We start from the raw sequence: 108,243 nt of genomic DNA on the forward strand, positions 1-108,243 counted from the left end.
TATTTTATGATTTTCGGTATTGCATGCGCCTGGAAAGAATCCCCCCTCGATAAATGAGGATTCGCCGTAAAAAGTTATGGTCATAATGAAGGAGCAGATCAATGCATTGCAGTGGCCTTTCTGCCAGTTGCATCGTTACACCCGACGCCATTCCCAAAAGGACACGTCAAGGTTTTTCTTTGAAGGCATCGTTCTCAAGTCTGTTTAAAGCCTCGTGCTGTTTTGTTTCCAAGCACTGTGATTGACAGCTCCGGATGACGTCTTCACTTAATCGCTCCAGTGGTGTGAAAAGGTCATAAATCACACAATTATGCCGCACCTCCTTATGAATAGATATTTGCGTCGGGATGGGCGAGAGAGGGGGGTGTGGGTGGGCCTGCGGGCCATATCAACTTTGTCAACCTTGTATTTATTGCGAGGTGGTGGGCCAGAAATGAGCGATAAGCGGAATATATTTTACAGGCTCGCTCACACTCGTCAGGATGGAATTCAAGGTCAGAATGTATGATTTATTTGGCGTGTCGCATGTCAGCAGAGGAGACATCCTGATGGCAGGAGGAAGCGAGAGGACGTTGGGGGGGGGAAGAAAACCAAGAAGAATTTAACAGGACTAAAATGGAAGCTTTTTATTACGTTCGCAACATGGCGACTCTGTGACTTGGAAAAGTTTGTCCATACAAACGCCTACAAACTTTTGCGGAAAGGCAAAATTTTCCATTAAGTTAAGATGTGAATTCTTTTAATGACGGATGGATTTTCAAAATATATACAAATTATATTAGACGTGTATGCAAACTAAGTAGGATATTCATTTATTATTGCTGAATTATTTATTGTTTGTAATTCACCAAAAATGATTTATTCAGAGTATACCTCCATTTATTCATTCATTTTCTATGGTACATCTAATCACAAAACTTACTTATTAATAATGTCATTAGAAAACCCAAAAGACCCCCTCCCAAAAACACAACTTCTTTGAACATAGAGCAGAAAATTTTCAAGTAGTTTCATTAAAAAAAAAAAAAAAAAGCCAAAACACCAAAAGCGCGGCCTGGTTGAATATTTGGAGACTCGTTCAGTATGTTAATATTGTGCCACTCCAGCCCAGCAGGTAGCAGTAATGGTGGGAAAAAGTACCAAACTGAAGAAGGTAAAAGAATGGTGATTTTTAAAAGGATTAAATAAAAGAAATACCAATCTCTCAATTTTTTTCAGTTTCCTAAAGACTGACCAATGAACTGAGTATTCATAAAATCGTTGATTGGAGCAATCGGTTCGGCTAAGATGGTCACCAAAACGTAATGAGAATACCATACAAAGTCAAAGTATCAAAGATCTGCCACTTTTGGCCTGTAGGTGGCAGTAAAGCACATTATTAATAAGTTGACGTCAACACAAAAGCTAAGAAGAAGCCATGCACTTGATAATACTATTGTTTTTTTTTTGCATTATCTCCAACTAAAGTTCTAATGTTGTAGATTTGAATCTTGACGTTGCTCTTCCCCATTTATTCCGGGTCCTCCAGCTTCCTGTGTTGGGTTCCTTGAAGACTAAATTGTCCATAGGTGTGAAAGTTTGTCTATATGTGCCATGCGACTGGCCGCCAGCCAGTCCAGAGAGCGCCGAGCCGCTCACTCAAAGTCAACCGGGACGGGATTGTGTGACCCAAATGAGGACAACCGCAATGGAAAATTGATGTTTGTTCAAATACCATATGGCTGTGAGCATCTGAAAGGAGAAACAATAAAGAAGGTCAGTGCTCCCGATACTTTTTATACAAACGACCATCATCATGACCAACATTAAAATAAAGCAGCGTAGTGTTCATCAAAAATGAGAAAGATGTTTTGTACACTCTTGGAATATTATTCAAATTCAACTTTAACACGGTACTCAAATACGGAAAAACCAAACAAAAACTGATTTAAAATGATTCAATTAAAATGTGTTGCACAGAAAAAGTTATTTAAAAATTGTATCTAACTAGAAGTTTAACACCAAACATTTCTTAAATATTAATCGCAAAGTACTTAAAAGTTCTAACCGTAATAAGAGAGTGATTTTTTTTTTCAACGTCCCCCACGTGGGAGCCTGTGAACCCACACTTGTAGAAAGAGCGCAGTAGTTAACATGAAAGTGTTCTCTTAATTTGCCATGTTGTCGGTTCGTGTTAATCAATATGCAAAGACAGACAGAGACTTGCTCAGGTCTGAGGTGGTTTCGCTGCAGGTCACTGCATTTTACTGATGCGCCTCACACGGTGACCTTCAGGGCTGAGCGATGACGAGCTGCAGCCAATCCAGAAGAGGATTACCAGAGAATGTGACGCCACTACAAATATCAGCGTGAAGGCACACCACACACACAGTCACTGAACGAACACTGGCGACTGAGGATCATCATCGCTTTAGCCTCTAATGTTGATTTAAAAAAATAAATAAATAAAAGAGAGAGGGAAGAAAAGTCGGCGCTTCACTGCAGCATACATGCTAAAGATGCTACAAGGACATGCTGGTCGTCTCTGCATGTTTTTACACGTTGATTCATGCGCCGGTGGACGTGTTGCGTAAAATATTCAAATACAAATGAACTTTTCATAGTTTGAACGGACAGCTAATTTGTACTTGAGAAACTCAGCCAAAACACAAGGGGAGCATAGTTGAAAGAGCCAAAAAATGTGAAACAACCCTACCCCCAACCTGATTTTTTTTTTCCTCCTCTTTGAACTGCAAGATTCTGTAAAGCATCATTGGCTGTTCTGAAAGTTGCTATATAAAATTAATTTTTTTAATGATAATTTATTACTATTATTATGGAATTAATTTATTTTCTAGTCCCAATAAAGCAACACAACCTTATTTCAGAATGTATTTCAGGTCACTCACAGTTCTATGCATGTTTTGGAAATGTTGGAGGAAGTGAGAATCCACCCCATAAAAAAAATTAAAAAAAATACACACGAGCACAGAGAGAACATGCAAACTGGAAACACGGCCGGCGCCAAGATTCAAACGTACAACCCAAAAACTGAAAAGCGGACATGCTAACCACCAGGACAAAAAATAATACAAAAGGTATTCCATTTTATAGCTTCTTAATATTTTCAAATGTATAACAATATAACAAAATAAATATTGTCCCAGAAGGATGAGATGAGAAGAAGAACAAAACTAAATGTGTAACCGTTATAAGCCCAATTAGTTTGGGCTTTCCTTTTGCTCGCACTTCAAGAGTAATGACATGTAGTAATAACCACTTGCTTAATTATGATTTTTATGACTTAATTTGGACATTCCCTTTATAGAGCTCAAGTACAATTGCTTCCATCAATTTAAACATCCACTATTATAAGAGACAATCAATTGAATATTATCATTTTAAGGGTTGAGTCACTAGCTAATCGCAATTGCTGTGCATTGTAAATGATGTCGGAGTTCATTTGTTCCAAATTTGTGGAAGGTTTGGACAAGACGTAATAGCTCCGACAAAAAGATCCTCGCGGTGTCAGCTGAGTCGTCCATTAATTTTAATTGCTAATCTTACAGCTCATCTTTTATGAAGAGACACTGAGGGCTCGTCATCTTTTCATCAAATTACTGTGGGGAAGGATCGCCTCTTCATTTGGACTTTTGAAGATTTCAGACAAGCTTGTGCTCACCAATAGAAATATTGGGCTTACATGAGATTTTAACTCATTCATTACCAGCCGAATAAAAAAAAAAAAGGATTTTACATCTTTAGCCGTCAATGGCAGTAAATGAGTTTAATGCAGATTAATAGGTGAAATCTAGAAAACCTTTGAATGTTTATCCAACTGTTCAATGTTTGATTCGTTTTTTTGCATAACTTGCGGTAACAAATTTAAAAAAATCGGCAAGCAACCCGACGGTTTCCTCAGTGAGGAGTGAGGTGTGGATCTTTGACTTTGGTTATCATAATGATTTTTCTTCTTTTCTTCTAGTTACGTTACGAGAAAAAAAAACCTGCCAAAGAAAAAGCTAAATTTAAGTGAGTAGTTTGTAATTTTTTTTTTTTTTTTTACGTTTGAGGCAAATTTGACATGTCTTGTTCTTTTTGGCTGTTGATGATTTCAGTGGTTGCCTTATTCCGACGTTTTAATGAACGCTACAGTCCGATTTTTTTAAAGGGGTTGATTTTATTTCATAGTTTAGTGTCACTCTAGGCATGGATTAAAAAGATACTAAAAACAAGCCAAGATACTTTCTGTATCTTTTTCACTGAAACTGATGAAATATGACACTATTTGCGCCAACCCTGTAAATGCATCCGCACATTTGCAGAAATGAAAGAAATGGCGAGGCTTTGTAAAGTGAGATATTGTCAGCGAACGCGAGCCTTAATACGGGAAATCGGATTAAAGTTATGGAAAACTTCATGAATAATGTAGCCAACATTTATTTCTCCTTGGAAGTGGAATGTAAAACACAGAGAGAGCCCTTGCTCTTTCTCCCACTCAACTCTACATTTCATTTCCAGCGCTGATGATGGATGGGACTGAAAAGTAAACTAATTAAAACTGAAAAGGGAAATTAATCGCGACAATATTTCTTTCCATCACCATCTTAATGACAAAGGTGTCCATCTATTTTTTGCCATCAAAAGTATTAAAAGCATAAATCAAGGCTCACAAAGGCAAAAACAAAAGGAGGAAAGTTGTTGTTGTAACAGGATGACAAAATCATTAGAATGTAATTGATAACCTCCAGGGCCAAGACTTCACATTGATCTAGTGCTGGTATGTCATTGTAATAACCCGCTTATTGCTTTTTTAGCTCATTCGTTTGATGGCAATTACTTTAGGTTGAATTAGCCACATTTACTCTGAAGGGAAAAACACTTACGGAGAAGAGGATTTGTCCTGAACGACAATTTTTTCCAAACCCTTATTGAGCCAAGGCGCATAATTTACATTCAGAACATTTTCGCGACACAAGACAAAACAAATGTCTGGAAAAAGTGGACGCACAGGTTAAATGGGCCTTCTGCTGTTTAGTGGAAGAACATTTTTTTTTTTACTATTGAAAATAAAAAAGGGAAAAAGGCTGTATTCTGTATACAGAATTATATACACACACACGCACGACTGGCTGCCAGCCAATCGCAGGACACACAAAGACGACCAACTATCCGCTCTCACTTTCCCGCCTAGGGCCAATTTGTCATTAGTTTGTTCATTGTTCTACAAACAACTGCACTAGTTATCATGGCGTCATTATTTAGAATGATCAATATGAGACATATTCAGCTGTTCTTCAATACTCGCTGGATGATGGCGCGTGTCCTTATAAACATGCCAGTCAGGCCGAACCCCCAGTGAGAGATGACCACCGGTAGCAACAAGGTCAAGGACATGAAGGACCTGAACCACAAGAAGCAGAATATTAAATTCACTGACCTGCCAGGAATGTGGCGGAGAAAGAGAGCGAGAGAGAGAGAGAATGTGAGGAAGACCGAAAGGGGGGTCTTGGTCATTAGCAGAGTGATGACAGTATACAGTCTATAAAAGCTTTTTATAAAGGCAGGTGCGTGATTACCTTTCAGGAAAGGAATTTTTGTATATAGAGACTTTTACTTTTCTACATCCGTGCCATGTCTGCTATTGGGTCCACATCCTACTCCTCACGTGACACCAAGACTCCTTTTCAAACTTCAACCGAAATAATTTACATGATACGGTTTGTAAGTTGCACCTTAAAATTGCAGTCATTCTTCTTTTACAGCATGGATACTTGTTGGAATGAAATATGAAGTAAAAGTAAATGATAAAACAGGAAAATAAAAAGTGAATGTGTTTACAGATAATGGTCTGAAGAGTGATAGGCAAATTCCCAACCTGTGCAGAAGTGTGCATACACGCTTTGGTTATCTCACACTTGATCTTCTGACAGAATGTAAACAAAAATGTAATAATGATGTCGGAAATGAGACCTCTCAATCTTGCCGAAACAGAAATAGAAATACACAAATGATCTCCCGGTGCTTTATAACGGTGAGGCCGGCGCTCGGAGTGGCTGTGATATCATCTGGCTTCCATCCCAAAGGGTGGGTGACTAATGTTCATGTCTTCCACTAAATAATGCTCATTGCCTGCATTTTAATGGTCCTATTGATTTTACCCTTAATTCGCCCACAGAAAGCAATACACGTTTACCATATTATTTATCTGTATTGTGACTAAAGAACAAATGTTATCCGGCGTCACCTCACCTTGAGCTGACAAAGTTTGGCTGATGTTTTTAAAATATGAAAGAAATACCCAATTTGTGCTCACTTTTAACTGTACTATAAAAAGACCCATTTTTTCCCAAGTGCCCCTAGATATTTTTCCGCCACCCAAGCACATCATCTGGACCGTATTGATCTGTATTACATCACCCTTTGCGTCTCATTGCTTTAATTTTAACGTTACCACTGAAATAATCCGAGTAATAAAATGAGACGGGTCCTTACTCCAATATTCAAGACCTCCATGGAGCTAATTGTATCAGCCTTTAAAATGACTCGGTTTATGTGATTGTTTTATAGGTTGGCATTAAAAAGCCTCAATCATTGTACATGATGGAAACCAGGGCGTCCTTGGCAACACTCAATGAAGTATTTTAACACGTTATGGCTGAGCTGACTGCGTGGGGTGTAATCATAAACAGTCAAGACCCAGCCCTTGTCCTTAATCCTTGGTTTATGTGCACCATTACTGCGTGTTTCGGCCAGAAAGTCACATCAAATGTTTCTTTTTTTCTCCTCATTGTAATAATGGGGCGGCACGGTGGCCGACTGGTTAGCACAATGGCCTCACAGTGAGAGACAGCATCGGTCGTGGGTTCAATCCCAGCTCCGGCCATCCTGTGTGGAGTTTGCATGTTCTCCCCATGCCTGCGTGGGTTTCCTCCGGGTACTCCGGTTTCCTCCCACATTCCAAAAACATGCATGGCAGGCCGATTGAACACTCGAAATTGCCCCTAGGTATGAGTGTGAGCGCGGATGGTTGTTCGTCTCTGTGTGCCCTGCAATTGGCTGGCAACCAGTTCAGGGTGTCCCCCGCCTACTGCCCGAAGATAGCTGGGATAGGCTCCAGCACCCACCGCGACCCTAGTGAGGAGAAGCGGTACAGATGATGGATGGATGGATGTAATAATGGGCCCAACAGCCTTGAAGATTTGAATTTCCTACTTTCAATAACGGCCTTTTCAGTTCATTTATTTCTATCTTGTGCTACTTAGTGTAATGTAAGTCTGTAGTCCTGGGCTAGTGCCAATTAACTATTCTGCATTTCCAGTGAAACAAGTGGAGAGAGTTGCTTAATTGAGACTGATGGCCAAACTAAACCGAGCAGACTGGAGACGTTCAAAACACAAGAAGGGGAAGCAGTGAAGGTCTTTGGGAAATTGAAAATGGTACTTTCACTCACTCTCTATGCCTTGTGAGTTGCTTAATCAAGTGTAGTGCATGGGGATGCATCGATTGTCCGTTTATATATTGTCTACACTCGCTTATGGACGTGTTAGAATGGAATATTTTCCTCTTGGCAGGGGACAGTGAGCAGAGATGACTGAACATTTTTGGCCTTGGTGTCCTTTAAGAGGAAAATATTCACGGTGTCCCCTTCCAATACAGGTGGATACATTTCAGCGGACTGAGGGCATTTTCTATTGCATGGATAAATTGGAGACAGAAAGTCAACTAGACTTTAGACCATGGAAACCAGGTCTAAGTTGTGGTGCAGGCAGTAACACAGTTTTTGGTGGATTTGATCGAGGCGCAGGTAGACAGATTCTGCGCGTTGATGTGTGGTGAACGTCTTGGTAGTTCATTCATAAATAAGACATCAGCGTGCACCAAACCCTCTGAATCATTGTAGAAATCAATTAATTGAATGAAATCATTATTATTGTCTTTAATATAATTTCAAAGAGCTAAGCAGTTGGAGGTTGGTTACTTTTTTTTTTTTTTTACTGCAGTGCGCTTGGAGTCGACATCTGGCCAGCAACAAATTGCAACCGCTTTAGTAATTGGACCCCAATGTATCTTTTTTTTACGTCGTTTTGTGTCTTTTGTGCCAAGTCCTTAAAAAAAAAAAATAAATCTAAACTTCTGGTCTAATCTTTGCCTGCCAAACAAAGTTGTTTAGGTTCTCACAGGCTGAAGCCGTGTACTCAAACTCCTGAACTTCCAGACCACAGACCAAATCCTTTAAGTTGCGTTCTAAGAGACCAACTTTCAGACTCATCTTATTATTATTATTTTTATTTTTTTACGAGTGCCCTACAAGGACTTTCCAAGTTCGTAAAGGGATGTTTTGCAGACCGATTGACTGAACTCCTGGTTGTAAATCCTGTGCCTTCCCAGATTCTTAGTTCAGTCTAACCACTGGGCGCAAACTAGTCCATGTGTCAATAGTTGTGTAAGATTGAAACCATTTTGAAACCTTGACCTTCAAAACCATTCCAAGCCAAACATAAAAGAGAACTAAATCAATGGTCTAAAACCTGTCCTTCTTTGCAATCCAAATTTTTTATGACAATAAAAGGCACTGTGATTTATTTCAAAATCCTCTTGCACAAAAAGTGCCCATAGCGACAATGTTGAACACTGCTGTGGCACCCGAGCTACCACTCTATGTGGGACTTACCCAAGAATGGCGGGTGCATGGGTTCACGTTGAGGTCAGGTGGATACCATACAGGTGCACAAAGAGATCGGACACGCCTAAACAATTAGAAGTGATGAAAAGCCGATTGAATCAAAATGAGACCCAGAGAGAACACTTCCCAACGTTTGTTTTATACACGTACGGTGGGCCCACACAATACTCACGGCTTCCGAGCTCACGAAGCAAGAGTGTGGGTGGGTGCGTTTAGGTCGTTTTGGGCCAGGGTGCGGTGCAACACTTTATCCTTGAGAAAGTTTCAATCTTTCCCGGTTAAACTTGAGAGCGCTGCAATCTTTACTTGAAGAACTTGAAAGCAGTGAAATCCGAAGTCCGCGACTGTGCGAGCGACGAAACGGCTGAGTTGCGATAGCCTTGCTTTAGCTACCGTTAGCAAGCAGCAACGTCTGCCTCGTCGACCTCCATCCACGAGTTCCTCGCCACTTCGGCCGACACTTCGGCCAATCCTTCGACAGCCACACTCACCAAGATTCCTTACAAGCAGCTCACAAGTTATTTTCAGTTCTCCGAGCGTCTTACTTTGAGTTTTTTGGGTTCTTCGTCATCACGTCCACCTGTTCGCCAACATGTCGTCGTCCTTTCTTTTTTTTCTACTCGCTCTCTTGCGAGAGCAGGTATCGTCTTCGTTCTCATATCAGGGTCACATGCTTCTCATACATCCTCTCTCGTGAAAACACGTCTCTCCCTCACCGGTTCAAAATCCCACCCACTAGCTGTCAATCACATCGACAATATGGAGTGCTTTCTTCAAACAACTAATCGCATTGAGAAAAACACAGCCCTGACAAAATTGTTACAGTACATTATTAAATTGTTTAAATAAAATAATGATTGTTAGGATAAACATTGAGTTTTATCACAGGATGAGAAGTGAAATAACTGAGACATTTATTTCTATAAAAATATTACTAAACTCACTTGTAGCAAAGGTGACTGGGGATTTTTAGAAACCCACTTAATGCTGAATTTTTATGGTACCCAGAATTTACCATCAGGATACACTGCTCTTTAAGTATCCATTGCTATTCAGCACAAGTAAGTCATCTTATTGTGAAAACCACAATCAAAAGTCCTCAATGTTATAAGCTTTTTGATTTTAGGAGCCATTCTTCCACTTTGGCAACTGTAGCACAATGTCCATGGCTGTGTGTGTTTATAGCCACAATGCTTATGTATAAATGAGGTTTAAATCCCTTTGGTGTTTTCACACCTTGGATATTTTTTTCCTCAAACAACTGTGAACAAATCCATTCATTATCTTTATTTACATGGAAAATGTCCACCTGTTGCATGGATAACAGAACTTCCTATTTCCCATGAAGAGAAAACGTGTGCCGGAATATGAAAATCAAAGTCAACGTGAACGTTTAAATGTGTTTTTTTCAGAGGAAACACTAACCAAGGACAAAATGATGTTGGACTACTTCCATGTGGACAAATCATTTCCGCAATCTAAGAAAGTACAGACTTTGGAAAGTACCTGCTTTGCCCTCAGCTTGGCCACAGAGGTCGTGGTCGAGGTCAATGGTCCCGACATCCTTCCCGGAAGAAACTATAAAAGTTTTCATCCGACATTCCAACGGAAGTCATTTGAGGTCCATTTGAAGCCTGTCGGTAAATGTACAAGATGAAAAACACTGCGCAAAGCAGCACTAAGAAAGAGTACCAGCACATGTGCACGTACATGCACACACATTTTACACAACAGAGGGCCATTGACACATCATCATCTTAGATTAGCAGAGTGCTGAAAACTGTCGTGAGCCTGCTTTCACTGGAAGTGTGTGTGCGTGTGTGCGCTCTACCGTAGCCAGTGCTCCATGTCGTTGAAGGAAAGTGATGTGTCTATATGTGGATAATAAGCTCCTTCGGGGGAGAACTCGCGCTCTCTGTAGACCACGAACTACTCTTTTACTTCAGATGATCCGCACCATCCAGGGAATACTACTTTTCCTTCCAGTGATCTCAATTATACCCCACTTGTATTGTCTTTTCACTGTATATCTGGCATCTCTTTCACCATGGAGCTAATGTGGGCTCTATAAGAGTGTACGCTTTCTGTGTCACTGTAAAAAGCTTTCATTGGCTACGTCAGACCCTTACCCCGTGAGACCCTCGTAAACCAAAAATGTAGACAATAAAAGAGGTCTCCTATAAAAAAAAAAAAAAAAAATAAACTATTGTATTTTCCACACTTGAACCCTTTGAACTGCTCACAGGCCACTGCTCTTAATAACCTGGTCAGGAGCGCTGAGGTGAGCAAGACTATCTTCTCCCTATAAAACACACCAAGATGTAAGAATGAATTCGCATTACAGGATAATGGCTGCTGTCAGTAATCAGAATCAAAATGCCCTTGGTACTCAGTGTACAACGAGATTGGAGAATGGAGATCCGTGAGCCGCTGCGTCCATTTGTGCCACCATCTTGGCAATAAATAAATATCTTGTGTTATCAAACGCTTGCTTTTACACTCCAGCGACAACACATTGCATAATGCCAGTAGCTCATCTCAAGGTTGCACAACCATGCTTTTGTTGTGGGTTCACTCCCCCGCTGTTGTTTTGCCCTTTTCTAGGTGGATGCATGGAATTCTATCTATCTATCTATCTATCTATCTATCTATCTAGCTAGCTAGCTAGAACTAGCTAGCTAGCTACACATTAATTTAGCTAGCTGGCCAGCTAGCTAGCTGGCCTTTTCTAGGTGGATGCATGGAATTCTATCTATCTATCTATCTACATATTAATTTAGCTAGCTAGCTGATGAGCTAGCTAGCTGAACAACAAGTGATATACATACACACAGAAAGTCATGACTTATTTTGTTGTATGAATGACAACAGGTGAATACACACATTTCTTGTACCTGTTACCATAAAATGAAAGAATAATTTGAAATGAATAAAAAATAATTTTCTGACATCAAGCAAAATTGGATACATTCTTGCACCATACCTGATAATCTCAGATCACGGATAATATATCATTCTACACCGGAAAAAAAATAAATAAATACTTGGAGTTATAGTTGCTTTAAAAAATGTACAAAACTTATTTCAAACAGAAATTCTAACTATATTTTACAAGCAGAGTTTTGGAGTATTTTTTCTTGTATAGTATAAGATTATTCAAAAAAAAAAAAAAGAAAAGTCACTCAATTGTTGAAGCGCAAATCCACAATCTTCAAAGTGGGACACGGCCATTTTGTTTAGTGATTTTGTTGCGTGTGCAGGCTCACAATAGAGATAGTTTGGATCTCATCTCAGGACCATCTTTCCATGTTCAGCTTCCTCTCACATTTCAAATACATGCATGTCAGGTTAGAAGAGCCTCAATTGCCCCTAAAAGTGAATGGAAGCTTCCATATATGTGGCCAGCAATTAGGTGGCCCTAATCAGGACAAGCACAAGAGAAACTAGAATATTACAATATTACCACAAAAATGCATTTATACGAATAAACCTCATATTGAGGCCTGGTTGTCCCTGTAGTTGAGTAAATGAGCATCTCTGGACACAAGCGAGGAAACAATGATAACAAGTCTGTTGCTAGTTGAATTGAATCTGAAATGTGTGCACAGTAAGATTCATTTGGTCTTCTCAGAAAGAGGCCACAGTATCCCCAGTTCAGAACAAAATGATGTTTTCGGGCTTTTCTAGGACGCTCACCAGGTGCTCAGGGCCATGCAGTCACATCAGCATTGGTGCAGTGGTACGCACAAAGATGGGATTTCACAGAAATATGTACAAGCATCACCACCTAATGAGAACTCAAACCACATTTGGGGAAAATCGTCTTTTTCTTCCATTATAGATGTCCTCATTTAGGACTCACAGGTCCTTGTTTGTCTCATCTTGAAATCCATAGTGTCCGTAGCAGTCCTTGTTATCTGGACACTGTGGCTTCATCTGATCAATAAAAATATGCCAATAGAGTTTATTGACGAGGCGGTGTGTACGAGATAAGGTGGTTATCACAGGTTGTCTGCTCTCTGATGTATAATCCTGACTCGTGGCGGGAAAATCATTAATTGTGCTGTAGGGAAATGAAACAGCCAACATATTGGTTTCAGTGACCCTGAACGAAAACACACACAATGGCACGCACACACGTGGACACAACAGAAAAGTTGAGCAAAGTCATTTGGCCAAAAATGGTCCGTATGTTCAAGGTACATGGCGTTGGACAGAGTAGTTAGCCCCATTTCAAACAGATACAAACGGATTCTCCACCCGTGACAAGATCTGAGGTGCAGAACCTCAGATTTAAGCATCTTCCTGTAGTCTTTCATCTTATTAAATGGATTCGTTCATTATTCCAGCTAACATTGCATAGTGCAATGTTGTGTTGAATGTCTTCCACTCAGCATCCATTGCAACCTGGTCACACTGAAAGAGGGATTCTCCCTATTGCGGCCCCTTTTCAAGGCTTCTTTTTTTTCTCTCCAGGCGTTTTTTTTGTTAGTTTTTCCTCACCCTCCTCTGGGGTTAAAATCAGGGGATGTTGTTAATAATTGTCAAATGCGGGCATGCAGTCTATACACACTATTTCAACCAATGTTACAATTATCCAAATAACATTTTCTCATTTTTTTTAGAGTCTCAGCAAATGACACTCACTATAATTTTGAAGTCATCAACTGTTGGAGAAAAATTTGAATGTTTTTAACCAGTCCTCCCCAATGATAACAGCATTTTTTCACTCAACAAATGAAAATGTATATTTTTAAGATCACTCTTTGAAATGATTATGCACAGCAGTGTTTCAAGACATTTTAAGTGTGCAAAGAACTTGAAAGAGTCATTTGTTCAATTTGCAGCATTAAGAGGTTGTATTTGTTGAAATGTTATTTTCAATGAAAAACATTACCAGAACAGATTACATTTTAACATAGGAGCACTTTTTTTCCACTGAATTTGTTAGTTTTTGTAGATTTTTATATAATATGATATTGTCTTCTCTTGATTTTTGTGTTGTCTTGATATTTGTGGATACACATCTGGATACTCTTATTCCAACAGCAGCGCCTTTATAATCCATCCAAAGTGCATTTGAGATTTAAATTCCGCCGTTAGTCTTTGAACCTATACACCAACAATGTCTGATGTGAAATAATGTTCTGGTTAAGCAGGGCTTTGAGTAGGCCCCACATCTGACCTTCATGTTGTCCCAGACTATTGGCCAAGCACTAAATAATAACATTTCACAGTCTCGCAGCGGGGCGCCATCTAGAGCCTGTTGCCCTCACACATAATTTTGCTCTTGCTGAGTTGAAAGCTGTTGTGCGCCGGTGTGCGTGCGTGCGTGCAAATGTGGATTTTGCGCATGTAAAAATTGCAATCTTGTGCGGTTGAATGTCACAGGGCAACATGTTATGATGAGTGAACGGCAATAACCTTCATCAGCCCTGCAAAGGTAAAACATGTGTTTCCAGGGGTAGCCAGTGTTCCACTTAGATTTACTGAAGGAAGTGACATATCCCGTTTCTGACACGGAGTGTTAAAAAGTAAAATGGGGATGGATGCTGAAACGTTGTACACCTCAGGGGTACAACGGAAAGAACCATAAAATTCAAGAGCGGGGAGATGTGTATCCATGGATGAATTACACAAAATCTTGCAAAAGAAATGTAGTCTTGACTTTTACAGGGTACTGCTTTTGCATTGCTAAAACTAACCATACCATGATTAGAACAAAAATGCCTTTCGATCTTTGTCAATTAAGCTCATACATGAATTTTTGGAGGTTCATTTCAAATGTATTTATTTCAGTATTGCTGCACATCTGTAGTCGGTGCAGAAGAAGTAAAGTCTAACTAGAGTTTACGTTATTACACAATACTTTGTGACCGTTTTCATTTGTTTACCTTGCTCTAGACAAACACTATATTAAGAAAAACAAAGTAATACTAAAACAAACAAAAAAAAAAACAGTCAAAACTAAGAAGCTTGCTGTAAAAACTAATTAAAACTTGCTGAATACCCCCCCCCCCCAAAAAGTGAAAATGAAATAAAAACTAACTGTAATGAAAAATCCCAATCTATTATAACCCTGGTTGAGTGTGGCCTTCATATTATTACACTATAAAATCTTATGCAAAGAAAATTTGACTTCACCCATTAAAAATCAATTCCCGGGCAGTGCTTGTTGTGCGTCCAAGGTGAAACTGCCTTAATTATTTGAAATGCACCGATGTCGCCTCAGGCTATATTTATTGTGAATAGTAATAATGTGCACCAAGACACATTCCTACTTGTTGGTCTAATTAGTGCTCCTCAGTGCGGCTGTTTACCTCATGCTCAGAGCATAGATGCATCAATGAAAATGTGATTTTTTAATGGCTTTTAAAAATACACTAAACAAAGTTGGCATCCAGGCGAAAACATTCAGGTACACAATGGGGGAGCATTTTAAATGTCTCAATTACTAAGGCTGTTGAAGTGAAAATAATTTTCTCGTCAATGTTTTTCCTGCCTATACAGCAGTCAAAATTCATTCTTTAAAGTCTGAATGATACACATTCTGAGCGGAATGACGTGTTTGCAAATGATGCGGCGATAGGTAGGCAGGGGGGCTTTCTAGCAGTTGTAGGTGGTCCAGTCCCATGGGAGAGGAAAAGGTTTGGGATAAAGGAGGGTAGGAAAAAAAGGGATCGGAGCCCAGAATGTTGCTAAAAGACCGTAGGGAATCCATTGCTCTCAACAAATCCATCTTGACCTGGAGATTAGTCTCCTATAGTGCTGTTCTCGCGTCAAAACACGATGAGGAATGTGACAGGCCTACTGACAATGGACGTCTGTGAATCCGCAAAGTGAGATTTCAGCAGCCAAAATGGTTTATTACATGCTGACAGGCACGTCAACCTTGCAATATTTATCACTGAAACGTCTGCCCTTTTCATGTGGGATGTCCAAAAACAACCCAGAGTGTTCGCTCTAAGTGTTTTCCGATTGACCGATAGATTTGGGGAAATATACATAAAATGTTGGGATAACTCAAGCTGTCCACCAATCGTGTCCAGAATCTTCCGCAAGAATGCAACCGCAGCAGTTTGAGGCTGAGCCAAAGTGAGCTGCAAGCTGGGAAACAAAGATGGGTTCAATCCAGTAGACTAGTAATAGCAACACACTTTTTCTATGAGAACCAGTGAAATGGAAACATATGTTTTCATTTTGCGTGTGCGTGCTCGCTCATGTCACGTTATGTGTGTACATGCACTCAAACAAAAGCCTAGTGTGAAAATAAAAAAAATTGCAATATGACCTTTACAAATACTTACAGAAGGGAGCTGAAATGTGGAAAACATTAGCGGTCCATCACAATTGATGTAAGTTTTTTGGGTTGAGGTGTAGATTTGTCTTGGAAAAAACAAATGCATTTGTATCGCAGCTTCTCCTGCCTATGATAAGGCAAAATCCTTAACAGACGAATAAAAAAACTGTTGAAATCGATAAAACAAATAAATAAATAAATACATAAAATACGTTGCAATGTGGATTAGTTCAATAATAAATATTTTCTGTAAATTTATGATCAATATCAATTATCAATTACTTGTATTTCTACAAACTACTTGGTTAATTGGACTGGTTATTATTAGTTAACTAGTATGTAAACAATAGGGCTGTCAAAATTAAAGTATTAACTCAGGTGATTAATTAAAAAAAATTAACTCAGTTAAATATTTTAACTCAGTTTGATTTACTTAAAAAATAATTTGCATACTTTGCAAATATTGCGCCATATTAGCTGTCTTGAGCACGTCTCAGAACAAAACACTGTGTTTAAGTTACCACTGGGCCTTGCAAACCAACACTGCTGGAGTGTGGCGCTTGTGGGCAGTTTTGAGAAATGTTTCGAAAATAAAATAAATGTCTGCAAAGATGTCTCCATTTTGATTGTATTCAAGAATCCAAGAAATCCAAGAACAGTCTTTGAATTAAATATCCTTCATATTTGGTGATTTTGCATCAATTCCAAGATATTATTCAAGTAAATATCTGTTATAGGCTTCGCAAAAAATAGTAGTTGAAAAATGTGATTAATCATGGAATTTCTTGTGATTAATTAGTTAAAAAAATACTCACTTGACAGCACTAGTAAACAATCATGGCATCTGGCAAATTATGATATTAAATAGTAACCTTCTCAAATACAAGATTTTGGTACAAGAAACAAGGGTCTGCGAAGGGAACCTTGAAGTACCCCGTGTGTTTTTGAGAACTCAGGGAGCCCCGTGTTTCCTCTGTGACCAATGGTGTGAAAAGCAACAGAACGTTCCAGTATCATGTGAGGCTTTCTCAGAAAAAAAAACAAAAAACTCTGAGAATACCGAACGGTGCCATTATAAACACAACACGATACATTCTTGAGGACAGTAAATCTAGTGGTGATTATGGAGATTCTCCTTTGACATGACAAAGATTTGAGGAACCAAAAATAAATTTCAGATTTAATGTCATCCGGTAACTGGCTTGATAACTATATTTTATTTGATACAGACTTTGACATTATAATTAGTTTAGTCCCCCGCAATCTCCATTACGATGCAAACAGTTTTTAAAGTGTCGCCTGTCCCATGATTTATCAGAGGCCCTCAAATCACTCTCACACTTCCCCTCCTTCTTTTTCTCTTGTTTTTCCATAAATTGTCAAGGAGACATCGATGCAAGCCAATTCCCGGTCCTGGAAATGAGCATATTTGTCCTGGCTCCGACACAGTCCAAAAGATATTAGCTGTGTAGGAAATGTGCTGAATATTACGGGCTCCGCTATTCCAGGCCAAGAAAGACAGTTGGTGCAAACCTCAGACTGCCGCTCAGCTGCGATTTCTCAAAATGTCAGAGCTTTTGCGTTCGCAGTGTGCGCCGTCGTGTGCTGCAGGACAAAGCTGGCTGTCCCGTGCGCTGAGTCATTGCGGTAATTAAATGTGACTGGGCGCTGCAAGGTCAACTTTGGATGCCTTAACGCAGTCCAAAGGAAAGTTACAGGCTCATTAGTGAGAGACAGGCTGAGCGATTTTTACCGTTTATTTTCTTCATTTGCACCTTTCTGGTTAGTTGGTGACCCAGTTTTCCTTTTACTGGACTTGTTTGATGAATCCATTCCTCCACATGTGAGAGATCTCAATGACACATCATTCATATGTGCTGCAAATGAGCCTTAAAATGGAGTTGACTGGTATCCGGATGGTTTCGTGAAGTCTCCGTAACCGGGTAGTGCGGCTAATGATCCAGACAAGAACACAATGAAAGGCAATTTGTAGCATTGCGTTCACCTGTTTTAGCGTATATTTTGAGCAGACTTTGGAAATACTGTCGTGTTGTTTGCTGAGCCTGAGCACAATCGTGAGAGAGGAGGAGAAAATAAATCACATCCTCAAGTTAAATTAATTCAACTTGGTCCAGTGAGGTCATTAGAACAGTAAACTTTTCTCCGAAAAATCACGAGTCATTGCTTTTGGCTAAACTCGCTGGGCTAAAAACGATAATATCTCACATCCCTGCGCCTCTTGCGATTGGCCCATGAAACTCGGGAGGCCACAGTGCATTCATAGTTCAGCTTCTCACAATGCCAAAAAAAGTCAACACCAGCAAGTAGTGTTTGTTTTGTGTTATTAGTAAAGATTTATACGATAATGGTGGGAATCACCACTGCATCAGACAATGAAGTATCTAATAATACAAATACGGTTCATTATATTGGGTACCTAATATTTTAGGCAGTGAGTGTACACATCATACGAAATGTTTGTAATTATGTAAAAAAATAAAAACATTTCAAATAACCTTAATTTTGTTCATTTTGTATTTTTCCATTCCCAGGCCATAAAAATGCAACAATGAAAAAGACAGACATGATAAATAGTTTGTTAGGGTTTTATTAGTTTTTATTTATATTTAATTTTTAATCAGTGATTGAAGCTCAGTTTTTATTAAATTTAGTATTAGTTTTTTTTAATACATCGTTTGAATATTTGTCCATGACTACGTTTTGTGTAATCAAGTAAACTACAATTCTCTAACAACTGTTCTTCCGGTTAACACAGCCTCACAGGCAGCAGCCTCCGGAAACAAATCATCAAATTTAAAAGAATAAGACAATGCTAATTTCCTTTTTCCGACAAAAAACCTTTATCTGGTGAAGAGTAAAAAGAAAAAACTCTTACCTCGCTGACAGTTTTGGTTCATTTCAGCCATTGTCAGCGCTGTCACAACTTCTGTTCAACTACGGTTTTTTGCTCACCACCAGACAAAAAGTGTTTTAGTCTGAAAAAAAGAAAAATTGAAAACTATTGAAAAAGAAGACAAGATGAAAGTCATGACGCCATATATCTTACTATTCTTCAAATCTCGATGAGTCTAGTAATAATAATATAGTAATAATATTTTCATTTTCCTGAGCATCTGGCTCGTACATGTATGGTCCAACGAAGGGAATTTCAACAAGCTCCTCTTCCTCCAACTCTTCAAATACGTGGATCCCCTCAGATACTTTTGAGCTTTCTGAGTCTATTTCGGACTTTCTTAAAACACTTTCGATGTTGAGCTCTGCCATAGTTGCCTTGGAATGACGTCACACTTGCGTCTCTGTTTCTTGGCATAATCTAACTTTGGGAAAACAATTATTTAGTCAAATATACCAAATAATGCTTCATGCTTTATTATTTGTATTACGTGTTAATTAGTTTACTTGTGACACGCAAATATTTCATTTACCATTTTCCGAACTTAATTCACACTTAATGAGGGCATGTTCTCTTGGCTTCTCACAAATTTCTGACTTAAGTTTGAATAACGCGTTAAGATAAGAGTACTAGTCTTGCAAAATCTCTTTTGGTAAATTGCTTCAATTTTTTCAAGGTTGCCCACAATTAATACAAATCAATAAATAAATAAATAATGCTATGTTCACCCGTTGTGTGCTATCTGACGTGCCAGATCACCAGACAGATGACGGCCCATGGACCAACGTGTGTTCTTGGCTGCGAACGGCAGCTCTCCTCCTCCATGTTCTCAGCGCGCTTGAGAGATATGAGATTAGACAGCTGCAAGTCACACTCATTGTCCTTCGTTAACAAGTGTAATTTGTGCCTCATTCTGTCATCCGGCTCTTCCAAGAGCGTCCAAATTCATTCTGGCGCTCCACGGAGGTTGGAAGAATCATCACGCTGGCATCCGTCATCGCACCATCTGCGACGAGGAGAGCGGTGAGCAGACACGTAAATAATCCAATATAAAAGAGTAAAAGGCTGTCCAGTTGATCACATAGAATGCAACGCGTACACACATACGGCACATACAGCTGCATCCCCACGGTTGCTGTCGGTTTGAATCCCCATTGTCATCTAATCTCATAACCCCACAACTAATTACAGCTGCAACAAATGAGACGATGCTATTCTCCGATGCGCACCAAATGGGAGAGTTGGAGCACGACTGTTGACAGCTGATTTAAAATCACGCCGTCGTTCAGACACTTGGAGTATATAGCATACAGTACGACAGCAGACCGACTGCCAAGTTCAAGCTCGGTTGACAGTTTTGCTAAATCAGCCGATTTCCCAGTTACTGCTTTTTAAGTATTCAATTGCCTCCTCCGATTCCCTTCTGCACACTTCATTCGGCCTGCGTCATTCAGAGAGGCTGCTACAGTCTTGCCACACTGAAGGCGAGCACGTCACCTGGCACAAGAGAGGAAGGAGGAAGAGGCTGATTAAAACTGTTTGGAGAACATTTGATCGGAAAAATGAGTGTGATAGTCCATTCAACAATCATATGTGGAGAATAATCTCTTTTCTTGGGTCATTAATTTGACAGGTCACCCATATGAGGTTGTCCCCACTCAGGTTACAGGTTATCTCGTCCGACTTTGGCAAAGAGACGAGACACACTCAGGACTGGTTGCTTGCCAGCCAATCGCAGGGCACATTCCCACCCGCAGTCACACCTGTGGACAATTTTGAATATTTGCAGGATGGGAGAGGAAACACACACTCAATGCAGAAAGGACGGGGGCTGAAATTGTGAGTCATATCTAATTTCACCTTGCTTCCCTAAAAAAAGCAAGGCGGACTTAAAACATTCAAATATTTCTTTATCCTTATTCTATTGGTATACATCTTTTTTAGGCTAGTTCTTTTTTTAGTGGGATATATGCCACAAAAAGCCAAAGAAGTTACAGTTGTTGAAATTCTGATATTTAAAATGACAGTTTTCCTGAAAATATTCAATTAATTCCAACTTGGGTGATAGCAGCAAGGTTTCACTGTACTTTTAAAGATAATTGCAATTGTGTGGGCTAGCCTAATTTATTGTTTCTTTTGCAACATTATTTATAAATATTGCTATTGAACTGCATCTTTTTGACAAATACCATAATAAACTTGTCATTTTTTTGGGAATAGCTTGATGAGTGGTAGGCTTTGATTTGCATGAGAGAAATCAGGGTGATATGTTGTCATCCTCCAATCAGAGCTCAGAAGGTTTGCACTATACTTCAGTACTCATTCCTTGCAGGAAAATATGATTTATGGTCCCTTTATATATGCTAGAATGAGCATAAATATTAGCACTGTGACCTTAGTGTCCTCCAAACTAGGCAAAAGCAATCACGGCTCAATTTAATGATGATTTAAATTGTCCCAAAGAGCTGCCGACCCATGGACGGTGTCACTTTAAGTCGTGTAAGTCGTAGGATGGAACCAGAGGGCTTTAATGAAATATGCAAATGCGTCGGTGAGGCAGGGTTCTAATATTAAAAAACATAAGCTCACGTTTCATGAAATAGTGGCCTCGGCTCTTAGGCCTTGCCTAAGTAATCGCTTGGTGCATCGTATCTTTTGAAGAGCAGACATGGCATCTGTAAAGCTGAAGGGCTGCACATGTGATACTAATCATGATATACATGTCAAACAGTGTTATTTCTGTTTGATTTTTTTTTAACTCGAAAGCCATTGTTGAATTTTGTGAAAGCGTACAGCTGTGAAACGGAAAGCAGACGTAATATGCAAGATTATTGTCATTGGTTATGCAAAGACTGTTTCTCTGCAAAAGGTCATTCTGCAGTCGTTTTGGTAAAAGAAACTGAAAACTAACGCAAATGTAATTAAATGGGTATCAAGAAAACATATTTGGAAGCAACTGATCATTGTCTTTAAATGGCAATAAACAGTAATAAAAAATACATACTGTACTATGTAGTATATAAATCCATAGCACACCTTTAAATATTTCACACAGTTGTATTTTTTGAGGACTTGAAAACCCAAAGTGCACAATCTCAAGAATAGTATTTATATAAAAATTAAAAATGATAAAATAAAAAATGCTTTTATTTTTTTTTAAATGACCAAGCTGCAGATTATGAGATTGATTTGTTTTCCACAATATATTCAAATTCATGTATTGCAATTTACTATCTGTATCTGTATTTTGGAAGAAACTTGCGCAAAACTGACAATCATAAAAATACATTTGCACCAGTTTAGCCCAAGCAGACAAATAAACATCCTCAGGCACAATATGAGGAAATGTGTGACTCTGAATTGTTAAAAAAAAAAAAAGTGTTACATTGTCATGATGACAACTATAACCTTGCGTTTTAAACCACTCATCTGTCTTAGCTCTTTTCTCAATACGCTTCATCCTTCTCATCTTCACTCCGGCTTCGACTCCCCCCCACCTCACCCCCACCTTTCCGAGCGTTTGAACACTTCAGTTGCCATTTAGGCCACAGAAATATGACATCTTGTGCTCTAATGATTTGCAGACTATAAGTGGAAATGCCCAGCATGAATCATGAAAATGCATTTTTCCATTTCCATTACGGAGGAGCCGACATGCTCCCAGAGAGATTTACACCATCATTGCTTTCTCATCCTCTCTCTTTATTCCTCTGTAGTATCCTCTCCCACTCCCTCCCCCCTAAAACGCACTTTCCTAGTCAGCTCATTTACACTTTGAATAGAGCTTTTGCATCAGTCAAGTTCAGCCACGTCCGTGACAGAATGAGCAGAATGTCACGACGTTGCGACTTGAATGTGGTCAGTTTACAAATCCATCCTCAAATCATTATTTTAGCCCCCTGGGCAAATTGACTTTTATGATTAAATTAATCAAAGATTACTTTGTGGGGTTTCAATTTGTGCAGTTGCATGCTTGAATGTAGACACGCTAGACTGCGGCAATTATAGGCACTCTTGTTTGAAACATAAGACTCGATCCTTGGAGCACAACACAAGGTTTCTCTTTTTTGGTTCTCTGAAAGACTGTGTGGGAATTGACATGGTAATAAGGACTATAAGCGTGATAATTCAGCAGCTGGCTTGTTTGTAAATGCACGTGCAAGGTTAAGAAATTCGATCTGTTGTGCAATGCGCGCCAAAGTGTATTTCTATTGTTGACAAAAATACAAGAAAAAAAATACGGATTACAAGAATAAACAAATGAAAAGAATTACATACAAAAAATGTCTGTGTGTGTTTAGATGGCTGACGTTTTAGGACAACTATTTGGCATTTGCTCGTTATAATCAACTAAAGATCAAGACACACTGCATATGTTGCATTACACAATAAAATATCCATGGCACAATGAACGATTTCTCAATTGTGTTTGTTCATCTGAGGACGACCATGTTGGGCCAATGACGTCACGCATGCACTGGATCTTTGGGCATTCCCGGTTCACAAAAATATTGAGTTTTCGGCATCTTTTTCGAGACCTTTTCATTGCGTTTATACCAAAGTAATCCTTTGAATCTTTGTACTACTCCTTATAAAAGCTTTTAGGGTATCTTTTTACATGTCTCTTTTAATGTTGCAACACACAATTGAAGTCAAGTAAACCGTTACTGCTGGTAACAAACATTTTTAATGTCGTAACAACTTTGTTATCCATAAATTTATAAAAATGTATTCCCATAACCCTTTTTTTCTTTGTTTCTGCACAACTGTATCTTGTTAAACACAAAACAATTAAGCAAATGTTTTCTTATCTTTAACAAAATCGTGACACAAGGCATGTAGCTTCAGCGGCCAGTTCAAAGAGAATCTCAGGTAATGCACTGCTAGTCCAGACATGAAAAATAGGAAAAGCCTCTTTCGTCTTCGGCCAGGAAATGAGCATGGCTCAAATGGAAGTGTTCAACAGCTGGTCGAGGCGATCTATAAACAGATGATGGTGAGCCTGATTGGAACGGCGCACTGTGCTACGTGCGGCTAAAGTTTCAACCTTCTGCCGCAGAGTGTAAATCATAAAGCACAAGGTAACACAAGCCAGATGTTTATTCACCATATAGTCTGTGTGTGTGTGTGTGTGTCGATGTGAGGTGGTGTGTTCTGTAAATGAGGTTAAAAAGCATCTTCAAAACGCCAATATATATGCAATACATTATGCACTCATGCTCAGTTTTGATTGACACTTTCAGAGAGGTATTTATTTAATAGTAATGTATGTTTAATATTGTGGTTACATCTTGCAGTGGTGCACAGCTGCATGTAATCATACTGAGAGCCGTTTGTAACGTTTTGTCTCGCACAAGATATTTGTGAATATCCATGCTTTACGTTGGATCTTTTGCAGATGATGTTGCAGTTATGGTACAATTAAGTACTGAATGACTGACATTCAGATATGAAGTTGTTCCGTCGCCGCAACCCTCTCTAAGACACATACAAATGAATGAAATGAATTAATCAGTTGCAACCACCCAAAAATATGCCCAAAAAAAAGGTTGGAATGTGTTTTCAATCACCAATATAGCAATCTAGAATATTTCTCCTCATATAAATGACATACATACAATTAAATTAAATGGAATTTTAATTTCTGGAATTTTAGTAGGCATTAACCCAGTGATCCTCAATTATTTTTGTGTTCATGCCCCAAGGAAAAAAAAACCTTATATGATTAATATATATATATATATATATATATATATATATATATATATATATATATCTTATCACATCTATAAAAATGTAATAGACACACCTCTTCAGAGCATTGTATCATTATTCACGAAGAAAATAAATAAATAAATCTTATAACAAAGAATGACTTAATTAGCATTTTTTAGTTTGACACAGAAAAGATTTGAAGACCATCAATTTCTTGAAGGGTGGCACGGTGGGCGACTGGTTAGCACAATGGCCTCACAGTGAGAGACAGCATCGGGCCTGGGTTCGGCCCATCCTGTGTGGAGTTTGCATGTTCTCCCCGTGCCTGCGTGGGTTTCCTCCGGGTACTCCGGTTTCCTCCCACATTCCAAAAACATGCATGGCAGGCCGATTGAACACTCTAAATTGCCCCTAGGTATGAGTGTGAGCGCGGATGGTTGTTCGTCTCTGTGTGCCCTGCAATTGGCTGGCAACCAGTTCAGGGTGTCCCCCGCCTACTGCCCAAAGATAGCTGGGATAGGCTCCAGCACCCCCCGCGACCCTAATGAGGAGAAGCGGTACAGAAAATGGATGGATGGATGGATGGATCAATTTCTTGAAATTAATAAAAATGAATGAGCGTGCCATTGCCACCTAATGTAGTGGATGTACAATTAGACTTTATTCTAGTATTCTTTAGGCTCACCTGTTTTCTGAAGCTGAGCATGATTGGTTGTTAGCTGAGCCCTGAGCAACTGTGATGTCATTTTCAGTCGACAAAAGTGACAAAATGGCCGCCCCCTGGGATGGCTAAAAATTGGTGGATTTTGCTGCTTCACTCATAATCTACCAACACATTAATAATCAGAATGCCATGTTTAGACTGGTGATGGCGCATAGAATATTTTAATCCAAAGCATTTTTGGGAAACTACACCTTTAATAGATCAACTGTTGACGCTGTTCTGTAACTGTGTAAACGGGTGGTAATGACACAGAAGTAGACAAATGTAAACATGCATTCAAGACCCAAAAATGAACAATAAGGAGTCTACAGCTAGCAGAGCAAGAGGACCTTTGCCAGGCATTTGTTTTAAAAGTCTGAATGGTGAACCTCGCACAGTTGTTAGATGCATTAAGGCAGACACACATTGTGCACAAGTGCGTCGTCCTCGCTTTGACAAATGCGCCGCTCTCTCCGCTCTAACAGGACTTTTATTGAACTCTAATGGGTGGAGACAGCCTCTGTATTGGACACAATCACGGGCTGCGGGAGGACCAGATGAATATTGAAGGCGAGAGCCAAAGACGACGTCGCTGATAGAAGTTATTTCAAAGCTGACAGGACAAAGCCACTGGAGGGAAAACAGACAACTGACAAGACTTTGGCCAGCTGAGCGCACCATCGGCTGCACACTGCACTACAACCTGAGCACAAATCGATCACAAGTTCGACTTGGTCAACTTCTTCAGGGCACACTTGCTAATAGTCACCCATTGAAATCATTTTAATTACACTGGTCAACAGCAACTTTTAATCAGAGATGGCATTATATGTTCCTAAACATTTTTGGGCACTGATTTAAAATGACTTAACTTTTTTCTTTTTTTAGCACATCAGGTTTTTGGACTATTTTAATTTTTTGCTTTAAAATTTGACCTCTAAGAGGTCGTGCAATACGAATTTTTATCATGTGTTGTAATTCATAGCTATGACGTTTCAGAAAAAAATCCACCTGCTGCTGAACGTAACCCTTAGTTCATAAATATGACTTAATGTATTTGTATATTAAATATTATTATTGTCATTAAAGTATTGCTTTTACTATGCAAACAGAGGGGAAAAAGGGCCAAATGCAGAACAAGGGCAAAAGTACAAATGTGTTATGAGAGACTAATTAATACGAGGCAGCACTCTAAATTAATGCTGAGCATTTTTGTCTCAAAGTCTGGAGAGTTTGTTTGCGCTACCTATCAGCAGGTCTCATCTTTGTAGAAAGAATCTGATGTTTGATATGCCTCACATGAAACTCCGGGCAGGTGTCGTTCATTCCCCAATTTGTTGTTGAACTCCAATTTACCTTGGTGTTTGACTTTAGACTGCAATTTAATACTCAGATACATCAGGAATCTAGTGTCAGACACATTTCTAAAACAATAGGTTTTTAACTATAAGAAAAAGAAACAATCCCAAGAATGTAAAGTATGGTTAATTTGAATAAATCCTGGTCCTTTTGAGTTGAAGGGAACAATTAATATTTAGTGACTTGTTAAAAATGTGGCCATGTAAATCATTGATGGATGTTAGATCCGTAAGGCGCTGATAAATGTTGCACAAATCCTCATAATTAGACTGAAAAGTGGAACCCTTAAAGCTAAAAGAAGTGCTTTACATTTCAACAACTTCAGTTATGTGCCGCCATGAAGGATCTGTTTTGTGCATGTGAGAATGAATCCAATTTTTTTTGCACATTTTCACCCAGTAAGGAAGCTGCGCAGATTCCCGGGGTTTGTAGATTTGCCAACACTTAAGATGTCCACATTGACTTGTCAAAAATAAAGTAAATAATAATAACGCCACTGCCGTTTGATATGTCACATGAATAAGCACCTGTCGAAGATGCCGCTGGCGACAATTCTGAGATCTCTTTTGGTAAAGGGGATGATGACTTAACAAGCCCTTGCCACTTTTGACTAACCAGAGCACCTGTCAATCACATCTCATAAACTCTCTGCTTTGGCGTGAGGCAAAGTGCAAGTGACACAGCAGGCCTCCGAGGGACAAATAAGTTGGTGTGGTGCTGAATTAATCAATGTTGACAAGAGCCGACCTCCCTGCGCTGTTTGCTGTGACGACGCATCATTGGTCTTACCTCCTAATTGCTCTTGCGTGGGTGTCATGAAGTAAAAACAAAACATACAAAGCGGTATGGTGCATTTTCAGACATGATTGTTCATTTGGTTGTTCTGTTTAGCGCAAAATGAGATGATTGAAGGCACAAAGGGACTTATTATCTGAAATAAATAAGGGTGGCAGAAATTATTACGCTCTTATCTGCTGTTTAATAGACACTTTCAGCAGCTACAGTTATTGATGTCGATTTATAGCCCAGGGCAGTTTCAGAGGGAAACGAATGTTTGGCAGGTACAGACTCAAGGCTCGGATATTAGGGAACAAAAAGAAACCCGAACCTGCAACACAACCCGACCTGATGAGTTTTTCATGTAAAAATGTACTAGTGTGGTGGACTTTTGACCACAACATGGTTTTGTCCATCCTCGATTTGCACCCTACCGGCTCAACCGCGGTTCCCATTAAAATACAAAAGTTCTTTTTCTTCTTTAATTGTCAAACGATATTCCACATGCGCTCGAGAAAGAGGGAAGGTAAATGGAGCACTGGAAAGGGACATGTACACATCTAAATGGCTGCCCAATGTGACGTTTGGATCAGACGCGGCTAAAATTTGGTTTGATACTTTTCATGAGGCCATGAGTGTGGATCCTCAACTGAATACAATGAGGAATATCCTTGGAAGAATGCCAACTGCCAAAGGTTAGGACAACCTTGTTGGTTTACTTCTCACTTGTTCTAATTTGATAAAACATTTTCTCAAAATAACGTAAAATGAATTTATTCCAGGCTCAAATAACTTTTATTTATTATACGCGTAAAAGGGTTATTGACACAGCATACTTTAGATGTTTCATTTCTTTATAAATGCACAATGCCTTTCTAGGAAGTTTTATTTCTAGGAAGTTATATGCAAAATCTAATCAAACAGACTTTTAAAATTTTTTAAATAATACATTATTAAATAAAAAAAGTCACTTCCTTACTCCCTCCTGACGTTAATTGCTGCTCCCTGCTACTGCTGGCGATACAATAAAAGCCCCCTAAAAGAGAGATTTATGACAAATTGGCACGCCCCTTTTTTAAGCTCAAATTGTTATTTACTTTCCGGTTTCAGCGTCTACTTTACAGCATGGAGGCAAGCGTGGTAATTTTGCTTGAATTCTCAGTTCTGTGGTCTAAAACGGCGGCCGATCGCCACCAAAATGCAAATGCACATGACTACTCTTGTCCACTTCAACCTGTGAAAGTAAAAAAAAAAGTTCTACTCAATAGTTTGAATTGATTGACATCAAACGTGAGCTTATGTGATGACCCCCACAAAATCAAAAGTACCGTGCTGATTGATTCTCCTCGTACACAGGCTGAGAGCATGAATGCGCACACGAACCCCGACTGGTTATATTTCGGACATTTAGCTATGCTAAAGTCGTGTCAACTCTCAGGAGGCAGACAGCAGGCGGGCATGAATCTTGGAACAAAGCAAACTTTTCGAAAGGTTTGAAAGATATTTTCGTGGAAAAGGAGTAGGGAAGTTGTGTGATAAATAATTGTTTTGAACAAATAGAGAAAAACCAAACCACGCTTGTGGAGTCAATTGTTTAGCTTTGCAGAGATCTCACATGACATTACACCTGTTGTGCAGCCAGCATTTTTACACTGTAAACTTTTGGGGCATCAGCAATGGAAGTTCCACTGTTATAAGTCAGAAATTTCAAAACTGCATCGAAAAAAAGACAATCCAGCATCGATAAACAGATGACCTCTTCTATGGAGATAAATAAGAAGCCAGCCATGTTTGCTTTTAAGAAGAAACAAAAGTCAAACAAGCGCGTAATGCACTTCTGTAATTTTCCCAAGTATCTTTTTGACTCGTTTCTACGTAGGCGTCTAGCGAGAGGCCTCCTGACTTCATGCTGTTTGCATTAGACGCCACATGTTTGGAGAAAACGCAGCGAATCTCAAAATGAAAGGTAATATCCGCTGACCTTTTCGACGGGACCTATCTACATTATTCAAGCGAGACGCACCGACCACATTTGATGCGGAATCGGCTAAACGACGCGCCGAGTCATCTTTTATTCATGCAGCTGCTCCCGAAGCTGCTGCTACCAAAGACAAATGTTGCGAGGTGTTTGCGGGTGACACTGATTTGAAAGTGCACTTTGAAATAATAGTCATAATGCTGCTAATAATAATCACATAGATTGTATTTAAAAGTCCTATCAGCAGGGAATGCTTTGGAGGCTTTATAGGATTGCTTTGATAAAGGTACTCAATGAAAAAGAGCACACAAGCATAACTTTTGCAAAGAGGGAATTTAGGAGTGATGACTAAGAACAAGTATAACAAACGCTTAAAAATAATAAAAGAAATAAAGACAATGAAAAGAGGTCCAAAAATGGATACACGTTTGTGTGGTCTATTTTTTTACTACTGCTTTTATTTTTTGCTGTTGTCTTCAGTAGTGTATGTTTACAAATTACTTTATCATACTTTTTAATGGAAGGCGATTTATTATTTATAAAGCGCATTTCAATGTCCTTCTCATAACATTTGAAGACAACATTTAATGGCAAATGATTTTTAAGACAAAGAAAAGTAGAGAAAGTAGTTTACTAAAGTTACTAAGCACACTGAAAAATGTCAAAACATTTAAAGTATTTCAAAACAAAGCAAAAATATCAAAGCAGGTTTCTAAAAGATTGTACTGTGTCATTGGTATGAAACTATTTAATACAGCAACAAAAATTGGGGGAAAAAAAGGAAAGTGTTTAACCTGGATTCAAAAGCATTTACACTTGGGGCTGACTTCACTTCTGTTGGCAGCTTATTCACTTTGTGTGCAGCATAACAGCTTCATGCCACTTCACCATGTTTACCTTGAACTCTGGGACCCACTTATCGACCCATCGGAGTCTTTCGATCTCAGAGCTCCACTGGGTTTTTATCCAATCTGCATTTCTAAACCAAAACCACTCATCAATTTATAAACCAGTAGCAGAATTTAGAACTCTATTCTACAGCTAACTGAGAGACAGATATTTCTTTCTTTTTCAGAATGCTTTTATACACGTTTGAAATGAACACAGACAGAAGTGTATATTACTGAAGTGTCAACAATTCTTAAAGCATGTTCATCGCTTTACATCCAGCAGCGGAACAAACCTTTAAGTCTTCTGTCAAAAAAAAGTTTGACCTGATAATTTATTATATCGATGCCTGTTGTTGTACGATGTAACCATTCTGCTTGTTTCACGTCATGCCAGTCTAATGATTTTCCTATGAGTTGCTCTCCTCTGTGTAACATTAAGTCTCCTAGGCTTTGGCCCAACTCATATGCCTCGCATCAGTCACGGGCTATGACCCATCTATCATCTATCTTATAATTACTCCATACAGCTTCCTTGCCATCTCTCACTGTGGCCTACACAGGCGGGTTCAGCCACATGCTTACCCGTCAGATGGTCTGCCAAAGTGATTAGAGCAGGGCAGTGAACAAAGTTCTAGGTTTAAAGACGCCAGGCTGTGGGTGGTAATGTGTTTTTTTTTTTTTTTTTATTTTAGCTGGACAAAAAAAAATGGAGGTATCAATTGTGTGCAAGACAGAGGGGGAGTTTGAGAATAGGTACCAAAAAGAAACTGTTTGGGCTGAGCGTCTGTCTTACATGAAGAGCAGCATGCTGCGACCATATGCTGGTCCAGGTGGACTTGGTATCCAAGCAACTGTATCAAAGCAGCGGGGGCATTGGCAATTGAATCCGGAGGACTTAACAAACTAGGAACAATGTAGCAGGTAAGATCACCTGTTTGTGCTCTTCCTCCAACACCTCCGCGGGGACCTCATTCCGACCAGGACTCGCCACCGACAGACCAGCGTCCTGTCTACTGAGACTAGTGGAACATTTGTCAGCAAATTCAGTCCTGACCAGGGACACTGGGAAAAAGTTAACATTTCATTCTTATAACTAACTAACTGCATTATTTAAACCCATAATAAAAGTTGCAATGGTCAAATTTTTATAAAATGTCAAAAAAGGCCCCAAAAAATAGATGAAGACAATGAAAGCTAAAAAGCTCCCCAAAATTCCCAAATAAATATTGAAACGTTGATTTGACTTCACAATTTTATTTTTAGACTTTTTCTGATTTTAATATCGATAACATGCAGATTCATTTTGCATTCATGTGTCCAATGCTCTTATAATCTTCTTACATTTTCTTATTAGATCAACAAGTGTTTATTGTTTACTCGGAAATTAAATGGATTTGTTCCATAAGTCAAGGTAACGACCTCTGCGGCGCAGCAGGAATTTATTATTAAATTAGTTGGCTTCTCTATTAAATAAGATGATACAGCACTCTTGTGCTGACATGTAGCTGGCTGGTCGAGGAAAAGGGGACGTTTCGGAAAAAGCTGGACGGAATAAAAAGGCTTAATTGTGCTGATGAGGAATTGCAAAATAGCCAACAAGCTCCTTTTAAGATGCAAATGGGTCATTTTCAAATGTTGCAGCCTGTCTGGAGTATATTCAGCAAAACACCACCAGCAACCCTCATAAAATACTTTATATAATAATCATATTAGCGGGGCTAATTTTCTCTAATTGCAACCACCTGATTCTGTAGCGAGCGGCTCGCTTATTAAGGGGACTAAACTGGAGAATGACAGATCGACATGGAACCTTTTTCGGCTTTCTGGAATTAAGCCCAGACTGCAGCAACCCAATGTTCTGAGTATCTCAACTTTCTAACACCGGGGGGACAAAACTTGATCCGTTCTGCCATTGGTGCTCCATATGTCTGAAAATTGCATTTCCACAGATTAATAAGTTATATAAATAAAGTTGTATTGTATTGTACTGTATTTGTGGAAAAGTTGAAATTAATCATTGTTTCACTTCTGCTAACTTTCGTTTTCATTACAATATATGCCAGTGAACTGTAACCTGATGCCATTTTGGTTGCACTCTGCTTGCACTGAAGTCATGTGAGAATACCACTACAATTTGTCACACAGCAGGAGAGTCCAAACTTGAGGGCCAGAAAAAAAAAAAAAAGGAAGACCAAGGAAGCTTCATCTCAGGGGTTTGTGAAACATGCTAATATCAATCCAATATACTGGAAGTCCAAATATGCTAAGGGTTCAGTTAAATGTATTGAAAGGAGGAGGGGGCGCTAAAATGTCTGCATCTGAGCGTTGTATTATCAATGACAAAGTTATTAGTATTAGAGGGCGACCTTGAAACAGTCAACGTATATTACCCTTTTTAAGAATCAAAATAAATAATAACATTAATAATTGATTTTTTTTGTTTAAATTAATGCATGATATCTTAAAGGGACAGTGTGTAGAATGTTTTGATTTTTTAAAGTGCATTCATTAAAAAACGCGATTAATTTAAATATGCAAAAAAAAAAAAACAGATTTTTTTATCACATCAACGTACATTTAGGTCCAATAAGGGATAATTATATTACATAGAGGGCGTAGAAGACGCTGTCATGTCTCGTTGCGATCTTTCTGCAACGGATACTCGAAGGAGACGATCACCCAATCGCAAATTTGCAGGATCAACTTTGTCACTTGAGGGAATAGTAGCTAGAAGTTAAACTTAAGGATTTCAATTTTGAGAAAGAAATAATTTAAATGCCCTTTTTCTGTTTTTTAACAACCCTCAATATTTAGAGTTCCTGCACAAGCAGTTGTCCGTCATAGCATGTCATAACACCCCTTTCCCAGTTTCTTAGTACCCAATAAATGAGTTCTTTCTATATTCCTAGTTGATTGTGGAGCAGACACACTGTAGGCTTCCCCACAATCAATCAGGTAAATTTACTGAAATATCCAAGACTAATCTGGATCAAAACTGTTGGCAAGGAAAAAAGGTAGCCACAGGACACACTTTTCATGGAACTTATTTCAGAAGAGAATGTGGATGGCACACAGTGTTGGGATAATGGGATACATGTGGAGATTTAATTTATCTGCACTTCAGCCTGCAGCTCCACATTAGCCTGAGTAACTTTGCAGACTGCTAAAGTGAAAGCAAAACCTCAACGGTGGGGGTGGGGAAAGTCTGCCTGACTAAATCTATGAACAAATATGAGCATCTGTGGGCTTAAGAGCTCACCTAAGATTCAAAGTGTAAATTATGTTTTTGTAGGAGTTTACAATGTAGCTGTCTTTAGTTTTCTTTTCGGTCATGTCATTCACAGTTGTCCACAGTGCACAGATGCAACATTATTTGAGCTAACTGGCCTCAATCCATATGAAAGCTATTTTATCAGCGAGTTGTGTCTTTGCACGAGGGCCTTATGAATCACGTTTGCATGGGCTTTGTTGCGTGCAACGGCAAAGGCCGCCATCTTTAGCTCCAAAGGCCGCGGAGGTGATCACTTCCTGGGAGAGGAAGTGGAGGAAATGAGGCGGGCACAGTCAGCAACAGCAACATGTTGACCACAGGCTATGCATGCATGAACCTCGTGGTAAACTTGGGAAATGAGGTTGCCATTCCCCTATACTTTGCCTGCAACGCAAACCGCTGCGTATGTGGTCGAGCTTGATTCCACTTCAAAGAGGAGATCCAATTAGACACAGTCATCCATTTTGGCTGTTAAGCTTCACAAATACAAATGTGGAACAGGAAAACATCTGCAGGTAGCATTTTTTAAATTAACTCCACACAATTTTGGGGATAATAAGGTTAATGCAGAAAAGCATGCCTTGCTATTAAGAGATATTGCAAGGTTAAGAAATGATTATATCTCTTTATTGGGTCTGGACACAACGGGTGCAAATTTAAAGGTAATTAAGGTCAATGGAACCAAAATAACTCCCTTCAGTCTGAAGGACACCCAAGAACTTTGAACTTCTGTAGACCCTGATGTGTGTTTTCTAGCTCTTGACTGGGTAACCCAATATGTGTACATGTGTGTGGACATGGATACATTAAGAGGTAACCGGCTTCAGTTGACAGCGTTGAAATAAAGTAGTCACTGTTGTGAAAATTGTCTACTCTAAAGCTGGGGTTCAGAATTTGTATTTATTTATTTTTTACCCAGAGTAACGCTCAAACAAATAATTGGTTCTCAAGTGTTTATATTATTACCAACATTAAATTACATTTGTGTACTAAGACCAAGTATTCATCTGTGAGTCAGTGGCGATAAAAATAAAAGACGTGTTCAAAAGTAATTGAATAAATGAAGGCAGATCATGACAGAGTACTGTCAACCTGCAGTAAGTTTCAACCATGCGGTAGACTAATATCGGTTTTGGCACTCTTCTGTACGACATCCTCGAGAGTAATGTTTTCCATCAACGACAAGGATTGTTTTATGGAGTAACAGTGCTGGATATTTTCACATTTTTCTTCAACTGTAGTGTAAAAGGAGCTCCGTGAACAACTGGAAAGTTCCACAATGTCGTCGTCTGGCTCTCGGGTCTGGCAAACAGACCCATAAAACTAACGAGATTATGGGTTCGTCCCCTTCAGAACATTCCCTGCCACCGCAAGCATGAAGCATACTTAGGATATCAAAAAGTGAAATTAGAGGCGTCCCTCTCAGAACTCTGGCTTGACTAATACAGAAACAGCATGTAAACCACATGACGTATGTATTCATTTAGGGTTAGAGTGCAGGATGAAATTACAATGCGAACGCAGCAGGCTGGCTCTTATGACGGACGGAAATGAGGAGGAAAGATTCGTTATATGGGTAATTGTAAGAGATAAAAAGAAAGAAAATGACATCTTTTATGAAGGCAATCATTTATATTTAGTTATGACAGTCATATACAATGAGTGTGATCAAGTCAAATTGGATCACAGCGTGTTGCAATGTCTAATTTCTCTACCAGTGTGAGCCCTTTGATATTGTCCCAGATTACATGTTGGCTTCAAATGTTTTACGACTGAGCAGTAGTAGCGATACGTGCGGGAATTATTTCTTCAATGCAAATTGGGTTGGATTTAAATAGCAGCATGCAATGGACTCGACTAATTGCTTTCATCGCTTGTTTGAGGACTGGTTTGTTGGTCTGTCAGGGCAAGGCTTTGCCGGTCTTAATTTCTTCCACACACCAAAGAGATTATTATCGAAGAGAAACAATAAGTAACATTGAGTTGTTATTGTTGACGACTAACGCTGGCAAAAGTAGCATTGACATTGTGCCGTATCTTCATTTTAGTTCAATAAAACAAGATAATCATACATGAAAAATATTTGTTAGTTATGCAGTGGATCCCAGCCAATCGCGTGGGATAGGGTGCGGGGCCAAAAAAAGCGAAAATATGCAGAAAATTGACAGTAACTATGAATGTTTTTTTTTTTTATTTATTCTTTAAAAAGGGCTAATGAACTGCTAATAAGCATTTTTCTTTCTAGCATTTTTTTCATGCGAGTTGAAGGAGAAAGGCTCTGAATAGACCAAACTGGGCCGTTGAACTTTTTTGTGTAAACTGTGAGTGAATGGAGTTTGAATCCTGTGGTGTTTTTTAGCCAAAGAAATTAGATTTTTTTTTTTTGAAGACTCGATCCTGGTGAGTGTTTTGGTTGAATGTGCCTAATTAACATTCCTGTGTCAATGTATCTCATGATGTGTAACTGAAAAAAAAAAACAGTCAGGAATGAAGTTTTGTGAACGTTGAAATTGTTATTAGCTAATGGTGAGAGGGAACTGAAAAAAAGTAAAGAATTGTAAACTATTTTACTCGCACATGCCTTCCTAGCAGGTGCACTACCTCGTGAGATAAGCTAACAGGCTCACGGAGGACTCCATGTGTGTAAGATACACATGTTTTTTTTTTATTCTATTTAATTTTTTTCACTGGTCGATTGTTGCACTGTTGTTTTTGGGGCCACCTTGAATGAATGCTCTGAATGTTTTTTTTGGGGGGACTGATAGAATCGTCGAAAGCTTGAACTGCAGCGACAGTAGATTGGATGCCTCGTAGGACGCCAGCGAGTGACGTTCGGATTTCCGTGGCCACCTATTTCTCTGGAGGGTGGTAGGACCGTCAAGAGGATTTCTTTTTTGACAAATCTTTTTTCTTTTTATTGTTTTTCTGAGATCTCAGACATTTTTTTTTGTGGGTCAGATCTGACACCAACTTTGACATTAACTGATACCAACACGAATACATGTTTAAAGAAAAATTGAATGTTCGAAATACTAAGGAGTTTAAGATATATAAATGCAAATGTTCACATATTTCTACTAATTGCTCTTAGTGCGTCTTATTTCTGTTGGAGGTTTCTTCCAGCTCTAAGTAGAGTTGCTGCTGCCAATCTGCCTGCAACCTAAGATAGATGAGCCTTGAATTGAGTACATATGAATAATTGGTACACCGAAAAAATTCAAATTTATTTTCTGACAACTTAGCTTAAGTGAGACACTGCGTAGTTTCAATTGTGGTAGTTACAAACACATTGTGTTTTATTCATAAACTTTTTTAAAGCCTCAATTTTAGACGCACTGGATATACTGCATTAGATCACTGATCGAGGACTAACGAGGAGTCACAGTGATTAAAAAATTAATCAATTCAACCTTTTTAATTAGACAAAGGTATCATTTTAATGAAGCGATCTTGATTTAGGCACTTAGTTCAAAATATGCTGGTTAAACTAGTAAATAGATGATGTTGATTTTAATGCACTACTGTGAAATTTTGAGCTTTGTGAAAACATGTTGTAGCTTTTTTGTACCTATTCGTCCTTAGAAAGTGTGACTGAAAACTACGGCATAAACACATTTATCAATTATATTCAAAAGAACATGTTTTCGAACACTAGATGAACATAAAGAGAATTCAGGGATGACTGTGATAAGACGTGGTACTAAATCTGGTTAGGACTCGTAACTGGTGTATTTAAATTTCTTTCCAATAAAAAAAAAGAAACCCAAAAAAACCATTATTTGGACATAAACAGTTATTATTGGACTGCGACAATATGTTGATTTCATAAACGACGTGGCCTTCAATTACTTCAGTGGGTAGGCCCTAGTGCCCCCTACTGATGGACTCTGTCCCAGACCGCTACCACAGTTCTTCATGCCCCTACGGAGGACAATGCCGTGCTGAAGTGCTCACCGGCCCAGAAAGTAACTGACAGTCAATGCAAGTATTCAGTTTCCGACATAAGAGTTTCTCCTCATCTTCGTTTGGTCACTCCACCCTTTACTTGTCCTCTGTCCACCCCCCCTCCTCTTGTCTGGAAGGAAAGGGCTCTTGTAACCTCACAGAGAGACACTGATCCCCGAGCACAGCATCTGCTGACAAGCCAGTCTCCCATTCAAGTCTTGGCTGGAAGCATGGGCTGCCGAGAAACCCAATCCAGCTTGGCAGGGTCTCAACAATCGCTTCCTGCCCCGTCCGGGCCCACACAGCTAAGTACTCTTAATTAAAGAGGTTAACTTGTCTAAGATGTGACCAGAGGAAAAAAAGAGGGATGAAAAAAAAAAAGCACAGGACAATCACATCACTGTTTCCTCTGGTCCAACAAAAGAGGTTTCCCCCCTGACAAGTTAGGACATGAGCCCTGATACCTAAACAAATACATTAAAGGCGAATTGAGGAAAGGATCCTTGTTAAATGTCTCTTAATAAGCTCCAAGCCCCACTACACACACACATTTGGCCCAGATGGAAGGAGCGGGAGGAGAAGCAAGGGGATGAGGTGAGTGGGGAGTTCATGATGTGCTCTTGGACAGCTTTTCACTCTCTCTGGTGCACTCAAAGCCCAGGGAAGCTGTAACAAGAGAAGAGCAATTTTGCTCGTTTTTTTTCTTTTTTTGGTCGCTTGTCAGCATACATATTAATGAAGAGTTAGGTCATTGCCAGAGACATCTGTACTGGCCCGTGGGGCAGCCTACTAAATGCCAGAGTTAAATTAGACATGTAAATTTATACTCATAGATACTGTATAATAAATTAGTTTGTTGTTTTTAGATTTCAGGGATCTTTGAGGCTTCATTCAGTGGAAGCATCTCTGTAGAATTGGATCCTCTTTGCAGACTTACCAGACCGCAAATGACATGAGAGACTGTCTACTGCTGACCTGTTGAGTCGTCACAGTAAAACGGTTCAACTAATTAAGCGGCTATGCCTTTGCACTAAAAATCGACACCCACAATCTTGTTTTACTGACAGCTTAAATTCATCCCGCTTCTCTATTGCACAGTATCAAGCTCAAGGTAGAATTGCAGGAAGCTGCAAAAAGCTGGCCGTATTCAAGGAATCAGTCAGAAGCAGAGACAATTTTGTATTTACTTCACAGCATGTGGCTTCCGGTCATGGTAAGGACAGAAATTTCATTGAAGAGGAGAAAGAGTGCAAGAAGAAAACACAGAAAAGTACAACTACGTGTGTTTTATTATTGTCATTTCTTGCCGCGTGTCCTCAAATGGTACCACGAGAGACAGAACCTGAAAGCATCAATAGCAAATTTTCCAGTTCGAGTCGAGATAGGAAAGGGCACAAGAAAATTCACTCACATTAAAATTCACTACTTCTGCTTTAAGAATCTATTCATAAAATAGGCGCAGAGTCTCTCAAGCTCAGGTGCCAAGAAAAACTTTTTGGAGACAAAAAAAATAAAATTCTTCCACCAAAGTTAGGGAAGTTCACAGTGGGTAGTGTCTGTGTTATTCAAGCAGCAAACACATTCTTCCAGTGTAAAATATGCCTTGTTAAATGGATCATCACCAGTATTCCATGGGTTCCACCCTGCTTCTTTCTACTCCCCACAAATACTCAAGTAACCACTATTTGGTGACACCCACCCAAATGGACCCCACACACATCGTCAGGCCATTTCGTTTGTTTCTTCAATTCACCTATGGACATGCCAAAGGAAACAAGCAGCGGGTGGATCTTAAAAGTAATTCCACAAATATCTTATTGATATATTTGGGAGTCATGCTGGAGTATTTAAGACAACTCAAAACACTGTGAACACGTTTAAAGTCCTTGTACTCCCAACAAGTCCAAAGACCTTCTCATCAATAACAAATCTTACTTGCAATAAAGTATTGATCAAAACGGGCAGCACCGCCACTTCAATGCAGCCTCTGTGGATTTACTGGCGAAGGCAGCCTAAGTCCAACACATCTGATTCTGTAAATAAATATTCATCGGCTCAATCAAAACACATCTGGCTGTCAAACAGATCCTGACAGGACACAGGGGGCACTTTGTTATCATGGACTGTCAGAACAAAAGTCATCTTTGGTTTCTCGCTTCGACACAGAAGCCCAAACTTCCAGAACAATAAACATCCCGTGTTGTTGAAGTGAAACCACGTAGACAAAGATCAAGCCCCAAATGAAAATTTGAAGAGCTGAGACAAGGTCTGGACCAAGAACAAATTCTCAACGTATTCTCAGGGGCTGGTTAGGATCATAACTAGTACTTAAAACAAGCCAATATTATTTATCTCAGAACAGATAAATGTTGAGATCATGCATGCGATGACAAGCTAAATTGCAGGAGAAATCTGAGAGAATGAGCCATTTTGTATACTATAATACCCTCCCCTCTGGTGGGGATGGGGCAGGGACCGACATCACCTTCAGGGCCAAAGTGTGGAGAAACGATAATATGTCATAGTTGATGGCCCGGAAGAAAAGTGCACTGTCATTGTCAGAGTCATGGATGCACTTGCTGCGCTGTGCCACAATACTCTGAGCCTGGATATACATTACAAATTATACAATTCGTAGCTGGAGCACTGCTGTCTTGAGAATAAGTCCAGATTGTCATTGTCCTCATTTCTGGACTCACTACAAATAGTCTTGAGACTGATCCAAAGACCAAAACCGACCGTTGAGTAAAGCAATACTCAATGCAGCAGAAAATAAATATAATTGACATGCACAGATAAACATTGGATTAACATCATGGTAAAGGGGGGAGCACATTTCAAGCATCACCAAAGTAGCAGTGCTAGCAATAAACAGTTGCCATGACCTTCGTAATGGAGTGTTATTGCAACGTTGAATTTTATCGGTTTAGATTTTTATTGTTTGGAACGTACAAACAAATAAACGCAAGACGCTTTCACTTTTGAGCTCTTACAGCTGCCCGAGGGACTCTGCATCTGTTTGCAAGGTTCATCCTTATTTGTTGGCAAATGAGAGATGGGCATTTAATTTTTTTAATCTTACGGAGGTGGATATTCAGCAATAGTTTCAGCAAAGCTCAAGAAGCCCATGGTAAAACAGATCAGCACAAGGTTCTACAGCAAATAATTGTAACCTTGTCAGTCACACCTTCTGCTGTATAAAAAAAGTTGTATTGGATCTCCAATTGGTTGTTTTTCCTCCGGTGTGGTGGATTCTTAAAAATCTAGAGGAAGAAGATTGAGTCAGAGGGGGATTTTTCTCCACAGATTATTTACCCCATGTAACACAGTCAAGTTATACTGAGTTAGAACAAATATAATGGGAAGTATTTTTTAATAGCAAACCTTCCCTTTGAGATTGACAAGAGGAGAGAGAGCATTTACAAAAAGACAGCGGCGTTCCTGCTGGGATGCGAGGTTGAAGCGCCACACTGTTCCGTTGCTTTTGTTGCTGATTTCACTCTAGTTTTTTTTTTTTTACCCCGCTGGGATCAATGTCCACAAGAGATGGTAATCACCACGACAACATGCAGCCACACAGCTCATTAGTGTACGTGCATAGCTCACATCAGGATACTCGTCTACTTTTTAAAACAGGCGCATTAGTCTTTGCCACCGCGTGATGAAGCACTAGCATTGATCCAAGCACCAAGGAGGCGAGGCTGCACACAAGCTTGCGGCAAAGGTCCACGGTTGCACCAAAAAGAAAAAAAAAAAACAGTCACTTCCAAAGCACCAACCTCCCCCTCGTTCCTTTCTCCACTCTTGTAGTGCAGTCACATAATAAGATATGATTGCTGCTCAATCATTGTCTTTCTCAGAGCCCATTGGAGATGCCGGCACCCTGAATTGAGTCGGCATGTAAATACTCATTACTTGCGGGTGATAGATGGAGTCTTTCCTCCCCTGTACTGTGCAGTTGTAATAAACAATCAATGAGGAAGCATGTGTGCGCAAATCATGCAGTATGCCACCTCACTAGCATCAATATTCTGTATGAGTGGCGTTGTTTTCCACTCTCAGGGTCAATACTAATAGACCAGTGCAAAGATTGGACATTGGTACTCCGCAATCCATACCAAATAGACACAACAGTCTTACTCGTAGGCTAGTCAACACCTACAGCACGCTGTATTTCACAATGTACTTTATAATTTAGCTCCAAAGGCCAGTAATTTCCATCCACTGCGGCATGGCACGTGGTGTGAGACATCAGTTGTGCCATGAGGAATATTTCAATTTCACGTCAATGGTCGTAAAATATTTATTTACTACAAATTATATATTTATATCACATCTATAGTATGACTGTGACGTTTAGTGAATGGCAGAAAAATTCAATTCCCTTCCACAAGATGGTGCAGCGTAAACAATGAACCTGCATATCGACATTTCATAAAATAAAGTGTTTGGTGAATGTATTCTAATGTAAGGTATGTATGTGTCCTGGCCTCTTTTATCTGTAGCCTGGATTGTTGCATTGTGTTTTTTTTTTTTCATGGACCATATCAGTGTGACTGTACTAGTGGCATACGTAAAGTTGTAAGCATGTTGAATGGCACCTTGCATCCCATTTTTCATGATGAATCCTTAAAATGCTCATTCAATCTTGACACATCCTGCACGATGAGCATATTTGATACTTTAGCAAAAAAAAAAAAGCTTCGCAATTTGGCGTCAAACTATTATTTTGTCCAAACTGCAGCTCAAAAAGAGATAATCGATTCATCTGAAAAATAATAATAGTGATTTCAAAAGAGCCTGCAGCTCGGGACTGAAGTCGCAGTAAGAAATGCTTTACAATCACTGAGAGAAAAGAAAGGTAGGAATATATAAAATCATAGATTCTTTCTATGAATGAAAAAGGTCCTTTTTATGTCCTTAAACTGCATCTGCCCTGAGTTCAGCGGCAGTTCACAGAAGGTGCTCCGAAAGGTCACGGAACTAAATATAACACTTATTAAAACAGCTAATTATAATTAATGGACTGTGGCAGATACTAATTTAATAGGTGATGGCTAATTAAAAAAAAAAAGTAAATAAATTTCCTGCTTTCAAATTACACAAATAATTAATAAACAATGTTAATGAAGCTTTAATTCTGAAGGTTATTAGCAGCTATTCAGTGAAGTCGTAACATGTAAATGGTGCAAACAATTTCAAATGTGATCATTTGTGTGTAAACAAAACAATCATCAAACATTCTTTTGTATCGTCACAGCATCAAATATAATAATCACAGAGAAGCACCACTTAATGGATTTTCATTAATTACGCACACATTTTAAGAGTTGATCATCAAACTGGCAGCAATCAATAAGGGCTTGGGCTCGCAGGATAGAGATTTAACTAAATATCCTTCCTCAAAATCAAATCAAATATTTTTTTAATATTATCCATTCATCCATTTTCCATCTTACTATATTAATGTAGCAGGTAAACACTCACACTCACCTTTACAATTGAGACGTCAATAAATTGTTTTTGTAATACAGTGCTGCCCTGAAATATATATAATTTTTTTTTTTCTGTATCACCCACCCTATTCACAGTTGTGCGGAGCTCGAGTTCCTCCCAGCTGACTTGGGGCGAAAGGCAGACTACATCCAGGAATGGGCACTAGTTACTCACAGAGCACATTGAAAGATAATCATTCACACTTATTTTCACACAGCCACTAAATGGGAATTGAACCAAACCCATGCTGCCTTCATGGGAGTCAGGCGAGTGTGCCACTGCATCATCAGTGGTGAGAGTTTTTACAGGGAAGAAAAGCATTTAAAAAAAACTGTTGAAAAATCCCTAAAATTAACTAAAGCTACATAAGATTGAATCAAAAGCCTCTCTGCTGGTTGCAGCCAAGCAGTACACTCTACTACACACAATTGTTTCAAGACATAATTAATCCACCACCACATAGAATTCTTCATGATCGCTGAAATAGATCTGGTTTACACTCCAAAGCAAACACAATCGTGGTGTCAAGTACAACCGGACAACAGAGAGTGAGAACATCATTTTGTTTTGTCTCACTGGCTGAGTTCAGAAAAGAAGAGAAAACATGATTAATCCTGTAACATTCCTTTTCTCTTGCAGAATAATCCAGAGTCATAATAGTGTTTGGGTATTTTTCTCAAAGACGATATTTTCTTCGAGCAGGGGACAATAAATTGTCTTTTTAGGTGGAGTAAGGGAGCATTGCAAATCAAACTGCCTTTTGAAAAAGTATCTTTGTCACAAGCTGTAAATGGAATACTAAAACTTTTGTACCTCACACCATTCAGCACAGAGTGCTTCTGTGAGTGCAAATAAAAACATTTAGGACCCGAATGATGAATACCTGAGGCTGTCTGCCTTGCTGCTGCACGATGATTAATATGTTGCCTGAAATGATGCACCTGCATCTCCATCCCACGGCAGATTATTATTAACCACAAAAGGCAGGAAACAAGTTTATTAGAAAACATGAGGTCCTAATTAGGACCCTGTTGCGTTGTAATGAATGAGTAACACAATGCAGACTAAACAATAAAAATAAGTCTTGCATAAACCAACAACCAGCTCCCCTTAAAGACTTAGCATGCAGTGATTGTGTTTACAGATGATAATGCATTGTTTGGAAAGGAAAGAAGTGGAGTAAACACAGGCTTTAATATAAAACACCAGACAACAGAAAAGACAATGGGCTCTATACTAGATCAAAATCTATATTAGATTAATACTGTAATCTATACTAGATTACAGTACATTGTAACAGTCATAGGCCATCGTCACCTTTGTTATTTTAGTATAATTATGAGCATAACATTAGTCACTTGAGCACAGGCCTCCACCAAGGCTGAAACGGATAGAGTAAACAAAAGAAAAAACATGCGGAATTGATGCCCCACTAAAAATGTTAAGATTGGCCTCAATTAACAGTTGAAATTGGAATTCTACCACTATAACTATTGTTAGTATGACACTATGTGCACAACTAATATCACAAAACACTTTTGTCATTTCAAACTAATATTACGAGATTACATATAAAAATAAATGGCTTACTGATGCAGCAGTTCATTAAAAAACAAAAGTACCTGGAAAGTACATATAGTACATCCTCTCTGTAACTTCCACTAACAAGCCAGGCTAAATCTTGCTCCTCCCCAAAATACAAAGATGTTAGTCTGCCAGTCAAGATGCATCACTTCAAAAGACTCCCTTGACACCAATTACGACTTTCCGATAGGGCTTTGGCATAATCTTGTGGCATTTCCGTCTGTACATGCACCACCCCACTATACGTTTTTTTTAAAAGCAGTTTTGCCATTTGTCTGTGCATTTATTGTCCTATATTTAATGTGTTACTGTCAAAAGGATTACAGTATAAGATTACATTTAAAACATTAAGCTAGTAGTGACTTTTGCACAGTACACACGTTGACGATATTTTATTTTTTTTAAAGCAATATTTTTTAAAAGGAATTTTTTTCCTAGATTTATTGTTGTATCCCCACCAGTGGGAAAGGAGTGTCACAGCTGGCAGATCACAGTTCCCTTCTCACCTAGGAGAGCAGTACAGGAAAAAAAAACACACTCAAAGACAGAAGCCGCTGTAGGCAACAGTTCTCATCCTGACACTCACATGCAATGATTTACTGGTACATTGTGCAAAAACATAAGCAACCGAGTCTGTATAACTTGAAAACAAGTTACATGCACTAGTTTGAGCTTGATAGAAACACTAATCCTAAATAGAACAAGACATTTTTCTTGAATAAAATTCACAATATAGTGCACTTTTGAAGGTATGAAAATCATTAGTTTTCAGGCAATCACAGGTTACCAAATTCAGTGTCAAATCCTACTTAATTCATCGAAAAACAAATCCATATTTTGTAAGTGCACCTTAAAGCACACATTGCCCTCAATTATGGATAAACATCTGGCCTGAAGCTGCATTTTAACAACCATTCATGAATGCACAATACAACCACAAAGAATAACAGAATGTTTTTCAGTTTGCATGACTGCACTGCATCAACATTAATCATCCCATGACTTTCTTTTCTGAATGTGTGATTGTTCATCTTTATTATTGCACCCTACGATTGGCTTGCGACCTGCATCTTGCCCAAAGTCAGCTGCGACAGGCTCCAGCGCCCTCAGATGTGGACAAGTGCAATAAAAAATGGATGGGTGGATGTTTTAATTGAGATTCTTGTTTTATTAAGTCGGATTGGCTATACAGTACTGAATGCCAAGTGAGAGACAAGTAATATATGGATGGCCACAACAATGCTGCATGTTGGTTCAAGTGCAGCACTTCATTTTTTTTTTTTTTTTTTTACATCAATAAGTCATCAGATAACCCATTAAGCAGCCATGAAAGCCATCAGATTTTGCCATTGTTTTTGTTGCTTCTATTCTATTCTAGGCTCCACTTAGGTCTTGCTCCACCTTAAAATGACCTGTGGACCAAAAGAAAAAAATATATAGGAATTTGTCTGAGTTAAAAAAAAAAAAGGCCTGAAAATGGTAAACATATTGTAAAGAAAAAAAGAGAACATGTTTTGGATATTAACAATATGAAGTAATGATAAAACCAAACGATGTTAACACACCATTTCTTCTACGTTTTCTTTTATGAGACTTGCCTGGCCACCGCTTGCCAACCTCAGACACATCCAATCACACTCAAAGCTTTTCGGAATAAACTTCAATATTTTTCTTTTTTCCCCCTTGTATGTAATTACACATTATTTATCCTGGTAAGGGAATAGGGAGCACATTCTCATTTGCAATTCTGACCTGACAAAAAAACAAAAATTGTCACATGGGATTTCAAAGCAATTGGTCTCGTGTATTTCCTGTGCACTTATCTTTACATAACATAAGCAAACAACCAAAAAGCTTCACAGGCATTGTTGTTCTCATTGGTTGTTTAACCATGCACTTTCAACAACAAGTCAAAAATCACCATTAAGTGGAATTACAAGGTTTTCATTGGACTCTGACAATATTTACATGAAAAGATATGAACTGCTCTGTAAATAAAAATCAAATCAGTCGATAAGGAGGAATCAGTGTCTTTGTCAGAAATGTCTCCAAAATGCTCGTTGAGAGTCCTCCTTGTTAAACACTTATTATTCGGAGAACACGTCCCTCCCTGCAATGGGCTCTTTAAATAAGAACATTATGGGCACTGAAGCAGTGTAACCATTCATGAATGAAATATACAGTCAATAACAAAGGGGGGCTTGTGGTAAATCAAGCTGCAGTCTAAAAAAAGCCCCATTTGCATAAATACAAACGTCTTTTGGTTCACACATTATGTGCAAATAAAACAATAGGGGCCCCTACAAATAGTTGTACGGGTGTTGCCATAATGGCAGGTTTATAAAAATTGGACTACATTTCTTCTTTTTGAGAATAACTAAAGGCTTTATTGAAGTCTGCTGGTCATTGTAATGAAACAAATTGTATTCATGGACAGCAAGAAAATGGAGCCCAACAGCAAAATGGACACTGTCGACCTGTGTAACCTCAAACGTTCTCATGATCCGCCGACCAATGAGCTATCAACAGTGGTTTCGCCTTATCCATATCATCCATGTAAAATTGTAGCTGGTAGGACCAGATTTTTTTTTCAAAGGAAAAGCACCAGAATCCAGTTCACAGAATTTCTTCTGTAGAAAATTGTGGTGCAACGGATCACATTAACCACGGTTTGGATCGCAGACCATATTGTTATTCAGACCAGCATGAAAAAAAAAAAGACATTTTATGAAATACTTTTGCCCATAATAAATAAATAAATAAATAAATACATAAATAAATAAATCAACTCCTAATGTGTCTAATATGGACATGTGGGATTTAAGAACCCAACTTAATGCAATATAAAGCAGGATACATTCTTATTTTTTGTGTGATACAGTGTATAAAATAAGGTGTCCTGCAAGATATTTTGAGCTGAATGTTTTTTTAATTTTTTTTTTTATTTAATGAGCAAAAGTGTTTTTTAAAATAAATGAAAACTAAGTTTTATTTAACTTTTTTTTTCAGAATAAACAAGACCTCAAAGTGTAATTTAAGGCAAATTCCCTGCCTTCAACCATAGGTGGTGCATTAGAAAGTAATCTAGGCCCACAAAATTCAAAAAGAGCTAACAAAAAGTAAGACAAAAACAGCTGTTGACCAACCACCCGGGCACTTGTTGCTAATGCTAACGGCTACCTGCTAATCACAAACGCTGGAGACTTGTGCCGTATCATACAATGATGGTTTAATTAACTAGTGGTTCATTAGCATCCTAATTTAGCGACTGAATATGATTTTGGGATGACGTTGTGGTGATATTGATGCCAAGTGTGTAACGTCAATTAAAACAATAAGTAAAGCCGAAAGACCAAAAACGGAAGTCAAGATAGCCAACTCGAAAGAAGAGCCTACTAAGGATATTGTATAGGCATCAATGATTCAATGTTATTTAGTAAGCTTTATTTTTTTTAAGTTAGCCTTTGCGAAGTCGGCATGTTCATTGAGTATGTTTGCAACTTCCTTGATATGTCTGGTTGAATGACGGCAGAAAAAAAATAATGTTTCATCATTCATTTGTGGACTTGTTTCACTCCAAGTTGTCAAAAGGCCCCCATACACGCGAATTAGGTATTCATTAGGGTTTTCAAACTTCCTCTGCTGCGGTTATTGTATTTTTTTTTTTAGCATCAAGGCTCACCACTATTAGAAAAGAACGGTACTGCATACATAGTACATTTTATAGACGTCTATATGTCATGTCAACATGGTGCTCGCACTAAAAGCCAATAAAAGTCTCAGCATTGCATGGCTGCAATGGTCTTTTCAGCAAAGACTTTAATATGTCTGGAATCACCATTTTAGTGGGATTGCAAAGAAGAGACATTTACAAGTATGTCTTATGGATGAGAATATTAAAGAAAGAGGAGTGCGCCATGCATTAAATGTGCCACACCATTGCTACATTTTATGCAACGCTCATTTAATTTGAATCCAATGCAGAAGAATTCGAAAGAGCGCCCAAATGAGCCCGCTGGGCTCCTGTGAACTGAATATAAAGCTGCAAATGACCTGTCTGTTGGAAATGATGTTCACAGTAAATGCGAAAACTACTTTTACTGTTCTCTATAATCACGCACGCTCGATTCAGCTTATACTTCATTAGAAAATACGTCGCTGCCAAATTAAATGTTGCCAATTTAAGGGAAACATCCGAGTGTAATGAAAAAGTACACAGCCTTTCTGAAGATCTTTTTTTGGTTCTCAATCCTTTTTGACCAACACATTCAGTAAGCCATCCACTCCCAGTCAAGCAAGCTTGTACTCAAACTCACGCTCCAACACCTTTGGGAGTGCGTGTGTGTATTCTCCAGAAGGCAAAATACAAATCTGTTCTTCTGACTCCACTCAGTCCTCTCACTGCTAACAGGAGACAAGTTGACCCCAGTGGCCTTCTTTCCTGGTGTGTTGAACATCTGAAAAATTCACTTTCACAGAATGAGAAACTGAAGGCACTGTGGAACTCCACTGAAGACAGGTGGAATGTGACTGTCACTTCAATTAAAATCAAGCATCTATTGTTTAAAATAATTCGCTGAGTAGAAGCGCGCTCATTCAGTAATATTTTTGTATATACAGTGTTCCCCAACTATATTACCGTTCATTATTTGCAACTCCAATCATAGTGCAACTTTTTAAAATTGAAAATCCACATTTTGTAAACCTAACCCAACCTTAAAGGTAACAGATATAAATTTAGATATAATTTAACAGGACTGGAGAATGTCGCTCTGAATGTTCTTAGCTCCTGTTTTGCTGACAGTGCAGAATTAAGCAGAATAAATATGTGCTCTGTGCGGATGTCGCTGAATTTCTCAAAGCTGTGTCCTTCCTTTTATACTGCAAATAAGCTTGGACTGAATCAACAGCGCCTTTGCTAGTTGTAACGTACTTCAATTAACGAATATTCAACATCCAATTCATCACAATTGACAGCATGTTAAACATTCAAGTTTTTTTTTAACAAATGCTAAACAATGCAGCAATTGCAGTTTGCCTGAGTTGCTTTAGACTAAAAACCTTTGTGTGCATAAATAAACATCCATGTGGGTGCAACATTTGACTCACACGCAGCAGAATACATTTACCATTCCTCAAGCTAGCAAAACTCAATGGGAAGCATATTAAAAGGTCGTGAGAGACGCGTGTGACCGTTTCAGACCTGGCTTTGATTACAACCTGCACGATAAAATTGGAGGCAGCTGAGGGTTGAGCCGCAGCTACTTAGCGGCTGCCGACAAATTGAGAAAGACAGGAGAGATCTTTTTCAAATGCACAAGGGACATTTTTGAGGGCACAGCGGCTTGCAAACAGAAAAAAAACAAAGGCAAAAGAGGAACGGCATTTCACATTCGTAAAGGAAGAATTAAAACACAGAAATGTGTGCCGGGGGCCAGACGGATCTTGTGGAATCCTAACCAATATAGAGCTATAAAACAGCAGTAAAACTCTCCACAATCAGCAACTTGGTGTTTAGCCAGCAGTAATGTGTCACAGCTTCATTGGGCCCCTAATCTGATAAGTCTTTATGGTTGCATCTGCTATTCGTGTCATCTATTGTCATTTGAGGTGGCATGATGGCAGCCCATGGCACTGACCTCTCCCACAGACGCCCGATTGAGTTAGGCATCGCGCCTCGTTCTGACATCACAATCTATCTGAGAAGGTGCAGGAAATGTGGAGGGAAGCAGAATTCGCATGAAACTGATCTGGACCGCTTAAGTCATTTTTTGAAGCACTAATGGATGCCCAGAAAGAATGGGAGTCCTATCTTAGATTATCTTGTTGCTTTTGTAATAGTTTGTTGCTCTTTGGAAACTTTTTTTAATGCAGCGAAAGGTACATAATTTCTTTAAAAAAATTCCCAAATTTTTTTCCGAAGTAATAAATTCAAATTTAAGATCATATGCAATACAAAGTGACATAAATGTCTGTTTTGATTGACACACTCAGAGGTATTTATTGAACAATATTTTTTGTGAGTTTTTTAAGCATTCCCCGCTAAATAAGGAAAATATGAAACTTTTAATATATATATATATATATATGTATATATATATATATATATATATATAAAAAACGAATTTATAATACAAACATATATCTTATTATGGTATTCTTATAATGACACTGTAATTATCACTCATTAAAATGACTATGATGATTACTATTTAGGGCAGCAGTTGTGCTTTTACTTGCATCGTCATTAGTGTATTAAGTATTAATGCATGTAGCCTACCCAGGTAAATTTATTTTGTCTTGTAGGTGAAGCTAATAAAATGAGCCTGGCTGTTACTATTGTTTGGTTTTATGTTCACCGACCATCCACAGCATTACAACCACTTGATCCAGACACAGGATTCAAATCCGAACACCTATTGGTATTCTTTGAACTGACAGCCTATTTTTATTATTGTCAGTGACGCTGTTGCTAATATTTTGACCATGGAACAATTGAGGGCAAAATACTAGCTAGCAATATTATGGAGTACAGTTACACACTGCAGTGAACTACAACCAAAAATATATATATACAGTGTTAAATGTATAGCAAACAAAGCTTTATTTCCTTTAGATCAGATTAATTGATACATCCTTTTTTGTATTTTGGATCAAATTATTTTGGCTGAGCTGTGTATGTTCCCTCCTGCCTTTATAAGTACAGGTCAGTGCCTTGTCGTTACATAAAAGGGTTTTATTTTCAACTCTTTGAATAACATGAGTTGGAAAAAAAATAAAGTGGCATCTTGCATACAGCATGAGCGGAGAGGATGCGATGAAGTTACGCTTGTGTCTCCCCCATGAGGCAGAAGGATCTTTTTTCAGTGGGCCTTCCTCTCTGCTGCTTCCATCAAAAGCAAAACAGCTCCAAGCTGACCTTGGACCCCCCCCCCCCGAGCCTTTCCCCTTAGCTTGACTTTAAGGACCTCCTAATTATGAGATTGGATTTTCTATGTACGTTTCACATGGCATATTTTGAAGTAAGATGTTGAAATCTGTCCTGATTCCTATCTGGCCTTGCTACTTTCACGCAACAGTAAAGCTATGAAATTTCTGAATTGACATATCTCCGCAGTCAATGAGGATTTGTGGAGAGGGAAAACGAAGGATAACATCTCTCAAGCTGTGAAGAGATGCCTATCCCCTTCCTATATTTTCACAGCAAAATGAACATGATTGTTATTCCCTTGCAGTATTTATTTGATCTTGTTACTTCTCTACACACACATCTGTGCGGGAACTCTGAAACCACCACCACCCCTACCACTTCCCTCCCCTTCATGTCCACCCACCTGCTTCCTGGGCTGAATTAACTGGAAACGTGCTTCTACCACCTGATAAGTATCAGAGGGGACGGGCCGCAAGATTACTGTGCACCTCAAAAATGCTTCTATTTTTTTTAAATATTTTTCTCCATCTTGGCCAGAAGATAAGAAAGGTCTGAACAAACACGCTGTACAAGCCACTGCTCGAAGGTCAAATGCTTTTCCAGTATCCCGCACAGAAAGGAAAACTCCGCTTCATTTAATACTATATCACTTAATTGAGTCAAAAAGAATAATTTGGGTTTGACATGAGGTATGCTATGTTTTTATAAGCTGCTGGGAATTCTTCCACAGACCTGACATTGAGCTATGGAATGGAATTTGAGATTCGTGCTGATGGATGTCAAGGATGTATTAAAACAATCCTGGGTAAAAGGACACTTTTAATATTAAAAATATTTAAAAAAAAAAAAAAAGAAATAGGACTTGAAATTTCATTACCCATGGCCAAGGAAATGTGGCAGTGAAGTGTTAGGTTAAAAAAAAAGAGAAAAAAAAAACATTGAATGTGACCACGAAAAAGGGATTTTTGCAGCGACAATTACAATCATCAGTAAGATGTGTTAACGGCGCACAAATAACACTGAATCCTTCTTGCGCATGAAAGTGAATGCAGCAAGTTGCATCTTCATTCAGCGCTCCTTATCAAATAACAGAATGTGCAAATGTCTGCTTACATCATGGTAGCATCAGGCAATAATAAAATAAAAGTAATAAAAAAATAATGTGAAGTCGGCTAAAATGAGGTCTTCTCAGGTGTATTTAAAGGGAACATCTGAAAGAAAAACAACCTATATTGCAAGCAGTGGGTGATTTTAGAACAGTTTTGTTTAAACTCTAAATTTTTATAACTATTGGAACACTCCAGGGCGGCACAGAGGCCAACTGGTGAGCACCAAGGCCTCCCAGTTCAGAGGTGCAGGGTTCGATTCCGGATCCGGCCTTCCTGCGTGAGTTTTCTCCGGGTAGTTTCCTCCCACATTCCAAAAAACATCCATGATAGGTTGATTGAACGTTCTAAATCGGCCCTTAGGTGTGATTGTGAGCGCGGATGGTGGTTTGTCTTTGTGTGCCCTGCGATTGGCCGGCAACCAGTTCAGGGTGTCCCCCGCCAACTCCCCGACGACATCTGGGATAGGGTCCAGAACCCCACACCTCTCGTGAGGAGAAGCCAATCAGATAATGGATGGATGGAACACTCCATCTTTAATGTTGTGCATAATGTATTTATTAACACTATTGAAGCATAGTTCTTCCATCATATATTTTCAACAAATGTATATAATCATTTTTTTTCTGTCATGGCAGTCAAGCAGATGAGGCGGAGGTCTTACATGCGACATGATGAGATGCTCTCCCTGACACTGGCAGTCACTTCAGGTCTTAAAATGATCAATGATGACCCCCCTCTCCCCGCTGACCCTCATCCGATGGTCAGGCTCTGCATCTGGAAGAGACATTAGGGCCTTCTCAAGCAGTTACGGGTGCGGACGTGACCAGACTCAAATCGGCACATTACTGCCAAGCCACCAGAGTTGCTCACTTCCTCCACAAGTTTTTCCATCCAAAGAAAAGTCAGTCTTCGAGGTCTGACAGGTCATGGTTAGGTGATGTATGAGGCTAGAGACAGGGACCAAATAGGAATGTTTGTGTTTTTTCCTTATCGTTAGAACCATTTGCCTGGCGCTAAAGACGGTTAATGCCTCGACTTGATCATGCATGATTATACTGCCGGTATGCATACATGGATACAGAATCATGAGGTAGGATTTCAGTTGTCCTTGGACAAGAATTGTTTTGTTTTTATTCATAATTACAGTTTATCAGATGCTTGGAGAAAAGAATGTTCTAAACATTGTTGTGACCATTTCTTTTGCAGTTGGGAACAGAATGTTGAAGAGTGTTTTGCTCAACCTGAAATTGAAACAATATCTGATAGGGTTCAATCATCCAAGTGCTTCACGCATCTACAGGGTCTGGTGGACAAGGGTTAACTAACCCAAGTGTCCTCCCAACTGAGCAAGCTACAGATGGCCTCCGGCCAGATCATCTACTTCTGACGCCATTTGTCACGGAACAGAGGAGAGGTACGCTCAACCCGGAATAGACTCAAGTTGTATTAGATTTCAGTTATCCATGTGGCTTAACCATCTCCAGGGGTTACCGCAAATGTGTCATTTGTCCCAAGGATGCTCGCAAATGGACACACATCACGGATGACCATCCCACTTTTGACAGGGAAGTGTGCGGAGCAGTACCTTCAACTTGGATTCAGATCTACGTGTATTGGGTTTCAGTAATTCAAAACTATAGAGCCAAACTTACAATAGCAGTGACAGCTCGCCGGGCCACACTCTTCCCCATGTCCCACACAGATCAAAACACACACACACAGACCTCCAGTCATTTAAATGCCTCACCCATCTCCATTGTCCATGGCAAAGATCTCCAACAGGGACTCACACACATTGTCTCACAGATGACCGTACATCTAACTTCTGGATCAACTCTGATTCAAACCTCTACTGTACACTGATCGGGGCACGACAGAGCCAGGAATGGTGTCTGGCATGATTGACAAATTGCATATACAGTCATAGTGATAGCCTGCTCCAAGACACAGTTCACTGTCTCTGCTCTGAAATAGTTTTCTGGACAGATTGAGGTGATGTCTTTGCGTGGTTAAGTGTCACTTTCAGCATGTCTCATAAGATGTCAACAACAAATTTTTAAATGAAAAAGAAAAAAAAACTGTAAAAAGTTCAGATCCTTGTAAAGTAGAAAAAGAAATACACAGCAAATGACTCATTCAACTCCAAATAATGAGTATTAAAAATAAAATAAGGCAGTGGCTCAGAAGAAAACGGGGTAATGTTTCTGCCATATTACGTCCAGTGACTTGAGGATCGTAAATACACACAAATAGCTGCAATCTTCACTCCTCCCAAAGCCCTCAGGCAAAACAAATGAATGTATTTTCCAAAGTAGTCTAGGTTGTGTTTCTGTAATAAAACCTTTATTTGCTGTCATGCCTTGTTAAAAACCTCATAAAATGAAGTTTTCTTGGTGATATAAAGATGTTTGCTGTCCAGTATCTCGTGATGACTAAGAATGCAAAGCAGTGCACCGAATTATAGGATCTGATTTTAATGCCATGTTGTGATCGCTGTTAATGCAATCACTTTTTGCAGACAAGTGTGTGATCTTGCACGTAGCTGTGTAATTGTTCAACGATTCCTTTGTTGCTGGAAGCAAAGGATCTCCCATGAACAGCCTCCCACAACAAAGCATACTCAACGCCGGATATGGAACCACAGACACACCTTCTCAATTAGGACTTGATATTAAACCCACAACAGGAGATCTAATTGCAAATGGTGTACAAGAGTGTCTTGGCGGGTCACAAAAGGAAAGTTGCCCAAAGTATGGCTATGGCGGCGATTTAAGGAGTACAGTAATAATTTGGAATGCCCATTTAATGCACAGGCAATGCCAACAAATTCGCAAAGCATGCTTACAGCTTTCGATCAACCCTGACACAAATGGATGTTTAGCGTGATGCATTACCCATGTCAAATGGGTTGGAAATGTTAACGAGGAGTAGTAAGCTCGGGGGATCCACAGTGATGTCACATAAGCAATTAGGATTAGGCTTCATTTCAGTGCACTCTGGATGTTTTTGGTTGCAATTTGTCGTTACGACTGATTGTGAGATTTTTGCTTAAAAATTCTTGTATGGGCTGAATTGTAAACAGTGGAAATAGAGGCAGATAATGTTCAGCACAGATATGTAGAAAGTCAGAAAACAATGTCATACCTGTAAAACAATCCCTTAATTAGCAGTACAGAATCACCGTTCAAATATTTTCATCTTTTTGATACAATTCACCAATTTTGTCCCCAGTTTAACCATCAAACATGACATCTGAGGGTTTACTGTAATACTTATGTAGAAGCGTTTTGCCCCTAAGTCCACAGTTTAACAACGGTGGCTAATAGAGCACAGAATAGAATGATGTACTAGCTAGACTTTTCAATTGCATTCGATCTCTTTAGGACAAAGAGAAACAATTCCTGGAGAAATATTATAGCTACCTATCTAGATTTCTTGTTGATAAAGAACAACGTAGCACAAACATAGTTCAAGGATTGGCTAAATCCTTCATGGAGGAAAATAAACATTATTTATGATTCAAAGAAATGAGCTCACTGAACAGAAATGTGAAGTGACATGAAGAACATTCCATGAATGACTTCACATTTCATCCAAACAAGCAGAGCCCCACCTTACCCCCAAACCTTACAATGAATCATCCAGATCTTTTATTGCACCACCTAAATGAGCTCGCATTGCGTCTGTGTGTGAAAAATCGTAAACACTGCATGGAAACCGCAACAAAATCACTTCCATGCCTCACACTCTCGCTTTCATTGTTTCCTCACTCATGGCTACAGAGATGCTTTATTCCCAATTAGGTTCACATAGAGAGGTGGCGTTTAATATTCATAGCCACTGTGAATGACAGGGGAGTGATGATGATCATCATCATATGAGGGAGGAAAAGCAATTACGGTCACCGCTACCATAAAGCGTAATTGCAGAAATCCCAACCACAAACAGTCACTGTATATGGTGGCTCTGCGCTGACGGAAAGAGGCAAATTTGGCAAGGGAAGGGAGGTGCGTTTGCAGAAGACGCTGCCTGTTTTGGAAATGGACGTGCTTTTTCTGACAACTTTTTCCCAACAAGCTGTTCAATAAGCACTCCAACTAAGTGCCCGTGCACGTTATTGACTCTGATCAGTGATCTTTTAGCAGTTTCCCTGAAATTGACTCTCCCGCTCCGGTTTCAAGCGTTAACGGGAAAACTGAGTCAATTACAAAAGTCGCTACATGTTAATGACTTTCCTCTGACTATAATTAAACGAAGGCAACGTGCAAACAGTGTGTCCATCGGGGCGGTCATGCTCACCCAATTGCATGCACAGTCGCAGAGACTTGCAGGGTACTGTGAACAAGTACAATAATCCCCCACATACTTTGCTCTTACTATTTGCTATTTTCTTTTTTTTTTTTAAAGGAGGAATCCATCCATATTTGATAGAAAACTCACCAATTTGCGTTATTTTTTCCTGAAAGCGCTCTAAAACGCCACCAAAGCCTTGTCTAAACAGGAACGTAGTACAGCAACTGGCAGAAAGTACTATTTTGAAGTGATGCATCACGTTTTAGAAACAAGCTTTGTACATTGGAGTGAAGCTAAAATTAGCCTGGGTTACTAGTGGAAGTTACAGAGTTTTTGCTGAATGTGCATGAAAACAGGTCATTCTGTTGCATTTCTTTTTTTTGGAGGGGGGGAATCAAGTCGTCTATAAACCACGTTTTAAAGGGTATCATTGTATTGTGAGTTTGAAATGATATTAAACCATTTTCGGATAATTAACCAAACACCACTTTTTTGGCTCAAACCCGAATTAAAAAAAAAAAAACAACAAAAAAAATGTTCCAAAATATTGTATTTCATGAACTGCTATAATACTGATGTACACATCTGCATTAACGATAAAAATCACGTGACTTTTATTCCCTCAAACATGAATCAAAGATTCTCTCGCCAGAAACTGTGGCAACTTGTCAACGACCCAATAAAAACTGACTGTAATTTCAATGGTCAGTGTGGTTGCTCTGCTTGGTCGGGAATTACTCAATGAACTTTCAATACTTTTTACGTAAAAAAATTTAAAAATGGAAGATGAAGTGCCCATGTAAACTCATAAAATATATCCAATAAAACTATATTCTGCTGTTGTGCCAAACAACAAATCCAATTCATCCTAATAGGATACAACAATAAGGCCGATCTCCCAAAATAAAGGACAAAATGCTGTGTTCTTGTGGTAAAATAACGCATAGCATGTCACAACACGTTGCCCGGGTTAGTGCGTGAGTAAGTTGCCACAGGACTCCCAAGTTTTTGGAGCTGTGCGGTCGTGCTATTGTAAAAATGCAGCAGTTGGAACGTAATAGTGCTTAACTTGAAATTCCCTTGAGAACATGTTCTGTGTGTGTGTGTGTGTCCGCTTGAATGCAGGAGGAGTGTGGAGTTTAGGGGCCATGATTTATAGCGCTCTGCAGGTTATTACTCATTTCAAACTGAATTTCCTGCCTGTGTGATTGCATCCTTCCGAAATGCCCTTGACAGAATGGAAAGCACAACCGATGTTCCATGTCTAAAGACAGACTTTCTATTTATTATTTTTTTTTCTAAAGATGGAGTGCGAGAATGGTGGGTCAGTTTTGATTTTAGGGCAATAAATTACCCGCTTACAAGGCGAGTTGATTGCCGCATGAAGACAATGGACAATCCCATTCTTTCATTACTGAAAATATCTGCAAATGATTTGAGGCCATCTTGGAATGTCATCCCTTGCAAAATTATTTGTGGGTCAAAAATTGAATGATTGATTGTCCAGTGATTTAGGGAGAAGTGACGGCACTATAGTTTTTAACTGAGAGCCATCTGAGAACAGATCATGTTTCACAGAGAAGCGTCTAATCCAAACTAACAACAAGCTGCAAAAAAAACAACAACAAAAAAAAAACATCATTTGGCATTTGAGGGAAAAAAAAGCTGCCTGGTGCAAAGTTGTACCATTTTGTGCCTGAGGCCTGCAGACGTGCGCCGACTAACTCTTAAAATGATCACACAGTGGAAACAGTTTTGGTTTGAGTTAATTCGTTAGTTTAAGTTAACTATAATAACTTTTGGCTGAAGAATCTAAAGTCCAGATAGCCGGGTCACTAGTGCGTGACTAACCTCTGCTGTTACTTAGCAAATGTTTTCCACACGTCTCAGTCGTTACGAAAGTTAAGAGAGTAACTGTTTAAATAGTACTTTTTTAAAAAAGAAATTAGGTGATTCATATTAGGTTTCTTGACTAACTTTTCCACTTGTATAACTATTAACAAATATTTTAGTTAAAACATTGTGTGATTAGTTAATACAAGCTTTATATTGGCAGCAGTTTGACTCAGGAAAAGATTAATTTAATTTCAACAGTTTTTCAAGCGGGAATTTGTTCCAAATTAATTGGTGGTAGAAAAGCTGCATTGCGTTCAAACCATAATAAAACATTGGCAATTAGCTGTAATGAAAGCGGACCACTTCATCAGTGTTAAATTAAGTAAATATCTGTGTGTGCGTTTGCATGGTGTAATGTACTGTATGGGTCAGGTCAAAACACACAAAATGTATCAAAACATGAACAAAGAGATGAAAACAAGTCCAGCGCCAGACACACACACACACACACATGCCCCCACACACACCCCAACTGACATATTGTGTGAGAATGGAATTCCATTAAGCAGCAGTGTGTCTAATTTCTCAACACATTACAGATAGAATGGCCTTGTATGACCCCAAATAAAGGCCTAATGTCCCGCTATTGATTTCCCGCCTTTAAATTATATCTCAGTAATGGCTACATGTTCTAAAAGCAGAAAGAACAAGTGGCAGAAAGGCAGCGATAAGAAAAAAAAAAAAACACATAGAGAAAAACAACATTTGATGCTACGCGCGCTCTTCCTGTCATTCATCCAAAGCTTGTAGAACAAATAAGCAAAGAAGGCTTAGACAGCAGCGCCAACACTTCTCATAAGAAGATAAGGTAGTATATATCTTATATCTTGGAATAATAAGTCTGTGATTATGGTGTGTTTTCTTCAGGCATTATTGAAGAGAAAATATCACTGGCTCTTTATCAACATCTGTTGCAAAGGGTGCTCTATCACCGGTATCTTCTTTTATTGAAGCAGTCGGCTTTTATCGGTCCATGGAAAGCCGCCTCAGCGTGCACGCTCTTTTGAAGCCTCACCTTGCTGCACATTTACGCAATTGTATTCTCCTCACACTGAGAAATGCGCCAGAGAACAGTTCAACAGTTAGTGGCATCGCCTTCGCTGCAGTAGGAAGGTTAAATGCCAAGCACAGTGGCAGCTAAACAGTGCATTGATACATCTCTCTTGTTCCTTTTTTTCGGGGATCTTTGAAAACGTAATGCATGAATCACATAAAAGGGATTTTTTTTTTTATTACACAGAGAAAGAATAAACGTGATAAGAACTCCATTGTCTTAATTGACCATGGGTAAAATTCCCAGTAAATTATTCAATTATTACTTTTGACATGCGTTTCCCAACCAGCCAAAATAAATTATTAACATTGGCTAAACCACCATCATTAAACAAAATGTCACCAAAGGTGAAGTGTATGCTGAAATTATAGTGATCTGCCATGTCAGTGGAACAACATTGAATTGTTCTGCCTACTAGTATGCAGTATTTGTCGTAATTAAACAGTAATTTAGCGGCACGGTGGCCAAATGGTTAGCACGAAGACCTCACAGTTCGGAAGAGGCGGGGTTGTCTGCATACTTCATGGTAGCATCAGGTGGATAGACGTTATTACTTTAAAAATCATGTGAAGTTGGCTAAGATTAGGTCTTCTAAGGTGTACTTAAAGGTTAGAAAAACAACTCCAGCACGCCCGTGACCCTCGTGAGGAGAAGCGGCTCAGATAATGGATGAATGGAAAAACAGTAATTTCCTACAACACACCTGATGATCAAAGCGGTGTCCAATTGGAATTGACAGTATATTTATTTGTGGCAGTTAAACCCCACTGGAATTGGGGCCATCAACAGATCAGATCGTCATCAGAAAAAAAAGCTTGCTGGGTGGCAATGACTGCATATTTCAGGACCATAGGGCGCACTTGAAAGTTCCAAATCTTCCCCAAAATAAACGACTGTCATGATCCGTTGGTGCCATGCTTCATGTTTTTGTTTTAGTCTGCCCAGCTGACGTGGGGGCATTCACTCCAGCACCTGTATCCCGCCTTGTCGTCACAGCTGGAGAGACGCGCCCACCGGCCACGCACCTGTTATCCATTGACTTCTTGATTGCCACGCTATTTAAACGCGCGACGCTGACGGCTCAGCGTCGGATTATTCCTTGTGCTCATGTTCATGTCCCAAGTGTATATTCTCGCCTTTCTTGTTATGTGCTTCACGCGTTACGCAACCTCGTTTCCGTCCATTGACTCCGTCTCTAGCCTTTGTCCTTCTCGGTCCCGTTCGCTCGCCAATTGACCTTACTTACCCTTTCGTGGTAAGATATTTTCGTTCGCTTTCTGTTTCTCGCGTTTTTTCCCTGGTGTGAGTCTTCCACCAGCACCTTCGGTTGTACTGTCGGCACCGCGTTATGCTTTTTGTAGTTCTGTGTTTGTAAATAGTTTTCTCAGCCGGAATAATAAATTCCTTGCCAACGCATATCGCTTCTCTGAGTCTGCGTTTATAGAGTCCACCCCTGCTTTTCCGGCATTGCCGGAAGGGCAGTCATTACAACGACACACCTATTATATGGACTGAGCATCTCTCTCGACCATTGAACCTTTTTCCCATTGGGGTATTCAGAGTGCATGTTAGCACACCCTGCTGGTTAGAGTTGATGCTACAGGCAGCGATCCCTTATGTTGTATATCTCTCATTGGTCTGTGATGCCGAGCTAGCATGCGCGAGCTAGCATGCGCGAGCTAGCATGCGCTTGCCTCGTAGTGCGCCGCGCCCAGTATGAGTATCAAATACGGAAATAGCACCCTCAACTGCTGTTGTGCCCTTTGATACAGCGCGTCTTATGGCCGTAGAAATACGGTAGTTCCCATTTTGTATGTATATTACCACTTACATGGACGAGTATCATGTTAGCATCTCATCATATCATGATTTGTCCAATCAAACGAGTCTGAGAGAAATGTTTCAGGCTTCATTTGACTATCCAACTACTTGGAGTTGTTTTGTTCCCCGCAAACAGCTTAGTTTATTACCTTGTGAACCAGGTGTAGTCGCAAAAAAATGAAGCATAAGCTCAGAGAAATGGACATTTTACCTGCCTAAAATTAAATCAAATTCAAAATTGTTTATTAGTTTGCTTTTATTAGCATTTTCACAATATGTAACTAATTAAGTTGACAACTAAGAGGGGAAGCGACAAGTTCAAATTGTGTCCAAGTGTGGCAATTGGTGGTGAATGTTCACACAAAAGCCTTTTTATCAGAACTGGACAACACAGGTAGTCACTCTTTTGACTGATTTCAGCAAGAGACACTGATTGCTTGACTGGTTGTCATGGCGGAATGTTGCACATTACTTTCCAACTGACTCAGTCATAACATCCCGACAGGACCAAATCTCCTATTTTTGGCCTGCACTGTTTTCCAACCATTTCCATTAGCCCTTGGGCAGATGAATGTGAAACTATCCGTCCGCCCATGTCAGGTTGTCCTAACTCGGCAAGACTTGCCAAGATTAAATCCTAATAGGTAAACAAGCAGGAGATATTATTTTTATGTTTAATAGATTTTATTCAACAGTTACCGGACTTGGGCGAGTTGCAATTTTGTGGTACTGATAGAGTTTCATGATAGCCAGCGTTTTTGACCTCGGCCTCCACAGGGCATCAGAAAATATGAAACTGGAGTCTGAATAGAATTTTACTGCGGCTCAAGAGGGTTATGCAGTAGCCGATGTATCAGCTCTGTAAAAAAACAATATGCCGGATGGCTTACGGGACACTAAGTCCAGTGTGTATGAAGGAGTGTACTCAGTGAGAGTTGTCTGTTTGCATGCATGTACGCAGCTTTATATTGAGGACAGGTATGAGGCGCAAAGCTGCCTATAAGAACATTAAGCACAAGTTCCAATGACCCCTAAATGCCTGCGTAAGGTCGGAATGTTTGGACAGCCAAGTCCAATTTAGCCAGTCGTTTCTCCATCTGCTTGGCCGGTGTATTTACCTCGAGCTGGAATTGAAAACGAGACAGGCCAGCTGTATGCATTTAGAAGAATTCACGCACCCTCAGCACTGCCGCCATGCCAGTATGTTTGTTCTATGCGCCAAATAGTGTGCCTCCACTGCCTTAAGTGTCTGCTAACCTCTGCGGATCACCTCATTAACTATTTCCAATCTGAATTTCCTACCGGATACATAAAATATCTCCCCATTTACCTCTTCAATTGTGATGGGTGGTTGCATGGATGAAGTTGTCATGTAAAGAAGAACATGTTGGTAAAATAGACAGAGACACGCTTCATTACATTTAGGTGCATATTCTCCCATTCGCACCGTATGCGTCTTTCTTATACGCACTTACAGGTGTGACAATTCTCACTCTCTCTAGGTTTATGACACACCCCACCTGCGTAATCGTAACCGGCGCAGCCACCAAAGAGACGTGACCCATTGAATTTTGAGGATGCATGCAAATGTTAAACTGACTTGCGTACGGACCCGGAAGTTCTATACTGGTTGTCCCGAGTGGCGTACGAGCCTCAACTAACGGGCTACAATTCATAAGAGAATGGGTTTTTGCATTCTGTATTTAATTAGTGCAATAAGAATAATTTGATCAGAGGACTGAATGAATATTTGGAGCCGTTCCATTAGTTGTTTTGGAGAATAGACAGTCCCTACGACCCTCTCCCCACCATCCAGGAATGAGTCCATAGTCTCTCCCTCTTTTCTTGCCTTTTTCTAGCAAAGAGCAAACCCACATCTTCATAATGCCTCCGTTGATATGACTGACAACTGCTTATCCCACCTCCCCGACAGACCTGCGCCGATGGACAGAATCTTGACAAAAGAATGTGACGATTGAGTGGGGTCTAGTCGGTGACAGATGTAGTGTGACGTCTCACCCGGTCCAAGACACAGAACGATATTATTTCGTAGTCTGACAGCGCAACCGTCATGAGTGACAACAAGGTGGTGTAGTCAGAGAAGCCCATAAGTGAAACACTTAAGACAATGGGAGAATACGCACAGCCAAAAAAGTGCGCAGCCACGCACCCTTTATATGCACATTAATAAGCAGTCCGTGCATGGCATGGCTGCACTCAAATTCAGCCCCAAAAAATGTCCAGAAGAAAGTCGACTTTTGACAAAACATGTGTCTTATAAAGTCATCATAATCAAATGTAAGCAGCAGAACCTCCCAAACGAAAGCTAAAAATGTAGTCAAATTTCAAAAACAGTCGAATCGTCATGCATGACAGAAATATGTCATTATATCACACATTACTTTAGCAGCTAAAGGATTAACTCAACAACTGCGGAAAACTGACCATATTGCAACATAACAGATTGACAAAAGGGCTTGTCCTGAATGGATTTTTCAGACCTTGTGTACTCCACATTGTTTCTCGCGATAACCGTGAGTCTCTCCTCCCCCAGGCCAGATGTCTGTTAAGAGTTCCAAAACTGGTGAGTAACTTTGTGACACAAACGCTACACCACCAGCCGCTCTTCTACTTTTGTCGAGCAGCAGCACAAGCATGAGATCATTTCCTTGCAGAATATCGTTTTGTTTCATGTCCTAATTCCAAAATCCGTGTCATGGCCCAACATGGTGTCGACCACGCATATGAGGATTTGTGATTGGCGCTATTTAACAGGTCTAATCTTTACAGCCAGTAACAGTTTGCTTCTGTAAAAATATTTGAATTTCCAGTGTAGACAAAAGCTTACATTGAAACATTACTCAAAATTTACCCACAGGATTTGCTTTGATTTTACAATCTCATGATAAACTCTCTGAAATTCATGTGACACTTACAACATTGAAATTATGCACCACTCTCTATCATCAGTTTCCTCAGCACCTTGCACTGGCCGCATGAGTACTCTCCGGGTGACAAGCGAGCCCTGTGAACAATGATGTACAACTTTGGTTACACACAGGCACTTTGTTGGTCAGTTTCTCAAATTAAACATTTAAATTATGCGGCACAATAAAAGCAAGTTCAATCTGCTGCTGCTGCATTTTGCCGCGGGCAGCAATCACAGAGATGTACCTGTCATCGCCACAGCCAATAAAACCCAAATTATGTGCAGGACACACTGAAGTGGAGACATTATTTATTTATTTATTTCTTTGCGCAAGTAAACTGACCATTAACAATGTTTTTATGCTCCTTACAGCAGGATTCTTCTCACAACACTCATCAAGACCCGACACTATTTTCTCTGCATAATTGCTCATTATTGACTCATCATACAACAAATAACATGCTTTTAGTGGTAATTACTTGCAGGACTTATGTTGTGAATACTGCATATTTTCTGCACACGCTGTTTATTTTACTTGGTGTCTGTTTGGGAGGGCTTTTTTTTGTATTCCATTTGGAGCACAGAAGGTCAGCCACTCAAAATGATTACGGAACAAGTTGGCAGAGGTGGCGTCAAATCCCCTGGAAAGGTGTGTTTACATAGTTGTGAAATACGTGACACATTTTGAGCTGCTGTGAGCACACAAGTGTCACACACAATATATAGCGTGTTAGGAGTTACAACAACAGGGCGAGCCTGTTGACGCTGATGTTGCCAACTCAAGTGTTTTACCCCCAAGCATAACGTAAAAAGATATTTGCTTCTGCTCATGTCAGAGTATTTGTGTGCAAGAAACATTAGAAATGGAGAACATGATGGAAGAAAATGTGTGGTTAAAAAAAAAAAAAAGTGACTGCAGTGCCATTTTCCAGGGGCTGTATGACATTTCTGCTGAGCGCTGGGCACAAATGTCGTTCGCATGTGTGACAGCCGCGGTGACCCCGTCGGTCAATCTAACTGCCGTCCCTGCTGACGTCTCACTTTCAAAGCAGGTTACCGTGCAAATTCAAGGCTGACATCACCGCATGTTTCATGTACACTGTACAGCATGCTCCATCAGCCGACACATTTCAAAAATGAAGATTCAGTGCATGCAACAGTGGCAATTTGTATTTTTGATGTTTGTTTTTAGTGGAGCATATACATAAATCATATACATTAAGTGAAGCAGAAAAAAAATAGAGCAATTAAATATTGCAATGTACCCGCAAGTGGGCAAGGAAAGCCACACCCACCAATGCAGTTTCAGCCATTCATTAAATGTGACAATCAGTCGAACATACAAAAACAAAGTGAGAATACTTGTATGGAGCTGCTGTCTTGGTCACTCACTAGACCACACCCCTTAAAGAGAAACATGAACGCTAGAGTACATACAGTAACTAAATTTTTTGAAAACCCATTACGGGCTCTTTATTATGTCTTTATACAATATTTTTGTTTATTAAAAACATGCAACAAAAAATATTTGATGCTTTTATGGAATTTAAATTAATTTTAAAAGCATCATCTTGATATGTAAAAGCAGCTTGGTCACAGAACAAATCAACTTTAAATATACAAGATCCCAAATCAATTATACAAGGACAATATTGGAAAACTGCAACCAAAGTTGCCTTGGCAACACAATAAGAACAAATGTCAAGCAATAAAAGTCACTTTGTGTGTTAGCTCAAACTTTTTAATAGCCACTTAGCAGAGCAAAATCATACCCGCACTGCAATGACGAACTTCTGCGAACAACCACTTCATCCCCAACATACAAAGATCTTAGAACATTTGAGATAGCTTCAATTTACTTCCTTGACACCAGTTACTACTATCCTCAAAGATAGGTCAAGGGGGCATATTAGGACATAAAAGACGGAAAGCTTAAAAAAAAATTGATTAAGTGAATTTTTTTTCCTGTAAATAGCTGAGTCTTTTGTGTTCCACAGAAAAACATGGAAAGGTGAATTAGTTAATAGCAAACCACAGGTGCGAGGGGGTTCACAGCACATCAAATTCGCTTTGTCAGACTGTTATGACAGGATAAGATAGATTTGCCATGACGAAACACCTGAACGGAAGTTAAAAAAAATAAAATAAAATTTGAAATGTGTCAAATATTGCAAGGAACAAATTCCTTTGGCAAATGGCGCATATTTCACCATGAACATATATCGTCACATAAAATATTTACAACCAGCATTTTAGAAATATTGCCAGTTACACTGCTGCAAATTTACGGTGCATAATGCAGTTTTGAGGTTGTGTTTGCAAAGTCATGTGAAGGGAAGAATGTAAATTCCTGCACCCGGTGTTGAATATGAATCAGTCGATGTTCCCAGTAACAAGCTGGCATCCAAGCCAAGCAGATGATGGATGAAGGACCAACTGGCTATTGCTCTCCTCTCATCCCTCTTTTTTTTTTTGCCAATGTATTTATTTGATTTATCAATTCCTCCTGCTATATAGCCAAAGCTTCAGTCTATCAACTCCTCTTCTTTCTTTAGACATTGGAATCGCATTCATTTAATTTGTCACTCTATTTTTTTTTCCTTCTCGATTAAATGTCTGAATGAAAACACTTCTTTCATATCATAAAAGCTTTTTTTGCATGTTCATTTTCTAACTCGCCCTGTTTGGACTCGATTAGAAATGGCATCCTAACTGAAGTGGAATGATGGCTTCATCCAAAACTCTACCAGTAGACAGTAGGCACTGCTGTTCATTAATGACTGCATTCCGCTCTGAATGGGCTCACTTGTCACACACGTCACCATCTGACCTCAGTTGCTAATTGAAAAACTTGAAAACATTTCATTGGGACCAAGGTTATTTTAGTTAACGAAAACTTACAAAATAACTAAATTATTCAAATTTTTGTTAACAAAATAAAAAAGATTTAAAAAAAAAAAAAAAAAGAAAACATCGCAAAGTACATTTTGTGTTTACAAAACTAACTAAAACCTTCGTAATAGCAAAAATGTCTTTCGTTTTCATCTTGGGCAATAAATTTAATACATGAGCCTTTGGGGTTGATTTTAAATGCCATTTATTTCATATTACTGCACGGCCCTTGGCCGGAAAATGGTCGAACAGTCGTCTGGGAGTTGTAGTCCTCTTAATGGGGGTATCACAGAAACGTCATCAAGTAGCAACCAGTAAGAAAAGAGCCATCCGAGACTAAAATAAACTAACACTACCATATTTTCCGGACTATAAGCTGCTACTTTTTTCCTAGATTTTGAACCAATTCAGCTAATACAACGGTGTGGCTTTTGTGTGGATTTTTCTTTCACCGGTAGGGGCGCTCTATTGTTCAGAAAATATGCTAAATAAATGTCGATTTTTCTTCTCTTGGGTCTGTTCTGTTTTAATTAGCAAAGTTGTTGCCGTGTTAAAAGGCACTGTTTTAAGAATCTGTTCCTGTACCTTTATGTGCATTCACAGTACAAAATTGTTCCGTACATGCAGTAAACATAGAAAACTGCGGCTTATGGTCTGGTGCGGCTTGTATATTGTTTATTTGTTTTTCCCCAAAAAGACTTGCGTCGGCTTATATACAGGTGCACCTTATAGTCCGGAAATTACAGTAAGTGTTTAAAAAAAAAAAACAACAACAACAACAACAAAGGTGCCCTGACAACTAATTAAACTAACTAAATTTGAAAAACAAAACTCATAACAACATTAAAAACTAACTTTAATTTAATTTCCAAAACTATAACAACAACCAATTGGGAAGACTTGAAGGCCACATAATCATGCCTGGAGAAGCAGCATTACAAGTATTTTATAAGACGTTTCCATCATGTTTCACCCGCCTCGCCCTGGACCACAGAGTCCCTATGCCAAAGACGGAATTAAATCCCTTAAATCTATTCTCCCCCTTGAGTAGTTTTGCTAGAAATAACACTCTTTGCCATAATCCAATTTTAGTACAGTCATATGTCATTTTCTTACTCACACAGACAATCAAAAAATAGGAGAATGTCTTTGGGGCAAACGTAAGGTAAAGAAATTAAAGTCATGAAGGCAAAAGTTGTTCACTTGTACTACTTGAACTCGCCTGAACCAATTATTTCACACCTGTTGGCATTCAATTCACATGCCGTATTTAAAGAAAGCTTATCTCCCCTGGCAAACATTAAAAATTTGCAGAGGAGAAATAAAATCTTTTCTTTCAAAGATTAGATGAATCAGAAAATTAGTTTAGGTGTCACTGCTATTTGTTTTCCTTTTATCCGTCCCTGAATTGCTCCACCAAACATGATTATTTCCCAAGCTTTGATAAGTGACCGCTGGGCTTAAAGAATGCGAGAAAACAAAGAATAAAAAAAGGGGGGGAAAATGATACCCATCAGAGTCGTTTATGGCTCTGACCTTTCATTGCACAACCCACGCACTTTATTATCCCTCTTTGCGAGTGAGGACTCATCAGGGATGAGAGTTTACTGTGGCATGTGGAATTCTTCATACGCATCCTTGTGAGCCCTGACGCACAGTTCAGGCTCGGTGGGCGGCGTTCGTTTGGATACCGGGGGCGGGGTATGACATCATGAGTCGGGCGGCAGTAAACACCCTTGATTGGTGGACGGTTGACACTGCCAAGAGTGTGGGTGTCAGTGTTGGTGGTCCACCGTGTCCTGCTCAGGCCCCAACAACTGAAAGGAACAAGTACAGCTCAGTCTTTGCTTAAGTCCAACAAGCTTGCATTCGAGTGCTGGACTGATTAGGGCATTTGGGGATGTTGTGTTTGTTTGAAATGAGGCCACTCACATCCTCCTGGTATGGCCACCCTGGTTTTAGGTTGATGATGAAGTTGCAGCTGGTGGTTAGGATTTAAGCGTCCAGAACAAAGTAAAAATTCATTCTGCGACCAAGCTCATAACTCAATTTACTTTTATAAATAAAGTTGAGCCCAGTAAATCAAGTCAGTTTTGCTCTTGAAAATAAACTGGGGAAAAAAAGAAAAAAAAAGATTTTCTGTTATGTTTTTACTAAAGAAAAATTTAACTGTATTGTTAAAATAAATATATAAATATGCAACGATTCTTTATAGGGCTGAAAATGTATTTATATAGTAAACATTAAGAAGTGCAGTTCACATTTGTACATCATTTCATGATACAAGATAAGTTGACGTAATAAATTCACAAATCAAAGGGTATGCTTTTTTGCTGCATCCTGACATCTGACTTAGTTGATTTCTCTCAGTCTGTATCTGAGTCTCGTGTTCAATAAATGGCTGAATGTGACTGTGGCTCCCCTTGCACAAACAGGGTGGGATTACAGTAGTTTAATTGCTCTTTCCATGTTTGCTCATAACTCAAATTTTGTCTCGCATTACAAACTGAAAAAAATGATCAAGCAAAAAAACATGTCAATTGGGTTACTACTTGTAAATCAAGGTCCTTGTAGTAAAGAATCACATATGCAGCTACATGTCACATTGCAAACAGGGCTTGTCTTTCTTGTAAAATAGGAAGCAGATTACATGTTCACCAAATTCAAACACTTGTTTAGAGACACTAAATCACCACTACAAAACTAAACTCAAAAGTACGCAAACGTTTCCCCACACACAATAACTGTTGACAATTCATTTTAGGAGCAAGAAGCATTTCTAAATTTGTGTCCGTCAAAAACAAATAAAGCACTCACGAGTTGTGGGTAAATACTGGATTTGACATCTCTGTCAGATGGGCGTACATTTTGGCGGTCAATATATGCATTTGAACATGAAAATCTATTAAGATACTGTCGTACTATATGTGCACATCGTCTTTATTTAAAATAGCATTTTTGACAAACATCTGGACAGGTAATGCACGATCCGATGAGGACGCATAATAGCGCTGACGAAAAATGATGGCCTCCTCCATCGTTTAAGATGTCCATTCCTAATGTAAGACATCCTAAAATTTATTTGCCCGACTTTTTTGTGAAAACTTAAAAGCAGAAATAAGGATTGATGATGTCATTTCCTCACCAGACGTGTTTTTCTCCTGGATGCTAACCTATACCTCTAATTAGCAAGTATCTGCTTTAGTCCATAGCTTGCTTAATAAGTATAAAGCAACGGGATGGACTTTGTCTTAAGCCCCCCCCAGCCAGGTTAGTTAAGCAGCTGCCTGCTTGTGTTTGCTGTGTTATGCGTGCATTTACATGGGCGTGTAATTGTTGAATTTAGCAGTGTGTTCATTCATTACTGACTGCTTACCTCCATGGTCCCTCTCCTCATCTCTCTACATTAGCTCTGACAGTAATGACTTGCCAGGCCTAACCTCTTAACTGGCCTGATGCATGCCCGTGGCAAACCCACTCAGGCCACGCGGCTAAAATGGAAACATGCTGCTTAACCTTTTTCCCCCTCCAGCTCCCTTATGACCTTCTCCCTCGGACATTTCTGGCGGGCAGACTCGTCGGAAATTCAACGGGATTTTGAAATGCGATTTGCATAACACAAAAATTACCCATGAGGCAAAACCTTTTATGTCTACAGAATTCTTCTTTAAGATTGGCAACTTGGCTTTGCTTTCTATTCCGTGGAACGATTTTCACATGTATTTTTACATAAGCACAGTCCTTGACCTAAACAAATAAGAATACAGTCTCAATTCCAACCAGCATACTCAAAAACAAGATATGCTGCATATCATTAGTGCTATTCCCAAGAAACAAATCACTTGAAACAGAAAAATGTTGAGTATTCGTGTCAAAAGCACATTGGATTATATATTTACGTTATCAGACATAGGCTGCAGATTTGTGGGACATATTCACAAAGGACTTTTTTAGCCTCTCCAGTCTCTTTACCCTCAGTCTGTCCAGAGGGTGGAAAAGATACACAAGTACAGCTATGTGATTCCTGACTGGACTGGAGAGATAAGCGAGCCCAAATAAATCTGCACCCCTCCAAATGGGTTCCAGTGACAGTCCAAATAAAGAGGTTTTGGTTGGCCAGCCAGATGACTGACGTCTTGGTGCAGTTCCCGCCTCACTGAGCAGCGGATAAACCCCAGCTTCGACGACGCTATAATAGACTCTAGCGTGTGCACATGCAGCCTGCATGCTCGCACTAAACATGCATAAGGTCACAAGACTAACTTTGAAACCGCATCTATCCCAATACAACATTATATAAATCAGGGATTTGCAACTGGTGGCCCACGGGCCACATGCGGCCACATTGAGTGGCCCCACGATAAATTAAAAAAAATATGTATTGGGGGTAAAAATAAATAAAGGAATGTTTGCTTGTTTCCAAATATTATTCCACTATTGCAGCAAATGCCCGTATAATCGTAGATTCATTTCTTCATGAATATTTGTCAATATATATATATATATATATTTTTTTTTTTTTTAATGTTTAGGGGGTAGAGTTTTGTTTGGGGAGCAAACCCATGTTTTTGAGAGAAATATATATTGGAGCTTTATCAGCGGCCAACTGACTTTATTTTGTCCAGATTTAAAGTGGCATTTTGGCATACATCTGGTTAGAAAGTACCCCTCCATCATTTTATTTGCCCTATACAAATACAAACGGTGCATTTATTAACTAAAGAACTGTCAACTGAAGTTTGTGGCATATAATGTTTGTAACATATTTAAAAATCAGTCTCAAAAAGGAGTGTCAAAAGCAGCATAATGTCAGAAGAAAATACTCATAACATGTTACCAACATTTATATGGATTTTGATTGATTACAATAGCACCTTGATTTATGAGTTTAATTTGGTCCGTGACCATACCCATAACACTCGTATTGCGACTTATCCCATTGAAATCAAAGCAAATGCCATTTATTGGTTCCACACATTTTGTAACGTACTTTATTTATTTTTCAAAGTATAATTGTTCATAAAAACACGTCGAAATAATAAATCAAATGTAAAGAGTGCATGGTGTTTTCATGCAGCCAGAGTGCAACTCCTTAGGTGTCACGTCACAGAGTTTGCATGGTGGAGTGCGGAGGCAAAAGGACTGAAGTGCAGTGAAGCAGGGAGGCAAGACCGGGGGAGCGGGAGTAATGTTTAAAAAAGAAAATAAATAAATAAAAACAAAAAAGGAAACCAAGGTTCTTTGAATGATCAAAATGCTCAAGTAATGAAGCCTAAAAAAGAAGAACAAATGCAAGATATTCAAAGTACAAAGCACTATGCGAATAAACTGAAATTACAACAACTACATACAACTACAATTCCATAAGAGTTGTGACCCACAGCAGCAACATCATCAAAGAACCGACAAAGACAGAAAATGGAACGAAATATGATCAAACTGATGAGACAGCAACATACACCCAGAAAAGACAACAACCTAATGTGTTGGAGCAAGACATGAGAAGGGGACACACGGTAAATATGAAACAAAACTAAATCTAACAAAGTCAACAAAAACAAAGATCGGGACAGACTAATCAACTGCAGCAGTCCTACCTGCCAGTAAGAGACACCAGGCCCGGTGACACGACCGTGATCCCTGCCTGCCCTCCCATCTGCTGGCCTGGCCAATGCAGTACTCTGGAAACTGCAAGCAAACTAAGGTTGGCACTGTCTATCTGTGATGGAACCTCATTCTCCGTGGTTGCTGGCAACCACTCTGCCCCCTTGACCACCTGTTCACCGCCAACATCACTATTCATCACAATCTGCTAAAATACACGCGTAAGGCTGGAGCAAAAGGTGAGAAAGGAACAGGAAAGCGAAGATGAAGGAATTTGCCATGGGTTGAGCGGGGAGAGATGTTATCGGATATCAAAGATTCCATTTGAGCTTGCAGACCTCAGTGCCTTGGAAAATCCCAGCACCCCGACTTGAAATCATTACGATCCATCACTGGCCGCAAATAAAAGAAAAACCAAAAAGGCACCAAATCCTTTAAACAACCTCGGAAGGTTTACCATGAGCAGAAAGTGTCGCCACAAAAGACTAGGCCGTTAGACTTTTTCTCTAAGACATATTGAAGAAAGGCATGGGGAAAATTAAACTTGTGTCAATGCCAGTGTTGTACTGAACAGAATAAACCCCCCCCCCCAAGGAGGTGAAATCAATAAATGATCCTGAACTCCCCATTGTTAATAAGGGGTCTTCCTTAAACAGAAAACTAGTTGAGAATGAATCAACAGTGTCTAGATTTTTCTTACCGACAAATTTAATCTACTTTATAAACTTAATGATACAATTGATGAATTAATATGGCCATCCTTAGTAAAAACACAGCTAAAGAAATACAGAGCAAAATATAAACACGGTTGTGTAAAAACAAGAACAAAAAACAAAGAAAACGTTTGTATAAATTTATCGATTGATGTTTGCAATTCTCAGCGTGGACGGCATCAGGAGGAGAATGAGTGAAGTCGATCAATGACTGAGAACTTTTAAACTCTACTTGCAATGCCCGCCTTAAATGCCATAATTTTGACAGAATCGGCCATCGAAGCAGCCTTAACAGAAAGCATGCCATTACCGCAGCAGACATAAAACATTTAAACGGCCCCCATTTCCTCCAAACGAGGGTCTTGTCGAAGGACCTATGGGGTGGCTGTGCATGCAAACTACACGTGTAACGTAAACACGTGCACCCTTGAGAGGTCCGCTCTTCATTAATGTGGTTGTACTAATCAAATTAGCTGTGCGTACTGCTGGGCGGGCGGCTGCTTGGGTCATTCCCCTCGTTACTTTTAAACTTTTTGTGTATGTTTAGGATAAATTGGTCTAAGACTGCTAGCGTAGCACATTCTGTTAGAGTCTCAGACACTTGGATAATGTTTATAGTCTTTAAAAAATGCGTGATGGTTGACATCTGCACTGGACATTTTATAGAATACAGTTGTTTCAGATATACACACGACAAAAATGGTGGCAACCCTCTGTTAATGAAAGAAAAAAACACGGAGGTAACAGAAAAAAAAATTATCTGACAAAAGGAATAAAAAAGAAAATCCTGAAAACTCACCAATGAAAATTACATATTGTGGTTCGACAGAATTATGGAGGAAAAAAAAACTGATGGCCTGATGGGACCCCTAGAAAAGATTGTGACATGTTCAGGCAAGGTGTGTCCTCTAATTGGCATCACAGGTATTTTTAAACTTGTAATTAGCAGAGATGGGCACGTTAAGCTATTTTGCCGGTCCGTCCTCTGTATGCGACCTTAGCATCCTTCCGTCATAGTACCTTGGTCATTATTCATAAAAATAATCTTTCGCCATCCTCGTACTTTTGAGGTGCTCCTGTCCGTAATTTTTGGCATTTGGCAAACCTTTCATTAATATAGTCTGGGCCGTTTTGTCTTTGGAAATATGGGAATTACTAAAATATTTCCAACATAATTATATACAAACCCTTATTGCGGCTAGAATAACAACAAACATTTAAAGTAAAGACTAATTGTTTTGATATTAAGCAACTTAAAACCAAAATTAAAACAACAAAGCCTACTAAAGAGTTGCGAAAACAAACTTTGTAATCGAAATGCATGGAGTGTCAAAACAGACAAACGGTTCTTACCAGGTAAGACAAGTACAATGCATGCACCCAGTCTACTCTTTATGTCCCATTGAAAGTACAGTTGTAAGGACACAAAATTGGCATGTGATCCTTTTTTTTTTTTTTTTTTTGTAATCTGCATCAGAAATAGAACATGAACAACTATCTACCAGTGAGGTAAAGCACCGACTCAACAGAAAGCTCTTTCCTTACTCTTGCATATATTGTCGGTATGTATTCCAGCAGACTGTTAATTACCTCTTGAGCATAATGTGATCTGCACCCCGAAAATAACCCTAATCTTGCACAACTCCAGCTGTTTAGTAATTGCTCACCCGGTTTGTTTTTGTTTAGCTTCTGTTTTTGGTGAGGAGAGGCAGTAATGTGTGGCGCGTGCAGCAGAACTCTGAGGGCCGGCCCTGGTCAATAGAAGCAATACTTGCTCCTCGAGGGAGAAGGGCGGCTTTCATTTGTTTTCATCACCCAAAAGGATTTTGTGGGCGGTGGAGAGCAGCATTCATTTGTTTGCTCTGATTTCTAGCCATCAAGCAGCCAGGCCATTCAGTGATACTTTGGAAGTAGATTGCCTGGGAGCACAACAAAGGGCAAATGAATGAGTTATCTAACGCGTTTTGGTCTGTTTTGTCCTCACGTACATAATTAGTGACCAAAGTGAATAAAAAGAAGAAATAACGAAAAATCATTTGACCGGTACTGAAAGGATTTTCACACTTGCCACTTCATTAAGTATCGTACATCAGCACACAGTAATGACATTTAAAGCAAGAGCTATAGTGAAAATCCTGTTTTCATAAAGATAATGAACATTTTTGATTGACGCTACCAGAGAAGCACAACTTTACAATATGGTTTATTATTGTGGTAGTACTTTGCAACAATGGCAGGACAGCGGCCCTCCAGCAACAGGATTGAGGACCCCTGCTGAATCGTAACGGAGCATAAGAGAGTTACATAAATATATAAAAGTCGTTTTAAAAGTACTATAAAATCTAGCATAATAAAGTTACACAAATGGAATTATTTTATGTAATGTTCATGTTTTGTTTATATCCTTGATGGAGCCTAATTTTCATGATACTTTTGTATATTACGCCATGAAACTGCTGCCCATTCAGGTATGTGCCTCCTTTACTTTTTTTTTAATGAATACCAAAGCAGGTAAGCCCCAAAGCCCAAATTATTCTTACCCTGGCCAAAATCTTGTGTCATTTCCAGCCACAAAATACCAATTCACCAAATAAATATTCACCTCACACAATATCGCCAGGGGGTGAATAATTGTTGGCTTTAGTACTGAAGTCTACTGTACCATATTGTGTGCATTCCCCCTAAATACATAGGCATACACTATGTAATAAGGTAAAATTACCTTAAATCACAGGCTGATGGCTTACTTTTCAAACAGAATTTGCAAGGCCATCAATTCTTGAGGGCTACTGCAATGACATGTATTATTCCAGACTGGCCGTCTAATCGCAAAGTGTGTGTCCTTAAACACTAAACAGTCTGGGGAGGGAAGCACAGTTTTGATGGATGACGGTGTGGCTTTGTGGTAGAAATAAGCGGCCACGTCTCCATTTTCTACCTGCTTTTGTGAAGGATTGTCCATCTGGTCGACTTGAAGGCGCTGATCCATCCTTGTCCTGGCGCCGTGTTCCACATCAAACCCAAATGTCACTTTAACTTTGAGCCAGCACATGTCACTTAGGGGTGAACGTTTGCAAGCTCCATCCGGAGCAGCCTCTATCGCACATTAAGATCCTGTTCTCCTGTTACGACTTACTCCTGTGGTCAGGTGTGTGTGTGTGCGTCCTCTGAAGAAATGCTAACAATGAATCACTACTCTGGTCAGATGCACCCACCAACACATACGTATGGGTGAGGCTGTGCTACTCAGTGTGGCTGCAGATGTCATGATCTGCAGCCTGCTCTCTGCTTCCGCACCCTCTTCCTAGTCAGCGTCACCAGCTCCCTGATTGTTCAGCCCTCACCTGTTTCTCCTCCGTAATCAAGCCCTATAATGGCCCCTTGTGTCTCTTGCCTCTTTGGCCGTTCGTCGATTCTCTCCAGGTTACCTTCCTGCCTTGCCAATTGTCATAGTCATAGTGTACGACGCCTGTTTGCTTTTGATCCTGTTTTTTGCCTCACGTCTGTTGTATCTCTGATAGATCGTTTGGGTCTCCCCTATGTCTGAAGCAAACGTATTTTTGCCTGCACCAACTCTTGAGTCATGCATTTGAGTCCAAACCACCTGTGGCTTTCTAGGAGGACTCTTTTCTCAAAGCTTGACTCACCCTTTCCACCCTTCCCAGTCTTTGTTTTGCCGGGTCCTGCCGGTAAAATGACTAAAGACCATTTGCAAGACTGGAAAGAAGATCAATGTCTCTGATGATGGTCAGAAATGGGCACTTTACCCTATTTTACTGGTCCATCATCCATCTGCGACCTGGGCACCCTTCCGTCATCGTCCCACCGGCGTTAGTCATAAAATAATCGTCCTGCGTCCCCGTCCATGGCTTTCGTCCTTGCATTTTGGCAGACTGTCCCGGCAAGGGATTCATAATAAACACAACTTAAGATGCTTATTTTGGTTCTCAATTGTTTCTTCACACAGCCGCGCATATTGCATCCACGTTTTTGCCCCCATTATTTGATATTCACTAGGGCAGTGTTTCCCAACCTTCATTGAGTCAAGGCAAGTATTTTACATTATATAAGTATCACAGCATACCACCCAACAAAGATAAAAAAAAAGTCAACCTCTACTTTGCGGGGATCATATAACGTATCACCTGCAAAAAAGTGAAGGTACACTGCATTCCCTTTCTGGCCAATTAGGCGTAATTGAATAAATTAATTGCAAAACGTATTACAATTCATTAAAAACAACACTTTGCAGACTTCAGAGAGTCAGTGGCTAAACCTAGGTATATTCCAATTAAAAATTACAACAAAAACATTACCACAGATGCAACAGACTGGGTCCCTCCAGTTATGTATTTGCCATTTATACTGATCAGCACAAAAGAGGGTTCAAGATCATCTTCAAAATTAACTACATAGACTGCCAGTGTGGAAGCCATCATATACTTTAATACGGTAGTTAAATAAGTTTGCCAAAATCCAATCATAATAATAAGCATTATTGTTAATTGAATACTAAAGCTAAGCTTTCTTGTCTTTGTGAGGGCAAAATTGTTGCAATAGCTCTTGAATTGCTTCTCATAATATTGTGCTGGAATGCAAGCTGGATAATTTGGCAACAGTCCAGTCAACAATAAACAAATCTGTAAATGTAAATATGTCATGTCCTTTCAACACAGTCTCATGAAGTTTCTCCTTTTCACTAAAAGAAATGCCTTTGGCAGCTTTATGAGCGTTCTTATGAGTTCATAAAACAAAGTGGAGAAGATATGACACAAACATATGCTCAGGCCCTCGATGGATGTTCTCACTACCCACTCAGTGCCCTTAAATACACACTTTGAGCCTGGATGTCCCCACCTCAATCTGTGAGGCATATTGCAACATATGGACGTTTTTAACGACGACTGTCCAGTTGCTGCCACCAGCCAATATCGGCCAGTTTTGAAGCGAGTACGCGCCATCTGTCAAAAAATAAAATAAAAATGGATTGCTGCTGTACTTCAATATGATTTTCAGACATATCAGAGGGAAAACGCTTCATAAAACTAGATGAAAGATCAGCTTGGAAGCTTGGATAAATATGTAAAAAATAAATGTTATCATTAAGGAAAAGTGTTGGTGAGCGATTGCGCTTAAGTCAAATTTTGGCTCGGAGCAGAAAGCAAAAATTCAGAGCAGTCAAAATGAAAAGTGCTGCAAATTAATGTTTAAGTTTCTTATTTGAGTCAGAAATCCCGGCATCCTAACTCAAGACCCAAAATGAATAGTGACATTATGTAGCTCATATGCGTGTTTCGAAATCATTTTCTTCCGCTGGGCTGTAAAAAGTGGAGTCAACCACAATGAGGCCAAGCGTGAAAATGCTCGCCCAGAAGCTCAGAGCTGTAAAGACCACCAAGACGAAGCTGAGCAGCTAACTTTGTGCACAAGAATGAGTCCTCCATCTGTGCTGGTGTTTATAATTAGTTCAAAACGGCAGAGCGGCGGTTCATGGGGGTGGTGTGGGTATAATAGAACTAATCTGAAAAAGGCACCATTAAATGGCATAAATTGACCAGTCATGGTAACAGGACATAACATGAAATTTATTCACACAGTTTATGATAATTATTTTATTCTTTGGAGGAAATGCTGAAATGTATATGTTAAATCAATTTAGGTAAGCCATTGTCTTGTATTATAGTTGTACAGCCCTGATGAGTATTATCAGGATGCATTTTCAGTCCTGTAGTTTCATGGCTCACTTTATCTCAAAAGGATTTATGAAGATGCACAATACTCCTACTAGTGTATCAATTGAAAATAGCGTAGTTCCCTACAACCATATTCAGACTGTAGTTGATCAAAAATCAAAGTTAAGAATGAATGTGGTTACATGACCTTTGGGTTTAAAAAAAAAAAAAAAACATTTCCATATACAGAATTACACAAATACAAAATTATACTTGACAGCAAGTTGTACTAAAGGTCTTTCCTTACTTGATGTATTTTTTGTGTTTGCATTTTTTAAATATTAGCATTTATTGTTTTTAATTGTATATAGGCATTTTCTGTCATGTTTGTAAATGTCACTGTACATTGTGAAGAAAATTGCAAATAAAAATAGAAATCGCAATATCTGTCAGAAAAATCAAAATGCAATTTTCTCCCAAGATCGTTCAGCCCTGCTGGAAAGAAAAGCAGGTTGGCCCTGTGGGTGGGGAATTCAAATTAAAAAAAAAATAATACAGATGGAACAATAAATACGCAGGTAGTGATTTGCACTCATGGCGAGATGGAATTGACCATCATTACTTCATCACTTGTTAAACCCTCTCTACTTATGTACAGCATTTTGTTACAGCAGCAGTTGTTGTTATTTTGGCTCTCTAAATAAAGTTGAATTGAGATGAGAATCTGAAGGTCTTGTGGGATGGCTTGGCAGAGATAGAGCTCTGCAGTGACTAGTTTTAACAAGTATCTTGAGGGTTTCTGAACACTTGCAAAACGTTTAGTGGCTTGCGGTTTATTGCTGACACTTGAAAGTCTCCAAATGAAAGACGTTTAAAAAAAAGTTTTTATCTGTTTGTTAGTTGACGGAATTAAATGATGGATGTGGATAAACATTTAGCTCAAGGATTTCATTTTAAAGCTCCAATTCAAGCAGTTTCAAGATCAGATGATCATGTCCGGTCTATCCTGCATTTTTTAGACGTGTCCCTCCTCCAACACAACTGATTCAAATGATCAGCATCGTTATCATCGCTTCTGCAGAGCTTAATCCAGCTTTTACAGCCTGAGACGTGTTTCTCCATACAGGTGGCATGGTAGAAAACTGGTTAGCACATCTGTCTCACATTTCAGAATTTTGGAGTTCAAACCCAGGATCTGGGCCTCCTGTGTGGAGATTGCATTTTCTCCCAGTGCTTGCGTGGCTTTTCTCCAAGTACAAAGGCTTCCTACCACATTCCAAAAATATGCATGCTCATTCTCGTTAATTGAAGATTCCATATTGGCTATAGCTGTGAATGATTGTTTGTCCATATTGAGTGTACCCCGCTATACAAGTATGTACAGCATTTGTCATCTGAGATAGATTCCCACCCATGACTTTTCATGATGACAAGTGGTAAAAAAAAAATTGATGGATGGTTGGATGTTTCTCCAACCATGTGTCATATTCATGTTCTTCAGCATTTTTGCTGTTGTTATTGTCAGCCCGTGGTCAAAATGACTACAATGGTCTCATTTCTTATAAAAATTGATCACAAAATTGGTCAATTCAAACAGTGTGCGTGTCACGAAAAATACAAAGCTTCATTGTTCATGATAACCAAACTCTGACTATGCTCAACCACTAATGGCCCTGAGGCCCACCCGACACTCGAGGTGGTCCTCTGAATGTCTGACTGAATATAACGAATAAATCATTGGAGTTCAAAAGACACAATTGTAATGAGCAACATTCAACCAATCCACAACAATTCTGTATCTGCAAGATTGTAAAGGAACGTATGCGGAGCAACATGCAGCTTCATGACTGGAATTAGCTTTACTTGCAAATACGTGTTTATATTAATCCTATTCTAGATTTGTTGGTTAGTTTGTCAGCTTTATTGTTGTCATGTGATGAAAAAAACATTTGCAATGCTAACTGTGGTACTGCCTAACAGACTATAAAAGCATAAATCACATTTCCAAAAGACACCATCGTAAAAATAAGGAACACTCAGCCATGTGCTAAACCAAAAAGTTCAGGGTTAACATACTGTAGAATTTATGATTAGCATTAGCCTAGCTAACATTGAATGCAGGGGATGGAGGATGGGCAACCGAATGGACGCACAGACAGACAAACCAGGCTTTATTATGTTTATCATCAGTAGCTTTTAAAGATATCCACCTGGCAAATGAGACTGGAGACTACGTGTGTTTTCTTCTTGGATCACAGTATTCTTCTTGCTTGTTTACAGCACCAGGTGGCCATTAGTGGTCGTGCCCTAGAGTGGTTCAGATTCTATTTGGTCGGAAGGACTTTTTGTAATAACGTAATAACCTAGTCCTGCTCTGCCCCTTTATCATATGGTGTTCCACAGGGTTCTATTTTGGGGCCCTTGCTGTTTTCACTGTTCATTGCTGGCCCAAGGTTCCATCCTTCAGAAAGATAGAATTTCCTTCCACTGCTATGTGGATGACAGTCAGATGTCCTGCTCAGCAAAACAGACAATTTCTCCTTCTTTCTGAACAGCACTGAGAAAGTGTAATCCATGCCTAGGTTACAGCTCGGCTGGATTATTTTAATGCATTTTATTTTGGAGTCAGGCAGTCCTTCCTCAAGCGTCTCCAGGTGGTGCAAAATGCTGCTGCTCGCATTCTAACTTGGGCTCGGAAGAGGGAGCACAAAACCCCAATCTTGGCCTCTATTCACTGGCTCCCAGTGCATTTTTGAGTTCATTTTAAGAAACTGCTATGTGTATTCAAATCTTTAAATGGTCTTGCCCCAGTGTACCACTCTGAGCTCCTCCACCCTTACGCACCTACCCAATGCCTCAGTTCGGTGGACCAGATGCTACCGAGGTACCGAGGACTAAGCTGAGCCTGAGAGGGAATTGAGCATTTTCTGTTGCCGGTCCTTCCCTCTGGAATGACCTTCCATTAAATGTTAGGCAAGCCCCCTCACTGCCCATTTTAAAAATTGTTTGAAGACGCATTTTGATTCCCTGGATTTTGATGCAGCTTAAGATTGTTCACTGTTCTGCTGTTTTCTGGTGTATATTGTGTAATTAATTTCTATTTTAACTTAGTGTTTTCACTGTCTTTGTAAATTGAATTATAGCTACTTTGTGTTTTACACTGTGTAAAGTGCTTTGTTATAGCTGCAACTGCTATAAAGTTGTATTGCATTGTATCAAAGACCAAGTCTTTGAGCCCTACATGAAACTAATGGCCCTAATCAGAATGCCTGAGCAAATAATAAAATCAAGTCACAAAACTTTGAAAAGAAATATTTCGCATCAGTGCAAGACAGTGACAGATGGTTAGACTGTCATGCTTTTAACCTCAAGTCCATCTTGTTCTTCTGACCTATGAGAAATAGTTAGTTAGTTTTTATACATGTAAATAAGTTCTGCCACATTGTGCTCCACAAAAACTTGTATTTCTTCTCCAAGAACCCCAATGATGCTGTGACCTGACCTACATGAGTTAAGGCTATTCTTGGATTTCTATTTGTACGCATGATGCTGCACCTGCAGGGAGGCCAGGTAATGTTCTCTTCAAGACAGGACCTCACCGACAGAAAAATCCTAATTACCGTGAACAGAGTCAGGTCATATGTGTCCTTCTGGGGTGAATAGTTAGTCTCGCTGTTTGCATTACGCAGCATGTCCGTCGGCACCTCATTACACACACATCATTCATTGTCAAAGCAGAGGAAGTCAGTGCACTCGGCACAGCTAATCTCACATAAACTTGATATGCTCTGTGCACACACATGACCAGCACCCCCTCAACCGGCCCTCTCGCATCATCTACAGACATGTGGTCAATGCATATACATATGCCCACATGTAAATGTGGTTCGCCTTTACATAACTGGCATTTAAAAATACATAAAGCTGATAGCTACAAATTCTTTATCGCAAAAAGAATGAGCTATATTTGTTATGCACTTTCAACCATAAAACATGTTGTTTCCCACAAAAGGTGGTGTTTTACCACATAATCAAACCTGTTGGACTGTATTCAACCTCAAGTTGAACCCAAATCATGAATCATTCCACCGCAACACTGATCTGTAAAACAATATACACAGTCCATAACAAAAAAAGGTTTTCTCTAAGGAAAACTAACGGGAAAAACACAGCAGTAATGAAGACACAGAGCAACTGGTGCTTTCTCCAGCTTGCGTGGTATTAAATCAGTTGGCAATAGGACATACCATTCCTCTGTGCATCCATGTCCGTTCCAAGTTCTAATTGTCCAGAATAAATCCATAAATCAAAACAAAACCGTGAGCATTTCTCATACACAAGGGTAGGTTAACTAGTTCCTATTCCATGTAACAATAAAGTACACAATAGAAACCCAAGGTGCAATTGGACAAGTCATTCAAATGTGCACACTAAATACTTGATTTAAAAACCATTGTTTCACAATCTTTTTTGAGCCAAGGCACATATTTCATACAAGAAAAATGATCTTGTTTCAATGTATTCAGAAATATACTCAGTTTGTGCATTTATATTGTATGAATAGCAAGAAGTAGTTAGAAAGGTTCGTTGTAACTTCTGCCATCTAGTGGATGAGAATTTAATTGTTCCACCACTATACATTGACGGTATAGATGAACAAAGATACAATATTTGTCCGATAAGTGATTCATAGACCAATTAAATGAGAGTGGGCTTTGCCCGTGGCACACTTGGGCGCATGGCACACAGTCGTTGTAAATCGCTGATACATACAACAACCGGATATGAGCACCGCATTTGAGTTAAAGATGTTCCATCTTGAAAACAACAGAGCATGCAGGGAACATCCATATTCACGGAATAAAACATGAAGAACAGGAAGCAAATAAGATCCAGAACAAGACCGCTAACAAATAGTAAGGCTTAGTTAAGATAAAGGCGTACCAAATAAGAAATAACGGAATACAAATTGAACATTTTTACATTCCTCTGGAGTAACTTTTTGTGTAAAATAAACGTTTGACCGCCAATAAACAAATCAAGCCAAGGCTCATTTATCTCTGAAGGATAACGTTGAGGTAATACTAAACCCTTTCAACAGTTAAAACAATCCTAGCTTGGTCAGGGCATACGGTATTCCTGCTATGTAACGATTGCTGAGGATCCCAAGCAAGATATAAGAATTTATCATGGCAGGCATGATGCACAAACAAAACCTAGTTAGCTATAGTAGAACGGGCTGAACTCAACAAAATACGACATTATGCAAGAGGGCGTAGAATGGGAAGCATATTTTACACCAGTCTTACGGGAAAATGAACAATTAGTCAGAATTTGTGACCCCAGGAATGTGGCCCAATTTAGTCGCATCATCCAAACCCTCTATCTGTTCATCCTCTGGGCTGTCTTTGGGCGGGAGGCAGTGTATTCCTTGAACCGGATGCTATTAGTAGCATAGCCAATTAATTTTCCTTATTGAAATGAATTGAAATGCCATTAATCCATTCCAGAAAATAAATAAGTAAATAACGCCATGGACCATTTTTTTACGTCAATATATATTTTTTTAAAAAACGAATCAAAGCTTTGAGTTTAAAAATGGTCCAACTTAATGCTTTTGTTATTCTTGACTTTGTATTTCAACTGTATTCAGTTCGAAATAGATTCATAAAAAAATAATTGGTTGCACATGCAGTGAAATCCATTGCAATACAGCATTCTCTTGCTTCCAAGATTGTTTAATTGACTCACTGTGATCAAATGGGTGATTGCACACTTCGATAAATATGTTGTATTTGACATCTGCGTATGCTTTCGTGCGCCAGCGTGTTTCCACGTTATTGCTTTTGTACATAAAAGAATGCAAGAATTGGCCTTTTCTTCCCCCCTGCTAAGAAATAGGAGGATATGAGACTTTTTCTTCCACATCATCAATGATGAGTAGCTCTGTTAATAATTCACTGGGAATTTTACATGCTGAGGGGTGAGTTATTGTGTTTTTGCAGACCCATTCATCTTCATATTGAATAATGGGCCCTGAGGCATAATGGCACTGAGAGTTTTGTGGGTGGAATGGGACATTTTCCTCAGATTTAAATCTACCCAAGTGACAACACCACTAATCTCCTTCAAATTTTCAATTTCTCTCAAATTTGGAGTCCAAAGAAGCTGCCTGTAAGCGTGAGTTCGCACAGGTGCTATGAGTACCCCCCCACTCCCCTCCCACTATTTATCTGCTGTAAGTAAGCTACATGTAAGCTGTTATTTATGACGAGACTCAGGAGAATTATGGGATCTAAGTAGCTTCTTGCTCATTATTGCCATAATGCGCATTAAAGTGATAAAGCCAGCTGCGCAAAGGCCCCCGGTGGGTTCGCTCATCCATATTCACGAGGATGAGAGAGTCAGAACTGCTTAGCTGTCAGTACATTAATACCTGATATGTCTCACTCAGTGTCTCCTGTGAGAGATTAGCGTACTCATATGTGAGGTGGGCTGTTAAACCTAGCTATATACACTGTACTATGCTGTACTGTATGGCTAATCTCTCTAGAAACAATTATACCAGACTAGAGACCGACTTGTTTGATCATGTAAGTACTTTTTCTTGTGCACACCTTACATTTGTTCTCATGACACTCAAAATCAAACAGCAAGACTTAAAGGTTGCAGCGTTAAAGATGCTAGCAAGATTTGAATGAAGACTCATTGAATATCCCCCACATCCCACGAGTCTCTGACCAAAAATAGTCACTGGGAATGCATATCCAAGTTGAACAAAATAGCAATGCTAGCAAAGCGAAGCCACCATTAGCATTGTATTAAAATAAGGGGGGCCAAGGTTAGCCACGGCTGCTATGTTGATAGTAAGAGTTTTTCATAATGGAGTGTTAATAACACTGTTAATGGCTTGAAGAATGTACAATCTATTAAAAATCAAAGTGAGGTGACAAAGGTAGCATCTTAGCTGCCTCAGGTCCCTTCACTCTGCTTCTGTTTTCTTGTGTTCTGCCGAGCTGTTGGCAAATGGGGATGGGCATTTTTTTGATTTTCCAGTGGTGGATATTCGGCCAGGAAAGCTCTTGAAGGCCAAGTTAACAGGTCAGCGTGACTATGCCAGCTCATCTGTTTTGTGTTCATTTCCATTGCTTATTTTCTCTGATATTCAAACTTTAGACTCATTATGTAACGACTTTAAAGACCTAGTGTGAAGTAAGTTCAGAAAATGACAAATCTTTTTGTGTACACATAATACAAATAACAAAGCATGATTTTTTTCAAGTTGGTATATGTGACAAAAAAGCAATAAACCAGAAAGTGTGATGTCATTCCATGGGAACTATGGTAGAGCTCAAAATAGTAAGTGTATGAAGGCAATCAGAAATTGACAAGCAAAATCTCCAATGCATCAGAGGGGATACAGGTATTTGAAGAGTTTGAGGAAGAGGATCTTGTTGGAATTCTTCGATGGACCATACATGTACAAACCAGATGCCCAGGAGACTGGTAATATTGCGCCTGAATGACCGGAAATGTAGTGGTGAGATATACAGGCTGGGGTTATTAGCTTTACATTATTGTTTTAAATTTAATACTCCGCTGTGCTGTAAATGATGCATGGTGAGATTATTCTGCTAGTACTGAAACCACACGTTATAGTGGGTTGGTTTCCTACGTTGTATTTAAGCAAGATATACACACTTACTGTTCAACTCTCTACTTAACACTCGCCCGCTCGTTTTCCTCAGCTCCTTGCATGCGCACGGCGCATACATACATCAGTCGTCAGTCACACACAAGCTGTCAAAATACACGCAACACACCACACGTTTTTCAAAATGGATGGTTATCACACCTAGCCTTTTGCAAACCCTATATCATACGCAAAACGTTTGAGATCTTCGAAGTGCAAAGAGCACACATTGACACTGGCTTGACCGCCCTCTCTTTGTCAGAACGAAATTGGTCCATTTACGTGCCCCATTTTTTTCTGCTTTAGCCACTCAAACAAATGCTTCCCGGAATGCGAACAATGCATCACCACACAGCGCTGAGGTATTTCGCTGAATAACGCAAAAACAATGGCAGTTGAGCAGCTCACCGGTCAATAAATGCAGTAAAATGGCGACTGGCTGCTCGTCGTTCTGCGAGTGACGTAACTCCCGAAGAATATCGAAGATTGCCGAGCATTTTCATTGTAAGGACGTTGCTATGGATCTAACTTTGAATCTAGAACATACGCATTAAAAAAAGACCTAACATGAGTATTCTTGAAATAGATTTATTACTGAAGATACGGTGAGTCATTAGAGTCACAGTTGGTCATTAATGTGTTCCTCATAATTATTGATTAGTTATGACTTTATAGTCCAGGATCTAAAAATGTGCCTGTTCAAAAAAATGTAAAAAGAATAAATAAATAAATTTTAAATCAATTAATTACATGTTGATATTCAAGTCCCAACAAATACTCCGTGTAGTAGATTTGGCAAACGAGTTTGATGTATAAGCGTGTCAACGACGACTGTAATAGTTTGTTGCAGATCAATGGAGCATACACTTATGAGGAACAACCAGACCATAATTGGACAATGACAAACAAAGCCTCAACTCCCATCATTAACAGTGTTACTGAATTAGAACTGAAACTGAAATGTGGGACGTTCTTAAGCAGATGTGAGTTGAAGGAATAGCCACAATGCTCTGCAGTAAAAATAAGGGAGGCTATTAATTGTATGATGCATATGAAGCACTATTTATATACAGAAAAAGTAGAATTCTGCATAAAGTAATGTCTCACCTGCAGCCATCTAACTTTCCTCTTCTTCCCCATCTGTCCTCCTGCTGACGTAAATACAATAAAGTGCGACCTCTCCACATCTCACTCTGAAGTTCTTCCCTCAGCAGCTGCCGTCTCAAATACTTTATTGAGTTATCGAACAGAGACTATTTATGACGAAGGCTTCGGTCTCCAGCCTTACCCAGCAAAGTGTTTACACTAGGAATTCAGTTTATAAATCTGCTAGCAGCACCTATGCGGAGAGCAGCAACTTGATTTTGATGACTTCAGGTGTTCATCAACAATTGTGAGTTATGTGCAGAAAATACATAACCTCTCCAATCTTTTTTTTTTTCGGAGACACTATGTGTATGCCCCTTTGGGGACAAAAAAGGTGAACACATCTGCTGAAGTCATTCACTGCCTCAGCGTCCCTCACGGCTATGTGTCAGCACTATTCAAGTGGATCCCCATCCTGCCTATCCCTGGGGAGCAAAGAGAAGGGTGGTCTAAGAAAAAAAGACAATCTGGAAAAATGTCAAATATCTTCATGAGCGCTACATCTACTACGTCTCTACTTGTAACACTTCCCAAGTTTGTGAATACACAAACTGGATACACAGTGGAAAGTCCAGTTGTTGAAAACAAAACGTTCCGCTGCGTCTCCTCAAGTTGTTCTCATTTTAAAAAAAATGCTCTCAGAAGAAACTATTTAAAGTGCCCACTATAAACCATTATTAACTATACAGGTGTGGCACGATGCGAAAAGTGGATACATAGAAATATTTGCCCCACCACAATTTTATTGTCGTTGGTCTTAAGGTAATTGTCTAATGATAACATGAGGGTTTAGTGTCTGTTTTCTATCAGTGTGCAACATTAGTTTGGCCAGCAGAGGGTGCTTAGGACCTTGCTTATCAGAGCCGACGCTGACTACCGTAGAAGAGGAACAGTCAGTTGGCGATGACGCAAGAGAAGCTGCGCACCGAGAAAGTTTTCTGAATGTCACTATTGTGCCCTGACAGGTAAAATGGATTGTAAATAAGCTAAAAATGATAAGCAAGAGTAGAAAATGGTCACAAGCTGGGACAACATTTCTGAAGACGTATATATGCACGTTCTATGGATTAAATGAGTAAAGAGCGTTATAGAAAACCCGAAAAAACAAACAAACACATATATCATATTGGACTAAGCCACACCATGTACCATGTCCAGATTCATTGTTCCAGAGCCCCCCAAAAATGACACATTTCTGGGACAATCACAAGAAAGAGCACATAGGGTAATGTTCCTGGCATATAGCCTACCTAAGTGTTTTTTTTTTAATCCCATGTATAAAAAAAAACTGCCCCTGACTGTCCATGTCTCTCAGTTGTTCCATGTTGTTCAGTGAAGTCGCAAGCACTGAACCTTGTAGTCCCAGAGTGCCTCATTAGCTGTTGCCATTTCAGCTCTTCTCCTCTTGTTAATCACCTCAGTCGATCACCTCTGTCCAATCAGTACCATGTTGGTGATTAAAAGTGAAAAGATGCATCTTCCAAGCACTTACACGTGCAGGCATTTAGTCAGGTGTGTCGATCCATGACAGAAATGTTAAGTTTTAAGATCTTTGGTGAGTTTTTACTGAAATCTTAGACACCTAAAACTCTTGTTCAATAGCCACATCCAATGTCAAAAGGCTGTAAAAAGATGCAAATTGCACAATGCAGCATTTTTTGGAAAGTTTATTGCAAAGTTATGGTCATTATCTGTGAAATAATGATCATCTCCATAAGGTGAAAAGGTAGCATTAGTTATACTTTAAACTTCCGGGCTAACAGATCCACTGAGGACGCCATCGACACTGCTCTGCATGTTGTACTGGGCCACCTGGAACAACAGCGGAGCTATGCAAGGATGCTCTTTGTGGACTACAGCTCGGCATTCAACACGATCATCCCAGACATCCTCGTCGCCAAACTGGACACTCTCGGCCTCCCTGCCCTCACACGCATCTGGATTAAGGACTTTCTGACCAACAGACCCCAGACTGTGTTGCTCGGCCCCTACACGTCCTCCACCCTCATGCTGAGCACCGGTTCCCCCCAAGGATGCGTGCTGAGCCCTCTCCTGTACGCCCTCTACACCTACGACTGCAGCCCGGCCCACGGCAACAACACCATCGTCAAGTTTGCTGACGACACGACAGTGGTCAATCTGATCTCGGAAGGTGACGAGACAGCCTACAGAGAGGAGGTAAAGAGACTGACAACTTGGTTCAAGGACAACAGACTGCACCTTAACTCTGCTAAAACAAAGGAGATTGTCGTCGACTTCAGGAGGAACAAGACGCTGCCGCCCCCCCTCTGCATCGAAGGCGTGTGTGTGGAGAGGGTCCACACGTTCAAGTTCCTGGGAGTACAGATCTCCGATGACCTTTCTTGGAGTCACAACACCACAGCAGTGGTAAAGAAGGTCCGCCAACGTCTGCACTTCCTGAGAGTCCTCAGGAAATTCAACCTGGACAGGAAGCTGCTGCTGGCCTTCTACCACTCGTCCATCGAGAGCCTGCTGACGTACTGTGTCTCCACCTGGTACAGCGGCTGCACTGAGGCGGACAGAGTGAGGCTCCAGAGGACAGTCAAAACAGCGCAAAGGATTATTGGCTGCCCTCTCCCCTCGCTGTCGGACATCTACACCGCCCGGTGCCTCAGAAGGGCTCTCAACATCGTCAAAGACAATACCCACCCAAACTCACACCTGTTCGACCTGTTGCCCTCTGGCAGGCGCTACAGATGCATCAAATCAAGGACCAATAGACTGAGAAACAGTTTCTTTCCGAGAGCCATCTCCATACTGAACTCTCACACACAAACGAGAACACCCTTACCTTGCAGAACAGCATTGTGATGTGTTTCTATATGCCCTATTCAGTCTTATTTATTTATCTAATTTATATATTTGTCTGTATTATTGTTGTATTGCACTGGAGAGGGGAGCCCTCTAATCTCGTTGCACACTTGAGTACAATGACAATAAAGGGATTTCTATTTCTATTTCTATTCTATTTCTAAACTTCGATGCTATGTCTAAATGGAAGTATTCAGTATTACTAGGCACAGCTATATTGCAAGGATTAAAAGACAATTTGCACAACTAGAGTTGGGTACAGAAGCAGTCATATGATCAATCACCAGTGAGCCGGTAACATTTGCAGAAAGCTGTAACACTACATCAACTGTACTTGACCCATGATGTGGTATGCTTTGGATCATGGCAGTTCCTTTCCTTCTCCATATTTTGCGGTCTTCATCATTTTGATACAAGTTGACCTAGGCTCATTCGGTTCAAAGTCGTGTGTGTTTTTCCTGTGCATTAATGTGACCCAATGTCTGCGCCTTGTTGTCGGATTTATTAAGATCACAAATAGCTTGCACTAAATTCTGTTCACTCACTCTAACAGATTGTGCTTACAGTTGCCAACAGCTGTTTTGGTGTTCAGAGAATTTTGCGCCGAGGTAGCTCTGATGATTTTTGGCATTGACATATTTGAAGAGCACAGATGAAAATCACTCATGGGATGCCATAAATCAAATAAAAGCCATGTTTTGTTTGAAAAAAAAAAGATAAAATCTAAGTATAAAATACACTAATAACATTCTTCTCCTACATATTATCATCATCAATGTTATTTCAAATCCTTTGTGGTGGTGTATAAAGGTAAAATCAGATCACTAGCATTTCACAGCATTTCACAGCATTCTATTATTATTCACTATTTAAGCTGTTATTACAGCATCCCTACTACTGTAATAAGACAACATTCAAAATTATTATAGACTCAGGTTGCTTAATGTCTTCTGTCATGCTTTCATCAAAACACCGCAAGCATAGTAAATTATTTTTAAAAAAAAATGAAATGTTTGTGTTTTGAGGCAAATGAGCCACTTCTCACCCCACGCCCTCAACCACAGGGACAATGCAAAGTACATTGTATGAAGCGGTATACCCACAAAGAAACAAGATCATCTTAAAAAAAAAGACACCTTTAACCTTGTTTTCCCATCTTAAAAGCGCGGATGATGGGCTCTGTCTGTCTATCTCAATTAAATTTGCTCTCTTTGTCAAGCATGTATGCTTTTCCTTTTTAATCTGCCGAAGTAAACACTCAACTTTGAGGTACCACCACCCAGTTAACTCCTATGTATGGACACACCGTGTCTCGATCAAGGGCAGTTCACTCAGCCTATCCTTGATCAGGAAGCGCCCCCCTGGTGAGTGCCACTGACCCTCAGTGCCAATGCAGATGAGCGTGTGGCCCATGCCAAGTCCAGATCACGACCTTTGCTCCAACAGGTTCAACAACATAAGACATTATTTATGCTGTTCTTTTTTCATATCCTCGGCTTTCCTCAAGATACATTTCTATTGGGTTTTTTTTGCATCTCATTCATCTTGTATCAGCAAGCTGTCCATCACCATTTGGATACTGCACTTTACATGTCCTAATAACCTTGACAATAACAACTGCATGGTCATAGAAATAATCTGTTGCAATGTCATCATAAAACCTTTATTGACTATATAATGATGTAAGTAATATTACTGTATTTTCGGGATTATAAGATGCACCCGTATATAAGCCGCAGCAGCTCTTCCTGGGAAAAAAATAAATAAAAAAACAAAGATATACAAGCGACACCAGGCTATAAACCGCAGTTTTCTATTTCTATGATTTTGTACTGTGAATGCACATAAAGGTACATAAACAAATTCTTAAAACAGTGCCTTTTAACACAGCAAAAGCGTTGCTGATTAAAACAGAATAGGCCCAAGAGAAAAAAAAAAATAAAGATTTATTTAGCGTATTTATTTTCGCCCCTATCGCAAGAAGAAAAATCCTCAGAAAAGCCGCACCGTTGTATTAGCCGTATGGTTCAAAATCTAGGAAAAATGTAGCGGCTTATAGTCCGGAAAACACGGTGTCATTTAATGTATTTAAACATTTTAAACACGTCTAAAAATAATAGGTGGAGAGATTTTTACAGCTGTATATTAAAACTTCAATTTTGTATTTACCAATCAGCAAGATGGAGTAGCGCGTCGCACTGACTCAACGTAATGAGAGCAAATCTCTGGATGGAGGCGGCATGTTCACTTCCCCTAAAATGATGGATTATCATATATTGATGCCATTAATGTTCAACAGTACTATGATGCACAAAATTCATCTTTTCCTCCATGTTCATCACGGAACTGGATCGATAACTGATGTTACTGCATTTTATTTCCAAGCTGCTCTGCCTGCAGCAGAGTCACAACAGGTGCAGCGTTTGGCCTTGTGAAATAAATGACAGGACACATTTCTTCCCTTATTTTTCTTACCTGCATGCACCTGCCTCCTGTCCACCCACTTTTACTCTGAAGTGATACGCACGTTCTCCTTTAATTTGGCAGAGCGCGCTAACCTTTCACAGTGCAATGTGATAATGATGAGTTTAATGTCATGGTGTCGTACACTGAGAGCCGATAGGGCAATCCGCTGGGAATCAGACACAAGATTAGGTGAAATAATTATGCCTTGTACAATTATGAATGACACCACCATGACGAAATCGATATCCATCTTATTTGAGAGTGTCACACGCTCATGTTTGATTAAGTACTTCAAGTGATGTGAGCAAGGAGTGTTTTGTACAGGATACAGGGCAGGAGGTCAGTCTTTGACGTTGGCCCCGAAATACGATTTTGAAGTTTCAAATACATCCTAACATTGCTCTGTTGCCAACATAATTCATGTTGTTTTTTGTGTTCGTTTGTTTGTTTGATTTGTAGTGTTTTTCATACAAATGTTTATTGACATGACTACACAACTGTTATCTTATAATAGTTTAGGTTATTGTTCCGACTTGCGTACAGATTGGGCACATGGCAGTGCTTCATGTGAGTGGTACCAAGCAAAAGTTCTAGACTTTGAACTGCGTGTTATACATTTGTATGCATCTTTTAGACAATCAAATCAAGAAATAACAAAATCTATTTGACTAAGGATAGCAATGACAGAATTACACTGTCCTGGTTGCTCAGTACAAGGTGGTTTATGCATGAAAACCCTGAAATGGAGACTTTCTAGAGTGCTGGAGGCTATGCCAGCTGTCTTCGGGGTACACCCTGAACTAGTTGCCAGCCATTCATAGGGCACAAAATGATTAATAACCACTCACGCTCACTCTCACACCCAGGGCCAATTTAGAGTTGCCCTTTAGTCGGCCATGCACGTCTTTGGAAAGTGGGAGGAAACCCGAACCTGGAGAAAACCCTCGCAGGGATTGGGAGAACATACAAACCCCGTACAGGAAGGCCGGAGCTGGAATCAAGCACAAGCCACAAAACATCAAGCTCTAATCAATTTAAAATCTAAGCAGTAATAGATTTCAACTTTTGGTTCATTGTAACAAAATAAGAATATCATCTAATGCAGGTTACAGCTCACTACCACCCTGACAAGAATAATGGATGAACGTATATAACAGTTTGAATGACATTTCAGGTGATTTCTTTTTCCACAACCTTAGAGCGCAAGACTTTTGGTCTTCTACAGAAAACAGTTAAGATTTGGAAACAGAAAAGAAGAAAAAGGTCGCAAACGTGGCAATGCAATCCTAATCCTTATGTTTGCTTTTGGTTGAATTTGCAATGGCTTCATGCACGGTTCTTCTCTTTCGAGTCTCCATGTAGTGATTGTAAACATTTTATTTGATTCTTTAACTGTACTTGTTGTTTGTGCATGCAACAGTGGATCGCTGTTGGAAAGTGTATCAAAGAGAATGAGAGTGTTCTTGAAAATTTTATGTTTTCTCTGCCAGCTCTTAAGAAAGGTAGAAAAGAGGGCTGAATAACTTAAGCCTGGCCTGCTATACACAAAAAGAAAAGTTGAATGAGGAGAAGACGTGTGGTAAATGTGTCTGCCGGAGCGTAAAATTAGCAATTACATTGGGTGTCATCAGTAATGACAATTTCAGCCCAGATAGAGCGGGTTAATGTCCAACGCTCAGACTGTAATTCGGCCGTTCCACCTGTGTTCAGTCAGTGAGGCTGTGTGCAGCGCAACTTGACTGGAAAAACAACACCACACACAGATAAGCCAAGATGGCCGCCATCTGCTGGGAAAGCTTACAGGAGCAATTTATTTTTTAAGGCCCGTGTTGACCTTGATTGTGACACACACAACACATTTGTAGTCTTGTGGCTCGTCCAGTGTATGTCCGAAGTATATTGTTTTTTTGGGGGGGGGTTTTCCCCTTTGCACCTTTTGTTAATCTCTTTTTGGGCACTAAAATACAAGAATTTATCATATGGCCTGCTTTTATTTAAACAATAGACAAAAACATAATTGACCAATTACAATTAGTACAAAGTTTTGGTCATATTTGTAAAATAATACGCAATAATTAATGGTTATCATTAGCAATGGCACTGAAACACAGTCACAGCGAAACTTATTAGTCGGCCAACCTTGAGATAGCGGAAGCGGCATACATTAGCAGTGGCACTGAGAACTGTCACAGCGGACAACACCTTAGCCACTCAACTGCAGCGAACGTGAGAGTTCTCTACTCATAATCCGTCAAAAAGAAATTTAACTCACACTCTGCTATGCATTGGTGTTGAATACAATACTCCAAGTAATCGTCCTAAAAATAATACTGCATTCAAAATACAACATTGTATTTTATATTTTATATTCAGTTTTTAGTGTGGGTTAAAAACAAGAATAACCAGTTAAAATATTTAGTCAACCATCTGAATACTGTAATTCCAAGTTCCTATTTATATTTGTATGTGGTGATACCGATTGGAAAGACATGATGATGCCAACTTTCCGGCAGCTCACATCTTTATCTTTTTACAATTCACACAAGCTCCTTCTTGTCGACCAAAACAGTCCCATTCATTGGGTTTAATTATCCTGCAGCTCCTATGAAAAAATAAAAATAACCATCTGTCCTTCCTTTCAGAAGAAGCTCTTTTTAAAATCCCCACGCCTTCATTCATCAGCACAATGTCACATCCATCCCCATGGCGACAAGAATGCAAATGAGGTGGATGTGCACTCAGTGGCCTGCTGTAAATAATTTACTATTTTGTTTTATTGGAAAGCGAGACACAACATTATTTCCTGCGAGCGCTCCCCTTGGCCAAGGTCTGCAGACACATTCATTCCGGAAGCTCCCTGCAAACTCTTGACTTTTATTCCATGTTCCTCAAAACCATTATGGAGTCCCTCGCCTGGCCCAGACACTGGAGTGTTGTTAGTGTGTCATGAGGCATCACAACGCCTTAAAGCCATATGGCAAAAGCCTGTGAATATGATGCATTAGTTATGTTCTACTGACCACATTTGGACTTGTTCTGAGCTACGTTTTGGGGCGAAGTGATAAATTACGTGGTACCCACGATGCACAGGAACATTGGCAAAAGAAGAGCCAAAAAAAAAAAAAAAGGGGGGCACAGAGAACTCCCTCACTCTCTCCATCACGCTCTCCCGTCACACAACATAAGTCACTCTAGTCTTGTTCTAGGCTAATTTCATAAAAACGTCTTTTTCTGCACCTTTAAGGTTGCCAGCCAATCAGAACCGGACTAATAAAAGTGCCTGGTCTTGTGAAGAAGATTCGAAATATGGATCATCTCTCATGATGAACAAATGAATCAAAAACGACTCAAAGTGTTGTGAATTCACAAATTCTAAGCAAACTACTTCAATAATCTTCAATGTTTTTCTATATTCCATCTAGTTCTTTTACACCGGTTATTTCCTCGAAGGAAACTATCCACAGAGGCACAGGCTAAAACCTATCTAAATAAATAAAGAAAAATATATCTAATATAAAAGCAAAAATGATCGTTTTCAAAATCTGCAGTGTTAGACCATGAGATGATTTGAAAAGTGTCTCAAATTGGATGTTTTTTCCTTTGAAAACAGTAGCGTTCAAATGTAGAAAGCAGGGACACGATTACAGCCCTGTGTTTTGCCCACACTGTTCGCCTAAACCAGGGGTGCTCATTACGTTGATCGCGATCTACCAGTCAATCGCAAAGGTAGTATGGGTAGATCGCATGACGTTAAAAAATAAACGTCAGCCTATCATTATCCGTCATGTGATTGAAACAGGGCACCCAATCAGATGACACCGGATTTTTTTGTGACACATAGGTCACGCATGCACAAACAACGGTGCTAAGTGCAGCACAACTAACAAGCTAGCGAGTTGGTTACCTCCACTTTTAAGCCCTTGTTTTATTCTCTTGAACTCAAGCGGGGTATCAACATGAGTGGGGGTGCTGGACCAAGTAAGAAGACAAAAACATATCACTTTCATACGGAATGGGAGGAGGAGTTGTTTTTCACAATGACATTTTCAAAGTGCGTTTGCCTCATCTGCCAGTCTACCATTGCAATACCAAAGAAGGGAACTGTGGAGCGGGATTTTCGAACTGTTCATGGAAAATATGATACCGACTTTCCGCCGAGAAGCGGGCTGAGGAAGAGAAATGTGAAGGAATTATAAAGCCAGTTGTCAGGACACCAGTCATTTTTCAGACAACTTACTTGAAAAGCGAAAGCCGCCACCGAGATTGGCTCATGCCGTTCTGCAAGGTACATCAACATACATTGTACAAATAATCCTCAATATATATGAAAATAAAGTTGCATTTTTATAGTAGGTAGCTTATTTTGCCTTGGTCATTTTCTAAGTAGCTGGCATGCTGAAAAAGTATGAGCACCCCTGGCCTAAACGTTCACAAACGTACAAAACAGCAAATGTGTAAAGTAAAACATGGGGCTTTTATACTGAGCATGTACTACAGTTGCTGATTTCTTTTTTTTTCTTCTTTTTTTTTTCCCAACAAAGAGGTCTACGATGCAGTGCAGTTCCATCCCGGTATGAATTTGAACATTGTAGTCCGTACTAAACTAAAGATTACAGTAAACATTTTATTGAAAAACACTGTTAGGCCTTAAAAGTTTGAAATTCCATATGAAACACCCACTACAAAAATAAGTGTTTATTACGTGCCACGTGTATCCTTAAAAATCCGCTGTCGTAACTATTTTATTTATACTGATGATCCCACTAGATCAAATTCTGCCTTTAAACAAAAAAAAAAACAATGCTAAGTTCTGTTCCGAATCACTTCACTTTGCTTAAAGTATTCAATTTATGGTATCAGAAATGATAAGAAGTTGGCATGGCTGGTCTGGCCTTATTATAAATTCTAGATTTTCCTGACATTTTTGCAAGTCATGGTCTCCCTGTGCTTGTGTAGGTTTTCACCGGGTACTCTGATTACCCCCGTCAAATTAAAAAAAAAAAAAAAACATTTAAGAATCATTGATTTATATTGGCCATCGGAGTGAATCTCAGTGTAAGTGCCCAGTGACTAGTCAGGGAGCACGCAACCTCTCGCTGACAGTCAGCTAGGATAGACTTTAGCTCACCCCTGACCCTCATGAGGACATACAGCATAGAAAATGGATGGATGGGATAATATAATAGTAATCATTTCAGAGCTGCAACGGGCACCTTGAATTCCACACTCCGCTCCTACTAACCGTTAAAGAGTCCCTGCCAGTCATGTTGGTAGAACCTCAATTGTTTAGGTTTTTTTTTTCACTTCCCAGACTAAAGTCTACATTTTGTGCGTGTTTAAATTATGTTACAAATCAAAGTGATGTGAACGTTTGCATACTTAGTCATATTTTGGTTTTGTCTTCAGTTTTACATTGAAAGCAAGCAAGAGAACCAAGCGTAATAAAACAGTGGTCCTAAAGGGTAAAAAAATAAATGATGGGGGAGCTCAAGGTACACCTACAGAGTTAGAGGGTTCGTATGCTTGACTCTAGATGTGTGTCAGGAAAATAATAAGCGGGGTAAAAAAAATGCATTTTAAAAAAGTAAGTAACAAGGAGATATATTTTGCTGAGTTAAGGATTAAACAAACAGAGGCACATTTATTATCATGCAAGACAGTAGATAGGGACATAACATTTTTGAGCAGAATACATTTAAAATAACAAAACATAACATTTGCTGTCTATTTTCTCCCAGTGACATTTAGTCTAATTGCATAGCACATAAAATGGATGATAATTATGGTGATTATTGTTATCATAATTATTAGCATTATTATTATTATGTGAACCATTTAAGGTTTTGCTGTAAAGGGTTCTGGTCTATTCTATTGGATAAATGTTTTTTTTGTTGTTGTTTTTTTTTTTTTTTATATATAACCATGATTTTTTTTTTAGATGGCCCAAAAGTGGGTTGACATTAACATAGTTTTGGATTCCTGGATTCGTGTGTTGCTTCATTGTCAGATGGCTCGTGGAACTAACTCTTATGCCGTAGTTGCTCATTCATCCGGTTTATGGGGGTAAGCTGTACATCTCATTGTTGCACCACAGAATATGATAAATCACAAAATTGTTTATAATCCAGAGCAAGAAAAAAGCCTGAGATGATGATGATGATGATGATGATGATGATGATCATAATGTGTCTGTGGGCGGCCGGCATTATTACTAAGTGACATGTGGAGGACGATCAGATTTGCGCTTGATGTGTCTCTCTGAAGCCTCTTTATGACAGACGACATCCATTGTTGTTAATGATCATGAGGAGTGTAATGGGAGAAAAGTGGAATCGGAATTCTCACAAGGACATTTTGGCTCAACTTGAATGTGCTCAGGCCGCTTCGCAATCATGCAAAAGTGACACATCGTTGTGTGTGTGTATGTGTGGGTGTAGAAACATTGCAGCTAACGCCATTTCCCTCCAATAGAATATTGATGATAATTACAGAGATGTCATGGAGGGGACACGTCTGATATGACATGCATCAACTACAGGGAGAAGACGGGTCGAATTAGTGTTTTCGCCGCGTGTGGTCCTGGATAATTCAGTGAAGGCATGCAGAATTACAGCTTTAGAAACTCTGATAATATCCGATTTGACAAATGGTGCGTGGCAGGCACAATGTGACATTGGCATCCGTACAGTTAAGACGTCGTCTCACAGCTTAAGCCATGCTCTAAATATGAAGTCTTAACTAAATCTCTCATCTTATCTGATAGCAGACACTTTAGGGAAAGTGCTGCGACTATGAGTTTTTCATCCCGACTGTCGCTGAGTCGTTAGGGCCACCTCTCTCAACTTCTGATTCCCGCCATCTGTAGCTTCTCTCCATCCTTATTACTATGGTCCACTGCCCCCCATCTCCTGTGAGGATTAGCTGGCTAAATGTAGGGAGGCACTCAGTAGCATATAAGAGATGGTTGCTCCGCGGATCATAAATTCGCCTGTGATTGAGGGGAGCGAAGCAGGGCCCCTACTGAGCAAGCAGACGCTCCAAGGCACCGCAGCGAGCGCTGTGACTTCAAAGTGCCTTTAAAGTGACCTTGAAAGGGGACTTAGTGTGACAAAGCTTTTGCTGGAACAAGATGATAAGGCTCCAGATTAACCGATGCGACAGCCGAGGATAACGCCACCTCCATCGGAGATACGGGAAATAATCGAAGGCACGAGCTCTCATTCACATTCATGTTGAATGTGTTGAAAGAGGCGGGCCTGGTGGGGTGACGATTGACGTTGGTGAGTCTGCTGAGTGTCGAGGCGTGGGCTCAAGCCCACAGCAGCTCCTCCATGATTGTGTTGATTTGGTTTGTCTTTCATTTTTCTAACATTTCAATAAACAGTTGAAAAGTGCTTCAGCAACCTTTCTCACATGCAAGGAGAGAACATCTGGGCAAATCAAGATACTCTAGGTTCTAAATGGCAATCTGCGCTATAGCAGAAGGAAGCTGTACACTTGAGTCACCGTTAATGGACAATTAAGGTGAAGGTAGGACTTGACAATAGACGGCTTCCTCTACCTAATGCAGAAACACCATTAATGTTCCGCGTTCACCTCGCCTAATGCAAAAGATTGAATGTATATTTATCCCCATTACCAATCAAAACCACTGAAATAAGCAGGGAAGCAAGACAAAAGCGCTATTGATAAGTATTTAATTTCAGAAATGTATAAAAAGTAAACAAGGCACTTTTGAATTATCCCCGAAAAAAAAAAAAAAATTATCTAAAACACAAAATACAAAGTAACAAACACACCAGGACATGAGGACGTAACAACTGACACTAACAGGAACCACAACCATAAGCAAAGATCCAACAAAGGCTGGAAGGAAGCAGGGAACGAAATACAAACTGACCAGACAACATGGGACTTCTCGCGATACAAGCGGTTGAAGGAGCCGATTGGCAGACACAACGGACGGATGGGGAGGACACGAGAACAGGTCAACACAAAACCAAAATGAGAAAGACATGAAACAAAGCACAACCAAACAAGACAAAGCATGAAACAAAACTAAATATAATCTAGACAAAAACACAAATCATGACACAACTAGGGTGGACAACAGGGTGATGATCCCATGATTGTACTGGATCACAAGGAGGAAAACTCGGCTGACGAAATCACAACAACAACCTGAAGCTGTCCCGAGGTCTCATTCAACAAAAAAAAGTACAACCCATCGAAGATTGTTGTAGCTCGAAAGGTGAAAACCCTGACCCCATGTACTGCTATGACCTTAGCAATCAATCTTTTCCTTTGAATCAATCAATTTAATCATTGCTTATGACATCACAAAGTACTCCTCACATGGTTGCAGATGAGTTGAAACTTGCACTTTAGAGAGCAATGACAATAAAAAAGCACAAAGCAGCAATGACACCATCAGCCGTTTCAGGAAAATAAAATATATTTTTATATTTTCGGTGAACAGTAATCCCCTAAAGCTTTGAAGCAGATATCTTAACTTATCTTATCTTCTTCCATTGTTGATCATGTTTTACCTAAGACACAAATAAGACAAATAATCTACAAATAATATTTTTCAGTATGAAAAAAGGCAAGACACAATAATTGATAAAAGATTGACGAATCAGAACTTGGAATATCTAATGCTAAACTTTGACCCCAGACATCATGCTTCAATAAAACAACACTGACTTTACACTAACAACTTGGACTGATTCCAGACATTGTAACATCCTCCACGGAAGTTGCACAATTCTGTGGTTTCTCTCATATCCTTTGCTCCTTTTCATTCTCTGTGGCGCTCAATAGACCCAGATTCTTGGTGTCTTTCACTTACTTGTTGGTGCGACTCGGCCCTCAACTGCAATCCAGCCCGTGAGATGTGACGCCAAACAAGTTCAGAAGAACACAGATGCGTCACGTCTGGGCTTGAAAAAAAAAAAGAAAGAGGAGATTGTTAATCAATAGCATCATTACACTTCATGGAAAACATGGCAATAATCTAACTGCGGTATATTGTAATCAGCCATAGTACAGCTAAATCTCATCTCTTGTTTGCACCATAGATGGAGTGAAGATTAAGAGTGGATGATCTCATACGGCAAACATAATGTTTAGAATATGGTTTACATTATCACAGTCAAACGGGACAGTCCTATGCTAGTAAATGCAGCCCCAGTTAAGTACTTAGACTTACAGCCTCAATATGTCGCAAACATAGGCAGGCCTTCAGATTTAGGTTTCAGGTCGCTAAAGGGCTTTCAGGGATCGCCTGTCTATAGATAGTAATTATATCTGCCTGTAACTATGAGGTTAATGACATAAACCCTTTCTATTAAATGCTTATCGCACATTTATTTACTTATGTGTGATGTGACGTCAGTACGTGCTAGTGTCTTCTGCATTACTAACAAAATATTGTGACAAACTCCCAAAATAGAAACACAAGAGGCATAAGTAGTTGCTCTTGTACTGTCGCCACACGTGCAAATAAAAACAAAAGCACCATATATTTTACATTTTATTTTATACTCATAAAGACTTTGCAAGGACCGGTCTGTGGCCTAAAGGCTGTATATTGCCCTGATATGCTCAAACTTCCCATGAAAGCCAGATTTTCGCCTGATATGCATTAACAGCAATAACGTTAAAAAGTGGGGCAAAGTCAACACTGCAATTTTGCAGCATCGGAGGTAGTGTTAGAGAAGTAATATTACATTTATTCCTCTTTGGTACACATAATTAGATAACTGGCTTGAGCTAGGCCATTATATTACAGTGTGACCTGTTTTCTTGCTAACGCATTGTGTCTTCCTATATGTTTACACGCTTGAACACTTTATCATCATCATCATCATTTAATCAGTTGAAACAAGTTCACTCAATTTCATGTGTTAGGTTATGACACACTCCTGCGTGGGTGTGCCGAAAACAGAATAAAAACATAAACATTTATGGACACATTAGATCTTTGAAAGTTTTGAATCTAATTGAATGGCTTTGAAGTATGGGGTCTCTCAAGGGTCAGTTCTGGCACCCCTTTTGTCCCATATGTGTAAAAAGCAGAGGCAAATAAATGATGTATGTCTCTCGGGACGATTAAGTGATGATCTGAATCCGACTCAAGACCTGGTCAAAGCTTTTTGGCCTCTTTTCCTACCCATTAACAGCTTTAAGGGTGATAAACTGTCGTCTGCAAAACCTTTCAACTGATCAGGATCAATTTCACAAGCATGTCCGTCCCATTCTGGACTCATCTAACAAGTTGCAGCTGTTGCCTCCAAAAAGTGGTTATCTCTGCTGACCAGATGCTACTTCTTTTTTTTATTCACCTCTGATGAAGATGAATAGCGCCCCTTACAAGTGATGCAACAGATATGAGACTCAGCTACAAGCTGTCAGCGAGATGTGAGATGCTGCAGTGATTAGCAAACACACGGGGAAAACAACAAGCCTTCTCCACTAAGAGCCAATGGGATTTGAGCAAATGTAATTTTTGTGTGCACATAATGACTTAGGGGTATGAGAATGAAAAAGCAGCAATATAAAGTGCTTTGTGCGGCTTTAGCATCACTGCACATCAATAAACTACAGCACTGGGAAACAAAGAGCAAAGTCCCCGGGCAAATCTATAAGCAAATGTACAATTATGTATTCAAAACACACTTGTATTTTTGAAATGAGGAAAGAACACTACATTCAGGTGGAGACGGCTTTTCTCGCATACAATGAGCACAATTTGTTTTACTGTGACAGCCTTCACAAGCAGCAAGGCTGCCAGGCAACTTTTACTAGCTCCTCATTAAAGATTGTTCCTTTTGCGTTGGTCTTTTATTGTCGGAGCCAAGCTAAAAAGATGCCCGAGTGAGTTCTCATCGCTCACTCGCCCGTTGTTGGCACCAATGGCGAGCGACGGTTTTTTCAAGAGTACTCGACAACAAAATATTTTTAGAACCAAAGTTTTTCTTGTGCAACACAAAGAGGCGCCTCTTCACCTGGCAGTGTGAAAACACAGCCCAGTGTTTTTGAATTGAATGTCGACTGGTGGTCCGACTTTCCCACATGACGCTGTGGGAAGTCTTAAGAAGATGGACAAAAGAGGCCTACAAATCCCGCATGGATTACCTCATGCCTTTGGGCTCTGAAGTGGCAGTTAGCCTCTCTTCAAAATAAGGAGGAAGTAATGGAAGGAGAAGAGGAAAGCATCCAGAAAGAGAAGAAGGGCAAAGTGTTGAGTGGATGCCACCATAGGAGGTGTGCTTAAGAAAACGCTGTTGATCACTTCAGGCAAGAAAAAGAGAAAAGGAGACGGCCACTGTTTAGTATTCATTTGTGTTTTGATCATTAGGATAAGTATGGCAACTAATCCAGATGAAGGACGACGAGTCAAAACCATCTTCACCTGCTGTGAGCCTTTCATCCATCACTGTTATATTCAAGAAGCTGCTAATCTTTTGGGTTTTATCCCAATTTTGACTCATTTGTAAGTAATTTTAGTGACTTTCACATTGGTGCGCTGTTGAATTTATTAGCAAATCTGAATGATTTTCTCGCGGCTGTCCTCGACAGACAAGGCTGCATTACAGTAAAAAAAAAAAAAAATGTACAGTGGATTCTCAGAACTCAACGACTCAGCAGTCAAAAAGCCTAAAAAGTCACAAATGAATCCATCATCCGTTTGTTTGTTTTTTTTGGCATGCATTTTTTTGGAATGTGGGAGGAAGACGGAGCACCTGAAGAAAAGCCATGCAAGCAGAGGAGAGAAAACGCAAAATCCAAGAGAAAGGCCGTGGTCAAACCTCAGAACTGTGAGGAAGACGTGCTAAGCACTCAACCACAGTGCCGCCCTCCAAGCTATTATTTATAACACTGAATTTAATCACCAAAGGGACTTTTCACTCCTTTATAAATTGATTGTGCTGCAGACATTGCACCACACAGAGAAACAGACCACCACATGCAGAGAGGTAGGGAATGAGAGATGTGAGAGATGAGCTGAGCCGATGCTGAGGTGCGTTACGTTCCTTGCTCAGAGGCAGTTCTGCAGCGTTCAGGGAGCATTAAAGGCAACATTGTGCATCGAATGCTCCCTGATTAAATAGAAGAAAGATACATTTATGACTGTCAGCCCTGCCGATTTGTTTCAGCAGATTGGGGAAGGGCAAAAAAATAAACACATACCACCAAGATAATCGCTCAGTCTAATCTGGAAAAAAAAAACCTTTGTTGACTTTGATCTTAAGGTGGAGAAATTCTCCTCATCCTGTATTTTCTCTTAATTATTGTTGTGAATCGCACTTAGAGCAACCTGAGGAAGACAGTAACTTTTATTCATATAACTGCAAGGTTGATATCACATAAGGACCATTGTGAATAACCTTATATTTTACACTTAATTTATACAAGCAAGGAGCATAAGCAGGTCTTAAAAATATGCTTAAAGTGTTTGGCGTAATTTGTACAATAGCGCTCAGCAATAATTGAAAAAGAAATGTTTACCAACTGTTGCAGATAATTATTTAGGAATGGCTTCATTCTGCAATAATCAATTTCTTTTCATATCGCAGCATTCATGCTTACGATGTATAATTGTAGCGCTGTTTGTAGAGATCCATTAGTGACTTTACATAAAACACATCCATTATTACATTTACATAAATGATAAAAGCAGAACAAATTGCATTTGAAAATGTGTCAATATTTGGATGTTAGAACAGCAAAATAACAGCTAATTACATTTAATGAGATGTAAAAAGTAAATATTGTTCATCAAGTAGTGCAAAAATGAATTAGCCGCCACCAAGCCAGCGTTTGCTATTCATGAATTTAGCTCATTACGTTTCGTTCTGTGGCTCCTTATACTGTATATTCAGTGAAAAACTCACCTACACTTCCATTTTATATTTTATTCATTATGATTTATTTTATTTATTATGATTTGGCGTAAAAAAGCAGAGGTACGAGGAGATGTGAAACATGGGGAAAAAAATAGAAATTCCAGCAGCGGGTTAGTGAATATCCTACGGGGAAGCCTACATATCACATACAGTAGAGGTCTATGTATAAACATCTATGGAGACCAAGCTGCAACGTTCAGAGGTTTGGGCTTTGGAATGCAGCGCCCCACCTTGGTCCTTTCTATTGCACTGCAGAGGAGCTGCCGTGAATGGCAAACTTCAATGAGAGGCCTACCACATCATGCATGATATTTTAATGTTGGTCATGACGGTGGTGCTTGGAAAAAGAAGTATTTATAAGGGGGCACTTGGTGCAAAATAATTTAAGAACTACTATATCCATTATCTTTCAAACACACATTTGTCCGCGTCAACTTTGAGTGCGTGTGCGGACGTTTGTTACACATCAGTTCAGTGATCCCAGGTCCATCCTCTGTGGCAACTGCCATCATGCATGACTATGGAGAAAAATTACTTGACGGGAAGACCAGCACACATTGCAGACCCCCCTCCCCACCCCCTGACTGACGGAGCCAATCAGCCTATCATGGCCGCCGCAGATGGACAGACGCTCATTTACAGGTGCGCTGTGGGAAAGGCGGATGGATTTGATTGATTGACAGGCTGTCATTGAGTCACTGGGGCATTACAAAACCATCGCCTCGCATTACTGTAGGCCAGCAACATCCTGCTTGTGGGTGTGTATGTGTGTTTGTTGTGGAGTGTGTGTGCTGCGTGAAAGAGGGCGGTCAGGCCTGTGCAGATTACACATCCAGTGGGGCGACAGCTCAAGAATCAGGCTGTCAGGTGGGCCTGCCCCCCTTGTTCAAAGGCAGACAGAATTAAACAGCCTATCAGATGATGTCTGGCATACTGCACTGATGTACATGGATGTCTTTCTAACTTGCTTCAGTCGAGAACAGCACACCCTTAAAACTGTAACTATCAGAGCTGCATTCCCAAAACGTTCACCTGTTAGACACACTATTTTCGAATCATTTCATATTGGAAACAGACTTTTTTTAGACCAACATTAGGAAGAAAAAGAAATTACCTACTCAGCACATCAGTTAAGGCAATTCACAAGGTTGAACAGCTCGATTCTCTCACATTACCCACCTGCTTAAAAGCTTCTATCATTTTTGTCACGCTTTCTTTTTTCTTCTTTGCTGTAACAGTACTCATTGAAGGCACTCTTGTTCCTTGACCGCTACTGCCTCCATGTGGCCAAGATGGGAACATCAAAAGCGTGGAAAGGTTATTCGTCATATCCCTCATTGTGTATTCTCGACATCAGCACCCTCATTAGCTTCCACAATGCAAGACTTTTTGGCATGTGAACAGCAGCCATAAAAAATGCAACCTAACATTCATCAATTATAACATGCAAGAAGCTATAAAAGAAGCCAAAGGCGAAACGTGTAACAAATTGAATGTATAATGAGAGCAAAGGGGGATTGGCCTCTACTTCTTTTTGTTGTAATAGAAATAGACTGATGGGGGAACTCCACTGATGCATCGCTTTTCTCATGTGGGTAAAGTGATGACGAGCCTCGTCCCAAACCTGCACCGAGAGTGGCCTAAAGATAAATTACGGTTGTGGAGATGTGGTGAACAAATAAAA

The 108,243-nt window shown here is 39.6% G+C and overlaps 1 long non-coding RNA gene across 3 annotated transcripts; it reads right to left on the bottom strand.

Annotated features, from left to right (window-relative positions):
* Positions 1-1,009: 1,009 nt before the first annotated feature.
* LOC148344212 (uncharacterized) lies at positions 1,010-107,840 on the bottom strand. 3 transcript variants are annotated; one of them, XR_015845588.1, is made up of 4 exons: positions 107,739-107,840; positions 102,500-102,590; positions 10,172-10,299; positions 1,010-1,731 (listed from the first exon to the last, which is right to left on the bottom strand). It is a non-coding gene; the product is annotated as an uncharacterized LOC148344212 (long non-coding RNA). The 3 variants fall into 3 exon arrangements; XR_015845586.1 differs by having other exon boundaries at positions 107,674-107,812; XR_015845585.1 differs by lacking the exons at positions 1,010-1,731; positions 10,172-10,299 and adding an exon at positions 101,399-102,197 and having other exon boundaries at positions 107,674-107,812.
* Between the last annotated feature and the right edge of the window lie 403 nt (positions 107,841-108,243).

Source organism: Idiotropiscis lumnitzeri, chromosome 1 (assembly GCF_059441095.1).
Source record: "Idiotropiscis lumnitzeri isolate Australia: NSW breed Sydney's pygmy pipehorse chromosome 1, RoL_Ilum_1.0, whole genome shotgun sequence".
NCBI classification, from domain to species: Eukaryota; Metazoa; Chordata; class Actinopteri; order Syngnathiformes; family Syngnathidae; genus Idiotropiscis; species Idiotropiscis lumnitzeri.